The sequence below is a fragment of the Lutra lutra genome, chromosome 7 (genome assembly GCF_902655055.1).
Source record: "Lutra lutra chromosome 7, mLutLut1.2, whole genome shotgun sequence".
NCBI classification, from domain to species: Eukaryota; Metazoa; Chordata; class Mammalia; order Carnivora; family Mustelidae; genus Lutra; species Lutra lutra.
In genome coordinates this window covers 48,651,671-48,794,414 of record NC_062284.1, presented here as the reverse complement: position 1 = coordinate 48,794,414, position 142,744 = coordinate 48,651,671, and the positions used below count along the sequence as shown (strand labels likewise).

General features: G+C 50.1%; 1 protein-coding gene across 1 annotated transcript; it reads left to right on the top strand.

The window, feature by feature from the left end:
* The first annotated feature begins 30,935 nt into the window (after positions 1 to 30,935).
* ITGA11 (integrin subunit alpha 11) lies at positions 30,936 to 140,044 on the top strand. Its single transcript, XM_047738453.1, has 30 exons — positions 30,936 to 31,101; positions 60,425 to 60,536; positions 80,519 to 80,619; positions 85,234 to 85,325; positions 88,002 to 88,116; positions 90,924 to 91,051; positions 92,294 to 92,442; positions 96,848 to 96,992; positions 97,476 to 97,641; positions 98,983 to 99,053; positions 106,853 to 106,997; positions 110,429 to 110,577; positions 113,791 to 113,931; positions 114,152 to 114,355; positions 114,987 to 115,117; positions 118,344 to 118,510; positions 119,787 to 119,929; positions 121,532 to 121,642; positions 124,575 to 124,660; positions 125,462 to 125,669; positions 127,621 to 127,719; positions 129,122 to 129,198; positions 129,741 to 129,830; positions 130,694 to 130,784; positions 132,408 to 132,521; positions 132,736 to 132,822; positions 134,231 to 134,341; positions 134,453 to 134,548; positions 137,871 to 137,984; positions 138,685 to 140,044. Exons 1-30 carry the CDS (start codon positions 31,050 to 31,052, stop codon positions 138,754 to 138,756), a joined length of 3,567 nt encoding a protein of 1,188 aa, XP_047594409.1. The 5' UTR covers positions 30,936 to 31,049; the 3' UTR covers positions 138,757 to 140,044.
* The last annotated feature ends 2,700 nt before the right edge of the window (positions 140,045 to 142,744 follow it).

Here is a 142,744-nt window from a genome sequence, read left to right as displayed (position 1 = left end):
TTGCAAAATGGAGAGGGATAGGGGAGGGTGAAGAAGGGAGGCAAGTTCTTTAATTTCTGGGCCATTTTCCCATTTTTTGTGGGAAAGTCCCCTCCACTTATCTGCACGGATTTTCAGATTGTCTGGCAGAAACCCCAGCTGGGGCCCTTTGGGGAGAAGAAATGCATGATTCAGCCAGAAGGGGAGTCAGAAAGGTCTGCAACTGATGAGGGAGGCTGGGGGTGAGGGGTGAGGAGTGAGAGGCCCGGGTTCCTCCCCACGAGAGCTGCGGGGAGCCAGACAGCGACAGTGAGGAGGCTAGAAGGAAGCCAGCCAGCATCCCCAGGTGTGCCAGGCAGAAGCCTGGCTCCCGTGCACCACTTCCTGGAGGCAAAGCCTCCCAGCCAGAAAGCCAAGAAATAAGATAGGACCGATTGAGTGACTGATTCAGCAGTGGGGTTGCTCTTGGTCCAGGCCCAACCTGGAAATTACAGCCCTGGCTTGCAGCTTCCGGGACAGCTACTGGAATCAGGGGCCTGCTGGTGATTGTGGTCAACAGCCACAAGGCCTTGCCTTGCCTTGCTGCGCCATGGTCATTGACGGCAGGGGTGGGGGGTGGGGGTGGGGGGCTCTTGCGTCCAACCCCGGCTAGAGAGCTGCAACTGGGAGGGCCCTCCAGGCATTTCCCAGCAGCACAGATATCCCAGAACAGCCCACTGTGAAGACAAGCCTGGCCTCGCCCGGGGCCTATGAGACAAGGATGGTAAATTCTGTCCCCATTCACAGTGGTCGCGGAGGCGCAGGTTCACATGGGCGCCATCGTAGTCCAAAGGAGACAAACTGTGGCTTTCTTATCCCAGTTTTGCCACTGCTATGTGGTTTTGGCAGATTAACTTCCCCTTTCTGAGCCTCAGTTTCCCAACCTGGAAACGGAGACACAGAGACAGTAGTAACTGCTTTGGCTGACAAGACTGTTGAGATGGCCAAGTTCAACACTTTGATGAAAAGTGAGACAAGAAAGAAGGTCATCATGGTGATGACATCCCATGTACCCTTCACCTTGCCCTCTAAGGAACCACAACCTTATCTCAGGGCCAAGGAAGTGGAGGCTCAGGGAGCTGAAGGATCCCATTCAGATCAGGTTGGATGGTGAGTGGCTGAGCCAGCAATCCAGCCACATCCACCCACTGGAAGACCAAGGCTTCCTCCCAGCCCCACAGCAGCCTGTGGGTTCCTCAGGAGCCATTTGCATTTAAAGAGGTTTAAAAAAAAAAAAAGTAGAAGGCTTGGAATTCAGAACTGACAACAACAACGGTTGCCTTGTTAATTTTCAGATTTAAAAAGTAAGCAAGATTGCAAGGATCCGCTCATAGCAACCTCTCCGTGAACTCCAAGCAAATAAAATACCTGGAGATTTGTCCCCACAAATCCTTGAAACAGGAGCAGCGAGCTTAGGGCTGGGTGGGTTTTGCAGAGCTCACCAAGCTGCAGGAACTTGAGAGACGAGGTATTGCCGCACTCCCATGTTACAGATAAGGACAGTGGGTCCCAGGAACTGAGGGTAGGACGGTGTCATCACTAGTCCAGTTAGAAGCCGAGCTAGGACAAGAACTTGAGTCTCCTTTAGACTCCACACAATGATCTTTCCAAAACAGCAGCTCTCTGTGAATTCATCAGAAGGGACTGGGTGATCTCAGGAAGTGAGAGGTGACACTTTCAAGGAGCCCTTCAGCAAGTCATCGGGACCTTATCCTTGCTGAGGTGCTTAAACGCTGTGTAGATAGAGGTTCAAGACCCAAGTTTACTCCCCATCAACTACCCAGACTCATCCCTCAAGCTCCTCTTGGATGACCTTCATCTCCCCAGCCCCATCTCTGCGCTCTAGCCAGGCGGGCTCCTTGTCTCCAGCTACCACATCCTCCCACCCCTCCTGAACTCCTGCCTCAGTTTCCCCCACTCCTGCCATCTTTTCCATGGATCCAAGTTTTACTCTACTCTTAAGGGCCTCGTTCTGCCTGTTTCACGAAACTTACCCCAGGTTCTCTCTCTCCCTTCTCTGAATCAGGGTAATAATCATTCCTACAGTAGCTAACACTTTCTGAGATTTTGTACCTGCCCAGTGCTGGGCTAAGAGATCACCTCATGTAAATCCTTAGGCATTATTGCTCATTTTTATCCCCATTTTGAAGACAGAGAGGAAACAGGCATCTATCTGGAGAGTTGAAGTAATGACTCAAAGTCACACAGCTTGTCCATGAGAGAGCTGGGGCACTAGGCCAGGCTAAGCTCTCACCATCAGGCCCCCCAGCTCAGAGGATGGGGCTGCAGCTCATTCCGTCTCTACACCCTCCCCCACCCCCGGGGCAGCTGCTTCGACGCTGTCTTAGTGCTATCCATTCCCTGTGCGTAGCCCTGTCTGACCAGCTAGGCAGGGACCTCTCAAGGCAAGAACAGAGAGATACCTGCCCATTTCACTCTCGGAGAAAATAGGCAGAGTTGGCTCTCAGAAAAGACTACCCTTTCTTGAATCACCTTCCCGAGAAGGACTCTGGGCTGCTGAGAGACAAACAGACTTAGGTCAGCCAATCCCCTCCACTAGATGGTTCCCTGTGTTCCCAGAAGACAGGGTGCTTTTCGTAGTAGCAGAGTAAGTGGGCTCCTTCTTTCCAGTGTGGTGAAAGTGTCCCTGGTCAGATGTCCGTGGAATCCTCTCCTTGTGGTTCCTCCTTTCTTGTCTTCCCACTCTCTGATGCCCTCCAAGCACTTCCAAGGACCTCGCCCTGCTGTCTTCTCTGAAATTGCCAGCTCCTCATCACTGGTGACCCAGGATCCCCGCTTCTGTCTGTGAGTCTGGATGCCACTCGGAACAGGCTCCTGTCGGCCATGAAGAGAAGGGGGAGGCCTCTCCCAGCCCCCTGGGTATTTCCCTGGGACGGAATGTGATCAGCATCTCACCATCTCATTACAGGATTGTAAGTGCGGAGGTTGCTGGTGGCCTCAAGGATGTGCTCCCCGAGAACTTAGAGCAAAGTTACCCTCACAGACAGAAGGGCACCCTGTCAGCAAGACTGAGCCACATCTGAGGGCAAGGTCTAAAGAAAGATGGCAGTGGTCCAGTGGGGAGGGCCTGGCCAGTGACAGAGGACAGGCCCAGAACAATCCCGCAGGGCCTGAGAACGCAGGGAGAGGCATCCCTGGCCTTTGGACCACGAGCACGTTCACACTTTTCACTGAATCTCTCTGGTCATTCCCCTGAACATGAGTTTCTGTGGCATTTATCACAATTTATAACTTTATTTCTAGTTGCGTACTTAACTGTTTATGTCCTGCTTCCACAGTGAGCCGGTCAGCTCTGTTCTGTTCCATGCTGTGTCCCTAGCGCTCACCATGGCACTTGACAAGTGTCTATTGGCTGAAGGTAGGACATGTCATCCCTGGAGAGATGAGGAATGCAGGGAGTTGTGTCAATACACAGTGACGATGCCAAACTCACTGGCAAGGCCATCCAGGCTTGAGAGGGATGGTCCCCCTGAACTCACTAGTGAGCGTCCTAAGCTGCGTCCTGTGGGAGATGAGAGTCCCCCTTCAGGAAGAGAATGTGGGCACACTAACGTGAGGACTTAATTCTACTTACAAATTAACAATGTAGTATTCAGGTGTATCCATGAAGTTGGTATGTTTTATTCACGAGAACCTGCCCCTCCCCACTAAGGCAGAGTGGGTAGGAGCCCAGCCGAAGCCAACAGTAGCAGGTGTCCTGTGTGCCTGGCCCAGGGTTGATGTCATGAGAGCCCCCTGGAGGCCTTGAGGAGATGGCCAGCCTGGGCTCCTTCAGGGTCAGCCTGGGAGATCTCCTTTCCACTCTAAAGTCGTCCACATCAAGGTGCCCCAGTTCTGGAGTGTCATCGAATCTGTGCCTAAGAGCTGCTTCTAGCCTTCTGTCATGCCCACAGAGCTGGTGACCACCTGGGCAAAGAGGTCTCTGGGAGATTCCCCTCATCCAACTCCTTCCGTGTAGTTGTCTTTGTGATGCCATATATCATCTGTCCAAGAGTGCATAAGAGATATGTGTTTGTTTACAGAATCATGAAAATGAACACCGTGTCCTACACTGTCCAAATTAAGGAATGACCCATTACCAATGTTTTCAAACTGCCCACCCCCATTTCCTGTAATAACCACCCCCGCCGAACACACACACCAGAGGCAGGCATGTCTTGATTTGGGGTTAGCCGGTTTTGACTTTTGAAACTGGTTTTACCACCTAATATGTATTTTCATTATTGAGTTGTAATTCAAATAGCATCAAGTTTACCCTTTTAATGTTAACAATACAGTTCAGTATATTTACATGGTTGGGCAACAATCACCCCTATTTTCATCACACCCAGAAGAAACTCTGTACCCATCAGCAGTCACTCCCCATCACCCTAGAAACCATTAATCTGCTTTCTGTCTCTATAGATTTTTTTCTATTCTGGATATTTTGTCTAAATGAAATCATACCATAAGTGATGTTTTATGACTGGCTTTTCTCACTCAGTGTGTCATTCTCAAGGCTTACTTGTGTTGTAGCCTATGTTAGTGCTTCGCTTCTTTTTATGGGTGAACAGCGTTCCGTTGTATGGATATGGATATAAACATTCTGTTATCTGTCCATCAGGTGGTGATTAATATATGTGTCGTTTCCTCTTTATGGCTCTTATGAGTGATGCTGTCCTGAACATGTGCATACAAGCTTTTGTGTGAGCATCTGTTTTCAATTCTCTCTGGTACACACCTAGCACTGGGATTTCTGGGTCACATGGTAACCCTCTGTTTAATCACTTGAGGATCTGCCAAACTGTCTTTCAAAGTATCTGTGGCATCATACCATCAACAGCGTCCTTCTTCATCTCCTCTAACACTTACTATTGTCTGTCTTTTTCATTACAGATGTCCTAGGACGTGTGAAGTAGTGTCTCGTTATGACCTTGATCTGCATTCCCTTAATAACTAGTGACGTCGAGCATCTTTACACGTCCTTACCAGTCATGCGTGAATCTTCTTTGGAGAAATGTCTACTCCAACCCTGTGCTCCTTTTTTATTTGGGCAATATGTAGTTTCCTTTTTCTTTTCTTCTTTTTTTAGAGAGATTAAGGGAGAGCAGTGGGGGGGCAGTGGGAGAGGGAGAAGGCAGTGCAGAGCCTGTTGCAGGGCTCGATCTCATGACCTTGAGATCATGACCTGAGCCAAAACCAAGAGTTGGATGCCTAATTGACTGAGCCACCTAGGCATCCTGGGTGGTATGCATTTTTAAAGAATGAATTTCCACACGCAAATGAATAAAGTTAGACTCTTGTCTCACGCTGTATGCAGAAATTAACTCAAAATCGGTCAAATCCCTAAGAGTTCAAGCTATAGAACTCTTAGAAGAAAACCTGTGTAGATCTTCACGACCTTGGGATGACCGTAGACAATTTCTTAGATGTGACACCAAAAGTACAGGCAAAAAAGAAAGAATAGAGAAACTGAGCATAATCAAGATGAAAACATATTGTGTTTGCCAGGACACCATCAAGAAAGTGAAAAGGCAAACTACATATGGGAGAAAACTTTTACAAATTCTGTATTTAAGAAAGAACTTGTATCTAAAAGATGTAAAGAACTATTGTAGTTCAATAATAAAAAGATAAATAACAGTTAAAACCGGCCAAGATGGGGTACCTGGGTGGCTCAGTCCATTGAATGTCCAACTCTTGGTTTTGGCTCAGGTCACGATCTCAAGGTAGTGAGATTTAGCCCCAGTTCGGCTCTCTGCTCAGTGTGGAGTCTGCTTGGGTTTCTCTCTCCCTCTGCCCTCTGCCCCTCTCCCCTAACCTGCACATACTCTGTCTCTTAAATAAATAAATCTTTAAAAAATAAAAATAAAACGGGCAAAGGATCTGAATCTTCTACTGAGAGACATCTGAGCTGTTTGAATTTGGGCCTGTTACAAAGAGTTCTGCCATGAACTTTCTTTAAAGTGTTCCCTGGTGCACAAGCACAAAAATGTCTTTATTTAACAGTGGAATTCGAGTCATAGGGTTTCCACATGTTCAACCCTACTAGGTAATGGTAAACTGTTTCCAAGAAGTTTCATCAACTCATATGCCCACCAGCAGTGGAAGAGGGCTTCATGACTCTATATCCTTACCAATACTTGGTGCCATCAGACTTTTTACTTTTTGCCTATCTTGTGAATGTATAATCGTATCTTGCTCTAACTTGTGGTTCTTTGATGATGGTTGAGTTTGAGCCTCTTTTCCTATACTCATTCACTATTTATATTTCTCTGTCTCTGGCATGCCAGTTCACATATTTTTTTTTGCCCAGTTTTCAATCTTTTGTCATTTTGTACTCGATTCATAATAATATATTCTGGATGCCACTCAATACCTTGTTGGTTTTACTAACTAACTTGTTTTACTTGTTGCAATTACCCTCTGCTGGTTTGTGGGTTTGTCTTTTAACTCCCTTTATGGTGTTTTAATGTAGCTAAATTTATTAATCTTTGTCTTTCTGGTTTGTACTTATGGTGTCTTGCTGGAGAAATCTTGCCCTACTCTGAGGTCATAAAGATATTCTCTTATATTATCTTCCAATAGCTTTTTTAGTTTTTTCATTTTATGTCTAAGCCTTTATTCCATCTGGAGTTGATTTTTGTGTATTGTGTAAGTTGGGGGATTTAGTTTCATTTTTTTCCATATGGATAACCAATTGTCCTCGTGCCACAGGCCTGCAATGTCTGGTCTGTCATAAATCAAGTTTCTGCATATGTGAGGGCTTATTTCTGGACTCTCTTCTGTTTCATCCCTATGCTAATATCACCTTGTCTTAATTATCGTATCGTCATGATAAATCCTGATATCTGGCATAATAAGTCCACCATCTGGTTTGTTGGAGATTTTAAAATCAGAGTGTCTTGGCTAGTCGTGACTATTTTGACTTTCTACACATTTGAGAATTTGGTTGTTAAATTCTAAAAAAAAAAAAATACTTTTGGAATTTGAATTGGAATTATATTGAATTTACACACCAACTTAAAAAAACCTGACATCATGAAATTATGATTTATTATTTTTTCTTTTGTAGCTAATGCTGTTTGTGTCCTGTTTAAGAAACTGTTGCCTATTTCAAGGTCATGAAAATGTTCTCTAGTGTTTTCTTCTATTATTTTGTCATTATTTTTCAACTGTTTTTGCTTTTCACATTTAGACCTGCAATCCCTCTGGATTCAGTTTTTGTATTTCAGCTAGTGGAACAAATTTATTTTTTTACATGTGAATAGCCCATCAACCTACCACCATTTATGAAAAACAAATCATTCTAATACTACATTCTTATACTACATTATACTATATCTACACTCTACATTAGAATGTCACCTTTGCATAAATCCAGGGACAGAATATGTGTGGATCAGTTAATAGATTCTAATCCAGGGGCGCCTGGGTGGCTCAGTGGGTTAAGCCGCTGCCTTTGGCTCAGGTCATGATCCCAGGTCCTGGGTTCAAGCCCCACATCGGGCTTTCTGCTCAGCATGGAGCCTGCTTCCTCCTCTCTCTCTGCCTGCCTCTCTGCCTACTTGTGATTTCTCTCTGTCAAATAAATAAATAAAGTCTTTAAAAAAAAATAGATTCTAATCCATTTCATTATTCTGTTTGTATGCGAGCCATGCTGTTTTAACCACAATAGGTTTATGACCGGTCTTGTTAGCTAGTAATGAAAGTGCTTCAGCTTAGTTTTTTTTGAAGATTGTTTTTAATATTTTAGAACTTTTACATTTTCACATGAATTTTACAATTAACTTGTCTATGCTTATTAAATACACACACATGCATGCATGAACACACATATACATACAGATTTTTTAAAATAAAGTCAATATAATTCCATTGACTTTATAGATTAATTTGAGGAAATTCACATTTTCACAATATTAAACCTTTCAATCCATCAACATATTTTATTCCTCCCCCTTTTTATACAAGGAGTATATTCTTTTTAAACATTTTCCTCATCAAAAAGTTGAAAATAGAGCTACCCTATGACCCAGCAATCGCACTACTGGGTATTTACCCTAAGGATACAAATGTAGTGATCTGAAGGGGCACATGCACCCAATGTTTATAGCAGCAACGTCCACAATAGCCAAACTATGGAAAGAACCTAGATGTCCATTAACAGATGAATGGATAAAGAAGATGTGAGATAGATATAGATATAGATATAGTTAATGGAATACTATACAGCCATCAAAAGAAATGAAATCTTGCCATTTGTGATGATGTGGATGGAACTAGAGGGTATTATGCTTAGCGAAATAAGTCAATCAGAGAAAGACAATTATCATATGATCTCCCTGATATGAGGAATTTGAGAGGCAAAGTTGGGGGTTAGGAGGGTAGGGAAGGAAAAAAATGAAACAAGATGGGATCGGGAGGGAGACAAACCATAACAGACTCTTAATCTCACAAAACAAACTGAGGGTTGCTTGGGGGAGGGAGGGTATGGAGAGGGTGGTTGGGTTATGGACATTGGGGAGGGTATGTTCTATGGTGAGTGCTGTGAAAAGTGTATAAGCCTGATGATTCAAAGACCTGTACCCTGGGGCAAATAATACATTATATGTTAATAAACATTTCCCTCAGTAATATTTTGTAGTTTTGCCACAGGAAACTTGCACATATTTTGTGAGGTTTATTCCTAGGTGCTCAATGTTTCTTGATATTATTATAAATTGTCTTTTAAAATTCTATTTCCCACTTATTTCTGGCATGGAAAAGAAACACAAAATTTTAGTACTAACTTTATAAACAATGACCTAGTGGAACTCACTTATTAATTCTAGTAGTTTGTAGATTATTTTTGGGTTAGGCACAAATTCATGTTATTTGTGAATAAAAAAATGTTTTTTTTCTTCCTTTCCAATCTGTCTTTTATTTCTTTTTCTTGCCTCATTGCACTTGTTAGAAACTCCAGTACAATGTGGAGGACATGAAATAGCAGGCATCCTTGTCTTCTTCCTAATCTCTGGTGGAAAGGTGTCATTATTTTATACTGGTATTATAATATCCATATTAGAAATTATATTAAGCAATTATATAATAGCAAAATATTAAGCATGATGTTTCTTATAGATTTTTTGTAGATGCTTTTAATGGTTTAATAATGTTCCCTTCTACTTATAGCTTGATATGAGATTTTATTATAAACGGATTTTAACTTTTACCAAATGCATTTTCTGAATCTATCAGGATGATCGTATTATTTTTTCCTTTCTTTTGTTAGTATTATTAATTATCTTAATTGATTTTCTAATGTTACCCCAAACTTGCATTCCTAGAATAAATCCCAAATATAATAATGTGTTGGCTCAGGCACCTGGGTGGTTCAGTGGGTTAAAGCCTCTGCCTTCAGCTCAGGTCATGATCCCGGGGTCCTGGGATCAAGCCCCACATCTGGCTCTCTGCTCAGCAGGGAGCCTGCTTCCCCCTCTCTCTCTGCCTGCCTCTCTGCCTACTTGTGATCTCTGTCTGTCAAATAAATAAACAAAATCTTTTAAAAAAATAGCGTGTTGCCTTTTTAAATATGTTGCCAGATTTTATTGAGTAGCATTTTGATAAGGATTTTTACAACTATATTCATGAGAGATACTGATTTTTCTTTCATTTTTTGCAGTCTTTGTCAGGTCACAATATCAAAGTGATGCTGGCTTTATGAAAAGTGTTAGGAAAGATTCCTTATTTTGATGTTTTCTGGAAGAAATTGTGAAATCGATATTATTTCTTCCTTAAGTGTTTGGAAGAGTCCATTAGTAAATCCATTTATTCTTAGAGTTTTCTTTCTAGGGAAGTTTTTGACAACCAGTTAAATGTCTTTAAAAGAAGGGTGCCTGGGTGGCTCAGTTGGTTAAGTGTCTGCCTTTGGCTCAGGTCATGATTCTGGGGTCCTGGGATTGAGCCCTAAGTTGAGCTCCCTGCTCAGTAGAGAGTCCGATGCTCCTTCTTCCTCTGCTCCTCCCCACCTCCCTCCACTCCCTATGTGGGTGCTGTTGCTCTCTCTCACATAAATAAATAAAATCTTTTAAAAACATTTTTAACAGATATTAGACTATTCTGATTTTCCATATCTTCCAGCAGTGTTGATAAATTATATTTTTAAAAAATTTTGTCCTCTCAATTTTCTAATTTATTCAAAAAAATTGTTCATACTCTATTATTTTTCAATATCTATAGGATCCATGGGGGTGTCTATCTTTTTATTTCTGATATTGGCAGTTGTGTTTTCTCTTTTTTCTTGGTCAGACTTGCTAAGGAGTTATCAATATATTAATCTTTTCAAAAAACAAAGTTTAGGGTCTGATGTTTTTTCCCATTGTCCAGTTACTTTTATTTCATTAACTTCTGCCTCTATCTTTAGTCTTTCCATCTGCTTTATTTAGTATCATCCTGTTGAACTTCTTTTTTTTTTTTTAAGATTTTTTTAAATTTATTTGACAGACAGAGACCACAAGTAGGCAGAGAGGCAGGCAGACAGAGAGGGGGAAGCAGGCTCCCCTCTGAGCGGAAAGCCCGATGCGGGGCTCGATCCCAGGATCCTGAGATCATGACCTGTGCCGAAGGCAGAGGCTTTAACCCACTGAGCCCCCCAGGCACCCCGTTGTTGAACTTCTTAATATCGACATTAGCCACAGTATATTAAATTTGAACATTTTTTTCTTTTCTAAGGAAAGAGTTTAAAGCTAAAAATTATAAATTTTGTACATAAGAGTTTCATTATTGTTCAATTATAAGTATTTTCTTTTCTGTTGTGATTGTGTCATTGACCTACAAATTATTTAGTAGTATAGTATACTTAGATTTAAATTCAATGTGTAGGTTTTTTTCTAATAATCTTTTGGTATTTATTTCTAACTCCATTGCACTATGTTTAGAGAATATGACCTATCTGATACCAATCTTTTTGAAACTTTTTGAGATGAGTTTTGCAACCTCCTATAAATTTATCATAAATTTTTCTCCTATGTGTGCTTGACAATTCCTATGTTCTTTGATTGTTGGGTGTAATGTTTTATCTATGCCCATTAGATCAAAATTTGCATATTGTGCTATCACTGAGTCTTAACATTTTATTACTCTATAGGTAATAGAAAAAGCATGTTAAAAATCTCTCATTATATGGTCTGTTTGTCTATTTTTTCACTATAGATCTATGAATTTTAATTTTTATCTTTTGAGGATATTATTATAGGCATACAGAGTCAGAATGTCATATTTTATTGGTAAATTTTTCCACTTATCATTATATACTGCCCTCTATAATTGTAAAATACTTTGGATCTTTAAGTTCATTTCTTGTCTCTTATTGAAATAAACATTCCAGATTTAGTTTGGTTAGTATGTGCCCAGCACATATTTCTTCCCATGCTGAGAATTCCAATCTTCCATTGTTCTTTGTTTTAAACATGACTGTAGTAAACACCTTATAATTGACATTTTCCTTTGTAACCCAGTCTGACAACTCTTCTCTTTTACCCTGAGTTTTGTCTATTTACCCTTATTGCGCTTACTTATGTATTTGTATATATCACTAATATTTCATTACATACTATTTCTTTTTTCTTGCTTTTTTGGTCTCCTTTTCCCACTGCCTTTTTTTGCCATCTTTCTTCTTTATTGGGTTTTTCCTCTTTCTCATTACTTTATTAGAAGTTGTAAGTTCTTTGCCTGTTTAGTGACTGTCCTAGTTATCATGAAATGCAGACTGAGCTCAACACACATGGAAGATATTATCCTCCTTTCTACCAGGTAATATAAAGATCTTAGAATGCCTTAATTTCAATGATCTCCTTGCAATTCATTTGCTATTATTATTCAGTATTCTAGTTTTACCTTGTTTCTTCCCCTACATAAATTAGTCAATATTATGCTATTTTATGCAGACAATAATTTTCCTATTTGCCTGCATCTTTACAAGTATCTTTGCCCATCATTACCTCTTGTACCTTCAGTCTTCCATCTGGGACTATTTTCCTTTCTGCCTGAAGCACATACTTTATCATTGCCTTTAGGGAAGATTTTTGGGGATAAACTCAGTGTTTGTCAGAAAATGTCTTATTTAACTCTAATTCTTCAAGATAGTTTTGCTAGGTATAGAATTCTATATTGGTGGTTATTTTCTCTCAACTCATGCTTTTCCATTAAAACATCAGGAATCCATACAACTTTGTTTTTGTCTCTGGCTGTTTTGAAATATTTACTGTATGACTAAGTGTGTACATGCATGTATGTGTATGTGTTTACTCTTGGAATCTGCTAGATTTTCTGAATCCATGGTTTAGAAGCTTTCAACAATTCTGGTAAATTATTACTATTTATTTCCAAAACTATGTCCTCTGTGTTTTCTCTTTGCCTCTTTCTGGAAATCAATTCAAAATATATTAAAGCATTTCACTCTGTCTTCCATGTCTCTTAACACCTCCCTCTCTTTCATATTTTCTAGTTCTTTGTGTCCACATTTGGCTAGTTCTTTGAAACTATTTTCCAATTTACAAATTTTTCACTCAGTGTCCAATCTGCTCATTAACCAATTCATTTGAGTTTTTATTTTAGTTCTTATATTTTTCAATTCTCAATCTGCTTGACTGTATTCCAAACCTGCTTATTTCTTCCTCATGTTTATGTTTCTTTATTTCTTTCAATATGTGAAACCTAGTTATCCATCTGTTAATCCCAGAATATGAAGTCTTTGTAGATCTGCTTTTTGTTGCTTCCATTGACCCTTCCTTTTGGTATCTTATTTCCTAGTGTATTTTGTTTCATTTTGTTTTTCCTGTGAGTTGCTCCTTTTCCTTGGAAGTTTATTTGTGGAGTTCTTTGAGCGTTGGATTTAAGTTTAGTTTCTCCAGAAATTATTTATATTTGTTTCTTCTAATGTAGGGCCACTTAAAATTAAATTCTCCACTTGAGGTTTTTGGGCCACACTGAGTATGAACTTGGACTGGAAACTCACACGAAGGTCAGCTTACAGTTTTGAATTTTCAGAGTTTTTCCCCCTCTCCATCCACAGTTAAGATTTTTTAAAGACTAATTTCTATGCTTTGCCCTCTTTGCAGAGTTCATTTCTTCTTCATTTCCACTGAAGGCAATGCTTTTTAGGGATGTCTTAGCCTTGTGCAAATAGCTCTCTTATTAGATTTTCTACCTTGGGTCGCCCCTAAGCCTCCTATTCTGTCCCCTGCTTCTGTAAAACCATGAAACAGAAGCTCAAGATCCCCAGATTTTGACAGAAACCCACAATTCAAAGGAGAGCTTTGGCACCAATTTATATTCAAGGATTTGGGGGTTCAACTTATTTGTGATTCCTTACCTTTATGCCAGCTTGTCAGTGCAGTTAAAAATATTTTTTCTTCTTTAGATAGCACTGTGTACTCTTCCAGCTGGTATGTGGTTTATGGTCTGCCATTGTGCAAGAAAAAGAAGTCTCCATCACTTCACAAAAGAGGAACCTAAGGCCCAGAGAAAAGAAGCCAGCTCACAGCCAAGCAGATGCTGGCATTTTTCAAAGGAGCTAAATGAGTCTGCTGAGAGTACAACTCAGAAGGATCTCTGGGGCCAGAGCTGACCTGGCAGATTACTCAGCATGGCCACTGTGGGCAGTGTGAACAGAAGAAGTCTCTGATTTATGGTTCAGAGAATCAAGTGTCCCCAGCACACCCTTCTATCCTTACCATACTTATGTCCCACTGTGCACACCATCAGCTTCCATTTCATAAGAGGATGGCATGGGACATCGCAGAAAGTTAAGGCCAGTCTAGCTGGAGATGGAATCATGAGCTTCTTCCCAATTATGGTCCACCCCAGAAAATGCTCTCTGCCCCTTCTAGCATCATCCATTGGTGTTTGCTAGGTTTTGACTGGACTCCCTTGACTCCCTGCCTCACACTCAGTGGCAGCCACCTAATGACTAGTTTTTAATCCTCTGGCAACCAGCCAGATATTGGCCTGGATGCCTGGGGAGGGAATACCAGCCTTGGGGACTGAAGTGGCACCTTTTTCTCCTAAAAGCTCCACTGCATTTGTTTTCTGGTCTCTGCCCCAGAAAGCACAAGTAGAAAAAAGTTGAGCAGAGTTGTGCACACAGGCTCATTATCTTTATCTTCTTAAGAGCTCATAATTTATTTGCTGAATGTTCCCTTTACATTAGGCCCTGTGCTACACTCTTGGATGCATTCACTCATCTAATTCTCAAGCAACCCTGGAGCTAAGAGAGGTCACCCCCTTACCCAAGGTCCCCTCTTGGTAAATGGTGCTGGGATTCAAACTGCGTCAAACTGTCCGATTTCAGAAACCATGATCCTGACCCTCTCATGACAGTTTATAACCTGAAGTGACCTTTTGGATAACTGGATACAATCCCTTCATTTTGCAGAAGAGGAAACTGAGAATCAGGGAAGTCAAGCAATCAGCCCAAGGTCACACATCTTGCCAGTGGCAGTGCCAGGCTTATGTGATTTTCCTCTTGATGAAACATTCCTCAAATAAGTGAAAGCAGAACTTGGATGCTTTCACTGATGAAAAGAACCTGGTTTTCCTCCAGGGAGAAGGGAGAGCACATGTCAGGGTATAGCCTCACAGCATTACCCTTTGTGAAACTCTGACCCCAGCCAGACTCTAGACACAGTGTCAAGAGAGCCCAGCACCTGGAATTCTCCTTCACATCTCCTATACACCAAGTTGGAGGTGGCAGCAAATTCCTTTGAGTACTCCTCCTGCTGCCAGCCCAGCTGCCTGCCTGCCTCCTATCCACAAGATTGTGGTCAGGGCAGTCTGAGAAGTACTGGATGCTGCTGGCTTTCCATCTTCCCATCCAACCTTGGACCCCCCCCCCCCCCAGATCTTTGGGCAGCAAGCAGATTTGGAGAAAAGTGAAAAGTTGGCTCTCCTTTCTGACATCCTGTGGAGTACCAAGAATAGAACAAAAAATAGAGCCACCAAGCTATGGCTCAATGTAATTTAAAATGAAAGTCTCATTTGAGGAAAAGTGAACAAGGTATACCAATCTCCAAAGACAGACAATGAGGCAAGGTACAACTTTTTCTTTCTCCTGGGTTTTGTGGTTTGTAGTGCTGTTGTTTTATATTACTTTCTTCCTGGAGAAAAATATCTGAAGAAACCAGTTCCCACCTAGAGGGCTGTGTAGTGTAGACCAGAATGATGGGTATCCTGTGTATACGGTGTGGGAGAGGACAAATAGGGGCCAGTTAGGGAACAGTGGTGGTCCTATGGAGTAGGGATCTCGTGAGACGTAGTGTTTAAAAACAATATTTTTGGGTAGAGCTAGAGGTAATCTCCCCAAACCACCTAGCCCTGTACCCCTCTTCTACAAACAAAGAAACTAAGTTCCAATAGGAGGAAGGGACCAGCTCAGGATCCTTCACCTACAGTTTAAGAGTCAGAAATGGAAAGTCTTGGCTTTTTCAAAGTCTGTCAGTGTGTCAGCCAGGAATCCCAATGGGAGATTCCTCTACAGTTTGGACCACAAGGGTCATTAACCCCAACCATCATGGGGGAGGGAACAGGAGATATTTTGACCGGCTCTTTTGGGGCAAATTCCCAGGGTCTTTACAATCCACATCCCACCTCCAGCCATCTTACCTTGGTTTGTCTTTGGCACTGACTGCTTGTGTCATAACATCCATCACATTGGAAAGCACCATGTCTGTTCCATGTCTATCTCCTCCATCAGACTGTGAGCTTCTAAAAGCCATCTTCATAGTGCCAGAACCATGAATATAGTAAGTGCTCAACAAATATTTGTTGAATGAATGAGCAAATAAGTGGACGGAGGCATGTATGTTTAGACGGATGGATAGATAAACTAACTGGTATTTTCCCAATGGACAAGATTTCAATTCAGTGTTGTAGAAAGTTCCCAGTATCTAGAAACAAAAGGTGGATGGTTAAATCTGAGTCCACCGCTTACCAGCCATATGACCTTATGCAAATCACACAACCTATGCCTGGTACTTGACAAGTGCCAGGCGCTGTATTAAATGCTCACCTCATAGTGCCTCATTCAAAACTCATAAATAACCAATGAACCAGGCACTGTTATTCTGATTTTAAGATGAAGAAACAAAGGTGCAACCAGGTTAAGAAACAGTGATGTAAAGCTTGAAATTAAGGTTCATTATCATGAGCTGCATGATATCTGGTGAAATTAAGAGGACCCCAAATGGCTTAATGGCTAGCTCCGCTCTGCTCTCATGGATAAGCTTCTTTAGCCAACTCTTCTTATCAGACAGCCTAGGTGCAAATCTTACTTATCCCCAAACAGCACATTTTAGTTCCCTGCCAGACCACAGAACTATACAAACAAGCCAGTCATTGTGAACCAGGAGGCACCATACCCTAGAGGCACCACACCATAGAGGCTACAAAGTCTGCTTCCCTCCACTCCAGTTGTTCATCCTGATCCCAAGTGAGACCCCTTGTGGTCCTGCATGGTGGTGGTATCCTCCTCCCTAGGTTGTGAGCATAGATAACTAGTAAATACTGTTGGTTCATCACCCAGTGTGTGTTTAGCCATCCCCATAACCTTAGGGTAGTAATCTCTCCCTCACCAATGGGGTGAAGAGATCCTCAAAACAGAGACTTGCCCAAGGTCAAGGACAACTAGTGTGCCATAAAGCTGGGATTTGAACCTTAACATCTGATGCCAGAGCCTGCAGCCTTTACTTGTGACAAAGTGCTCACAGTTAACATTCAATGATTATTATCTTACAAGTCTGTAGGCAGCATAAGGTCAAGAGCAAGGTCTTATTCAGAACTGTATCCCCAGGGTCTAGCACCAAGAGTATTAAGCACTAAGAGTAGTAAGGGATAATTCAATAAAGTTTTATAAGAGAATAAGTGGATGGACAAACCTCACATTTCTGAACTTTAATTTCTTCATTTAAAATATAAGGATAGTCCATTTACCTTGCTAGAGATAGTTTATTTTAGAGGGTAAAATCTATAGCTTTGGAGCCAGATGACTTGGGTTTAAATCCAGGTTTCAGGGGCACCTGGGTGGCTCAGTCAGTTAAGTGGCTGCCTTTGACTCAGGTCATGATCCCAGGGTCCTGGAATGGAGCCCTGCATTGGGCTCCCTGCTTGGCGGGAAGCCTGCTTCTCCTTCTCCTGCTCCCCCTGCTTGTGCTCCATCTCTTGCTGTGTCTCTCTCTCTGTCAAGTGAATAAATAAAATTTAAAATAAATAAATAAATAAATAGTAAAAAATAAATCCAGGTTTCACCCATCATGTAAACTTGGACAAGCTCTTTAACACTCTGTGATTCAGTTTTGCCATTATAAAATGAGGATGATAATAGCACCCACCTCACTGAGTCTAAATGGGTTCACGTATGTGAGCACTCAATAATGTTAGCTATTACTATTGATTTATTGGCTAATTGCGAAAAACATGTCAGAATGTGTATGTAAAGACTCAAAAGAATGTGTGGAATGGGTGGTTTGTCTTTGGTAATGTTCTACCCTTACTACCAATCTCCTGTGGTGAATATTGCCCAGTAACCATTCTGTTCCTTCCTTCTTCCTTCCTAATAGAACCCCAATTTTTTTGAAGAATTGGCCTTTCCCCCACATGACTCAAGGGAAGATGGTCCCATTCCCAGCTAAAAACAGATCATGGCTAGTCCAGTTCCTTCTGGTAATTTTATTTCCTTTGCCAGTGATTGGTATAGGAGAGGGCATGTGACCCAATACTGCCCAATGAAAAACAAGGAGAGATGAGGGGAGGTGCATTGGTCTTCCCGTTTTTCCTCTGGATCTTTCAGTGGTTGGATGAGACCAGTGGAACTTCAGCTACCATCTTTTGCCAGCCTGAGGACAATGAGAGGTAAGAGGCAAAGGAGCAGCTAACATTCCAATGACCTCTGTCTGAGGTTCCTCTACCTTAGGGCTTATTATTTTGTGAGTGATAATACATTCAGTCATTATTTAAACCCATTTGGATCCAATTTTCTGCTGCTTGCAGACAGAGCATCACAATTATTGTAATTCTTCTTGTACTTGGCATCCTCATACTCTTCCTATTGCAATCGATTGTTTTCAATTGATTTTTCTCTCAATCTCTCATCACATTTGAATGTAGCTAAATTTTTATATGTGCCCTCACTCTCTCTCTCTCTCTAGACTTTAAACTTAGGGACGGGGGGAAGGTGTCTGATCTACTTACCATTATATCTTTAGGGCCTAGATCAGTGCCTGGAACATAGCCAACACTGAATATTTATTGAATAAATGAATAAATTAATTTCCTAGTCTATGAATTGTTATTAGATAGGACTAGATAAAATCAAGATCCCAGACATACTCACTTTTGAATAGAAAATTCTAGAAGGTTTACTAGCAAATTCTTGCTGTGTTTTACGAGATATTAAAGGATGTCTTGAGGAAATGATATTGTCATATTTTGGATTACACTTCCAGTGTTGGCAGATTGAATAATGTAGACAAGTTTCCTTCTGAGGAAAATTCAAAAAACTGGACAAAATATTTTCCAAAACCAGCTTGTAAGGATGGGAAAGCTATCAAGGTAGTAAAACTATTACTGGACTGAGGTCTGCAAGAGGATGGAAGCCCAGAGAGGGGAGCTTGGCACTGGGACTCCCATTGCCCTGGGGGCATTTGCAAATCCAGAAGATGCAGCTGAGAAACTGGGAAATATTTTTGACCATACCTGTGGGTAGGGAAAAAAAAAAAATGTAGTTCAGGATCGGCAAAAGCAGGGACCATAGTAAACCTCTAACATTTTAAACCCAGAAGGGCTATACCCTAAGAGTAAAGGTGAACTACTGGTAAACCAGCCCTCACATAGACTGAAATACAGCTCCTAGACATTTAGGGACCCAAGTATTTGAGTGATCTAAATGAACTTGGGAGCCTAGCAGAAGCAAATAATCCTTTCTGGAAGATAAAATTCAAGCTCTCAATTTATTTTCATAATTTCCCAGCCCATTGACCTATTCACAATCAAGGATAGCCAGTCCCATGAGAGCTAAGACATCATACATGAAGATCAGGAGAAATAACATACAATAGAAGCAGACCATAATGACTCTGGTTGATCAGACCCAGAGTTTAAAGTAATGATGTTTCCTATATTTGGGAAGATAAAAGACAAGATTTAACATTTTAAAAGAGAAATGTAAAGAACCAAATAGAAATTCTCAAAATAAAAAATTAAATAACCCAAATTAAGAACTTAAAGAATAGGTTTGAATAAGCTGGGGCAAGACCTAATAAATTGGAAGATAAGGCAAAAAAAAAAAAAAATATATATATATATATATATATATATATATATATATATCTAGAATGAAACTTAGAAAGAAAAAAATAATTGAAAAATGCAAAGTTGAGAAGCATAAAGAATATTGTCCTAGTCCATTCAGGCTGCTATAACAAAAATACCACAGACTAGGTGGCTTAAACAGAAAACATTTATTTCTCACAGCTGAGAAGTCCAAGATCAAGATGCGAACAGATTGGTCTGGTGAAGGCCTGCTTCCTGGCCATCTCTCACCATGTCCTCATGTGGCAGAATCACACATGAAGTGTCTTTTATAAGGACATAAATCCTATTCATGAGGCCACTGTTGTCATGACCTAATCACCTCCCAAAGGCCCCACTTCCTAATACTGACATATTGGGGTTGGGATCTCAACATATACTCTTGAGGCAATACAAATATTCAGTCTATGACAGATACATGATAAATTCTAATAAATGTCCCAGTGGTAGAGGAGAGATAAAATGGGACAGACACAATATTTGAAGAGGTAAGGGCTAAAGTTTCCCCAAACTGATAAAAGGCTTGAATTAACAGTTTTTTTAAAAGGCCAAATTAATCTCAGTAGGATAAACAAAAAGAAATCTACATCACAGCAAAATTTCTTAAAACCAAAAGAAAAACAAATCTTAAAAGCATCTATAGGGAAATTAGACATTTTACCTTCAAAGGAACAATGATTAAACTGAGAATTGACTTCTCATCAGAAATAACAAGAATCAGAAGACAATAGAATGATCATTTCAATGTGATAAAAGAAAAAATATAATGCCCAGAGAAAACATCCTTCAGGAATAAAAATGAAATAATCATTTTCATACAAACAAGAACTGAGAGAATTTAACACCAGAAAATCCAGTCCTAAAGGAAATGCTAAGTGGCATTCTTCTGGCAAAAGGAAAATGATCCCATATGAAAAGTCAAAGATGCAAGAAAAGCAACAAAAATGGCAAATATGTGGACAAATCCAAATACTGACAGGCTGTAAGAAAATAGTAAAGTATCATGATTTTTAAAATATGGAGAGAATTAAAATAAACAAAAACAATTGTGTATAATCATGAAGGTAGCAACTGCAGTGCAAATGCTCTGAAGTTCTTGCATTGTCTGGGAGAAGATAAAAGCACTTTTTCATATGAGACTTTCATAAATTAAAGATGCATGCTGGAATCTCTAGGGAATCATTAACACCTAGCAAATTGATTTATTACTTTCCACCTAACAAAGTGGGGAAAGACTAATTACAAATGATCTATCCAAAAGAAAGTAAGAAAAGAGAGAAAAAAAGGAGCACACACTTCGGGCAGGACAAATAGAAAATACTAAGATGGTAGATTTAAACTCAAATATAGTGAAAATTAAGTGTAAATGGACTAAGTGCTCCAGTGAAAGCTTAACAGATTAAATCTTAAAACAACTAAATGCTGCTTACATGATATATGTGTAAAATACAAAGATATAGAAAGTTGAAAGCAAATTAATGGAAAAATATTCCATGCATACACTAACCAAAAGAAAGCCAGTGTAATCATGTTAAGATAAAAAAGTAGATGTTGCAGGGAGCCTGCTTCCCTCTCTCTCTCTCTCTGCCTGCCTCTCCGTCTACTTGTGATCTCTCTCTGTCAAATAAATAAATAAATAAATCTTTAAAAAAAAAAAAGTAGATGTTGTCAAAAGGCATAACTAAAGATAGACATTTTGTCACAAGAAAAGGCTCAAGTCACTAGGAAGATATGACAATTCTACATTTGCACACACCTGGAGACTTAGCTTCAAAATCTATAATGCAAAAATGGACAGAACTATAAAAGAGAGAGACGTATGATTCTGCAGACTTCCTGGGAGATGATTTTTTGTTTTACTGTAAGCGAATAACACTTACTCTGTGCCAGGCACTTTTCCAAACACTTGACATGTGTGAACTCACTCAATCTTCACAATAGTCACAGGAGACAGGTATGCTTTCTTATAGGTTAGAATTCTAAAAAACCAAGAGCTTAAGCCACTTGCCCAAAGTCACAGAATTCATGTGTCAGGGCTGCAATTTAAAACCAAGCATTCTAGCTCGAGTCTTGGTGAAACATAGCGGGAAATATTAACACTACCCTCTCTGTAACTGACAAAATACACAGGCAAAATTTTACCGGAGTAGAAGATTTGGATATGGCCATGAGATTCTCTGTTATAGGAGCTCTGCTCAGCCCAAGTTTTATGGCACGGTTATGTCCAGTGGTGGATTGTCAGGAGGTTGATATGAGATCATACCTGTTCATAAAATGGAAAATGTTATACAAATATTTGTTCCATTGTTTGACTCTTGGTCTTCTATTGCTGGGATTTTTTTTTTATTGTAATCCCTTCAGATCCTACTTATAAAGTTAGAGGATAAACAAGCAATAAATTGTTATTGTTGTATCACAGTTTACACAGCTGGGTATGAAAATGTTTCTGTAAATGCAATCTGAGTGAAACATACTAAAGGACCACATGCTGATGATAGTTTGGCATTTTTTTCAGCCCGCTGGTGTGTAATTCAGGCTCTGGGCTATCAACGCAGGCTTGCTGAAGGATGGTATGACCAGAGGGCTAGTGTGGGACCTTATGTACATTGCTGACCTTGGGCCTCCATGTCCTTGTTCATCCAGAAAACATGCCCACTCGAAACTGCCCCCACCACTCTCACAGGGCCTTCAAGGAAGGTTCTCAGAGACCTAATCGGAGAAAGTCCTTTGAATTACATATGGAGCTAAACAAATGTCAGGCATTGTTAACAATCTCAAATGGTGCGGATAGCTTGACTAGTCTGTTTTACGCTGTTTCATATGTTGATAATAATAAAAACTAACATTTATTGCGAGCTTGCCATGTGGCAGGCACTGCGCCAAACCCTTTATAGGCCCTGGTTCAGCCCTGCCTCACGACAACCCAAGAGGCAGAGGGATCCAGCCAGATCACGTAAGGCCATCTCCAGGCTCCACCACACCAGTTGAGTGTCCTTGAGCAGATTATGCTCCGCCTCATGCCTTAGTTTTCTCATCTGTAAAATGGGACCAATGATAGCCCCAACTTCGGAGAGCTGTCGGGATTATTCAACGAGATGATACACGTCAATTGCTGAGAACTGTGTCTGGCACTCGGTAAGTGACTTATTGGAGCTGTTTCATCGTTTCCACTTGAAATGGTCACCCACCCGATGCCAGGCCAGGCTGGGATCTTAATCTAGTCTCTCTGAGCCCTGAGCCTGCATGTGTAACCACTACACTTTCTGCACTCTACAGCCTCATGAGCAATGTCAGGGTCCCCAGCCATTTACAGGGTTTGTCTGAAGCTCTGCAAACACAAACACAAACCAACCCCTTTTCTTACAATAATCCTATACTTGATGCTTAACTTTTGGCCTACATGGAGGGCTGGTGGGGTTAAGAGGCCTTTAAGTCCAGATTTTGCACCCACATTTTGCTCACTAATGCTCAGCAGAGAGAAAAAAAAAAGGCTCACAGAAGCATTTGCTACCCAAATGTCAACGAAAACATCTCCACTCCCCATCCCTCTTCCCACATCTGCAAACACCATCACTTAGCCTCTGCCCCCAGCTGCAAATTGCCTAGGAGATGTTTATTTCCAGTACATGCTTTAGGATGAGCAGCAGCAGCTGGAAAAGTCTGGGGACAGCCTTCCCCGGCAGGATGGAGGTCTGTCCTATTTCCAGAAATACGTGTAGACAAGCAGTCTCCGAGAAAGCCCCCACTGCTGGCTGACCCAGCCTAGCAGGTATGTGATCGCAGGGATGAGGCCAGCCCCTCATGCCTGTGGCAGAAGGGGAGGTAGAGGGAGGTAGCAGCCCTTTAAAATTCTAGTCTCGGGGCGCCTGGGTGGCTCAGTGGGTTAAGCCACTGCCTTCGGGTCATGATCTCAGGGTCCTGGGATCGAGTCCCACGTCGGGCTCTCTGCTCAGCAAGAAGCCTGCTTCCCTCTCTCTCTCTCTCTCTGCCTTCCTCTCTGTCTACTTGTGATCTCTCTCTGTCAAATAAATAAATAAAATCTTTAAAAAAAATAAAATAAATAAAATAAAATAAAATTCTAGTCTCTGGGTTTAGCGAGGCTGGCTGGAGACAGAGGTAGACAGATAGAGGGTTCGTCACTGGTTATATTGTCAAGAACATTTTCTTTTTTTATGGTTTGTTTTGGTTGTGCTCCCCTATCTCTTCTCTAGGACTTCCAAGATCAGGTATACAACTTGTGATGTTCAGAAACCTCTGCGTGCCCTTCCAGGCTGAGGCCATTAGCCCAGGCCTAGCACCGCTCTAAGCTAAATGGGGAAACAGGACATGCTTTTCCCCCACCCTCTCAGCAGCCTCCCTGAGGGGCTGCTTTCTGCTGCTGCGGCCTCAAGTTGCCCGAGGGCTGGTTCTCCTGATCCACATTTGCTGCAGATCCCTTTCTTGTCCCTCTTAAAGCTCCTGTTCAGGACCTTGGGGAATGAACAGGTTCATCGACTTCCCAAGTGGAATTTTCTTTTTCAAAGAGTGCTCTTGGAGCCAGAAACTCCGACAGCAGAATTTTCAGCATTCCCAGGCATCCCCGGTGTTTGGACAGATGTGAGAAAGTCTGGAGGTCCGATAGTTGGCAAGGTTCGGGGCTACTCTCAATGTCCCTCCCGTGTCCCCTGGGTTCCAGGCTTAGTCTGCCACTTCCTAGCTACAAAACTTGGATCCAGTTGCTTTACTCCTCTAAACCTGGCAGAAGACCCTGATAGGAGAATTTAAGTGCAAGTGTTCTGGGATGGGGGTGGGGCCATGGGAAGGTGATCCCAGAGAGCAATGTCAAGGGAATGACAAGAGAGAGAAGGGAGGGAAGCCCTTACAGGGTGCAGCAGTGAGCAGGTGGCCATGGAGGGCAAACAGGGCTCAGTTCCGCCCGGCTCCCTAGGACACCGTGGAATATTCCTCAGAGTGATCCCTCAGGAGGGATGTCTTCGTCTGTTCGGCCAGCTCTGTCAAAAATACCACAGACTGGGTGACTTATGAACAAGAGGGATGTGTTTCTCAGAGCTCTGGAGGGTGAGAAGTCCAAGATCAAGGACCCAGCAGATTCGGTGTCTCCTGCGTCCTGCTTTCTGGTCTGCAGACAGCCTCTTCTAGTCATACCCTCAGATGGCAGGAGAGGCAGGGGGATTCTCACAGTCTTTTTTAGTAAGCACGCTAATCCCATTCATGAGGGCTCCACCTTCACATCCTGTTCCAAAGGCCCCCACATCTTAATACTTAGGGATTAGGATTCAACATAGGGATCTGGGGAGGGGGAGACAAGCATTCAGCCCCTAGTAAAGACTGTGGGAGCTGGGGTACTCATCCGTCATTGGTTGGGGCTGCTCCCACTGATTCCCCAACACTCCCAGCCTGCTGACAGAGCTCCAGAGTCAGGGAACACAGAGAACCCCCTGTGGGTCACAGCTGGAAACCTCAGGATATGGCATTCACTGGAATGACAAGGGCCAAAGGAATGCTTGAAAATACTGACAGTTGCTTGCAAAGCTGCCCAAGCAGCGGGAACAGAAGGATGGGACGAGATGGTGCAGGACACTCGATCCAGAATCTGGTCCACAGTCGGGGATGTTCAGTGACGGGAGCTGGTCCTGGTATTCATGTTCTGGGCGTGCTGAGTACTAGCCACCAGACAAGAGCACTTGGTTTGTTTCGGAGAGAGATGGGAAACACAACAGGGAAGGCAGGAGTAAGTCCCATTACACAGGCTCTGAAGGGCACTGAGGGCACAGGTTAGATCCAGTAGGCAGGGCTGGGAGGAATGCAAGGTTCAGTGCTGAGCACAAGGAAAGGTACCCACCAAAGCCGAGGAGGAAAAGACAGCATCTTTATGGAAGCCCAGACATTGTCCATGAAAGCTCACAAAGTATTGGGGGAGCATGAAGGGAGGATATCCGAAAGATGATCCAGGAATGTTGGCCCTTCCTTCACAGAGCCTTCCTGAATGTGCCAAAGGCCACAGGCTTCTGTCCCCCGGACTTGTTTGGATACAGATCTCCCTGCCCTTCCCCAATCTCACTCAAAAACCTCTGAAGGCTTCTTGTTATCAAATGAAGGCTGATTAAAAATACCCCACAATGGTACCAAAATTATTTCTACACTTTATCTTTTAACCTACCTTCCTCCCAAATCCCTAGGATTTACCACTCTCTGCCCTGGAATTTGATCTGCCCCCAAAGTAAAGGCTAAAAATGTAAAAGCTTTATCTGGGCCTTTTTAGAGCCAAAAGTCATCCTTCAGGAGCTCTGTCCCTGGCATTTGAGCAAGGATGCCCTGACTTGTAACTCAGATTTCACCTGAAAGTGGGAGAAAGAACGATGAGGAACCAACACTGTTCCAAAATGCTCTCTCCAAAATGCACAGGGTAATCTGTACATTTGAGGTTTTCTTGGAGTAATGTGTCTCTTCCTTTACATGGATTTGGACGGTGCTGGATGGGAAGAGTGTATTTATGCCGGCACGGATGTGTGTGCATGCGTGCGACCATGCACGTGTGCGTGTACCTGCGTGTTTGGCCTGATCATGCCCGCTAGAATTTGCTTATTGAATGGCCCAGCTCCCACTACCTGGACAAGCGGCACCCTTGCACCTGGTCTGTGCACACAGTTGAGAATCCCTTTCTCTGCTCCTCGTCCTTGTGTGAGACTCTCCTGAGAGCCCATCTTTACCCTAGAGCGTTCCATCCAGACCCTTAACCTTCACGGCCTCTCCCTGACCTCTCAGCGGAGCCGGGGCTGGGATGAAGGTCCTAGACAGCCACCCGGGTGCAGATGGCTAAAGGAGTTCCGTTAGTCTGTATTGAGTGCTCATTGAAAGCAGGTGTCCTTCACAGTGTTCTCGCTGCAAGGTTTAACCCTGATGTCGCCCTTCCTGTCTGGTCCGTAGTCAAGGGTTTCTCTCATCTAAGCTGCATCAGAAATAGCTTTTCCATTAGGATGTTGACTGCTACCTCGAGACTTTCAAAGCAATTTTTATTCTCCCGCACCCTCTGGCATATTTTTCTTCAAAAGGATGTTTCTTCATCTATCTTGTGTGTCTGTTTGTGTTGTGGCCATTACTCCTTCCCTTTGATATCTTTACTGCGAAATACTGTACATACTTGTGGCTTGAGAAATGGAAATCAGAAAATAACTTCCTGGATTTGGTATAGGTTGTGTACAGGGCTTGGTCCCAGTAGGAATCCCAGTCCCTAACCCTCGGCTCAGCACAACGTTTGGAAGATGGGAACACCCCCACCCACTCCAACATTTAGGATGATCGAACTTTCTACTTCAAGTGGAAACCAGCTGGGGCAAACATCAGCTACTGGAGTAAACACATTTATTCAAAGCTAACCTCCTTCACTCTTTTGGCAAGGATGAGACCTGCATGACAAACTGAAACATAAGGCCATTTGTGCGTGACACAATCTCCTTCCCATCATCCCCATTATTGGTCTGGAACAGTGACATGTGTCATTCAAACAGCAGATAACAAAAGCAATCCTCTAGCTTTCTTCTACTTTGTGTTTTGCAGTGGGGTTTGTTATCTCTCTCTCTCTCTCTTTTTTTTTTTTTTTGGCAGATGATGTGCCTTCCCACGGACTGTAAGTTTGCTGAAGTTTATCTTAATTTAAAAAGAGAGTCTGCATTTCCTAAGCACCTACCAACAGACAAGGCACAGGAAGAGGGAAGATCTATAAGGGGGGCCTAAGGGGTCAGAGAGGAGCCCAGGAGTCAGGGTGCCCCCCCCAAGGTGGACCCTCCCTCATGCTAACATGGTGAGCAGTTGCACTGGAGGCACGTGGGGGCAGAAAACAGAAGGGTGGGGAGAAATAACCATAGAGTAGGGGATAGATACCTGGCAGGGGAGGGGGGAGGGGAATCTTGGAGAGGAAAATTGGAGAAAAAGTGGCAGAAGGTCCAAGAGACAGAGATAGGGGACCAATCTGTCCCAGCTGGCCAGGGATGGCTCCAATTTTGACACTGAAGTCCAGCAACCCAAGAAACCTCTCTGTCTGGCATACTTTGTCATCCCCTTTTTTCTGTTTCCTTTTAGGGGACTATTCTCCTACAATATGTGGTCTTGGTGGGGCTGTCAGTCATAAAGCCCTTCTCTTCCAACTCCTCAGGGCTGGGCATGTGCCCCAGACTCGGCCAATTATAGTACCCTATTGCCCAGCTACTGATTGGTTCTGGAGTAGACATGAATCAAAATCCTGGACTTTCCTGCTGCATCTAGTAGGGAAAGCTGTCTTTCTTCCTTTAGAATCTATGAAGTGTAAGCTTGGATCTGTCGGCTACATTTTCCTAGCAGGCAGAGAAATCCTGTCTGCTGCAGGAAAGGAAAGCAGAGTGAAGCAAATGTAAGAGAAGACAGAGAGAAAAAGATGAGAGTTTCACTTAAGACTCTTGATCCAGCCATACCTGTAGCACTCCCTGCCTACATCAGCTCATAAGCTGCCTTTTCTGCTTGAGTTTGTTTATGTAGAGTTTCTGTTCCTTGCAACTGAAATAATCCTCACCAGTACAGTGTTTTTATCTATAAAAGTGAATATAATTCCTTGCAGGGCTCTTGTGAGCATTAAGTTGGATCATAGGTGTCAAAGGGATTTCAAAATTGGTAAAACACCATGTACTCCCTCATACATCATGGGTAGGAATGTAAAACAGTGCAGCCACAGGTGGTTCATTCTTCCAATGATTAAGCATAGAGTTACCACACTACTCAGAATTCCACTCCCAGGTATATATCCAAGAGAACTGAAAACATATGTTCACACAAAAACTTGTACACAAGTGCTCATAGCAGCATCATTCCAATAGCTAAAAGGTAGAAACACGCAAATATCTTTCACCTGATGAGTGGATAAATAAAATTCAGTGTATCCATGCAACAGAATGTTACTTAGCAATAAAAAGGAATGAGGTACTGATCCTTGCTGCCAGAGGGAGGAACCTCAGATACGTTATGCTAAATGAAAGAAGTCAGACACCAAAGACTATGTATGATACGATTCCATGTTTAGAATAGACAAATTCACCCAGACAAAAAAGTAGATCTGTGGTTGCCAGGGACTTGGGTGACGGAATGGGGAGTAACTGCTGATGACTACAGAGTTTCTTTGGCAGGGGGGGTCATGACAATAAAATTAGTGGTAATAGTTGCACAATGTTGCAAATAAACTAAAACTTGCTGAATTGCGTGGCGAATTTCATGGTATGTGAATTATCTCCAGAAAAATAAATATGCTATATACCCACGAAGGATTAGTATTATTCTTATCATTGCTCAACTCAAATCCCGGCTTCCACAAAGCGCTTCATCCAATTCTCTGAGCTTCTGTGGGTCACGCATTCTCCCCCATACGCTGCTGCCCTGTGTGATTTTCACAAAGTGTAATGGTCATTAATGAATACGTTATTAAAATAAGTGATTAAATAATAAATAACGATCACATCCATAAATATGAGGTTGTGTCTTGTCTTCTCAGCTCCATCCCTTGCTCCTCCAATGTGAGCCCCTCTCATGTGTTTTGCACGCTGAAAAAGGGAAGGCACACTTCTCCCTCCACTCCCCCACCTTGCCAGATTACAGAAAGGCACACATATTCTATTCAGGACTCCCATGCCCCTGATGAGGACAATGAGAGCTAATGACTGGAAGAACAGCCTAATTGTTATTCCAGCCCCTTCAGCGAGCAGTGTTTGGTGCTTTGGGCAACCCCCATAATATGTGGAGTTTGAGAACCACCAGAGAAAGTCTGAATTTGTGTGAGGCAAGGACGTAGTTTGGAGCTCCTTAGATTGCTGTTCCCAGTTAAGATGCTCTAAGTTCAAAGCATCCTGACTCAAACCTGCTCAAACAACAAAGGGGCCTCATTGGTTATAGGACTAGAAAGTCTTCAGGGAACAGGCTGAGGGGGTGGCTTGATTCATGGACTCAACAAGACCCTCCTGGACTTGGGCACTCCATTCTGCCATCCAGCATCTGTCTGCCTCACCCCAAGCCCAGATTTCCTTTCCCCACCCCTCTGAGCTTCTGGGCCTACAGGAGTCTTTGTCTCAGCTTGGGAGGGCACGTGAGAATAGGAGAAGGGAGGAGCGAGTTAGTTAGTTCATTTTTCCTTACTTCATTCATTCCAGGAGAATCAGAAGAGCAAGAAAGCTTGTTTCCTAGAAAAGAAAACCTTCTTCCTTTTTCTTCTCACATTTCCCTTTCTTCAACTTCGGCCAGGGGATGGCAATACATTGATTCACTTCGGCCTAAACCACGTGCCTCCCCCCAGTACACATGAGCATACCCCTTCCAGAGATGGAATCAGCTTTCCCCAAAGTCTGCGGACCAGCAGGAGAGGTGAGGTTGCCCAAACAACAACCAGCATAGCTAGAAGGGAGCAGTTTGGGCGCAACACTCATTACTACACTTGCATGAGGCTGGACCTTCTCAAAACCCACCTCATCCTCCAGGACCCAGCCTGAACGGCAACTCCTCTGGGAAGCCCTTCCAGTCCCTCCCAGACCGGAAGTTCTACCCTCTGAGCCTCCCCTCACAACACCTGTGCTGGTTCACCAATTCATCCAACCATCCACCCACCTACTATGTATTCCTGGATGCTCAGCGGTGAACCAAACAGGGATTTCTACCTTAACGGAGTTTTCAGTCTGGACAAGGAAAGAAAAGTTATTGCTTCTACCAACTGAGGCATAGCTTCTCTACTAAGAAGTTCAGGGAAGGGGAGAGAGAGAGAATGGACATGTACCCTGGTGCGGATCTGGGTTCGGGAGGTGGTGAAGGAAGGCTTTCCGGAGGAGGTGAGGCGGGGTGCCTGCTCTAGCTTTCACGACCTGGGCCATCCCACTCTGTGCCTCAGTTCTCTCCCTTGCGGGACAGGCCAGCCTCCGCATTCACCCGTTGGGGTCCAGGTCCTATTTTAAAGTTCGTGCAGCAAACGTGCATGGGATTTAACTGTCCGGGTTAGAACTACTGGGAAGGAAGGCAGCTGCGTTCCAAAGAAGAGCTTCTCTGTTACAGATGTAGGCACGGGTTCCTCCTGGTTGCGTTGGGGTGCCTCAGGTAGGAAGCAGCCAGAGTGCAGGTCAAAAGAAGCACTGGGCCCTTTACATTCCAAGCTCCCCGCGGCGGGCCCGCAGGGGGACTTTTCAGAATTGACTTGGAGGGACATCTCCTCTCCTGGGCCCACGGAGGCCTGAGTCCGTGGCCCGGTATCCCCGGGTCACCTGAGATAACCCCTCAGAGCTTTGTGAAGCTCTTCCCTCTGGGAAATGGGAATATAAGCCACTCTTTCTGCAGCGACGTGGAATTTGGTAGCGGAGCTTGGAGGGCGGCGCCGCACCAGCTCTCCCTGGCAGAGGTGGGGTGGGGGCGCGGGGCTGGGGTACTGGGACGGCGCCCGGGCGCGGCACGCCGCCGGCCCAGGTGGCAGAAGGGCCGAGACTGGCCTGGAGCCCGGCGCGAGCTTGTCCGCGCGCCCCTCCCCGCGGCGCGAGCCCTCCCACTTCCTCCGCAGGAGCCGCGGCTGTCAGGGAGCCGGGCGCGCGGCGCGCAGTGCAGGCTCGGGGCACCCGCGAGGAGGCTGCCGCTCGGGCTTGCTGCCCCGTCGCCCCGTCGCCCCGCACCCGGCCCCCGCCGCCGCGCCGCGCGCCATGGACCTGCCCAGGGGCCTCCTGGTGGCCTGGGCGCTCAGCCTGTGGCCAGGTACGTTGCCCCCTTGCCTCCGCGTGCCCGTGGGAGCCCCTCGCAGGGTCGGAGCTTGGCCGCCGGGGTGGGGGGCGGGGGCCCCCCGGAAAGTGGCTGCAGTCTAGCGGCTCCGCCAAGCTCCGCAAAAGAGGGAGGCGCGGTCGGACGGCTTGGAGCCTAGAGTTTGGCGTGTGGGGGAAGAGTTGGGGAAGAGTTGGGGAAGGGCGGAAGAGGAGCGCCGCGGAGGGCTGGCGGCCCCGCGGGACACGCTGGCCACTCCAGGCGCCCCGCCGGGGACACTCGAGCGTCCCGGGAGCGCGGAGGGCGCGTGGCCCGCGCTGGGAGGGGACGCGAGGCGCGGAGCAAGCGCCGCCTCCGCCGCCCTCCTGCCCGCGGAGGGAGCCGCCCGAAGTTCGGAGGGCACGACCCGGAGGCCACGACCCGGAGGCCGCGACCCGGAGGCCGGGAAGGGCTGAGGGACCTGGGCGCCGCGAGCTGCCCAGAATCCCTCGGTCCGGGGACGGACGAAGCCCCAGGGCGGCGGCCCTAGGCGGTGGCGAGAGGTCGCCGGCCGGGCCAAAGGAGACGGGGCAGCTCCGCAGCCAGGGCCCGGGAAAAGTTACCGGATGCTTGGGGTAGGGACTGGGCAACCCGCGCTTGGAATTATGCAGTTATTCAATAATCTGGAGAAGCCGCCGTCGCTGAGAGGCGCGCCGCCCGCCTAATGCAATCCAGGTGTCAGGGCGCGGCGGGGACCTCTGTCCCGCAGGGCGCACTACCCGCAGCGAGAGGCCAACCCTAGGCTCTCCGCACTGGGGCAACCAGCCTGCGCTTCTCCACTCCTGGCGCCCCGGCCAGACCCGTACCTGTAGCGCCGTTCTACCGGCGGCGACAGCTTTCGGGGCCTCTCGTTTGCGCAGCCGAGTGTCCCGGTGGGGACCAGCGCCAGTCGCGGGTACTGGCCCCCCGGCCTCGCCTCCCCTTCCGCATGGGTTCCGGGCTGGGGCTGGGGCCGGGACCGGGGTCAGATATGGAGGCAGCGAGAGAGGAGCCGTCAGGAAGCACAGGTGGAGACCCCCCCAGCCCCGGCTCACTCACCACTGTCCGGAGGTACCTCGAAAACAAGTGCACCCCCCGCCCCCATCGGTCTATAGCAGAGCTTCTGGGAGGGGCTGTAGTTGAAAAAGTCTCTGGCTGATGGAGTTCAGTCCAGATCCTAGAGCCACAAAGTAAACGTTAACGCTTTAAGTTGTTGGGGGAAAGGGGTGTTCTGGAGGACAAAGGAAGAGCTGTCACCAGGCCAGTGTTCATCTAGAAACCAGCTGCCGAAGGTGAAGCCCATTCTATGTCACTTAGGAGGGAAGAGAACTCCAGAACTGTCTTCTGATCACAAGAGGATCCCTCCGTAGGAAAAGGGAGTGTGCCCCTGTGTGACTCCAGAGAGGAGGACCCATCCCACCAGACCCTGAGATGGAGTGGCTAGACTCAGTCTGAACCTCAAGGGACTGAGGGGGAAGTCTTTGCAGTCAGAACGTGTTTTCCATTCTGGCTCTGCTGCCCACTAGCCGTACAACCTTGAGTACATTATGCAATCTCTCCACAGGTTTCCTTCTCTGTGGAACGGAGATGGAAATTCAGACTGAGTTCATAAAGTTCTCCAGATAATTGAGTGAGGCACTGTCAGAAAAGCCCTTAACTCCAGGCTGGGTGCACAACAGGACAGAAGCAATGGTTGTTCCTGTTGTTGTTAGTCAAGCAGGAACGGTGGTGAGGGAGGGGGTGTGTGTGCTAGGGGAGTGGGGTGAAGGACAGGGACAGAATTTGTGACTCACAATTCCCTTTAAATGGAGAAAACCGCCCTTGAGTTCTGTCTGGTCAGTTTGGGTTCTTAAAATATGGGATTCATTAAACATATCAATCAATGTTGGAACGACATCTGCTTGCAAGAAACTGGGGGTAGGGATGAAGTATGTGTGCGATCTGGGCCCTGCCTGGTGCTGGGAATGAGGCAAGGCCAGGCGAAGTTAAACAGAGGGAGAAGGGAGTGAACGGCACAGAGAGACTAAGAGCCACAGTTCAAACAAGAAATTCAATTTCACTTGCATTTGCAAGGAAGGCTTCCTGAAGGAGGAGGTATCATTTTAACAGGGTCTTGAAAGAGTGTGGAGAGGCCTTAAAGTCGGTTGGTTAGTAAGTTAGAGTGTTATTTCCAGGGACTCATCAAAGAACAAAAAGGTGGATATTATAAACCACAAGGGTGACCCTAGTTTGGACTCCGAAAATTGGAAAGGTCGTAGGGTCGATGAATCCATTCCCGTGGCTCCGGAGCAAGATTGATGTCCATCTCCCAATTGTGTATCACATGGATCCAATGTGAGAATTACCAGGAAGCGTGCCTGCCGGTGACGGCACAGTTTGGCTGAGCAGGGGAACAGGGGACCTATCACAGGCCAAGTTGGGAGGGAGTCTGCACTGAAACCATTATGAGTTCAGAGTCTCTGTCTTGCCAGAGCTTCTGCTACAAGCTGGGCAGGCTGATGGGTGGGCAAAGCTACCAAGAAAGCAAGAGAAAAAAAGAAATAGACAAGGCCAAAGACTTCTATAGCTGACATCCAGAGATAGCAGATCCATTGATAAGAAGTTTCTATAATAACACATCTCTAGTAAGGGTTGATGAGTGGTGATTCTTTTCTTAAGATTTATTTATCTATTTTAGAGAGAGAGAATGTGTGTGTGAGTGGCGGGGAGGGGCAGAGGGAGAGGAGGAGAGAAAGCAGACTCCGTGCTGAGCACAGAGCTCCACACAGGGGTTCATCTCAGGATCCTGAGATCATGACCTGAGCTGAAACCAAGAGTGGGATGCTTCAGCGACTGAGGCCCCCAGGTGCCTGAATGCATGATGATTCTTTTTAAAACCTCAGTCTTCACGGAGCATCTGTAATCTGCCAAGCCCTGTAAAGGCACACAGGGAGATTAGGCGCAGTGTGGGGGTGAAGGCTCTGGGGTCTCACAGCCTGGACTGGGTCTGGGCTCTGCCAGTTAGGACTCTGTGCTCTTGGCAAACTACTAAGTGGTTCTGTGCCTCAGCTTTCTCACCTGCAAAATGGGGATGAAAATAATAGAACTTACAGAGTTAGCCAAAGATTAAATGAGTAAGTGTAAATAAAGGGCTTGGAAAATCCCAGCACACATTATGTATTCAAGGAGGTTGTCTCTGTTCTCCATCATCATCAGCAACAGTAGGATTCAAGATACTGACCATTCAGTAAGGGATGGGAGGGTGCACAGAGATGAAACTGCCAAGCCCCAGTCCCAAAGAGAAGTGTAAAGGAAGGGCTGGGGTTGGAGGCTCAGAGGGGGCATACATGCCAAGGGCCCAGGAAACCCACACTTTCCCAGCTCTTCTCCCAAAGACCTGGCCCAAAGTCTTGATCATCATGGGAGTTCAGGGATGGATTGATTGATTGATTGATTTGCCATGGAGTCAGTGTGATCTTAGTGTGAGTGCCTTGTGGCATTTTGTGGAGCAGAGAAAAACCATGCCATTTCATTTCCAGCAGGAAAACCTTGTCTGGAAAAAACACAGGACTAGGCAGCAGGAATGTGCAAAGACTAAAAGGATCCAAGCCCTACTCTCCAGCTTTGGAAGAGCAGAGCAAGAGATGAAGTCTGTCCCTCCCTGCTGGGAGCTTGTCAGGCAAACCTCTCCACTACCATCACCAGCTGAAGAGCTTCTAGATCCTTACACATGGAAGCCCTTCCACATAGGGCTCTGGGGGGATAGGAGTAGAGTCTCACCTTCTTTCTACTTATACCCCATAGCCCATCCACCCCACCCTGGACCCCCAGAGATGGGCTATCTCCTGGCCGTTCTCCTTGTCCTGGCCCACACACACAGGGCCATGGGCCTTAAGGCATTCAGACGGTGACTCACCTTCTTTATGACCTCTCTGCAGCTCTTTCTCTCCCCTCCTGTAGTGGAAGCTTCCTCCAGCAGCAGGGAACTTCCCTTCCATCCTCTTCTCTCATTGCTTAGGACAAAACTTTTTTCTCAGCTGGCTTGACTCTTTTTTTTTTTTTTTTTAATGGTAGTGTTTTGTTTGTGTTTTTTTTTTTCTAAATAAAAGCAAAATTGGTCTGCAATATTATATTAATTCCAGGCTACAACATAGTGATTCAATGTTTATATACGTTACAAAATGCTCACCAGGATAAGTGCAGCTACCATCTGTCATCATATAAAGTGGTGACAATATTATGTTCCCTGTGCTGTACTTTTCATCTCCATGACGTATTTATTTTTATAACTGGAAGTTTGTACCTCTTAATCCCTTTTACCTCCTCGGTCCATCCCTCCACCCCCTTCCTCCCTAGTAAACCAGTTTATTCTCTGTATTTCTGAGTCTATTTCCATCTTGTTTTGTTTGTTCTTTTGCTTTGTTTTTTTAGATTCCACCTGTGAACGAAACCATAAGGTATTTGTCTCTGTCTGACTTATTTCCCTTTAGCCCAACACCCTGTGGGTATTATCCATGTTGTTGTGAATGGCAAGATGTCATTGCTTTTTATGGTTGAGTAATACTCCATTGTGTATGTATGCCACATCTTCTTTATCCATTCAGTGGACATTTAGGTGGCTTCCATATTTTGGCTACTGTAAATAATGCTGCAATGGACATGGGAGGACATTTGTCTTTTCATATTAGTGTTTTCATTTCAGGGGAGTAAACACCCAACAGTAGAATTGCCGGATCATAGAGAAGCTCTATTTTTCACTTTTTGAGGAACCTCCATACTGTCTCCCACAGTGGCTGCCCCAGTTTGCATTCCCACTAACAGTGCATGGGGGTTCCCTTTTTCTCCACATCCTCTCCAACACTTGTTACTTCTTGTCTTTTTGATTCTAGCCGTTCTGACAGGTGTAAGGTGATTGCTCAGTGTGGTTTTGAATTGCATTTCCCCGATGAGGCGTGATGGTAAACATCTCTTCATGTGTCTGTTGGCCATCTGGATGTCCTCTTTGGAAAAGGGTCTATTCAGTAGATCTGCCTATTTAAAAATCAGATTGTTCATTTTTTTTTTAATGTTGAGTTGTACGACTTCATATGTATTTTGGGTATTAACCCCTTGTCAGATATATCATTCACAAATATTTTCTCCCATTTAGTAGGTGTTGATGGTTTTCATTTTGTGGGTGTTTACTTCACTGTGCTAAAGTTTTTAGTTTGATGTCATCCCAATTGTTTATTTTTGCTTCTGTTGTCCTTCCATCTGGAGACAGACTGCCCCCACCCCCCCAAATATTGCTAAGACCAAGGTACAGGAGTTTACTGCCCATTTTCCTTTAGGAGTTTTATGGTTTCAGGTCTTACATTTAGGCCCATCGTCTGTTTTAAGTTTGTTTTTGTATATGGTGTAAGAAAATCGTGCATTTCCTCTTTCCCCCTGCCTTCCTTCCTTCCCCTCTCCCACCTTCTCTCTCTCCTTCTTTTTTCTTTCTCTTTTTCTTTTCTTTCTTTTCCTTCCTTCCTTTCCCTCTTTCTTTCTTTTCTTTCTTGCCTACCTTCCTTCCTTCCATGTAGCTGTCCGGTTGTCCCAACACCATTTATTGAAGAAACTGTCTTTTTCCTATTGGATGTTGTTGCTCCTTTGTCATAGATTAATTGACCATATAAATGTGGGTTTGTTTCTGGGCTCCCTGTTCTGTCCCACTGATCTATGTGTCTATCTTTGTGCCAGTGCTACACGGTTTTGATTATTACAGCTTTGTGGTATAGTTTGAAATCCAGGATTGTGATACCTCCAGCTTTGTTCTTCTCTCTCAAGATTGTTGGGCTATTTGAGACTTTTGTGGCTCCACACAAATTTTAGGATTATTCTAGTTCTGTGAGTAATGCTATTGGTATTTTGATAGAGATTACATTGGATCTGTAGATTGCTTTGAGTAGTATGGGCATTTTAACAATATTAATTCTCCCAATCTATGAATATACTATATTTTCCATTTATTTGTGTCATCTGCAATCTCTCTCTCTTGCTCTCTTTCTTTTTTTTTCTTTTTTTTCTTTTGAGAGAGAGAGAGAGCAGGGAGGAGGGAGAGAGGGAGAAACAATCTTTTTTAATTTATTATTTTTTATTTAAGTTCACTTTAGTTAACATATAGTGTATTATCAGTTTCAGGGGTAGAATTTAATGATTCATCAGTTGCATACAACACCCAGTGCTCACTGCATCCAGTGCCCTCCTTAATGCCCATCACCTAGTTACTCCATCCTCCCAGCCACTTCCCCTCCAGAAGCCCTCAGTTTGTTTCCTATATAGTTAAGAGTCCCTTATGGTTTACCTCTGTCTCTGTTTCTATCTCTTATTTTTCTTTCCCTTACCCTATGTTCATCTCTTTTGTTTTTTAAATTCCACATATGAGTGAAATCATATAGTATTTGTCTTTCTCTGACTTACTTCGCTTATCATAGTACCCCCTAGTTCCATCCATGTCATTGCAAATGGCACAATTTCATTCTTTTTCATGGCTGAGTAATATTCCATTGCATATCTAAACCATATCTTTATCCATTCACCTATCGAAAGACAGCTAGGCTCTTTCCATATTTTGGCTATTGTAGATCGTGCTGCTATACACATTGTTGTGAATGTGTCCCTTTGAATCATTATTTTTGTATCCTTTGGATAAATACCTAGTAATGCAATTATTCGGTTGTAGGATAGTTCTGTTTTTAACTTTTTGAGGAAACTTTATACATTTTCCAGAGTGTCTACAGCAGTTTGCATTCCCACTAACAGTGTGAGAGAGTGAATTTTAAGCAGGCTCCATGCCCAGAGTGGAGTCCAGCACAGTGCTCGATCTCACCACCCAGAGGTCATAACCTGAGCCAAAATCAAGAGTAGGATGCTCAACAGAATGAAACACCCAGGTGCCTCAATCCTCAGTGTCTTTCATCAATGTCTTACAGTTGTCAGAGTAGAGTTCTTTTACCTCCTTGGGTAAATTTATTAGGTATTTTATTCTATTTGACACAATTACAAAAGAGATTGTGTCCTTAATTTCTCTTTCTGCTAGCTCATTACTAGTGTATGCAAATGTAACAGATTTCTCTATATTTTATATCCTGCAAGTTTGCTATATTCATTTATTAGCTCTACTAGTTTTTGTGGTTTTTGAGGGGACTCTTTAGGGTCTTCTATATATATCCTGTCATTTGCCAACAGTGATGGTTTTACTTCTTTTTTATCAGTTGGGAGACCTTTTATTTCTTTTTCTTGTCTGATTACTGTAGCTAGGATTTTGGATACTATGTTGGATAAAGGTGGCAAAGTTGGTCATTCTTGTCTCATTTCAAATCTTAGAGGAAAAGCTTTTCACTGTTGAGCATGAGGTTGGCTATGGGTTTGTCATATATGGTCTTTATCCTGTTGGAGTATGTCATGGCATCCAGCAGACTCAGAGAAGGTCAGCTACAAGACAAACTTTTAACATGCACCAACGCATTTCAAAATGGTATTTCTGCTGACCCCCATCACTTCACACCCCTATCACCCCCCACACACACACTACCACCCAACTGTGGGCTACCATCAAGGATGGACGCCATTTGAAACCATCTTCACCCAAACAATTGAGAGCTCCAAAGACACCCACATGCCCTCGGTATGGAAGGCTTGCTAGAGGGAGCTGTGGTCCAGGTGGGGACCATACCCAACCCCCATTGTATAAATCCTAACTGTACCAATTCTTAGCTGAAAGCCCAGAAGGAGAAGAGAGGAGAGAGCCTGCAGTTGGTGATCTTGTAAACCCAAAGTGAATAAGCTCCCAAAACATTCCACAGAGGGCTTTCATACTATGTCTTATGATCTGAGTCACAGCATGAATAAAGTCCCATATGGAGGGAAAATTGATGGGGGAGTCACACTGCCTCCCTGTCTCCACCCCTCATTTCTTTTTTCACTTGCATGCTTCCTGAGCAGCAAGAACAATCACTACACGAAGGGCCCAGGAGCCCAACAGCCCGGATCCAAATCCTTTCTCCTTGGGTGACCCTGGATAAGCCCCTCTGGGCCTCATTTTTCTTCATCTGTAAAATGGGGAGAACAATGACTTCACCCACTGCTGTATGCCAGACCTTAGATAATCTCTTTGTGGTCCATTCCCATCCATGCTTACAATAGCATCCAGCATCCAGGAAGCCCTCAGCTACCAGGACCAGTTCTTACCCTTCCCATCATTTATTATTTGACAGATGCCAGCCACGGTGTGAAGCCCTTTCTTGCATCTCAGTTAGGCCTGGCTACTGCCGCACGAGGTCACTACTGTGGTCACCAGGTTACACGGGAGGAGTCAATGGTTCACCCAAGGTCATGCTGATAGAGTAAGAGGTAGTGTCAGGATTGCCTGATCCCCAAGCCACAGCTCTGACTTAATCCATTCATGATATTTCTTTGGGAAATGGGCCTGGAGAGCATTGAAAGATGAGTAAGACACTCTTGCTGAAGGAGCTGTCCTCTGGGAAAATGAGATCAGCGCTCAAATGGCCACCCGCACAGGGGCACCAGCTCACAAGTGACAACTCCCTTCTTCGAACTCAGCTAGCCACTGATTTCTCAGTCAAGATGCTGGCTGGGTGAGAAGCAGCGCTCACATGGGGCCTCGGGAGGTGGGGGCCACTCTCCCTTGCCTCACAGCTTGGGGCCAAGAGAGGCTCTGCCAGCTGCCTCCCAAGTGCCCTATACTCTGGACCACTCCACCTGCCCCCGGACTCTCTCTCTAGTCCATCCTCGGGGTCCAGGCTGAGCAAGTCTCTGCTCCTTTTCACCTGATCACAACCTTCTCTGAGCCCCAGACTGTTAACAAGGAGTTAGTTCAGGCTAAAGAGCCATGATGAGCGGTGACAACTTCATGTGTCCTACCTGAAGGGATTCGCACTGGAACTGGGCTGTGCCTTGAACGAAAGGAACCAAGGGCTCATGGTGGGTTGTCAGGCTCAGAGCCTAGCCAGCAGACCACAGAGATGAGGCAGGGGACCTGCCTTCACATGGTCTAGCCGCTCAGCCCACTAAACCAGTCTGCGGCTTGGGTGATATGCTAAAGCAGACAGAGGTTTTTCCATGTGGCATGTGGGGTGAGTTAGGCAAGTTGCTATAGGAACATACTCCAGGATTCCAAACAGGATGACACAGAGAAGGGGCTCCTGCCTCTACAGCTGGGGCTGACGGCTTTCTTCCTCCAGTAGCATCACCCAGCGGGGCTGGGCTACCAGAAATCCTGACCCTGCAGATTTTCTGGGCCTATTTCTTTACAGATTGGGAAGACTGTGCCTGAGGAAGGTCTTGAAAAGAAAATGATGAAGTGGGTTCAGATCCCGATAAGCAGTACCATATGTTCATTCTCTGAGTGAGTGGGGGGCCAGGTGAAGCTTAGAGGCCCTACCAAGGGGGCTATGTCCATTAGACAGATGGAGAAACTGAGGCTATTAAAGGTTTTCCCAAGGTTACATGGGGACTCAGGGGTAGGTCTTCTGGCCAAAGATGAGCTTAGGAATCTAATCTGCCATACCTAATTTAAGGAGCAAGAAATGCTTCAGCCAAAGGAATAAAGTTCTAATGGTAGAATTTCTACATCTCTGGTAGGCAAGTGGGGTAAGATCATTGAACTCATTCTCTATAGACCTTTGGTTGTGTCCCCAGTTTCCATAGTTCTCCCTCTCAGCCTGGCCACCCCCAGACCCTCAGACCACTGCCCCCTCCTCCTGCCAGAAAGGTCACAAAGCAGTGTCCGTCTTCTCTTCCTCTACCAGAATTGGTCTTTCCCTGGAGCTAATGGCCCCTCAGATTCAGCAACTGGTGGCAATCATAACATCCCATAAATAACTTGTAGACAGGGCTCTTCTCTGAGTTTATTCACACCATTTTCCACACATGCAGGACCAGCTACATAACCTGTAGAACCCAGCACAAAATGAAAATGCAGCACTCCTTGTTTAAAAAGATTAAGAATTCCAGGATGGCCAAAGAGGAGCATTAAACCAAGCAAGGGCCCTTCTGAGTGTAAGACCCTGAGCAGTTGCACAGGTTGCACACCCAAGAAACCAGCCTTTCCAGATAGCGCACAGACAAAGTGAAGCCCGGGTGGGATGGGAAAGGATGCTCCATCAGGAAGAGAGACCTGGTAGCAGAATAGTAGGGCACTGGGTCCTCCCTGAGGCCCCAGCCCAGCTTGGGTGTCTTTGTCTCTCTTGTTCCCACCCATCAGACCTTTCTCAATAGCAGCCAGAGTAAAGCTAAAACACGAGGCAGTGTGGTCACTCCCCTGCTTACAACCTTCAATGGCTCCCTATTGCCATTAGGTTGAGTACAGACTGTAAGAGAGCTAAGCAGACCCTGAAAAGCTGGCCTTGGCCTGTGCTAAGGACTCACCTTGAGGATCACCCACACGGCCCTCTAGCACCCCCAGCAGACTGGGCTTCCTTGTGTTTCAGACACACCAGCAATTTCTGACCTGCACTCAGGTTGTTCCTTAGTTCACATCCCACGTCCTCCTTTCTCCTGGCTGCCTCCCACTCATTCTTCAGGTCTCCACTTGACACCAGTTCCTCTCGGAAGCCTCACCTCATCCCCACAGTCCGACCTTGGAGGCCCGTCTGATATCCAGACCCCTGCTCTCCACGCAGCACACAGTCCTGTGACTGCTTGAACATCTTCCTGCACTGGACTAACAGCGGAGACCACCTCCCCGACCAGACCCTGTGTCCCCAGCTCTCCCAGGTGCCACAGTTGACACTCAATTAATATGTATTAAATACGTAAGCACTGTCTCTCCAAGTAAACAGAAAGCTATCTAAGGGCAAGGAGGACGTGTTGCATTTCTCTGCACATGCCCCCCACCCAGGAGGTCCTAACGCAGGAGCCCGTATGAGTCACGTCCCATGCTAGGTGCTATAGTGGGCAAAAGACAAGAGATGTGACCTGTCCTCCTGTGGTCTTATGGTTGAGTGGGAGAGATAGGATCTTCGGGTAAATAACATAAGGGAAGATGCACTAAAGTCTATTCCAGCTACAGATAAAAGACCCTGGGATTTGAGAGTTGAGCAAGAAGTTGCAAATGCAGAAAGGGTAGCGAGTGGATCTGGGCAAAGGGCCTGACGTTGGTCAGCAGGATGCTGGAGGGTGTGACACAAGGAACCGCAAGAAGGCTGGGACCCTGAGAGAGGACCTGAAGGCCAGCTAAGGCATTGGATTTAGCAGCTAGAGAGCCACTGAAGGTTTTTGAGGGAGGGTAGTGGCATGTTCGAATCTGTGTTTTGAGAAGTCATGAGGGGGAGAAGAGAATGAGTACTGGGAGTGGGTAGAATGATAAGATGGCGTGGTAGCGACCCAGGCAAGGGACAGGGGACACCAGAGCCTGACGGAAAGGGGGTGAGATGCAAGAAGAGGTGTGAGTCTGGGAGGCACAGAATGGAGCAGGGCCTAGTCACAAGGGGAGGCAAAGGTGTCAGGGAGGCCAACAGCTGGTGCCACTGGCCTGAGAAGAAGAGACTGGAGGGAGAGAAGTCAAGTCTGTTTGAGACATGTCGACTTGGTGGGGCTTTGGGGGCAGGTGGAGGCAGCCCCAGGCCGGCTGGAAAGGTTGGCCAGGAGCTTGAGGGTGAGAAGAGCCCAAGGGCTTTGAGTGGGAGCTTATCACATAAATGTGCTCAGTGAGACACAGGCCTACGTGAGAGGGGGCACCCGCAGATGGGGCCTCCTGCCTCCCATCCCCTTCCGAGGCCCAGAAGCAGTGATTCATGCCCCAAACTTAAAGAGAACCCAGATTTTTATTTTTTTTTAAAGCCTTTCAGAGCAGAAGAAACCAAGGAAAAAGGCCAGGCCAGACCACAAGCCAAGCGTCAGCTGTGGAATGTGCTTGCTGCTGATGGTGAGGCCAGCCGGGGCAAAGACGCTGGCAGGCTCGGCAAGGGGCCCCAGCGACAGTCCCGAATGCGTCCTAATGGTCACCAAGAATGTTCCTGCTCTTTTCTCTTTTCAGCGTGCTACTGCCTGCATTCTAGCTCATCTTAAAACTCTCTCTCCCCTGCCACACCCCAGCCCGGGAGTTCCCAGTTCCCACATCATCCGTGCCGGGAAAGCTCTGGTCTGCCCTCTGCCTACCCATCTCTACTCGCTCATCCTGGAGGACTAGGGACCAGGGGGCGGGCGGGGGTCAGGAGGCTACTTCAGGACCCCCAGAAAGGCTCCTATGGCTCATGGCAACAACCACCTAACTGGTCTCCCAGCGTCTGCCCTTGTCCCTTGAGGCCCTTCCCCGTCGTCGGCAGAGGGATGCTGCTAGAATGTAGGTCAGATCGTGTCACGTCCGCCCTCTGCTCCAAGCCCTCCAGGGCTCCCTTCTTCCCCTGAGTAAGAGGCCCCTTGTGATCCGGTTTCCCTGCCTTTCTGACCTCATCTTTGGCTCCTCCCCCACGTGTTCCTTCTGCCCCACCCACACAGTCTCTGGAAGATTCTCCAAGCCAAGCATCCTGGGCTCTGCACTTGCTCTTCCTTCTGCCTGGAATGCTCTTCTCCAAAGAGCTTCTGTCACTTCCTTCAGGCCCTTACTCCAGCATCACCCACTCCTGGAGGCCTTTCCCGGCAGGGCCGATGAAACTTCCGACCTCTGCCGCATGCACACACGGACATCAACACCCGCACAGCCTCCGCTTCTCTGAGCTTATTTCTCATTCTTTAGCATCGTCACCGATCTATTTACTCACCCTGTTCATTGTCTGTCTCCTCCAACAGCAGGAGATCGTGAGAGCAAGGATTCTTGTATGCCGTGTTGGCTTCTGGGCCCCCGGGGTCCGGAGCAGGCCTGGCCAGAGCAGGCAAGCAATAAAGAGTTGTGGAATGAATCAATGAAAACTCATCCAGGCCTGCAATAGCCTGAAACCCCATTCATTAATCCCCTCTGAGATTACGATCCCCTTTCTTATAAGGCCTGTCCCCTAGATGGGCTTGTGCACGGTCTTGAGGTTTCCAAAGCCATTTGCTATTATGTTAAAGGCTTTCTTTCCAGACAAGAAGAAGTTAGTGGCAGTTTCAGATGGACAGGACAAGGTGGTGGAAGAGGGTCTCTTGAGAAGAGGAGGGCCTGGAAGGAGCAGAGCAGTTCATAGTAGGCAGCCCAGGTTGGCCCAGCTGGTCCCGTGCTATTCAGTATTATTATTACTGTGACTCAGGCAGGACACGAGGAGACGTGGGAAAGGGCTTGATTTTACACAGTGCAAACCTATGTATATAATGGGACTTCCCAGGAAACAAGGCGGGTGGAGGACAAGTTCAAAATGCTTCGTTCCCCGCAGAAGGTTGGTGATTCAGACATTGTCCACGTACCGCGGGACACAACCATATCATTTAGTACCCAAGGAGGGCCTGGCAGTGCCCAGAGAAGATGGCAGGGACTGAACGGTAGGCCCCAGGTTATGCTCCAATCCCTGGGCACTACCAGACCACAATGTGCCCTGGGGGGCTTGGGAGAGCATGTGAAACCCACTGTAAGGGTGGAAAGACTGAGTCTGAGTCAACGCGGTTCACATGAGTAGCATGTTGCAGTGACTTGGGGTGTGATTCCTAACCCCGACACTTACGAAGTGTGTGACCTTGGGCAAGTCACTTCTCTTTAGATTATATCATGGAAATTGTAATGCTTACCATGTAGGATGAGTATGAAAAATTAGGAATGATGCGGATTACCCCAAAATGTCTGGCAGGGATGAGGAGCTCAATAAATGTTCCTTTATTACATTTAGCAATAATAATATTTGCTAACATTCATTGAGGGCTTCCATGAATCAGACTTCATTTTAAGGACTCATTGTCTCTATAGTCCTATAAGAGGAGTGCTATGTCCCCCATTTTAAAGATGAGAAAACGGAAGCCTGTAAAAGTTAAGTAGCTTACCCAAGATCACCCAGAGAATAAAGTCATAGCCTGACTCGAGCCCAGGCTGTCCAACTCCAATGACCGCAATCCCAAGAGGTTTATGTGACGCGCCCGAGGTCACAAAACCACCATTGAACAAGAGAACCCAGATCCAAATCCAGGTTTGATCATCTCAAAGCCCACTCCCTTCCTGCTTTTCATGTACCTCCCACATGACTTTGGCCTTACCTGTGCAACATGCTGATGGTTTTCACTTAATAATTTTCTTTAAATTGACTTTCAATCAGCTTCATTTTATTTACCCCAATCCAAAGCAAAAATCTCCATGAAATCTAAGCTTTCATTGGCTTGCCATTTTTTACTATCCATTAAAGAAACACATGAGTCATTGAGTTTCAAAGTTCACTCTTGTCCCATGTAAAATTTTTCTGCCCACGATGCCATGGTTTGGGGGCCACTGGCTTACACTGTGCAGCGCTCAGGAAAGACAGATACCCCTGTATCTGCTGGGACGGGGTCAAGTTGGACTGGGGGATTTTATGAGACAGACCTGGACTCCATTCATCTGTGGCGCGATTTGCCTTGGTCGAGGTCTCTTCAAGGGCCAGCTCCCCTCTGGCATTCGCTAGGAGGAGTCTAGAGAAGCTGGTAGGTGTCCAGGCACAGGAGTGGCCATTTTCGCTCGTGCTCAGCCCACCCTGGGGCTTTTGCAGAGCTGCCTGACTTGGCAGTGGCCCAGCTGGCCTAGTTCCCACTGCTGATGGGGGTGGGCCTGGGAAGAGTGGTCTGCCTAGGGTGCCCCACTCCTGAAGGCGAAGGGAGCTTTATGTGGACCTAGAGCCCAGATCAAAGCTTTGTGGAGCAAGGGTTGGCCTGGAGTTGGGATGGGGGCAGGAGGGGTGGGATGTGGTGGGGGGAGTAAGAAACCACAGGGAGGACAGTCCAAATAAATCTTTGGCCCCCATGAGAGAAGAGCAAACCCCCAATCCTTTCTATAATAAGTGCCCTTAGTAGATGTAGGTTAAAATGAAGAGGAGCTTGTTGCTCTCCTGGGCTTTAGCAGCCCAAGAGAGACCTCCTCTTTCAGGAAGCCCTCCTGGACCACTGCCGAAGTGATGATCATATTTCTATGGGCTTCTCTATCTTATCAGCAACACCTCCCTTATCCTGGCCCCTTGGGCAGTGGACACTGTTCATTGGCTTCTCTCTTACTCTGTCCCCCTCTGTGTAGCATCACACCACCCTGCTACCCAGTGCCAACACACATCCTGCTTAAGGCTGGGACACTGGCTCAGGCATCTCACCCCAGCCAGCAGCCCTCTCTTCTCCCAACTGTGGCTCTGCTCAGCCTGCTGGGCAGGAAAACAGCTGCAAACCAATTCACACAGAGGAGCTCCTGGGTGACAGGATATGAGCCCTACCATGCTCCTTACTGATTTTTTTAGGAGAGGCTGCTTGAAACCAGCGATGACTTGACCCAAGCAGGCCAGTCTGAACCAACCCTGAATCTTACAGATGTGGAAACCAAAGCCCAGGGCTGAATTACATCTCTCACTACCCCTCTGAGTCGGAGGTCATGAAGAAGTCTTGGCTTACTGATGATAACCTCTAGGTCTAGTTCAGGCTCCTGTACTAAACTTGAGGGAGCCGTGTATCCTCTTAAGACTTCCATCCAATCGGGACGCCTGGGTGGCTCAGTTGGTTAAGCAGCTGCCTTCGGCTCAGGTCATGGTCCCGGCGTCCTGGGATCGAGTCCCGCATCGGGCTCCTTGCTTGGCGGCGAGCCTGCTTCTCCCTCTGCCTCTGCCTGCCACTCTGTCTGCCTGTGCTCACTCTCGCTTCTCTCTCTATGACAAATAAATAAATAAAATCTTTAAGAAAAAAAAAAAAAAAAAGACTTCCATCCAATCACTTCTGAAGTCTTTGGCCTCCACGATTCTAACAGCTCTTGCTACTGTGAACAGTCCTGAGCCAGAAGCTCAACTTGGACTATAAAGGCCACGTGTAATATGAGAAAGTTGACCATGGGGACTCTCTTTCAAAAGAGGTTCATCTAGAGTGTGGGGGGACCCACTGCATGGTTGGCCCTTCCCCTGCTGCAGGTCCATGAGCAGTCCTAGGCCCCAGGGGCCTCTTACAAGGCCTCAGTACCAAGTATCTGCCTGAGAGGAAAGGTAGAGCCTGAATATCCCAGACAAGCGGCCATCCTTGGCTTGCATCCCTCCAGGGACAGGAAGCCCACCACCCCACAAGGCAAACCTTTGCTTTCTAGCAAAGGCAGATGAAGTCATGAGCCTTTGACTCTTCTAAGGACCTAAAAGGGACAATAAACAGTAGAGAGTTTTGGAACCATAAGGAATGGACATACACAAAAACCCAAAGAGAGGGCTTCTGCATAAGCTTCCCAGAACCAAATACTTCCACTCCCTGGTACCCTCCACCCCCATCAAGCCTAGCCAATAGCATCCAGCTTAACTTGGGTTCTGCTTGGGTCTATGTTGAGCTCTGTGCAGCCAGAGAACTTTTCAGATGGGTGTGGGTGTGTCCATTGTAGGGCAGGCCCTGAAGGCTTGGGAGGGAAGGCCCCCACAATTCCTTTTTTTAGTTCGTATTCAAAGACTAGGGGCAGACAGGCAGAGCAGTTCTCTGGGTCCCACTGCACTGCTTCCTCTCTTCCGAGGGAAAGCCCTGCCACAAATTGCATATCCTAAGCCTTGTCTTTCTCTTACTTTGCCCAAACACTCCCTGGGCTGGGGCTAACCCTGGATGTGCAGGGCTCTTGATCCACACCCCCAGGACAAGCAGGACATAATCTTAGGAACTGGAAAACCAAAACCAAACTGTCTGAGCTCTTTGAGCTGGTTAGTATGTCAGGAAAGGGAGGAACTCAGTGTCCAATTCGGCTTCCTTTGAAATGGCCAATGGCCAGGACCAGAGTGGGCAGGGCCGCCACGTACAGCTGTGCAGACTGTGCACTACATAACTTGATCAACTACAATAGAAACAGCACCCTCTGCAGTTGTGTAGTGCAGTGCAGTGACTGGGGGACAGGAGGGGGTCAAGTGTTAACAGTGTACATTAATAGAGCAGCTAGTCCAGTGTGTGCCTTTTACAGATAAGAGAGCAGAGTCAGGAAGAAGAAGAAACCAATCCAAGATGTAAAAGAAGTTAAAAGCTATGCTGGGATTAGAACCAGAGCTGCTGGAGTCAGATTCAGTACTCTGAAGTTCTCTCCCTCTCTGAGGATCCAAGGCTCGCATTCCCCTTCTATTCCTTGTTGGTAGGTTAGCATATGAGACTCTTGGAGGCCTGAATGCTTTTATTCATTCCCCCCTCCCCATTCTTTCAACAAATGCATATTGAGTATTTATTGTGTGCTAGGCATTTTTCCAGATGCTGAGGATAAGGTAGGGAGACAGACAGATACAGTCCCTTCCAAGAGAGTGCTGATAAATGTTTAACAACTCGTTCTGGCTCTTGGAAGGAGATGGAAAGAGTCCCTATTTGTAGCATTTGCCAAATATCGTGGTGTAAATCCTCCCGCTGTGGTCCGTTAAAAACCACCGTGACATCACTGAAAGGGAAGACTGCACACATTCAGCTCCATGAGCGTGGTCTCCCCAGCACACCACTGGTCCGTTTCCCTGTAGAAATGAAACTCTAGGGGCAGACGGAACCGTGTCCAAGTGAGCAAATAGCTCTTATAACCAACTGTAATTATCTTTATTTGTAAAAGACATAAGGAAGATGCTGTGAGGGAGAATAAGGGTTCTCCATGGCATGGCAAGGGAAGATTTCTCTGAGGCTGAGACATTAAAACTGGAAGTTAAGAAGGAGCTGGCTGAGCAAAGATCATGGAGAATAATGTTCCTGACCAAAGGAACAGCACGTACAAAGGCCCCGAGGTGGAAAGAACTCTGTGGGTTTGAGGAGCAGGGAGGAAATCAGTATGGCTGGAAGTAGAAAGTGAAGAAGATGGTGATGCCAGAACAGACAGAGCCTGCAAGGCCTGGTGAGCCCTGGGGAAGGGTCTGGAGTCACCCTGAATGCTGTGGGAGGACCCTGGAAGGTTTTTAGCAAGAAAGTGCCAGGATCACTCTCGCTGCTGTGAAGAGCGTAGCTTGGAGCTGAGCGCAGGTAGAAGTGAGGGACCAAATGGAAGGCTCTCGAAAAGGTCCAGGCACACAAGAATGAGAATGACTCGGTGTGAGTGGCATAGGAGGAAATAGACAAGAAGGGGACTCATTCTAGGAAATTGAGGGGGCGGAGCCTGTAGGATTTGCTGCCTGGGGACTGACTTCCAAGTCTTTGACTTGAGCAGTCAGGTGGCTGGTAACTCCAGGACTTGAGCAGTCAGGTGGCTGGTAACTCCAGGTCGTGAAATGAGGAGTCTTTGGGGAAAGCCTATTGGGGAGGGAAAACCTAAGGCAACTTTTTGGTCACATGAAGTGAGATGCCAGGAGACATTCAAATGAAAATACCTGCTGCAGCTGGGCATTAAGCATGGGGTGCAGAGGGCCGGGCTGGGCTGGGCTGGGTGTGGTCTAGGGTTCAGAAGAGCCTGAGCGAGCCACTTTGGGGTGAGTGGAGAAAGGCAGCGGCCCAAGGCCCACTCCCTCGGCTGGGTCCTACAGGTGTATATTGGGTTCATATCTCTTGACTGTGGTCCCCCAGGCAGCTTGCAGTGGGTATACTGAGGGGAGGGGGTTAGTTCATCTAGGCTTTGTTGTGCTTGAAATGAACTTGCAACACAGAGATTCATAACACCGAGATCGGTGTGTTTCTGTATCTCCTTCACAGCTGTTTTTGAAAATCTTAAGGAAAGCAGTCCATTTGGATCACTTTCCCTGGCTAGAAAAAGGAGTAAATGATGTAAGGCAGAAAAATGCACTGGCTTTCATGAAATTGTGAGTCTTATTCCTGAAGTAGGTGATCCCCTGAGGGCATGAGATGGCTGTCCAAGGCTGGGAGCGAAAACAATGTTAATTACAGCAAATTTCAGTTCGGAGTTTGCTGTTTTCAATTTTTAGGCCTGTTTTCCATGAGCTTGACATCTGCTTAACCAGCACATTGGCAAACTCCCGATTTCTCAAAAAAATAAAAAGGACAGCTCTGGCTTTTGCCAGCACAGGCTCCTTCTCCCCACTCCTCTCACAGGATGCTTATGCAAGTGTATCTCTTTGAGCCCACAGCATCCCCCACCCCCAGCCCCGTGTAAGTGTTGGCTCTCCTCGGTAACCCCCAGTGGCCAGGGGCCCTCAGGACCACATACAGCCGCCCAGCCCATGTCTGATTGCTTCTGATTTGTGCTAAGTCACACATCAGCAAGCATTAGGACCCTACGGGAACAGGACGGAGAATGTCTGAGCTTTTAGATGAGACAAGGAGACTGGAATAGGGGACAGAGGTAGGCAGGTGAGATCCATAGTGTTCCTTCTGGGTAGACAGTGTGTTAGAAGCAGTCTGGACCCAATGAGATCATGAATATGGAAGCTTTTATCTACCTTTGTACACATAGGAAGGCTTTTCAGGACACAAGATTCAAGGGGACCCAGAACTCACCCAGGGACGTCTAGACCCCCTTACTGTACCCAAGAGGAAGCGGTCTGATTCCAATGTGCTCTTTTTTCATACATGTAACATCCTAAAAGACATGAACGTACACATTGACCTGGGGCCCTTCCTCCTGCAACAGGGGGCAGGTGGCCACAGCTACCCAGGAGATGGCTGCTGGCTCGCCCAGAGTGGCTTGCTGACAGGAGCAGCAGGGAACATGGGCTGGGGACATGCTGGTTCCCAGATGAGATCACTGCTCTGAGAGAGTCCCCCAAGACATGAGAGGTATGCTCGTTCTGTGTGGAAGGCCATGGAAGCCTCCACACGAAGGCCTCTCCCTCCCTTCTCTACCAGTGTGAGGAGAGGGATGGTCCTTCAGAGGGATGGTGCCTGCGTCCCCTGAATCCGTGCCTTCTTCTGAGCTGTTGGGTGAAATCATTGCATCGGGCTCCCTCAGTGGGCCCCATGCCACTGCACCACACGGGGATTGGGGTTGAGGGGCTGGGATTTGAGATTCCGTCCAGAGATAGGTTCCCTCCTGCTTCTTCAACAGAGGGAGGGAAGAGGAAGGATGGTGCTTGGATGGTGACACTCGTGGTTGAAGGGATAGGACAGAGGGTGGACTCCATAGGACTTCTTTCTGAGGAAAAGGCAGTGGGATAATGACCTGTTAGCAGATGGACCTGAAGTGCCTCTTGAAAGGCAGTCATTCTGTAAAGAAGCAAGGCACTGAGGAGCTGGTTGGAGGAGGTGGAAAACAGGCTGGTCTTCAGCCAGAGGAAAGACCCAAGTTGGGGCAGGTTTGCTCGAAAGCTCCAGAGGGCCGTCAGGGCCTGTCAGTCAGACCTGGTTTGGAATCCCCAGGCCTGTGGCCCACCCCCACCCCATCACAGCCCCCAACTGTAGCAGGGGCTGAGTGTTGAGCCACAGAGGGCAGGTGGGAGGGGGCTCCAGCTCCCTTCCAGAAGTGGCTTGAAAGTGAGGGGGACCCAAGTGCTACAGGGGAGAGGCAATGGCCCCAGTCCCAGAAGCCAAACTGGCAGGGACTTGGGGGGGGGGCAGTGACCATCAGCTTGCCCTCTTGGGGTGCCCAGTGCTCATCTGCCGCCTCTCCCCTCCAATAGGAGATGGATTTGGAAGTGAATCCAGAGACAAAGGGCCACACAGACTCAGAACATCCCGACTGTCAAGGTTCTTAGGCTACCCGGTCCAGCGTCCTCATTTTTGATAAGGGGAAACTGAGGTCCAGAAAGAAATGCCTTGTTCAAGGTTCAGCCAGTGGATGGCAGAAGCCAGGGAAGAACCCAGGGCTCCTGCTGTCTGGCCTCCTTCTGCTTACCAGGGCAGGCCTAGCTCTCAGGAGTTGGGCACTATATTACCAGGTTGCTTTTTCTGAATTGTCAGGAGCCCCTCCTCTGGCTTTTGACCTCAGTGGGGGGTCCTCCAGCCAGTTCTCCCCAGTGCCTTCACTGGGCTCATTACTTCCATTCCTAGAAGGTCCTGGGGAGAGAGAAGCATCAGTCATTCTAAGGCCACGTAACCGTGTACTCAGGGAGGTAGTGCCCAAAGCCCGGCATCCACAATTCTGAAGTAAGAGAATTCCGGAGGCAGCCACGGTATCCCCTGCCACAGACTCCCGATCTCCTCCCTGGGGTTTCAGCAGGACAGTCCCATGATGGGGCAGGGCTGTGTTTCCTGGAAAGGTGACCACATGGCCTGGACCCCCACCAAGGCCACCCCTCTGGCAGCTGGGAGGGCCGGTAGCCGCAGCCAAGGAAGAGAGGCCCTGAGGCCTGGTCTCCAGGGTTCAGGCAAGGAGAGAGAGCTGGGCCTGCACACTCCGGAGCGCTCCATGACAGTTCTCTTCCGTCCTTCCCTTTGGCTCGGGAATACAAAATATCATAATTTTTGCCTGGAGAGTTCCCTTCCTACATGTGTTTGGCTCTGGCCAACATTGAGATGAGTTTGCATTCCTCCACACTGCCGGGCCTCCGATTCTAAATTGTTTGCAAAGCCTCAAGACAGATGCTCGCGTGCCGACAGCTGGAAGCTGGCTGTGCTTTTGCCCAAGAGAAACTTACTGACGTGCGCAGGGATGGGGCCTTAGAGGTCAGGGAGCAGAACCCTCTCGTTTTACAGATGGGGAAACTGAGGCCCACGGAGGCGTAGGGACTGTCCACGGACACATGGTCCAAATGAGTGACAATGCTGGGATTAGAACCCAGATCACACCGGCCTGGTCCAACTTTCTCTGGGCCTCACTTTGGGCTCTGCTGACTAGCACACATGTCCATTGGGTCGCCCACATGACTGTTGACTCTGAAGACCACAAGTCTTGTCTTGTCAACTTTGTGTCCCTGCTACTAAGCGTGGAACCTACACTCTTACAGACCCAAATACACTTTTATTGAATTGAAGGACTGAAGAGAAAAGTCATGCAGAAGGCCTGGCAGTGAATAAAGATGGGCGTGAGGAAAAGCCAGTGACCTTGCACAAATTCCCACCCCTCTCCTAGCCTTTGCTCCTTGACCTATGACAATGAGAGTCTTAAACCTGATCAAGTGGTTCTCAAACTATGTTCCAGGATACCCCGGGGTTCCAAGGAATTAGGAGGCTCACTGGGGGTGAAGAGGTACTCCTTGTCCCTCACCCTAACCCCAACCTCAACCTCTTGTGTCTGCATTTCACGTGTTGATTGTGTTCAAAAAAGCTGGGTTTCACTGCAAAAAAGTAAAGTTGGGAGACTGCTAGACTTAGAGACGTGATCTCTAAGATCCCTGCTTACTCAGAAAAATCAAATCCGAATACATTTTGCATCCCTGGTAACAAATTTGCTACTCCTTTGACCCAGTGTTCAGTTGTCTGGGAGGGGTGGATAGTGGGTCAGGAGCCCTGGTGATTGGGAGGAAAGAGAATGAGGTACAGGAGGGCCCTCATGCTGTGGAGAGTTTGTTGGCTGCATAGACCCTACCTAGAGCCCAGATGCCTCGATGCTCAGCGTCTGTCTGTCTGTCTGCTGCCCCTGCATCTGCCATTCTGTGCCTTGACTAGGCATGGCGGCGCTGTTCTAAGGCTGGGTGCATGGCTTAGGTCATGACCTGCTGGCCAGGCCACACTGCTCCCTGACAGGCGAGGACCTGGTCCAGCCCCGCTTCACTCCCTGTGAGCCCTTGCGAGGGGAATGATCAGACTGCTACCCTCGAGATCACGAGTCCCCCACAGACCACCCCCAGCTTCCCTCTCCCGTGTCTTTGTCAATCACGCTATGAAACCGTTCCTTCCCTTCCCTGACTGTCCATCCTTTAAGAGCCAGACCAAATCAGTTACCAGTCGCTTCAATGATGCCGCATAACAAAGAACCACCAAAATCTGAGTGAACGCCTAATAATCATGTAGTTCATATGTCTGACACCAGCGGACCTAAACTGAGCTCAACCGAGTAGCTCTTCTGGTCTCCCTGGGCTTGTTCATACATCCTGGGGATGGCCGATCTCAGCCAGGGTTGGCTAGGGCAGCTCAGTTCCTGATATCCTTCATCCTTTTCCCGGCGTCAGTAAGTTAGCCTGAGTGAAATACTTCGGACATCCATGGCAGAAGTGCAAGTGAACAAACAGAAACAAAGCCTCATAAGACCTCAGCTGGGAGCTGGCTCACTTTAATTTCTGCCTCCTATGGCCCAGCCCCAAGGCCAGCAGGAACACTCCACAGTGTCTGTTTTGTATTATTGTTAGGCAGAGCTAAATGGTCCACTTCTGTTCCACACATTTTACTGAGCACTTACTGGGTCCCAAAGCCTTTGTTAGTAATGAAGAGATAAGTGAACCCAGTCCTTGTTCTTCTGTTGCTCAGAGTCTTGGCACTGGGATACGATGTAGGAAATCCATTCTGCTCAGGGTATAGGTTTAACCCCACACTTAACAAAGATTCACTCGACACCTGCACCAGTGGGGGTATGGGCCGAGCTGCTGCCCAAGAAAAGCTTGCAGGACAGTGCGATTGCCCTGTTGTTCAAATAGCTACCCACAGGGGAAGGACTGCACACTTTCCCCACCTGCCAGGGGCTCCCAAGGTCAGAGTCCAGATCCCCACCCTCCTGAGGGCTTCCTGAGGGAATGTGTAGTTACTAGGTTTCTTGAAGGGCAACGGGACCCCGGGGCGCAGGGTCCCGACTTCTCCCCAGAGCCAGAGGACACCTCGGGCTGTGCCTACCTTCTGTCTAGTGCAGGCCTTCTTCCCTCAATGGGCAAGAAGCTTCTCTGATGAGGGGACCACATGCTCCCTCCTCCTAGCCCTTCTCTTTGATCTCATTGGCCCCTATAGCAGGGGCTTAGACTAGGGGGCGCCCTGGGGACTTGCCAGCCCTGCCCCCAAACCTGGCATTGTCTTCTTCGATGCCTTGTCTTTGGAACAATGGCCGTGGGGCAGAAGGGAAAGGTGACTTGTAGCAGAGTGAGAATCACCAAACTTTCATGATTTGCCCAGGCCAGGCAGAGGGGACAGCCATGCAGATGGGGCAAAACAGCCAGACATTGAAACCTCATTTCTGTCTCACTTTGGAAATATGTTATATCGTCTTCCCCAGTGGCCAGAAGTCCACTTTATCATTTCTTTTTGCTCAAATTAATTTCTGGGTCTTTCTGCCGCCACACTGTGCCATACCGCACCCCTCTCCTCCACCCCACACCCCGCTGCCTCTATCTGTGTGATTGGCTTTTAAACAAACTGAAGTGAAGATTCTTGGGGCCCATGTAAAACTGAGAAGAGGGAGACAATCTGAGAGAGTTTGGGTCACATTTCCACTCCCTCTCCCCCATCCAAGCTCATAGCATCCAAGGAAAACGAAAGCGTTTGCTTACACAGGTGCAACTGCAGCCCCGAGCAGGGACCTCAGAGTGAGCCGAGGCTGCGTCTGGGCACACGAAGAGCTGCTGTGAGGCCTTCATCCTCAGGGTATCCTAGGGGGCTTCTTCTTGCTGTCACCGCTAGTCTGGTGCTTTCAAGGTCCTCGGAACTCTGGCTGCCTCCTTCTGGCACAGCTGGTCCCTCATATTCTACATGTTAAGCTCAGGGGTTCACTGATCAGCTCTCTAGTGAGCAGGATTTAGGGCTTGGGACCTAGGACTGGGGAGGGTTTAAGAAGCAGGGGGTGGGAGGGGTCAAGCCTGGGTGAGAGCATTGAGGGTGAGGAATTCAAGTGAGGGGGCGGGGGGCTGACAGGGGAGAGGAGGCTTGATGGAGGCAGGCGGCAAGGGGCTGGAGTGCCTCCCTGCCATTCCTAGCTGTGTGACCCCTGCTGGTTTCCAACCAGTGCCTCAGTTTCTTCACCTGTAAAATGGGAATATAATGTGCTTACTTCAAAAGGGTATTGGGAGGATGAAATAAATTTAGAAGAGTGTTTGGTACCTAGTGATGCTATCCGTGTTGTTATCATAATCTAAGTGGAGGGGACTGTGAGTACCTAAGTCAGAGGGCCGGGAGGTAAACTAAGGCAGGACGAAGCCAGCAAGTACTGGTTCTTAGCACAGATTCTCAGAAGGTGAGAAATCCATTTCCTCAGAGAGGCTCAAGCAGAAGAAGCAGCAGGGGCAAAGGTCCCGAGGCGGGAGGAAGCAAGGGTGTCTGGGGCTCAGAAAGGGGCCCCTGGGGACTGCCCCGCAGGGAGCCAGAGGAAAACTCACACAAGAGGAGTCTGCAGAGGTCTTGGGCCTGCGTGGAGGATTCGGGACAGGGCTGGGCAGTGGCGGGGAGCAATGAAAATGGACTTGCGACAGCCGCCCCCTAGGCTAGAGTGAGCATTCCCCGGGGAGCTGTTGGCCAACAGTAGCTGTGGACGTGTGTTGGCCAGCGTGACTCGTGGCATTTGGGACAATGACTGCCCCACCTGGTAGCTGGGCAGTGGCCTTCACCTTAGCCTGGAGGGGTGCTCAAGCTCAGGGCTGTGTCTTCCATCCCTTCTTGGGACTGACTGGTGCTTTTTAAAAAGACAGATATGCTTCTGAAAAACGGAGCAGCAGCCGATGTCACTTTGGCCCTGGTCCCCAGGAGAGCAGCCCAAACATTGTGGATCTCCCCCCTCCATCATCAATACCCAGGGCGGAGGGGCGGCAAGCCAGGCTCCTGGTGTTGCTCCAGTCGGCCTATCAGTTCCCATCAAAAACAACTTTGTTTGGTTTTACTGGTACTCGGAGTCCATAAATCTCTAAGAAGGGTACATTCCCCAAGCATGGAAGCCGTCTGCCATCAGAAGAGCGCGCCAGAGATCTTGCTGGGAGCCAAGGTCGGGGTGTCGGACTTGACATCACATTTAGGAAATCCATTCTCTGACTCCATTTGGCCGAAAGAAAATCCCAGCACCTTGTCACTTAACGCCCTGACCCTGAGGGCTTTTGTCCTCTTCCCTGTGGCCCACTTCACTAATCCTGTCCCCGGGAGGTTGAAGGTGGGGGTTGGGGGGAGACTGGGCTGGTCCCAGACAGACCCCCAAGTGAGGGAAGGAGCACAGGGAGGCCTGCCTTCTCTCCGTGTGCTTCTCCCAGCAGACCCCAAAGACAAAGCCTGCTGACATCTGAGGACAGAGGTCAGGGAAGATCCCCTTCTCTGAAAAGAATATTCCTTCCTCCCTAGTGGGTCCTTCTCATGAAAGGCTGGTCCCCCAGGGGTAACACATCAATCACCCCAGGGCCCGGAGCTCTTTGGTCTTAGACTTGCTCTCATTTAGGGCAAATTATTTAACCTCCCAGAGGTATAGTACCTGTCTTACAGGGTTGGTGTGAGATTTAACTAATGAATGTAAAATTGATGGTTAGATACCTAGAATCGTGCCTGGAACATCTCAGTGCTCAGTGAATAGACTTTTCTTTCTCCTTTTCCTCATGAAAGGGAGAGGGTGCCCCAGCCCCCGTGTGCCTCCTGGTCCCCAACCATCCAATCAGTCGGTCCCTATGACTACGCGCCAAGGGCTAGGTCTCTATTCAGGCCCTAAGTATAAGCAGTGAGGGCAAAGCAGTGTTTCATGCCACTAACGAGAACCTAAGAATATTATCAATACCAGCCAGGTGACAAGAAACAGACAAATATATATTATGTGATCAGTGCTATCAGGAGGAATGGAGAAGGGGGATCGAGAGTGACGGGGTGGTCTGCTGGTGGACAAAAAGGAGCTAAAACAGTGACACCAGTGACTTAAAGGATGAGCCATGTGGCTAACCGGGAGAGGAACCTTCCAGGCAGAGGGAACAGCCAGGGCAAAGACACTGAGCAGAGGTGGTCTGACAAAGCAAGACTGGAGCAGAAGGATGGAGGAGGAGGACAGGAAATAAGGGGCAGAGGGAACAGCACGGGGGTGGGGGTGGTGACACAGAGCCTTGTGGGTAAGGAGTCTGGCCCTGACTGTGTGGGGTAGGAACCTGGTGGAGGGGAAGGGACTGAGGACTGACCGGACCTCACAGGTCTTGGAAGGATCCCTCTGGCCATGTTCACACAAGAAGCACTGATAGCAGGAAGACCTCAAAGACACAGTTTTTGGCCTTGTTTTCCCTGACCCTCACCCTCCAGGTGGGTGGGTCCCAAGAGCCAGAATGCGCCTTCCTCTTACTCCAGGCCACCCCCTGCTGCTGAGGTCAGATCCAGAAACAGGAGGACCAGGGACAGCCACGGGGTGTCTGCAGGGGGCACAGGCAGCCAGGTAAAGTGTTGCACACAATCAGGGACTGTGTGTGACCTGTGCATATAAGTGTGTGTGTATGTGTGCATGTGCACAGACTTGTGTGTTACATCTGTGTGTGGGAGCCTGTGTGTGTGCACACAGGTCTATGGTGTGCACGGGTGTGTGCATGTGTGTAAGTGTGTTAATTTATGGGACCGATTTGCAGTTCCTCATCTGAAGAACTCCACTTCTTTGACCCGTCCATAGCCACCTCTCAGCTCTGCACAGGGGACACTAGTGTCCCTCTCTCCTCCATGACATGCCCTTACTGGCCAAGAATTGGTGCTCCTTGATCCCCCTGTGCTCACCAGACAAGGAGCCTCTTTCCTGAGGCTGCACACTTCTAACCAGGCTGAGAAGCCCGTTCATGGTCTGGGCCTTATAAAGAAGGCACTAAAGGGTTAAGTACTCCTCTTCTCCCACCCCCACTCTGGGCCATGACACTAAATTCATGTGGCAGATTAAGAATCGTGAAAACAGGATTGGCAGCTACATAGCAACTTGCTGCCATGCTCCTTATCCCTAGCGGGCACTGCTCACAGATCAGAGTAGTCTTGCCTGCTCAGCACAGAATCTTTCTTAACTCAGTGCTCTAGGCAGCACTAATAATCAACTGACATTAGATATATCTAATATCCCTACTCTAAGGCATTCCAGTTTTTCCCTCTGGGACTGTAATTCAATGACTCTAATGATGAAACTGTACCCATTTTCAGAGCAAAAAAGAAAGTGTGGAAGAAACTACTTGCTCCCATGCAATAGGTCTTATTCAAGTAGGTGCTCCTGGGTATCATCCTCAAACACTCAGCCCAGGGGTTCAGTGTCCACGGGAAGGACAATGGGACACTCAAGGTGCAAGCCTCACATTCAGAGTCCTTGTCTAGGGGGTTACCCTTTGCTACCCACATCACAAGACTATCTTGGAGGTCAAAGGGTAACATATATATAGACGTTCTTTGAAAGGCATAAAGTGCCCTACACATGAAAGGGTGACAATGACATTCTGTCTATTCTATTCTATTCTATTGGTTGTACTTCACTAATCTGAAAGTTTGATCTGATGGTAGGATCCTACCCCTTAAATCCCATGGGTCCCAAGTTTGGGACCTGTTAATGATAATAGGTAAGGAGGCCAGACATGCCCAGAAAATGCCTCATGGAGAGAAGGAGTCAAAGAGCAGGCATCTAAGGTGCTAGCTCCTGATGCTACCACTGACTTGCTGTGCATCCCTGGACAAGCCTCCTTCACCTCTCTGGGGCTGAAACCCCTCTACCAAATATAGATGATGCTTGCTTATTTTCCCAAGGTTCCTTAAGGGAAAATAATGGCTGATATGAGGAGACCCATAAACCCAAGTTACCATGCAGATGTGAGTTGTTGTTTGTTGTGATTTGGTACAAGAATACCAAAGGCTCAACACCAAGACTCTCCAGCAGATAGAATCAGTTCACTGATATGTGACCTAACCAAACAGAGAAGACGGTAGAGGCCAGGGTGAAAGGGTTATGGAACTCTTCCTCTGCTTTGCATTGACTGCCCCAGCCAAGCAGTGTCCCCAACTGAAGCCAGGCAGAGCTTTGCAAATTGATTCAGAAGGCAGTGGTGAACTGGCAGAGTTGGAGCCATGACCATTAGGACCCCAGGCTTGGGGGACAGGTGGGAAGTCAGTTCTTTGACTCTTTAACAGGCAGAGATGAGAGGAGACCAGATAGGAAAGAATAAGAGGGAGAGGAGGAGGAGAAAGGAGGGAAAATAGAAAACAAAATGGAAGAAGATAGCAAAAGCTAGAAGAAGCAGAATTGGAGGTAGGAGTGGTAGAGGAGGAAAGAAGTGGTCTTGTCCCCACCCCCACCATGGGACCAGGAATCCTCAGCGGGAGGGACCAGGTCTCCCCAGTCACACCTGGTCTACCTGGGAATACATTTTATGCCTCCCCTATCAGATTATGGCTCTTGCAGGGCCGGGGCTGGGCCTTCTTCCATCAGACCATGGGCTCCTCCAAGCGGGGACTACCTTAACCATTTCATATGGGGGCTCCCCAAGGAGAGGGGAATATACTCCTCCTACAGCCAAGACCTGCCAGTGGGGCCCATCAAGCCATTGGGGCCCACACCTCTGCCTGCCTGATTACCCTCTTCTCCCCATCCCAGGGTTCACAGACACCTTCAACATAGACACCAGGAAACCTCGAATCATTGCTGGCTCCAGGGCTGCCTTCTTCGGCTACACGGTGCAGCAGCATGACATCAACGGCAAGAAGTGGTGAGTGAGAGCTGCCACCCCAGCCAACCCTAGACCTCCCCACACCTGTCCCCTCCACCAGTTGCCCAGCATGGCTCTCACATGTGCAGACACCCCGACATCCAGTGACTTGATTTCCTGTCCCGGCTGCCTAGGGTCTGCCCCGACTGTGAAACCTCAAGCATTCTATAGCTGGCCCTCGATCTTCTCATCTGAAAAATGGGAATGAAAACAACACAGGGAGCAGGCATCCTAGAACCAATAGTTACTATCTATCTCTCCCATTTGCTTATTGTTTATTCTGTTTTATTTTACTTTATATACTAATTATAGTTATTTTGAATTCTGTGGCTGATTCCAATATCTGAAGCATCTTCGGGTCTGCTTCTAGTGACTATTTCATCTCATGATTATTGGTCATTTTTTTTCCTGATTCTTTCCCTGTTCAGTAATTTTTGTGTTTTATTCTGTGGTGAATATTGTGAATGGTACACAGTAGAGGCTCTAGGTTATGTTACCTTCCTTTAAAGAAGTACACATTTTGTTCTGATAGGCAATTAAAATACTGAGGAAATCACCTAGATCTTACTATGGCTTGATCTTACTGTGGCTTGGCCTAGGCCTTGGTTAGGGCAGATATCATCTTGTTTTGTCCTTACTTCGGGGCTGTGGTCTTTATTCCTAGGGCATGGATTTTCTGGGATCTCAACTGAAAGCCTGTAGTATTCATTAAAGTTTCTCCATTCAGACTGAGCATGTACCCCAACATATCCCAAGCACTGGACAGTCTCTAATATCTCTTCCCCAAGGGCTCTAACAGATTTTCGAGAGTCTCCCACTATGCATACACAACTTAGAAGCCAGCCAAGGATCCTGAGGAAAATTTTTAGCAGAATTTTGGGGTCTCTTTCTCTGTGGCTCTCTCCCTCTGCCTGCCCCCACCAGATCCTAGTTTCAGCCCCAACTCCAATCACTGTTCCCTCCATGCAGCAAGACTGCTGCTCTCTGGATTCCATTCCCGTACCAAAATAAGGAAAATGCTTCATGGAGAGGGCTAGACTGAATGTGGCATTAGCTGCTGGGGTTCCCTTTTCTCAAGTACTGACCTCTGTGTTGATTGCTGTCCAGTGCCTGAAAATAATTGTTCCGTGTGTTTTATGTAGCTTTTGCAGTTAGTTTATGGCTACAACTGAAAGTCTTCTTTCCTATTCTTTTACCAACTGAGATTTCACTTCTCCGACCTTCCCTTCCCATCACTGGATGAGTTGCCCCATAAGGTTTGTATTTCATTTTTTATAATGTTTATCAAGCTGAATAGTGATCACCTTTTTTCCTAAAATGAGGGGTACAGTCCTTGGCAATTAGTAGATGCTCAAAAGAACATGCTTTGAAAAACTAAATTAATGATTTAAACCTCTCTCACCCTGCCCAAACGTAAGAGGCATAACATTCAAACTTTTTACATGGGATGAAGGGTTAAGGATGAAATAAAACTGGCTTTGGCAAGATTGAAATTGTTTTGACTCATATTTGTTTATTAAGCTTCTGTTAATAAACTTTACTAGACTCTGCAAAATATTAGTATGAGTAAGACATGGTTTCACTCTCAAATAATTCACAGACCATTTGAGGAGGCCACACTAATACCCCTGAAATAATTAAATTATACGAGACAAAATACAAGCTGGTGTTCATTATATTTCTCTTTGTGAGGCCACTTTCTCCATGAGGCTCTCCAGATCCTTCTCCTAGCCTAAGATGGTCTGACCTTTCCCAAGCCCTCTCTTCTGGTGACAATATCACTTCCTACCTTATGTTGGAGTCGCTTAGGCCCATGGCATATCTCCCCTCCTGGACACCATCATCATCTCCCAGCACAGCATCTTGCTCATAAAAGAAACCCAGCCAGAGTTTGAAAGGAGAAATCTGCATGCCTGGGGTCTCTGGGAGGGCTTCATGGAAGAGGGGCATTTGAGTGAGGTCTTGGAGGATGGGACTAGATGAGCAGTAATGTAGGATAGATTCAACTCCTGGTCCTGTTTGCTGATCTGAGTACATCATGGGAGGGGAGTGGTATTGCACTGGAGCCACTTGACCTTAGCTTGTTTTCTGCCATAGCTCATGGGCTGGGAGAGCCAGAGAGAGGCCTCAGAGTCCCAGGGAGCCGCAGCTCATGCAGAACGATCTGGGGCCCACAGGACCCTTCAGGAATCCCTGTCCTCACTGCAGGGATACCCCTGCTCATCTTACTTCCTTGCTTCCTCTCTGGCCCCCATTTTTCCTGTCCTGTAGGCAGCATCTCAAGAGTTGTATTCAGACCTAAGCCCCTGGGGATGTTGATCATAGGGAAAGAGGTTGATGCCAGTGTAATTTGGGGGATGCTGGCTGGAAATGATGCACGGGGACGGCCCCAGGGGTTTGTGTTGGTTCAACTCCCTGTCAGGAGACACCTCAAAGGGAAGACAAGTGCAAGCAAAGTCTTGCCATCCAAAGATGGCGGCTTGGGGGGAGGTCTTGGGAGAAGCTATCTCTGTTTCCCTGCACATCTATTAGCTGGTGTGTAAAATGGATATGAACATACCTATCTCAGTGCTAGGCAAGGTCAAAGAATGAATACCTCAAATGTGAATGTGCAGAGCAGGAAATGGGGGATTGAATTCCTTACAGCCAGCAAGAGGCCAAACCTGAGATTGGGCCTCTGCAACTTGGTTGAGCGTCTCCCTCTGACCCAGGCTCTTCCTGCCTCCTGGGTATGGACTTGGATCCCAGGCCCACATCTCCTGGGCCTGTAGAGAGGCCACAGAATCTGTGTTTTAAAGAGTTCCCCCAGGAGACTCTAGCAGGGGGAGGGGGACTCCTGAGGATCACCATCTCCGCCGGAGGGAGGGACGTGCCAGTGTGGAACCACATCACTCCCCAGCCCCTGCCCAAAGACCCAGCTCCCAACCCTGCCACATAGAAGGTCCCTCCCCCAGCTATCATCCACCACAGGCGCCTATGAGGCCGGGCCCCCATTTACCAGGCTGTGGGCCTCCTTAAATGTCAAGGGCACCCAAGCCTCATGGAAACAGTTGGAGGATGAGGGGACAGACTTGGTGGGGATGCCACTTTATTTTCTGAGCCCATCACCTCCTGCCCATGGCGCCCCCAATTCCAGGCTCAAACTGGTCAAAGCTGGTGGACACAATTTATCAAACATCTTGAACAGTTTCCCACATGCCTTGGTTTTAGCAACAATAACAACATGCACAGACACACAAAAAGGAAAAAAGAAAACAAATTCCTCTTGTGCTGAGTATTCTCTGAGCCTGCTTTTAAAGCCCCTGTGTATTTTCAGAGAAATTTAATCCATATGACTCTAATGCATGTACATTGAAGTCATTAAATCAGTTGGTTTTTAAAGTCTTCAGTTCCCAGGAGCAGGAAGCCTCCTCGTGCTGAAGAGAAACAGAACTAGGCCTCATGGGCTTTCAGTTTGTCACTGAAGCTTTCACCCCTTGGAGAGAGAAGCCTCAGCTCTCCGCAAGGCAGGGCATTTGGCACTCTCCCATCAAGGGCAGTGTGGAGTGGGAGCCAGACAGCCCTAGTGGGCTCCGCAAAGGGGCCCCTTTGGAACTTAAATCCCTTTGGGCTTTAAGAACAAGAGGGCATGGCAAGTTCCCTGGGGTGCAAGTTAGGGACATGAGCAACTTGTGAGAGAAGTTGGCTTGTCCCCATTTTACAGGTGGAGGAACTGAAAAGCAAGAGAGAGAGGACATAATTAGTAAGGCTCTGAGCCAGGTCTGGAGCCCAGATCTCATTAGGCCCAAGGGGGTCCAGAACAGAAGCAGCCCCAGCCCAGAGGCCAGCTAGAACCTACAGTCTTCCTTCAAGGTGCCCCTCCCCACTGGCCCCACTGCTGGCCTCACAAGAACCAAGGCAATGGTGTCCCTAGGACCCAACACTAGCAGATTCACATAAATGGGCTGAGCCCAGCCAGAAAGGGAGGGTGTATGCTCATAGAACCCGAATACCCCATGATAAATACCAAGAGAGGGCACACAGAAAGGATGGTGGGAATCCATGTGATGGAGAAAGTTCTAATTCAGTAAGTGGAGGGAATCAGGAAAGGCTGTGGAAGAGGGGGCTTTCAGATGGGTAGGATTTCCATGGGCAGAATGCACATGGGTGAGAGAACTGGAGGGACTAGCATGGATATTTGTACAGAGATGGAAAAAAAGAGGCCACGTTTAGAGAAAGGACACTTCCCATGTGGCTAGAGGAGAAGGTGCAGAAAGCCAAGCAGGGAGGTCACAGGCTGGGAGGGTGAGGAGAACAACAGAGAAGGGGACTGTATCTGGGAGGCAATGGGGAGCCAGTGGAGGTTTTAGAGCAGGAGAGTGGCTCATCAGAGCTGTAATTTCTAGAGTGCTCAATTTGGTTACTGTGTGGAGGAGGGAATTGAGGGAAGGAGAGCCTGGAGGTTAGGAGGCTGGTGGGAGGTCTATGGAAGTCTAGGCGAGTGGAGGGTATAAGGCCTGGGGCTTGAGGAAGGGGCCTGCTTTGTGAGTGTCAACAGTTCATTCATTCATCTTTGTGAGCCTGGTGTTAGGTCCTGGGAATTCAATGGTGAGCAAAACTGCAAAGTCCCAACCCTGAGGGAGCTCTTTTTCTAGTGGGACAAGACAGGTTGTTAGTTTGCCCATTGTCTGTCCAATGGTGATCTGGGCAACAGAGATACATTAGGCAAGGTAAGAGGGCTTATAAGTGGGGGGGCAGGGGGAGGTCAGTGCTGCCACCTTATGCAGGTCACCAAGAAAGGCCTCAGTGCTTGGGTGATAGCCATATGAAGGAAAGGGAGACTGGGACAATCATGGATACCTGAGAAAAGACTCTTCTAGGTGGAGGGAATGGCAAATGCAAAGGCCCTGAGGTAGGAAGATGCTTGGAATGTTCAAGGAACAATGTGTGTGGTTGGAGTCCAGTGAGTTAGGGCAAGAAGGAGGCAGTTGAAACAGTATGAAAGGTGACTGAGGGCAAATCTTGCTGACTGGGAAGCCAACAAAAAGGCAGAAAAGCCAAACTCGGCAACAGGAGACCAACTTTGGGGGAACATGAGCTAAGCTTTGGTCCCACTGGTTTGAAGTATCCAAGGGTCATCGGGTGCAAGTCGTCAGCTGGCAGCAGGGCCAGAGACCTTCAACTGGGCGGGGAGATCAGAGCCAAGATTCAGATGTGTTTGGGAGAACTACATTCTAAGAGGAGCGATCAGAGAGAAGGAGGGGCCTGGGGAAACCACTGTCGGATGCCTATGGGTATGAGTGGGGAGGAGGGAGAGAGAACAATCAGAGGTACGGGCAAAAGGGGGTGCAGTGTCCCAGAGGGCAGAGGAGGGGAGAACTGCAACACAGAGGGGGTGGGGTTATCCCAAGTGTCCCTCCGGGAAGTAGTGGCGGGGCCCAGCTGGGGAGCATACAGCGCTGGGCAAACCCATACAGGACCAGAGCCCTTGCAATGGATGGAAATGCCCGTGATGTGAACTTAGGCACACAGAGTCAGTCAAGAGCTCTCCAAAGGACTCTGTGCAACGTCTGTGAAGTCTTCAGTTCCTACTCTAGATCAAGTGGTTCTCAAACCTCAGGGGGCGTCAGAGTCCCTGTAAGGCTCATTACATGGGATCCCTGGGTGCCAGGTCCAGAATTTCAGAGTCACTAGGTCTGGGGTGGGACCTGAGAATGCACTTATCCAGCAAGTCCCCAGGGGCGGCTGGTGCTGTCAATCTGGGGACCACACTCTGAGAACCACAGACTAGAGATTTCTGTTCCCGGTATCTTAAGCTGATGACACCAGGCAGACACTAAATGACCGGAACCATGTAGGTGCCCCCATGTGTGGGGAAATGGGGACTTGGGGAACCACAGTCAGCTGGGGGTGAGACTTGAGAAAGACCCGCTCACACCTCACTGTCATCCCTGGGCATCCTCCTGTCTCTCTGAGCCCTTCCTCTGCTTTCTCTTTCCTTTGGATATTCTTTTTTCTTCTCTTTGCTCATTTCCTCTTGCTAGTTTCCGGATTTCTCGCCCTGCTCCTTACTAGGTGATACCTATTTCACCTAAGTTCTAATTGGGGTAAGGTGTTGATTCTTTCATAGCATGGACAGTCTAAATGGACATTCTTAGATAAGTCCCACTCATGATAGAATTGGGAGTGGACTGGAATGTATCCACGAACACCAGGTGTCAAGCCTAAGCCCAGGGTGCCCTCTGGCCCTGCCATTCTCTCCTGTCCCAGCCCGGGCCGATTTCCATCCTCTCATCGGTGGCCCCTTCCCTTGAGGTTGTGGCAGGTCTCATGGTTGGCACAGGTGTCCTGCCTGGGCACATAAATGAAGGCACACTGAGGGGGCTTTTTACTAAGGAGACGTCTAAGCTTCGGAGCCACATGGACCTGGGTTCTGTTCTCCGCTCAGCCACTTTCCAAGCCAGGGGAACGGAGCACCTTACAGCCACTTTCTGGACCACATTTTCTTCATCTGTGAAATGGGCACAATGATGCCAGAGCCCAAAAGGGCTTTCCTGAAGGTGAAATAGGAGATGGTGTAGGAAGTGTCTACTGTGGGCAGATTTTGCTGGAGTTATGTTTCCCTGCGCGGCTCTATGCTCCATAAAAGAATATGGTGTCCGGGGAGAGGTTTCGGGGAAAAGGGCCCGAGCGACTGTTGCTTGGGCAGAATGGCGGGTCTTCTCCAAGCCCGTCCCTCCTCCTCCTTGGTGCCCTTATGGGCAGTCAGGCCTGAGGCAGCTTCAGCCTTTGCTGCTGTAAAATCACACTGTGGGGCAGCCTAAGCTCTTCTCCTGGCTCAGGCCCCCAGAACAGCCTCCCAAGACCACAGGGCAGAAGTACCCTCTGCTATTTTCTCTTGGAACAAATAAAATCTGGTACCATGAGTCATTCTGGTTAAAGGATAAATCACTACAGAAGCAAAGCCCAGGGCAGGATGAAACCACCCAATGCACCAGAGAGAGGAAGAGAGAGAGAAAAACTGTGCTGGTGGGGAAACATTGGCCCAGGGCCCAGGCCCCCAGCCGACCCTTGCAGGCAGCGCACGCCCCGGAAGAGCATGAGCCAGGGTGGGCAGGAGCAGTGGAAATCCAGACAGCTGTCCTTCCAGACCTGAGCCCGAGGTGCCTTTGGCCCTCAGAGACACAGAGCAGGCTCTGAGCTGCCTGGGAGAGCCCACAGCAGGAACTCTGGAGCCATGTGCGCAGGAGAGACTAGGCCCACGAAGGTTTTCCAGGCATCTTGCATCCGCAGATACTGCTTCTGTTCTTGCCTTTTTCTCTCTCCCTCTCTCCTTTCTTTCTCCTTCACCATCTGCTTCTTTTTTTTTTTTTTCTTTTTAAGGCCACAGCCACACAGGGAAGTCCCAGGACTTGAAGAGTATGTCAGCTAAGGCTCAGGTTACCCCCCACAACGTGCACACACATGCACACGCACAGACACACGCACACACACACACACACACACACACACACAGCTGGTCAACCTGAGGCCCTCAGGGTCCCGGAACAACCTTAGTGCTGAGCACAAAAAGGCAGAGAGCCAACCATTTCATGCTTTGAGGGTAAGTGGAAACATTGCAAGGAATGTCTCCAGGTTACTAACCTCCATGAAAGCAAATAAATTTAATTTGGGCAGTTCAGGGAAGCCGGAGGGATTTGCGAACTCAGCATCTTCTCCACCACCACCCCCGCCCCAACCCCCCCTCCCACACTCACCCCTCAGGGGCCTTTGGTCTCTTCCACCTGGCTCTTTGGCCTCTGCCAGCACGCTCTTTCAAGGACCCGCAGCGTCCTTCCTGGGTCCAGCGCAGGACAGGGAAGGAGGGCTCCTCATATGACGTGGAGAACAAACTGATGCTGAAATTCACTCCATCTTGAGAATGGCTTTCTATAATTTCATAGGATTGAATGAATTTTCAAGACTGGTTATTAATGGCGCCTTAGCCCTTTATCAGCAATTCTCATAACTGACAATAGGGGGCGCAAGGCCGGCCAGTAGGGGTTCCTTACGTCCATGATCTAGGCTTCCCATTGATGTTACAGCTCAGCGCTAACAACCTGTGCCTCCATGCCGTCCGGCTACAAAATGGGAAAGACTGAGCTCCTTATGGAAACCATAATTGGAATAAATATGCCTTAAAGTTATATTCAATTATAAAACCAAATCAGTGGGCTGTACATGCTTTTTCTCACTAACCTCAACTGTGATGGCCCACGGCTTAACCTAACCCTTGCTTTCTCCAGGCTTGGATAGAATACCTCCTTCTAGCTTTTCCTGACTACTTTGTGAAGAATTAAGGGCTCTTGGGGATTTAAAACTCTTTCCAATGGCTCTTCTCTTTCACACGGCTGCCTCCCTCAGACATACAGCCAATGGCAAACGCTTGCCGTTGACTCAAGACCATCTTGACAAGGTTGCTCTTACCTTCTGTGGAATCTCTAAATCCTTTCCACTTTCCCTCTTGAATCACTTATTCCTGGTTTAGCTGTGATGAGTCACCCTGAGCCAATAAAGTAGACAGATGTGGAGAGTTATAGACAAAGCCAGTTAAGAAAAGTGGCAAAGGACCCCCAAGGATAGGGCTCTCCTTTGATTTGTTTTTGCCTGGCACAGACCCAAAGAGGGAGGGGGGGAGGGTGGTTCTAGAAGTTAGGCTATGACCTACCTAAATCTCAGGGCAGCCCTAAGCTGGACATTCTGGTGGTAAAGAGGCTGGGGACAGTGACTCCACATGGGGGTTGGTGAGAGACTGAAGTATGGGTGGGGGGCGGCAGAAAGGGAGTCAGGCAGGCAGCAGGTGGGCGCTGGACAGGGGTCTGGTCCCAAGCCGGGTGTCTACTTCATAGCATCAGGTCCTCTTTGCTTCTCCCCAACTACTGAGCCAGGGATTTTGTAAGCCAAGAGGGAGGATGATGGGGATGATGTAATGACAGATTCTATCCATCCAGTGGTTCAAGGGACTCTGCTGCCTCCGTGCTTCCTTATGGCTTCTCCAATAATAATGCTGTAAGAAGAGCCATTACTCACAATCCAGAAGGGAGAGGAGAGAAATAAATCTGAGCTCTGAACCAGACAGAAAGTACTTCGAAGGATTTTGCATAGCTAGTAATTCCCTGATGCAACTCGGGGCTGGTGTCTGTGTGTCCTGCCCTCCTGTGCCCAGAGCCAGAGAGAATGAGGCCACAGAGCTGCCCAGTAGCCAGCTGGGTGACTTGGGTTAATGTCCAAGGAAACACCTAGCACAAGCTCAGACACATGATCAACTGCCTCGTCATTTGTGCGTGCCTTAATTTATTTGCTTGTTCATACAAAGTGCTTTCGAAGTCCATGCTTGTTAAGTAGTGTTTGTTAACAGTTTTATGACCGGGCATCCTGTCCCCAGTTCCTATTATCCTGTTTTCCATTATCTCAAAGCCTAGTAATCACCTCATAATATAATCCAGGGGTTCCTCAAGCTGGCAGAACAGAATTGCCTGCGAAAGTATTGAAAAGAATACAGATTCCTTAGCCCAGTCCAAGACTTGCCAAATCGGAATCTGTGGAGGTAGGAATCCATACTCTAAACATGCCCACACAAGTTGGATGCCCAGCCAAGTTTCCGGAACCACTGATTTAGGGGGTCTGTGAGTTCTCATGGATTCGTGCGTTAGTTCCTTTCCAGGCTTACTCTGAGAGTGACCCTCAATTCCTGAACCCAAAGGCATGGCCAGGTGCAAGAATTTAGAGACTCTGGAAAGTGGGGGGAGGGTGCAGGGGGTTAATCTGATCAGGGGGGAAATGCAATGGTCTTCAGCAGGTAGGCTTCTAAGCATCTGTGCACAGTTCAGGTCACATTAGGTAGAGTTCTCTGAACAAGCGAGGGGAAAAGGGTGGGGATTTGGGGTGTTGAGGAGATGCGGGTGGGGAGGAAGAAGGGGGATGAATGGCATGAGCACAGCTGAGAATGACCTCACGCTGAGCTCTGTGAAGGCAGGCACTTGTCTGTCTCTCTGAGTCCATCCCTGGCCCATGGGAGCCTTTGCCACAGCAGGTGCAGTAGAAGCACGCCCACAGCCTGGCCCGGTCAGGACTCAGCAATCACTCCTCCTCATGGAGGGCTAGTCACCTTACAAGGCTCTATCTAGCAGCTGCCTGCTCCAGAAAGGCTCCCCAGATGGCTGAGCTAGTGCCCTTCCTCTGCATCCCCACCACATCCGGGCCCCCTCTCGTAGCACTATCCTCTGCCCTGAAATCACCAGGGGCTTGTCTCTCCGCCCGCTCCCAATTAAGGGTGTGGACTAGGCTCCATTTGGCTTTCCATCCTCAGTGCCCAGCTCATACGATGGGTTCAGTGACTCCTTCTTTGCACTGAATCTGCCCAAGCTGTCATTTCACAGGTGGGGACACAGGCCCAGAGATGACAGGGGCTTCCCCAGGTCACTAAGCCTGCCTGGGAGCAGATAGGAATTAACCATAAAAATGACAACAAGCCCCAAACTAAAAAACGGCATCTGTTGTTTTGCCTCTTCTCCCATTTTCCTCCGCTCCCCAAATCCTGCTGGCGGAAACCGCAGTAGACTCAGTAGGACTAAGGAGTATCCTGTCTGCACCTCGGCCTCTACCCAGAGCCTCTGACATTTCTTCTTCAGCCAGATGCACATAAGTGCTTGTGCGATTGCCTCCCCTGGCCTGGGGGGCAGTGCCATGAGCCAGGGCTGGGTATGCTGGTCACATTTTGGGTATCACCAGCCTGACCATGACCCCGAGGAAGCAGGCCTACATGGGACAGAGAATGGCGGCTTCCATGGCCAAGTTTGAACTGAGGAGCTGCCACGACACTGAAACCATACGTTCCACTGAGCAACATCTCCCCAAACTATCCAAGTGTTTACATTTCATTTTCCGAGGAAAGAGTTGTTCTAGAACTGGGGGGAGAAAGCAACCTTGAGTGCAGCTTAGAAAAACAAGCAGGTTTATTGGACATTTTGAAAAGAGAAGGGGGGATCCTTATGCTCCCCTCTTCAAATGGAGACCAACCCACAGTCACCCTCCTGGAGAGCACCAGGTCAAGGGCATTCCAAAGTCACTGTCCCAGCTACAGAAGGGGTCCTGGCTACCTGCACCCTAAGAAGCAGAGTGAAGATTCAGCTCGTCTTTGCCAAATGAGTGCTGTCTTCCAACTGTCCATCTGCATATTCACTCAACAAGCAATTATGAAGACTAGACCGTGTTCAAGGTACTTTGACCAGCATCGAAGGGGAGACTGAAAGGTGGATTGGGGTCTCACTCTCTGCTCTCTCGAGGCAAATTGTCTAAAGGAGAGAAAAAACAGACAGGAGGGGTAAAAACAAAGCTTCATGGGAAGTGAGAGAGAGCTTTCAGCTGAGAGATCAAGGAGGGCGTCCTGGAAGAAGAGGCACTGACGAGTGGATGGAAGGAGGCAGGCTCAAGAGTGTGGAATTAGGGGACCACACACACAGAGGTAGGAAGGAGAGCTCCAGGTCTGGTGAAAACTAGGACAAGTGGCCCCGAGAGACTGGCAGCTGGGTGTGTGAAGGGGAGGGGCACTGAGCTAAATGGCACAGGGGGCCACTCCGTTCTTCACGGTCAGTGGGTCAGGTTCTTGTTTTCCCTTCCAGTGGGCTGAGATTGTCCTTTGCGGTCACCTTCCCTCACTCTTCCCTCTGCTGCAACTTAGGAAAAAATGCTGTTTGGATGTAAGCTGAGGTGGACCCAGAAGTTTCCAGGAACAAAGCAGAAAGCCAAGCTTGTGAATGAAGTCAGCAGCTGTGATGATGCTTGTCAGGCAGGCTTTGTGCCCGAGACGTTGGGGGCCGGCTCCAGGGCCCGCCTGCACAGTAACAGGCATGAGTTTTGTCCCCACTGACTACACTGCCCCACGTAGCTAGGCCTGCAGAGCCTTGTTTATTCACTAAGGCTATGAAAGGCCGCACCTCCAAGCTCTGTCCATACCCCCAGCAAGCAGCCATTCCTCTCTTCTAGCCCTGTCGGTGGTAGGATCCACCATGGGAAAGACAGATCCACGGAAGAGGCCTGTCCTGAGCTGTTTGGACGGGAGATTTCGGCATCCCGGCCCCCAGGCTGGAGGGGTCCTCGGCTCTAGGTGTCCTGTCCCTTTGACCCCTAGGACTCTTCACCCCGTGGGAGGGGCGCAATCAGAGAAGGGTCAGATGCCTATATCATTTACAACGTAAATGATGATGAATGGAGGGGGAAGCATCTTCAAGGACACCTAGGCGGCTCAGTTGGTTGAACGCCCCACTCTTGGTTGGGGCTCAGGTCCTGATCTCATTGTCGTGAGATCGAACCCCATATCAGGCTCCATGCTAAGCCCAGAATCTGATCGAGATTCTCTCTCTCTATCTCTCTATCTCTCTCTCTCTCCCTCTGCCCCTTTCTTTCACTCATGCTTGCTCTTTCTTTCTCGAATAAGTAAATAAATCTAAAAAAAAAAAAAAAAAATGGCGTCTTCAGAGAGGGGGAAGAGCTAAAGGGAGTTAAGGCATGGTAGTGAGATAGGAGGGGCAGGTGGTCAGGAAAGGCCCCTTGGGGGAAGTGACCTTGGAGCTGAGCCCTATGTGACAGACCCAGTCGTGCCACATTCAGAGCCACCCTGATAAAAAGGGGGGACGATCAGGCTCTCTGTTCCTCAGAGAGCCTGCTTTCTCCTCTCTCTCTGCCTGCCTCTGCCTACTTGTGATCTCTGTCTGTCGAATAAATAAATAAAACCTTTAAAAAAAAAAAGGGGGGGGGAGGTACGAGCAGGTGAGCATCAGGGAGCCAATACAGAGCTTCTGCCGGCAGAGTGAAGAGGGTGGGTTTTACTGGAATGGATTTGGGGCTTTGAGCCCAGCCAGGGTTGCAGGTTACCCTGTGTATTATGATTACATGGGTCAACATCCCCTGGAGGGCTTATTAATACACAGATGCTGGCTCTCCCTTTTAGTTTCAATTCTGTGAGTTTGGGTGGGCGGGGCCTGGGGGGGCAAGATGTTGCATTTCTAACCAGCACCCAGGGAGGCTGATGCTGCTGGTCTGGGCACCACTGTGAGAACCACCGCGGTGTTGTCATGACCTGTTAACCTACCCGTGTCACTGGGTGAGCTCTTCTGGAGAGCTCCCAAAGGCAGGATGACCTCATGTGCATTGTTGTGCCCCCAGCGCTTGGCGCATTAACAGGAGCTCAATAAACGCTCACGATTCATTGAATGAATGAGGGTGTGGATCACTGGCAGCATCAGATTCCTGTAAAACCCTTGGAATATAACAAGCACTATGTAGCTGTATTTGGGTTCCCCAGAGAAACAGAACCCATAGGGTGTGTGTGTTTGTGTGTGTGTGTACATACACATATCTATAAAGAGATTATAAGGAGTTGGTTCACATGACTATGGAGGCTGGCGAGTCCCGAGATCTGCAAGGTACATCAGCAAGCTAGAGGCTCCAAGGAGATGATGGGGTAGTTACAGGGTGAAGGCCAGCCAGCTGGAGACCTAGGAGAGCTGAAGTTTCCATTTGAGACTGAAAAGAAGAAAAAGCAATGTCCCAGTTCCAAGGCAGTCCGTTGGGAAGGATTCTCTGTTACTGGCGCTAGGGTCAGCCCTCCTGTTGTCTTCAGGCCTTCAACTGTTTGAACGAGGCCCACCCACATGAAGGAGGACAATCTGCTTTACTCAGTCTTTAGATTTGAATGTTCATCTCATCCCAGAACACACTCACAGATATACCCAGAATAATGTCTGACCAAAGATCTGGACTCCCCATAGCCCCGTCAAGTTGGCACATAATAAAATTAATCATCACAGTACATGTGTGTGTTTCAAATGCACACAAAGGAGTCCCACCTCTGATGGGGGTTACACAGGAGCAGGGGGAGTTAGGGATATGCTGGCAAACATACGGAGGGGTCTTCATCTTTCTGGCCCCCAGGGGTTCAGATCTTGTCAGCTCTTTGAGCCACAAGCCCCTCCGACCAAACCAGGAAGACCAGCAGGTGTCCGGTGGGCTCTCCCTCCACACCCCACCCTCAGCACGGGGTTTGCTGTGCTCAGCACTTTCCCAGCCCCATCTTGAACACATTAGCCACCCTATTCATGTTGGCTGCAAGAGATTACATTTTCCATGGAGAGAGAGGGAGAGGAAAAACCTCACTGAAGGAATAGTCTCTCCTTTTGTTCCCCTGAACTCTCTGCTCCTTAAGAGGACCCCCCTCCCTGATGCCCCTATCTGATTTCAAGGAAGGAAAATGGAGCCAAGAAAGAAATGGAACAAAGGGGCTGGGTGGGTTTGAGTGGAGGAGGGGTGCTGGGAGAGAGGAACAGGTGAGGGAGGGAATGGGGTGATTAGGAGAGAAGGGGACACAGGGCCCCTGGGGGACTGGCTCATTTGGCTCCAGGGTGGGCAGCCCCTCTCCATGCTGGGCCTTCTGAACTCCATGCTGGCCACTCTTTCACAATGGTAGAAAGAGCACTGGACTTGGAGTCTCAGTGTCTCCCCACAGGCTTGTCACCTCACCTTCTGAGCCTCATATACAAACTGTTCTTACAGTCTCAGAGCTGTTCTGGTGATCAAAATCAAGTGTAATTCAATGACATCAAAAGGGATTCATTAAATGAAAAAAATAGTCAGTGATAGTCAGATGTCCTAGGATGCGAGGGCCAGGTCTTGCAGAGAGAGGCAAAGAGGCTGCCCGGGGAGAAGATGAAACCTACATCCTGCCTTTTTCATCAGCCATCTGTTCTGATCTCGGGGCTGAGCACCTCCTCCAAGGGCATGCCCATGGCAGTTTCGGAAGTTTCCTCTTTCTTTTCCCAAGCCTCTGATGGCCTTTTTGTGCCCATGGTTTCTGCTGACTCCATATGTTGGGGAGCTAAGCTGTTCACACCTACCTCCCCAGACCCAGCCAGTAAAAGGCTGAGCTGCACCTAGAGCCCCAGCCCTTGTCCCCATGCTTTCCACCCTCCATGCTTTGGGGGACCATTGCTCTGGGAACCAGGATGCCATATACCAGTCCAGCTCTGCCACTGTCTGCTCTGAGACCTCAGATACAGAACTTCCCTGATCTGGCTTCTGATGACTCACTGTTAGGTCGTGAGGCGGACCCAAGGAACCTCTTGGTTTCCTCTCGGGTCTGATGGCCTGCCAGGCCAGTTACCAGGTAACCAGAAATACCTGGAGTGTGGGTCTCCCTATCTAAGTAGCTGTTGTAAGTGTGATGCACATAGAACAAAAGAATTTCTGTTCCAACAAGAGTGGGTCAGGGGACGGTTTTATGCATTCAGCTAAACCACCAGAGTAATAATATACATGGTGTCTGTGAATCCACCCACCAACCACGACAAAGTAAGGATATGCCCCAGATGGAGCATGAACTGAGGGGTAGGAATCTGCTCCTCTCTCACTAGTCTTGGATGTCAGGTTCCTCTTATAGCATGGTAATATATGGAATTTCTAAGGGTAATTTTAACTATGTGGGTTTTTTGGCCTTACACACTGTAGTTAGATGTCTGTGGTTACAAATATCTGCAAACTCAACCCAAACAGGCTTATATGGTAAAAAATAGTTATTGCTTATATATCTGAAAAGTCCAGCAGCAAATCTAGCTTCAGATAGAGTTTGATCCAGGGGCTTACAGTATCATCAGGACTTCAGCCCCTTCTCTTAATGATTCTCTCAGCCCTCCTCCATTCCATGCATCAGCTCACAACTCTCATTGCCACAGGGTGGCTGCCGGCAGTTCCATGGCTTACATCTACATATGGCATCTGGAGAAAAGGAACTACTTTGGTCCCTGAGTCCCAAGCAGAAGTCCTGAGATTCACTCTCATAAGAATGACCCTGACTTAATCACTGCAGCAGGGGATAAACTTGGCCTCGCCTGAGGTATGTGCTCAGTCCTTAGAACTGGGAATGGAGCTAGATTCCCTGGATCCCCGAGCAAAAATGAGGACTGTGGGAAGAGAGACATGGGAACCAAGGAAGCAAGCAACACTGACTAAATGGAAGGTGGGTCACTCCTTTGCACAGAAAATACTCCATTTCTCAGTAACACTTTTTCTGGGCACTGAACTTGGGGCTCCTCTTAGGTCAGAGGCAAAGCTGAAAGCTCCTGAAACTGCTACTGCAGCTCTGGACCATCAGCCAGAATGTCAGATCAGCCGATAGGTACCTCTTTACTGAGGGCCTTCCGGGCCACCACCCAGTGCTAATCCTGGCAGCAAGGCCAGACGAGGACATGTCAGCCCTCAAGGAATTATGACACTGAAATCCCTCCTGCAGCAGGCAGCAGGGATTACATACTAGTTCATGTGAGAAAGCCTGGGGGTAATCAGGGAGGGCTTCCTGGAGTAGGTGGGAATTTTGCCGAACTCAAATGAAAATTTTGCTGGAAAGATGGTGTCCGGGGTGGGATGTGCACACCACCGGGCATGGGCAGGACAGTATACTTGGGGCACAGAAATAAAATAATTCAAGTTCTGTTTAAATTTATTATTTTATCTGAAAAAAAAAATTACTGATCTTTAAGATACAGACTAACAGTTTCACACAGGTGTAATTGACATGTAAATTTATACACACTGGAGGTACATGTTACCTTTTTTTCTGATAGGAACATGCATTTGAAAAGGTTCAGAGATTGAAATTGCCTTGAAGGATGGAGCCAAGGATAAGGGAAGGTCAGGATGAGCTCCCAAGGGGCCCTGTTGGAGAGGGTGTGAGTTACAGAGCCAGGGCCCCGTCTTAGCCTGTGACCTGCTGGGAGCCAAGGAGCCCCACCACCAGCGGGGCCACCACACCTGCCTTCCTCAGGTGGCCCTCTTTCTGGGGAGCTCCTCCCTTGGCAAGGCCCTGCTTCTCTAGAGGACAGCCACCAGGGAGGTGTCCACCAGGGCTGGGGCCGAAGCCTGCCTCCAGTTCTCCCATCTGCAGCAGCCCGGCTCCCAGAAGAATGCTGGGAGCCCACAGCCAGTGAGTCACAGCACACTGCATATGGAAAGGGCCCGATGCTCGCCATGACCTTTGGGGTTTGTCTTCCCGTCTGGTGCCCACACCACAGGGATTGGTGTCCTGCCCCCAGAGACACAGCAGGCCTGAGGCTGCAGATGGCTATATAAGGGGACGGCCAGGGCTGCCAGACCCCAGGAGCCATTTGGCTGGTCTCGGTGGTGACGCAAACATTTTCCCTGGGCTTGGGCAGTTACCCCCTCACAGTGAGATTGAATCATATCCTCAAAACCTCAAGCCTGACAGGCACACGTAACGCCAAGCCTCGAGAATGGTAAAGAAGGCTGACCCAGGCCCTCACTGCATGGCAAAGAAATATTTGGGACAACACAGACAAAGCTGTCCCAGGAGAATTGGTCCCAGCTCTGCCATAGACAAACTGGGGGGTCTGGGTCAGCCTCCCTCCTGGGGGTCTCATCTTCTGCATCTGTAATATGGGGACAGTATGCCCTGTCCCGTCACCTCTTGAGATGCCAGTGTCCCACCGGGGAAATGAGGTCTGGAGAATGGACATGGGATGTAGGGGCTGGCCCATGACCTTAGTCTTTCTGCATAGGTTACTTCAATGTAGCACCTCTGTTTCTTGAGGACTTTTGACATCTGTGACTTCGCACAGAGATAGTATGGGGGTTGTTAACCCCATTTCACAGCCAAGAAAACCATGGTCTGGAAAGTTCAATGACCTTCAATACCACACAGCAAGCTAGAGTCCAGATGAGTCCCTACAATCTCAACCCAAAGGCCTCTCCCTATACTGGGAGCTTTACCCAATAGGCCCCCAACAGAGGCCTCAAAGTTCCATTCCATAAAATGGGCAGAGTTGTGAGGATCTGCCTTGTCAGGATGCTGGGGTGTTTTCTAGAAGACACATGGAGATAGCTTGTCTAGCAGATGGCCCTGGGTTTTCTGATGTAGAGCATGCTGAGCCTAGTTCTCCCAGAGGCACCCTCCGAGGTATTCCTCAAAGGCACTCTTTCCAGCAAGCACTCACTATCAGGTGGTGGGGCCCTGGAGGGAAGTCTGAGTCACATATCAGGTTGACCTTGAAAACTGGAGCAGACAAAAAAGCAAACCCGGAGCCCAGGCCTCAGTTACTGATAGATAACTCCCTCCCTCCTGCTTTCCCTTCTTCTCTGTTTCTCTCTGTTTCTCTCTCCCTTCGGCCATCCTTCCCTCCCTCTCTCCATCCTTCGTTTCCTCCCTCCCTCCTTCTTTCATCCCTCCGTCCCTGGCTCTCTCTCCTTCACTCCCTCCCTGTCTCTCTCTCTCCCTCCCTCACTCACTCTCTACCTCTCTCCTTCCTTTCTTCCCTCCCTCTCTCTTTGTCTCTCTGTGTATCTCTGTCTCTCCCTCTCTCTCCCCACCCCCCTTGCTAGAAAGAATGCAACAGCCTTGACCACACAATCACTCACAGAATTAAGTAGCCAAAAATCACGTCGTCTAGACAAACAGATTTTATGGGTCCAATTAATTCCTGCTGGTCAAAAATAGGCAGGCTTAATTAGCGGATATATTTAGAATCTGTCATTATCTGGTTCCCAGGGGAGAAAGCTCAGCTCTTATTTCATAAACTCTAATTTCAAACAGAGCTCTGTTAACCTTCTCCTTCAGACCTATTGTGCTTCCCTGACAGCAGTGAGAAGTGGACCAGAGTTGGGTCCAGGGGAATTTGACCACAAGAAGCCACTGGAGTCCCGGGTAGCCTGAACCTCCAAGTCTGTCCCCTCTCAGCCATCAGAAGTCAGAAGACACGATGGCTTCTTTGGGCAGTGTCACCAGGGATGGGGAGTTGCGGGGAAAGCAGGCATCCAGAGTGGTCTTTATGTCCCACTGTCTCCCCTGTCCCTGCGCCCCAAGCTCCACTGTTGTCTGCTGCCTGTGCCTTAGGGCCTGGGAGGCCTCTAGGGCACTGTGAGCTCTGGCACCTTCTGTCCCTGCCAGGGCTTCATTCTTGAGTCAGGCCTGAGCAGAGGAGGTGGTCGCTGGCTGAGAGCAGCACTGGAGGCCCAGAGGGTTCCAGGCATCTAAAATCAAAGTGTGGGCCAGGCTGTGTTCCCCTGCAGGATCTAGGAGAGACTCTTTCCTTGCCTCTCGTAACTTCCATTTGGCTCAGCATTCCTTGTTTTGTGGCTGCGTCCCTCCTAGCTCTGCTTCCATCTGTACACGGTCTTCATCTCTCTCTGGGTCTCTTCTGTGTTTAGCCTATGAGGACACCCAGTCATTGGACTTATGGCCACCTGTGTTATCTAGAATAACTTCATTTCAAGATCCCTTATTATAACTGCTAAGACCCTCTTTCCAAGTAAGGTCACAAAGGCATAGGCTCAAGGCAGAAGCCCCAGCTGAGGGCCTTGCCCACCTTGTGCAAAGATTTAGTCATTCACTCATGGCTCTGGAGGCAGCCATGAGTGACCACTAGGCACCATGGCCCAGTCCTTGGGTCCCCAGCGGAAAGACTGTCATGTATGGTGAGGAATGAGGCCCTCCACAAGTCGTAACACTTGGCCAAGACTCTGGCTCCAAAACCATCATTCCTCTGCCTGAATGACCACCATTACCACCGTCCCTTTATTTGACAAACTCATAAACATCCGTTAAGACCCAGCCCAAGCACACCTCCTCCATGATGTCTGCCCTGCTCTCTTCTCCCAGGGACTAACTTCCATCTCGTTTGCAGCAGGGCCCATATAGTCTTCATCTCTGTATCTCTAGATCCTGGCAAGGGCCTGGAGTAGGTCACAGGCCCCATGACTTCATACCGAATGCCCGGCATCCCTCTCCCTGGGAAACAAATGTCTGAGCTGGAAGGTCTGCACACAGCTGCCCCTCAGGATTTCCTCCTGCCTTCCTTACCCCATCTTCCCCTCAGTACTACCCTCCCTGTTCCATCCTCTGCTAGGAAGAAGCCAAGAAGCCCCTCCTCCAATATCTTTACATGTCTTCTTTTCCTTCCCAGGCTGGTCGTGGGTGCTCCATTGGAAACCAATGGCCACCAGAAGACAGGAGATGTGTACAAGTGTCCAGTGACCCACGGGAACTGCACCAAGCTCAACCTGGGTAACGTGAGCCTCTGGTCTCCCCACAGTGAGGCCAACTGCCATCTAGGGCAGGACGTGCTTTAAAGTGCATCTATGCCCACAGTCATGCTGGCTTCTCCCAGCCACCCTGGGGTCGCTGCCCCCATTTGACAGATGAGCAAGCCGAGGCCAGAGAGAGGAAGCCACTTTCCCAGAGTCACACCAGCTTGTCTGGGGCCAGCCAGGATTCAAACCTCGGCCTCTGCTGTTCTTTCCAATTCCTCCACTGCCCGTGAATGTGTGGCTTTCTCTCCCAGCAGGAAAAAAAATTCCCTGTCTTCTTTCCAGTTTTGAAGTAGTAACAATGGCTAATATTTGTATATCTTTTATAATGTTAGCCATGTGCCAGGCACTAGTTTAAGCATTTTTAGAGATTTTGACTCATTTAAACCCCTCCACGACCATTCAAGATTTGAGGTAACAAAGGAGGGAATGGCAGCAGGGGGAGGTGAGGGGACCTGTCGAGAGTCACTAGCTAAGCAGTAGTGAGGCCGGGGTTCCAATCCAGGCAGCCCACTGCCACCCCGCAGTCAGTGAGCAGTACGGCCTTTCTGGAAATAAAGGCCCTGTCCTCACCCAAGAACCCCGCAGAATCTGTGGGTGCAAGTGTGTGTGTGCACATACCTGGGCATCTGTGAAAACGCACACGCTAACCGTCTGACACACTTCCACCTTGTGCTAAACACCCGACTGTGGCTGGGCCATCACTGCGCTTTCCGAAGGGAGCGAAATCTCCATTTGGGCTGGGATGCTGCTGTCTCAGCCTTGCCCCGGAGCCAGGACCCTGGGCCTCCCTGCCTTCTAGGAAGGCCACCTCTACCCTCCAGCAGCCACGTGGTGGGGCTCCCTGGAGAGATGAAGCTGGCGGGGCCTGGTTGGGGAGGCAGCAGAGCTTCAAGAGATAAGCAGATGAACGGAAAGGTCGGCATCAAAAAGAAAGCCCAAGAACCCAGATCCCCAGGGCGGCCAGCTGTCCCATCACATGGACACTCCCGCTGTCCACATCTGCGTCAGCACTGTGGGTGGGAAGTTCAAATCCCAGCACAACCGGGGCCCAGACTTCAGTAAGGAAACAGTCTAGGGGGAGGCGGGAGCCTCATTGGTGGCTCACAGAACCCAGTCATCACCACCCTGAAGGCACAGGCTTCTGGAACAAGTCAAGCTGGGTTCTTCCAGCTGGACAGTTTCTTTGCTGTGTGTCCATAGGGAGCTCACATCCTCTCTCTGAGCCTCTGTTCACTCATGTGTGAAGTGAGGAGGGTGGACTCGAAGGCCCTAGGATCCATTCCAGGTCTAATAGGTCCCCAAACTTAACTAAGAGCCTAGTATGTGCCAAGCACTGTCCTAGTTCTGGGGGATACAGCAGGGCACAAGAAGCCAAGGGCTCTGCTGGGAGAGGACAGTAAGCAAGCAGATAAACTAGAAAGCAGGTAGAGATAGACAGGCATAATGCTATAGGTGAGGGTAAATGTTGTGTGATCAACCCCAGTGCTATGAGAAGAGAGACTGGGTGGGGAGGAAGTGGGGAGCGGATTGTACTTTAGCAAGGTGGTCAGGGGAGGCCTCTTTAAGTAGGTAACATTCAAGCAAAAGTCTGATGGCAAGGAGTCAGGTGGGGCCAGAGCAAGCCAGGCAGTGGGAGAACACATGCAAAGGCCCTGAGGTGGGAATGAGCTTACTCTGTTGGAGGGCAGAAAGAGGGGCCACATAGCGGGGTCAGAGGGAGCAAGGAAGGGGGCGGCAGGTATAAGCACTGGGCTCAGGACTAAGGCCACTGAGAGAAGCTCCTGATCCAGGTGGGGACATAAACATGTGAACTCATCATTTAATTTCTTCTACGGCTCTGATTTCCAGTGTGGATCCTATTTCCTTCCAAAGGAGGAGGAGCGCCTGCTGGCAGTGAGAGCCATGAAGCCCTCAGACCCTGGAAAACATTCCTGAACTGGGGCATATGCTGGGAGGTAGTGGGCAGCAAAGTGAGTCAGGGCAGAGGAAAAGAACTGATCAGGAAGCCCTTCATTTGAAGAGTGTTTCTTTCCCTCCCACTGAGGAGAAAGTGTAGGTCAGGAAGACCATCTGTCGGTTTATCCCCACAGTGGAAAACGCAAGGCTGGGAAACCTGACTCCTGGGTTTTCCTATGGCTTTTCCAGGCTGTGAGCCTCACCAAGCCAGGAATGTTCTTTCTTCTCTCTCCAGGGAAGGCTAAATGGGTGGCAGACATTCACAACTCAGTGTGAAAAAGCCTGTCACTGGTGCTGTCTTCCCGACACCTGGATGAAGTCAGGGGTTTAATGAAGGGCAGAGGCTCAGGCAGAGGATGTGATTCTGGAAGGCAGACTCCATGTGAGGAAGCACTTGTGCCCCACGGTCCTCAAACAGACCAACCAAGGGGCACCTGGGTGGCTCAGTGGGTTAAAGCCTTCGGTTCAGGTCATGATCCCAGGGTTCTGGGATTGAGCCCTGCATCGGGCTCTCTGCTCAGCAGGGAGCCTGCTTCTTCCTCTCTCTCTCTGCCTGCTTCTCTGCCTACTTGTGATCTCCGTCTGTCAAATAAATAAATAAAATCTTAAAAAAAAAAAAAAAAAGACCAGCCAAGAAAGATACTAGTCTCTCCTGCTCACAGAGGGGCAGACTGAACCAAAAAGAGGGTAATGATTACCCCAAGTCCACAAGGCCTGTACACAACAGGGTGTGAGCTCGAGTCTCCCCTACCATGCTCATCTACTTCCAGGTCAGCAGTCTGACTAAGGACTTTGGTGACTGAGACCAGGGGGAATTAGATGGTGCATGGTGAGGTGAGGTGAGGTGAGATGAGGTGAGGTGAGGTAAGCTGAGGTGAGGTTAGATGGGTGAGGTGAGCTGAGGTGAGGTTAGATGGGTGAGGTGAGCTGAGGTGAGGTTAGATGGGGTGAGGTGAGATGAGGTGAAGTGAGCTGTGGTAGAGTGAGATGGGGTGGGGTGAGGTGAGGAGAGGTGAGGTAAGGTGGGGTTTGGTGAGGTGAGGTGAGGTGGGGTTGGGTGGGGGCGTGCCCCTGACACAAAGGGAGGGCAGAACTCCCCAAGCTGCTGAAGGGTGGAGGTTGCCCAGTCAGGGCTTACTTAGAGCTTCCTCTCCAGATTTCTCTCTGCTACCCCACTGCCACCACTGCCCGGCCATCAGACAGGACAGCTTGGGAAGGAATGGTGCATAGCCTGGACTGAAGTCCCCACTCTCTCATCCACCAGCAATTGACCTCCTAGAAGAAGTCACTAACCTTCTCTGCATCTCCATTTTCTCATCTGTGAAATGGAAATGTTGACTCCTGGGCCTCCCAAGACCAAGAGGGGGTCCTGGGAGGGCACGTGTGGGCAGTATGTTGTAAATGATATAGGCATTATGAAAACACAGGGTTATTACTATTCTTTTCTCTCCGGCTTCTCTGGACAGACAAAACAAAACAATCCCAGTCACTCACAATCTCCAGCCAAGAGGGGCTGGATTTCAAAAGGAGCCTTACTACGAACTAAGGGAACCCAGAAAGAAAAAACAGCCAACGCAGCTGCCCCACCCCCTGCCCGCAGCACAGTGAGGCGTCGAAGCTCCAGCCTCTGCTAATGCCCAGCTCCAGGCCCCCCTCGTCAAACTGACAGCCTCCACCAAAGCTAAATGCGAACTGTTCTCAGTGGAGGTCACCCAAGTCCTTGGAAGTCGACAGGGAAGGCATCTGCTCGCCCTTCACAGTACGGGAAGATTGACCTGCTCTCCATGTAATGAAATGCCCAGCTCACTTCCCCCCAAAACTCTACCCCCTGCCACATGCCCACACACATGTGTACACCCCAACATACATCCATCGACACATCAGCACTGGGGAGGTCAAGCTTGTCTCCTTCCCTTCAGCAACCTGGTGCGATGATTTCGTCAGACCTTCACAGAATTTTTTGAGCAATTCTAATGTGCCCCAGCCCAGTCCCAACACTTAGTTGGCTGCTGGTAGTCCGGCTCCTCATCAGCTCTCTTGGCAGCCCACCACAGAACGACATTCTTGCAAGACCTCACACATCTGTAGAGAGCTCTTGCTGCCCCGTGAGAGAATCAGTTATCGCATGTCCATTTATCAGATGAACAGAGAGGTCACGAGGAGGACATGGACTGCTAAGTTTTGATGGCAGACTGGCTTGAAGGAAAATGTGGAGGGCACGCTGCCCAGAGGAAGCCAGCCTAAGTCGGGTGCTCTGGAAGAGGCAGGACGGGACACATGAGGAATGCTAGGGACCAGTCAGATGTCTGGAGGGAAACGCTGGACTGGGCAATGCTCAGCAAGTGCTTACTGTGTGACCTTGAGCAGGTTACTTGGCCTCTCTGAGACTCAGTTTCTTCATCTCACAGGGAATTGTGAGGAAGTAACAGGACCATGTCTGGGCAAGACCTTAGGATAGCATGAAGGGCTGCCTGGACATGCAGGCGAGCAAGGGCTCCAGAGGGGCAGGGAGAATCAGGGAGGGCTCCTTCTGGCCCTGACCCTGGAGAGGAACACCTGGGGGCTGACAGCAGCAGCAGGCTCTGGGCAGGGTGGTACAGGGCTCCTGGCTAAGTTTCTCCTTCCACCCCAGGAAGGGTCACTCTATCCAACGTGTCTGAGCGGAAGGACAACATGCGCCTCGGCCTGAGCCTGGCCACCAACCCCAAGGACAACAGCTTCCTGGTAAGAGCCACCCACCCCACCCTCTCTCCACATCCCTGCCCCTCTTACCCACCCCCAAGACCCTCTGCTTGGGGCCAGGAGAGGCAGGGGGTGAGTTACTGTCTCCTTATACACTCGCACTCTGTCCACACGCTCAGGGAACAGCTCTGCCTCTGATTCCTGCCTGTACCATTCTGCCAGCATGCCCTCAGCTTTTGAGAGGGACAGCCCTGGCAAGAGACCATACTGAGCTCTTTGTGTGCATACCTTGGGATGTGGGATGGACAGCCCGAAAGGAACAGGAAGCAAGATGGCCAGCAGTGTGAAGGGGGTTCATCCCTCCTTCTGGAGAGCCAAATTTTTGAGGCAGGGGGCTGAATATCTGCTCCAGGTTCGCTCAAAGAACCAGGACACACCACACACCCTAGGAAGTGTCTGAAGGGAAGCCATAAATGAGAGAACACGGATTTATGACAACTGGGGGAAGAGATACAGAACAATGGGCCCCCCAGACTGCACAGGGTTAGATGGGAAGGCTTCCTGGGGGAGGTTTTTGATTTGTTTTTTGAGAAGAGACAACGGGACTTAGCAGGGAAGAAAGAAGAGAGGGTACCTGTGCTGAAGAGGCAGCGATGTGCTGAGCCCAATGCCGGCCACGGGATTCAGCAGTCAACAGAACACCTGCCCCCTGGAGCTTCTGTTCTGGTCGGGGGAGAGCTGATAAGCCAATGAGTAGTGTAAACCTGATGTTGGGGCAGGAAGGCCAGTCGTCAGAGGTCTCTGCACCCTGCCCAGGCAAGTGCTCCCCAACTTTGCACACAGTCAGCAAGGGTGGGTGGCCTCATGGCAGGCACTGCTGCTTTGCCATCATGGGTTAGGCAATGCTGGAGATTCAAAACAGGATCCTGCTGGGACAGATGATTCTAGAAACAGCTACAGAAGAGCATTTCAGAGAAACATTACCCCAGAAAGCCCAATAAAATGACCCACTCGTTTTAAGATGGGAGGGCTTGTGTTGCTCTCTGTTCTTGTCCAACAATATGTTTCTGTAGACACATGGGACATTCAGGGTGTGGAGCACCAGACACCAGAGCAACAAGATGAGTGGGATGCTCAGGGGCTGTGGAGAGCAGAGTGGTTCTGCCAGGAAAGTTCAGAGGTACCTCGGATGTGGTCAGCCCACAACCCTTCACCATCTCAACCAAGGGCAGACAGGACACTGGGTCTTGTCCACACACAGACCTGTCAGGGGCTTTGTTGCTACTCCCTTTTCCTTCTGAGGCTCCTTATCATGTTCCTACCGAATTGATTTCATCTACTTCACGAGGTGGATGAAGGCCCAAGAAGGAGGGTGTGACACACCCTCTGGGGCTTCTGTGGGTGGGTTAAGTCCCTGGTGTATAAATGGCAACTTTCATTCACTTATTAACCCATCCATTCATCCATTCACTCATCAGTCCATCCCCCAACCAATTGTTTATCTCTCCATTCATCTGTTCATCCATCCATTCACTCATCCTTCCACCCATCCCTTCCTATACCCATCCATCATCCATTATCCATCATCCATCCATCCATCCAATTTCCGTCATTCATTCACCCACTCATCCATCTATCATCTATCCACCTATCCATCCAGCTACCATCTATCAATCTAGCCATCCATCCATCCTCCATCCTTCTACCCACCCACTCATCCATCCATCATCTGTCCACCTATCCATCCAGTCTATACCCACCCATCTATCCATCTGTCATCTATCCATCTCTCCATCCATCCATCATCATCTATCTATCTATCCCTCCAGCTAACATCCATCATCCATCCTCCTTTATTCTCCCTTCTACTTCCAGAAAAAATTTACTGCACATCCATCATCCACCCTCCTTTATTCTCCCCTCTACTTCCAGAAAAAAATTTTACTGGAGCTTCAATAAAGGACAGAGATAAAACAAAACCCTTAAAGTCTGGCTGAAAAAGAAAGCTGATTAAAGAAAGGAATTAGAAATGGAATAATTATTTTTCCAAACCAAAGGAAATTTGGCACAAAATTTAATCCCGGGTTTCCTGGCAGCAGGACAAAAATGGAGGCATGGGGCCTGGCTTTTTTTTTTTTAATGACCCTGACCCTGAGGGGACTCCTCACTCTCTTTAAATGAGAAGCTGACATCAATGTGTTTGGTAGCAAATTTCAGAGAAGGAACAGAAACATTCTTTTCTCTTTCCCCAGTAAAACGGATGGGCATGTTGTTGGGACCCAGTCCTGGAAGTTTTCCCAGTAAAGACCTTCAGGGGACCTCTTCAGACAGAGAGGCTCTTCTAGTGACCTTGAAGGGTCCACTCCCATAGGTGATGCTGTGTGGTGAGTGGGATGGGCAGGAAGAGTGAAGGAGAGTCACAACTCTAGATGATGGGATAGAGAATGGGACCCTTGAAAAATACAAAAAAGGAGGACTCTACCATTCGTTTTTCTCCATTCCATCTGAAACCAAGGGAACTAGAACACATTAGAGCAAGAAAGAATTCAGTTAGACTCCAGAAAACTCTCTAAATCCTTGGAGTACCAATCCTCAAATAAAGGATGTCTGTCCGGGGTTATGGAGGTTGAGCTCAGCTAAAGGCTGTTAGGCCTGGACCCTCTGGAGATGCCCCCTGCCCCCGACCCCCTGACTAGGGGTCTTCCCTGTGCTTCGCAGGCTTGCAGCCCCCTCTGGTCTCATGAGTGTGGGAGTTCCTACTACACCACAGGAATGTGTTCGAGAGTCAACTCCAACTTCAGGTTCTCCAAGACAGTGGCCCCAGCTCTCCAAAGTAAGTAGCTTGAAATCTGCAGATCCATGCTGCATGGCCGACAGTCAGTCATGGGAGGCTCTGAAATATCCCTGGTAAGGGTCCCCTCTAACTGGTGTTCCTAGATATCAGGAAGCTCTACCCAGCTTGCCCAGAGCCTCATGGAACAAAAAACCTCCCACTCACTCCCCATCCGCCAAGAAAATCTGGAGGAATAATGTTCAGACCTTGTCTCCCGCAAGCCCAGACTACTTGGCTCTGAGCCTCACTATTTCCTCTGGGCTGAATACCATCCCCCAAGCAGCTGCTAACCCAGTTTATTGAGGGTGAGGGGATTAGCACCTCTGGCAAGCAACAGCCTCCCTCCAAACAACATGGCCCAATCAGAGATGGAAAGACGGTGCTTGGGGGCTGGGGGAGGATGTGGGGGAAGCATCAGCACAGCAGGGGCTGCAGAGTGGTCCTTTTAAGGGTAAGGAGGAGGTGTTGATTCTGTGCTCACAAAGTGGCCAAAGGAAAGGCAGAGCTGTGGCTGGCAAGTCTGGTCACATGAAGTGTGAATGGGGAACCTCACCCCAGGCCAACAAATGACCATCTACTGGCCCATCAACGTGCTGGGAGTTTATCTGACTCAGATCCCAGGGCACCACCCACCGGAGGCTCTAACTCTAGGTCTGGAACAAGCCCCAGGGTGTGTGTACGCCTGAGTGAGTGAGAATGTATGTGTGTGTGTTCACCAGAGTGTGTGCTCCATCCTGCTTAGGAACCCCAGATCTAACTCAAAGTTCTTCCCAAGATGCTTCAAAAAAAAAAAAAAAAAAAGTGAAATCTCAAGAATCAGCAATAAGAAATGCATTCTAATAATAAAGATGGCTTAAAAGTCAAAGAAACCTGGTTCCTACCCCTAGATCAGGAATTCCCCCTAAATAAGGAGTTTCTGTCTCTGTCAAGTCCATGGCCGCCCATACCACACAGATGGCCACAGGCATTAAGCTAAACCAGACTGGAAAAGGATAAAGCTGTCCGGCTCTGGGAGCCCAGAAGAAATGGGCCATCACGCGCTGCCCACAGTGGCAGGTGGAGTGAGAGTGTCCGCATTCAAAGCCGCCACCTTTCGTCTCTGGTGAGCACTGACTCCAGCCCTTCAGGATGCAGGAGTTACTGGAATGGTTAGCGCTCAGAAGCCTCCTGCCATGTTGCCATAAAGTAGACTTTACAATAGCGTGAAGATTCTCCAGTAGAAATCAGCAGGTACCCAATATTTCGATATGATATAATCTAATATATATGTATCTATCCTATCATATTGGGCCATCAATTTCAAAGTAACTGCAACCACTCACCAATAGAAATAAGTTACTTAGATTTTAAAGGAAGCTTTTTGCATTTTTATAGTACCAGTGTTTCTTTGTTGATTTTTATTTTATTGATATTTATTTATTTTTATTTTATTTTTATTTTAACTCGGTATTCATATTTAAAAATATAGAGAAACATTTACACTCAGAGCAGAGATAAAAGTACAAATGCTTGACCTGATGATGTCATTGTCACATTAATGAAGTACTTTGCTTAAAAAGTAAATAGAGTAAGTAAGTAAATAGAGGGGCGCCTGGGTGGCTCAGTCGTTAGTCCCCTGCCTTTGGCTCTGGTCGTGATCCCAGGGTCCTGGGATCGAGCCCCTAATTGGGCTCCCTGCTTGGTGGGAAGCCTGCTTCTCCCTCTTCAACTCCCTCTGCTGTGTTCCCTCTTTCACTGTGTTTCTCTCTCTGTCAAATAAATAAATAAAATCTTATTAAATAAATAAATAGGGACGCCTGGGTGGCTCAGTTGGTTAAGCGGCTGCCTTCAGCTCAGGTCATGATCCTAGCATCTTGGCCTCCTTGCTCAGCAGGGAGCCTGCTTCTCCCTCTGCCTCTGCCTGCCATTCTGTCTGCCTATGCTCACTCTCTCTCTCTCTGACAAATAAATAAATGAAATCTTTAAAAAAATAAATACAACTTTTAATTTTTTTTAAGATTTTATTGATTTGATAGACAGAGATCACAAGTAGGCAGAGGCAGGCAGAGAGAGAGGAGGAAGCAGGCTCCCTGCTGAGCAGAGAGCCCGATTCGGGGCTCGATCCCAGGACACTGGGATCATGACCTGAGCCAAAGGCAGAGGCTTTAACCCACTGAGCCACCCAGGCACCCCAATAAAACATTTTTTAATATAAGGGGATCTGCTAAGATTTCTTGAGCACTGACTTTGTGCTCAGCCTTTAAAAGCCTCAGCTCCTTGATTCCTCATGGCAACCCTCTCCTATCACCGCACCTGTTTTTACATGACAGATAACAGGCACTGAGACGTTAGGTGATTTGCCCACGATCACACAGCTAGTGCCCGGCAAAACCAGAAATCAAACAGTCTGATGCCAGATCCCTCATCCTAAGCCATCACCCTTTACCGTTCTCCTAAAACGTGAAACTCATTCATTTGGGCTGAAAGCAGTAAATGCAGCCTGCCCTTTACAGTAAAACCAATGACTGTGAGCTCCTGGTCTGGGCAGGACGGCTGCCTCAGAAGAATTAGCCAGCTGATGGTAGGCTGGATTTAAGCTTGGTTCACAGCCCAGCACAGAGAGGATGAGAAGAGCCAGGAATTCCTGGGCTCAGCATTCATGATAATCAAATAAATGACTAGTGCAAACAATTACAGCTCCCCAGCCCAGGAAATCTGTACATGTGACAGGGTCCTTTTTCTATTTGTCCCCTGGACATGTACCTGGAGAATCAGAGCCTGAAAGCACTGAGTTAGTGGGCAGCCATGACTGTGTCCCTACTTCCCAGGGTGCCAGACCTACATGGACATCGTCATTGTCCTCGATGGTTCCAACAGCATCTACCCCTGGGTGGAGGTTCAGCATTTCCTCATCAACATCTTAAAGAAATTCTACATTGGCCCTGGGCAGATCCAGGTGAGTGTCTCCCTCCTCCTCTGACCAGGGCTCCCCAGAGGCTGGCCTGGGGTGCAGAGGAGAATCTTTGCACCTGCTAACTAGCTTTAAGTGCCCAGGCCCTGCAGCTCAGGACGCCCATCTCTGGGAATATTTCAGGGGAGGCTCCGCTTCACAAGTCAAACCTGTCTTTTGGCATTGATTCTCCCCATTAAGAGAGACCTTTCCTTGAGAGATAGTAAGGAGGAAGGCAGGAAAGGTTGAGTGGATCCCTGCTGAGTGAGACACAGGGGAGAATTAGACACATGGATTCTGAGAGAAGACTAAGCGGAAGAGGGAGGGCATAGCCATCAGCCCATGTCCAAAACACCGCCTGACGAAAGAGGGGGTAGATTTATTCTGTGCTGTTTTGGCCGGCCAAGTGAGGACTAACATATAGAGGGTACAAGGTGGCAGATTTCGAGTCACTCTAGGAAATTATTTTGTAACATTCAGAGCTGTTAAAAAGGGAGTGGGTTTTCTCAAGAAGTAATGACTTGCCCATAATGGGAAGATCATTTTTAGGGTATCGTGCATGAAAGTCTGTCCTTAAACAGGCACCAGATAAACTTGGGGCCCGTCCGACAGGAAGATTTTATCATTCTAGTCCTACTATAGGCTTTTAAGGGGTTTTTTTGTTTGTTTGTTTGTTTTGAGGCTACTAATATTGTCTATACCTTATCAACCTTGGGGATAAAAGGTTCTCTTCCAAGTTTTTAGGAACCTTGGTTCCAGCATTTGGTGAAAAAATGTCATGGGCCTCCAGTCATGCTGCTCCTAATATCTTGGGTTTCAATCCTATGCTTAATCGAGAAACATAACCTGTTGGGCCTTTCTTTATTTTTCTTTTTTTTTTTTTTTAATTTTTAAGAACGAGAGAGTGTGCACAAGCTAGGAGGGGCAGGAGGAGAAGGAGAGAAAGAGAATCCCAAGTGTGGTTCCATGCGCTCAGCATGGAGCCCGAAACGGGGCTCGATCCCACCTCACAATCTCCCCTCTGGAGAGGCACCTTCCATTCTCCTCACCCAGCCACCCCTCCATTCCCAGAGCTCTACAGGACTCTGCAGAACAACTTCCCTTCCCAATGACTCTCCCTCAGGAAGGTTTCCCACCCTCCACACTCCCCAGGAGTCACAGACAGAGGGATGAATCTGGGGACCTCACCGCCAGCACCCCAGCTTTCAGGGGTCAGAGTGTTCTGTAGTCCTCTCCCCTCTCTCACAGGTTGGAGTTGTCCAATACGGAGAAGACGTGGTACATGAATTTCACCTCAATGACTACAGGTCTGTACGAGATGTGGTGGAAGCTGCCAGCCATATTGAACAGAGAGGAGGAACGGAGACCCGGACGGCATTTGGCATCGAATTTGCTCGGTAAAAAAAATAATAATAATTTTTTTTAAGTCCTAATAAAATAGAAATAATGATAATGTACTTAAATCTCAGATAACTGTTCTAGTTCTACATTGCTGTATGACAAACCTCCATGTAATTCCATACCTTGAGACATTAATCCCTCCCACGTTCAGGGTCAACTGGGCTCAGCTGGTCCGTTCTCTCTGGGTTCTCTCCTATGGGTGTAGTCTGGTGTGTCATCTGGGGCTCTTGTCATTGGAGGCGTTGACTGGACTGGACGTCAAAATGGCACCCTCACGAGGCTGGCAGTTGTCTCGGGCTATTGGCTGGGAGCTCAGTGTGTGCTCAGTGTTGCGACCTGAGCACCCACACGTAGCCATCTGGCTCAGTTTTCTCGTGGTGTAGCAGCCGGGCTTGGAGAGGGAGCATCCCGAGAGTTTTCCAGGAGGCCCCCACAGGAACTCTGAGACTGCCTTGACCTAGCCCCCAAAGTCCTGGATATAATTTTGCCATATTCTATTGATCCAGCAAGTCATTACGACCAACCCAGGTTCAAGGGGGAAGAGAATTTGATTCTGCCTCTTGATGGAGGAAAAGCAAGGTCATGTCACAGAAGAGCATTTGGAAAGGGAGGTATTGCTGCAACCAACTTTGGAAAATGCGCTGTGCCACAGAGACCCCATAAAAAGTGGGTAGGTTCCATGAGGGCAGAATCTTTTGTGGAGTCTGTGTCATCAATGGAGTATGAGGAACATCGCTGAATCTCCTAACTCCCGCCGTGGTAGACTAACGGGGCTGGCTCCTTAAAAATCATACCAGAACCCACTCACCATGACAATGAACATTCCCTCTTGATAGCGTCCTCACAGATGGCTCCATGCTCGCTCCGGTGACTCCACCCTTGCTCAGAACTCTGGCTCACCCCCCACTGAAATCAGGGAGTGCTTTCAGAAGCAATTCCCCAAGATGTTTCGAGCTGAGGCCTAAACCCCAAAGGTGACTCCGTCTTAGGCTAATGGGTTTTAATGTATAAATTCTACATCTACAAGTAAAAGTTCTGCTCTGTCCCTTGGGACCACAGGCCCATTTTCATATAATCCCACCTCACATAGGATGAGGGGATGTTTTTCACAGAATTTAGCAGGAACACAGATTTCATGTGGTCTAACAAGGAAGCTTTTCCCAACCTTATAACTAACTCTTCATAACTAAGTTACGGCTCCACTAACATACTTCTGTTTGCTGATAAAACTTGCCCTAGCATTTTTCCTAAATGAACCTCTCTCTGTGAGAAGATGAGTCTTACTCATCCTCACAAGGAACGGGGCCATTTTGCTATTTTGCCATCGCTGGGATGAGCCCCTGAGGACCCCACACGCCCTCGTGAAATTGCTGGGGCAACAGAGGAAGCCAGTGCCCACGGGCAAGCGCTTCCTCGGTGTGAACTAACTGACTCATACAGGGTTGCAGCCCACCAACCCCAGGTCATTTACGAACTCCACCAAGGAGTTTGAACAAGTCATGACTCATGTAGACGGCTGGGCCTCAAGAAATCTGGGCCTCAAGTGAAGTGTGAAATCTGATCTCAGCCTGCCAAGTCCCAAATTACAGGGGGTGCGTCTTAAAGTAAAAGGTTTGCTCTCCTCACTCGGTTATTCACAATACATTGTGTGTGTGTGTGCACCTGCCAAATTATAAAGATCGGAGCCATGGACTTGAGGGCTTACAAAGATGGTAATCTGTGGCCCCTCCTGGCCCAGTCAGGAGATCTGACAAGCACCAGCCTAACTCAGCGAGGATGAAAGGCTGGGATCCAAGGAGAGATTGTTAAGAGGGGCTGGCATTTGGGTGCCTGGTTGGCTCAGTGGGTTAAAGCCTCTGCCTTCGGCTCAGGTCATGATCTCAGGGTCCTGGGATCGAGTCCCGAATCTGGCTCTCTGCTCAGCGGGGAGCCTGCTTCCTGCCCCTCTCTCTGCCTGCCTCTCTGCCTACTTGTGATCTCTCTCTGTCAAATAAAGAGGGGCTGGCATTTCTCTTGTTCTAGGAAGATGCCATAATTCAGTCAGGGAGAGGTGGAAAGAAGACATTCCACCCAGCCAAAGACAGAAGAGGGGAAATGTCAAGGAATGTTTCTATCTGGAGTCTTTTGACAATGGAATGAGGTTCCGGTTTGGGGGTATTGGGGCCAGATTGTGAAGATGATAATGTCATCACTAAAACAACCATGAGTGGCCACTGAGGGCTATTAGGCTCAGAGTGTTGTCATCATATATGCCCATAAAGCTGAATCCAGTAGTCATGGATGGCTTGGAGGCCATGGGCACAATGATGTGATTCCTCCGTAGTTCACTCAACACTTTCTATTAAGGGGAACAAGCAGGAGGAAGGGCTCAGAGTGACAGAGGGATGACCAGGCCAGATTATGATGAGTTGGTGGGCCATTGTTAGGACCACGAGAAATGGGAGCCAATGCAGATTTTGAGTAGAAAGGAGACATAATATGGCCTCCTTGTCCATAGATCACTCTGGCTTCCAGAATGTAAGTTGTGAGTATCCAGCTCTCACTGCTCTCAAGGAACTTATGATCTGATTTACAAAGGAACAAATCCAAGGCTTTTTACACAATAGAAAATCACAATTTTAAATTTGATGATTCATGTCAATATTCACCCCATTGCAGATTCATACAGATAGTCACACTATTCCACTACATGGAAATATGAACCTGAAAATTCTTGGCTCCATATATAATAAAAAAACCTGTTTCTCTCCTGCCATACTTTTTTTCATGAGTTTTGTGGCTGGGCCTGACCCTTTCATGAGGTGAAGGAAACATCTAGAATCTCCTTTGAGGGACTGGCAGAGTTCTCACTCCACTGGGTCAGGCTGATGCTCAAAATTTGCTCACATCAATTTAGTCACATCAAGTGTGCCTCTAGCCTCCTTTAGTTCACAGCTCATATTAAAATTTGACTTTTTTTTTTTAAGGCTAACCACAATATCATAGAGTTGAGAGAATGGTGGGTCTGTCTCTCTTAACTGGGAGCTTGAAGATGCTCTGAACTAGCTTCTTCCAGGCTCCGTGAATTCCTCAACCTCTAAATCATGCCCATCGGTTCATCAGTGTGTCTGGTGATGGGCTTCAACCTACCATCTTGGAGCTTAAATCTATGGGTCAGACCATATGGGTTAGACCAGTGTCTATGGGAAACATTTATCTTCAGTTCCTTACTGGAAAATTCTACCTGCTGGGCCAGACTTTGGGTCCAGGCCATATCATTCCTACTCAGAACGTCACGGTACAAAGGAGGATTGGCCACAGAGGCACCGCGAGCCCGGGATGGTTCCAGAGCCGGGTTTCCTGCTTCTGAGATGGGCCGCCAGCGGCAAGAGCCTGTCCAGTGTCGTGGGCCAGCGGGCCAGACCCCCAGCCCTTGGCTGCAGGGCCCAACAGGCAGGCCAAGCACCCGCTCCAGGCACTGAAAACAAAGTAAAAAGCAAGAAAGAGGAGTATTTGTCATGGAATTTGATATTTAATAGCTCCCAAAATAGAATCGAAATAGTCCTCGTGGGAAAAGTCAGAACTTCGTTCAGGCTGCATTCTGTGTATTTTACGGATTAATGTTGTTTGGGTGTTGAGTTACTCTGGCCCATCGCCCTTTCAGTGTGTAAGGAAGAGCTTCTCAACATCAGATCATTAGATCTTTGGTAAAATACTGATTCCTAGGCCATGCCCCAGAGCTTCTGATAACATGCCCAGTTAGGGCCTGGGCATTGGCATTTTTTTAAACTCCTCAGATGATTCTAATGTACAGCTGGGTTTTTGAACAACTAACTTAGACACCTTTAAGGTGTCTAGAGGTCCCCATCTGGGGCACCTGGCTGGCTCAGTCTGTTAAGCATCTGCCTCCAGCTCAGGTCATGATCCCAGGATCCTGGGATTGAGCCCTGGATCAGGCTTCCTGCTCAGTGAGTAGCCTGCTTCTCCCTCTGCCTCCGCCCCTTTGCTCCCACTCCTGGTGCAGTCGGTTAAGCATCCAACTCGGTTTGGGCTAAGGTCGTGAATCTCAGGTTCTTGAGATCAAGCTGCACATTGGGCTCTGCACTCAGGAGGGAGTCTGCTTGAGATCCTTTCTCCCTCTCCCTATACCCTTCCCACTCGTGCATTCTCTCTAATAAATAATTCAAAAAAAAAAAAAAAAAAAAGGACAAGCAGGTACATGACCCATCTGAGCAGCTGGTGAACGAGGAGTGTGGCCATCCCAACCCAGCTTCTTCTTTGGTTCTAGATCCCAGCCCTTTTGGGTTGCTCCCCCTGGGAGTGGGCTCACCCCTACTTCTGTGGCTGCCCCCTGAAGGAGCTCTGGGGGCTGCCCCATCCCTACATCCCTCTTCTGACCTTCCCCCTGCGCTCTGGTTTCAGCTCAGAGGCTTTCCAGAAAGGTGGAAGGAAAGGGGCCAAGAAGGTCATGATTGTCATCACAGACGGGGAGTCCCATGACAGCCCAGACCTGGAGAAGGTGATCCAGCAAAGCGAGCGAGACAACGTGACCAGATACGCTGTGGCCGTGAGTCCTGCCCCTCATGTCTCACCCTGTGTGCTCCTAGAGGCTTAGCCATCAAACCCCTGGGGAGTCCCAGGGACATATTCTAGATCGTGAACAAGCTGTCCAGACCCTCCAATGGGCCTCTCCTTGTTTCATCTTCTCCTAAAGAGCATCTGGGGAGTTTTCCTTCAGCGCTGTCCAGGGCCATCCAAAACAGTTATGGAGTTTGGGGGATTTTTTTTTCCTCCATTGCCAGGGAGGTTCTGAAACTTCAGGACTCTAGGAAACACCCCCCCAAGCCACCCGGCTCCCGACCCCTATCTTAGACCAGGGGCCTTCTGTAGCCCCTGTAAGACAGCCTGTCTCAAGCTGCAAGTGGAACCCCAAGTTCTGCTCCCGGTGGCTGAAACGAAGGCCCCGGCCGCTTGAGGGACAGCAGCTGCAGGCGTGTGGGGAGGTCTGGGCTAAGTCCTGGTTAGTCATCCTGCCCCTGTTCCCTGGCAGGTCCTAGGCTACTACAACCGCAGGGGGATCAATCCAGAAGCTTTTCTAAATGAGATCAAATATATCGCCAGTGACCCCGATGACAAGCACTTCTTCAACGTGACCGATGAGGCGGCCCTGAAGGACATTGTTGATGCCCTGGGGGACAGGATCTTCAGCTTGGAAGGTGAGCGATGCCTACTGAGAGGGGTCTGAGTCCCTGGGCCTGGGCTTACATCAGGTGAACCCTGTGGAAGATATCCAGCCCCACAACACGGAGTTCTTTAGCAGGACCCATCCTATAAATCCATGCTACTCCGTGAGGGACCGGGGCTTTGCTGGCATTCTCCTCCTGGGACCACTGGCAATCCTGAAGCCTGTAGGAGCCAAGGGACTTGCCAAACCTTCCCCGGCTTGGAAAGGAGATGGGGTCTGACCTAGTGTCACCAGAATTAGCAAGTACAAAATACCGTGTTTGTGGCAGACTGACCCTAAGACATTATCTGCTGGTTGTCTGAAATTCAAATTGAACTGGGCATCCTGTATTTTGTCGGGCAAGCCTAGTTTGGACAAAGCTGGGCCTGCCTCCATAGCCCAAAACGCTTAATCCCTGAGTCCTGCTGCCTCCCGCCAAAAGCACGTCAAGTAGGGTTCCTCCTGATTGCCTCTCTCCTTACTATTTACACTCCAGTTTTGTCTGCATGGCTCTCCTTTGTGCAGTGTCTTGCTAGAGCGGGCCCTCCCAACACTGGGCTGGGCCACGTGGGAGGGTTTGTAAACAGAGAGAAAACAGCATCCCAGGGCCTGAGCACATTGGAAAAGATGAGCTCCAGAGACGAAAGCAGCCCTCATCCACAAGGATAAAGGGGTAGAAAGTGTAAGCCTGAGTTTTGAAACTCACCCCAGGACTTAAATATCCGGATGAGAGTACTTCTAGAAACGGTTGCCTTGGGTGTGGAGAACATGGACTCCAGGGCCCTGGGCCGGGGGAGAGGGGTGGCTTTTGTAGGGTGGGGCTTTCAGCACACACGGGTTTCTTGGCAAAGCTGTGGTGGTGATAGGTCTCCCTCCCAGGGGTCGAGCCAGCATTTGGGAATCATCCAGAAGCATCTGGAACCAAAGCTGGTGAAAAATAAGAATGAGAGAAGTGCAGAAAGAAATGGAATTTCCACTTCTTGCCAAAAATGTAGACTATTTCTTTCCATGCACTTTCCTTGATCTTTCCCCTATTTTGACAGTCAAATAGCATGCACGCTCTGCCCTATAACTTGTCCCAAACCCTTTTCAGCAGTGATGGGGTTACTAATAGTAAAGCCAGCGGCGAAAGGAAGGTCCCAGATGCCTCTCCCTGCAGGCTGCCTGCCTGTGGGGCCACCCAGAAGGGCAGTGCGGCTGGACTCAGCCTCAGGCCCTCTCTGCCCTCTCTAAAGGGGCCCCCAGGACCCAGGTGTTGGGGCTGAAGATGCAGGTGTGCGTGGCACTAAGCGGTCAGGTGCGGAGCTGAGATCTCTCTGTCTCTCTGTTTTAGGCACCAACAAGAACGAAACATCCTTCGGGCTAGAGATGTCGCAGACGGGCTTTTCGTCTCACGTGGTGGAGGTGGGTCGGGGTTGGAATCACCCTCCCATACACTTACCAGCTCTCTAGGTGGTCACCCCACCTTTCCTGGGCTCTCACCACTCTCTGTGTCTCTGGGTCTCTCTACCTCTGTCTGCCGTGGCTACAAGAAGGAAGTCAAAGTCTTCAACTTAAAAGAGGTTGTCTCGAGCCCTTTTCATCAGGGAGTGGTCTACAAGTAATGAACCACCCCTCCCTGAGCAAGGCCGCTGGGGGCATTTCCTCCAGGATCAAAGTTCCCAATCGGTCTGCAGAGCCCTGCGCGAAAATTGAGTCAATGCGGCAAAACTGATAGCATTGGCTCCTAGTGTCCTGCTCCTGTGGCAACCGGGGTGTGCGGGGGCGTGGCCCCGCGCTGATGCTGGCAGGTGTCCAGATGTGCCAGATGCGTTCCCCCTGCAGACTCGGCATCAGCTGGCAGGGGTCCCAGGTGGGCACGTGGGGTCACAAGCAGCATGTCCTGTCAGAGGCTCTGCTTCACAGACCCAGAACGTCAGGCCGTCACTCCCCAGGCACACCCCTCCCCTGAATCTGATTGACAAGATGGGGCTGGAACCTCACAGGATCGCCAGAGGGGCAGAGAGTCAGTGTCTGTGAGAATGTTCTGGAAAACGTGGAGCCCTGTCTGGGAGCATCATGTGGTGGAAGGGCCGCGTGTCAGGAGTCTCAGTGGACATGCGTTGGGCAGACGGTGTCCTAGCTGTTCCCAAGTTGGTACCATGGGAGTGTATTTCTGCCTCCTCATTTGCCAGAAAAGATCTATTGGTCCTTCCACTTATACATCGCCTTCATTATCTCACCGATCCCCACCCCCCCCAACTCCTCTGTGAGGTAAATCAGACAGGATTCCTAGGTGCCGGTCTCCAGAGGAATAAACTGAGTCACACGAAGTCTGAGGGACTCCCTGAAGTGACATAAGCCAGTAAACACCATTCTTACACTCTTCCTCCCCACACCAAGCAGCTGCTCCCTTAAAGCTTATGGACTCTAAGGGGATCTGAGTCAGAAATCCCAAATCGGAGTGGGGGTAAGGCAGGGGACATGTGCACAGCAGGCAGCAGGCAGAAGGGCGGAAACCTGACTCACGCTCCGCTGTTCCTAAGCTGAATCTGGACAGGCTCATACCCACCCCGAATAAAGCAAGATCTAAATGGAACTGCCTGTAAGAATAACACTCCTGTTCTACGCATACAGCACTTCAGAATTTTCCAGGAAATTCCTGCGCCCCATTTCACGCTCCGCACAGCCCTGCCGGGTTGGCAACAGGAAATAGTTGTCCATTTTAGGTGGTCAGATCTGCATATCTTTTCCATGCCTTTCCGGGGCTGGGCCATACGTTGGGTCCTGGAAGGTGCAGGCTCCTGCTTTGAATACCGTGTATGCCTAGCAATCAGGGAACCTGAAGAGAAGGGGAGGTTATGATGAGGTTCAGGTATTCAAGAACACTGAGATGAGTCCGGAAAATGACCAGGCAGCTCAGTGTGTCGAGCGAGATGAGTCCTTGCAGGATCCGTGGGCTCCCCAGCTGCACAGGGGAGACCGGGAGCTCCCAGCCAGGCTGTTATTTAGGTCAAGGTCATGCATAGCCCTGTGCAGATTCTCCCACATGTCCAGCTTGTTTCCATTCCCTGGTTGGAGAGACCACGGTGCCCTTCCCATCGTCATCCCCACGCCCAGCTCTTCTAAAGCCCCCGAGTCCTGTTTTCAAGTAACAGGCATCTGGAAGTTTTTATCTGATAGGACTCTTAAAGAGATGATTAAATTTGAATCTGAGACGCTTTAACACTTAAAAAGAAAAAAAAAAAATCCTTCCAAATCTGAAGGAATAGAACAACGATTGTGGGCTGTCAGCACTGTGACTGGCCATTGGGTGGCTATTTTAGGGCACGGAGGTTTCTCAGTGCAGGTCACTGATGCCGTCATAATTGGCCACAGCTGTCCTGTCCCTGCAAGTCCAGCTCCACAGCTCTCAGGGTCGGTCAGAGCTCTGTGGGGGTGGAGAACAGGCAGTCCAGGCTTTCAGCTTTGCCGGAAGTGGGTCTGGAGCCCCAGTCAGTCTGTGTCCTGGGCAAGCTACCAGGCTCCACCTTCCCCAAAAGTGCTCCGCAGACAGCCTCAGACAGCTTCTTCCTGTGAATGTGTGAAGAGCCTTCAGCTGCCCTGGACCTGTTTGATTAGTTAGGTCAAAGAGAACGATCCCTAGTCCCAGGGGAAGGACCCCATAGAATGTCCTTAAAGAGCAGAAGAAGGACCCAACCACTCATCACCTGGGCTGCTGTTGTCTACCTAGCAAGGGAAATAGCCTTTGAGGGGAAAAGGATGAAAAGCGACTAGAAAAAAAGAGACTCCAGTGCCCAGGGTAGGAGAGGAGACCCCAAAATGTCACCTGGTCACCCAAAGAACCCAATGGCCCAGGCCATAGGAGCCTCTGGGGAAACCCAGGGAGCTATAGTCAACCAGGGAACTCAAGTCTCAATTTGCAAAAAAGGGAAAAAAAGATATTCGGGAAATTACCATCAGGAAAACCAGCTGTGGATCTCTGGTCAAATTCGAAAACAAATTTTGAAGCCAATGGCTCCATTAGCATTTGGAAATGAATGCAAAGGTCACTAATAGCTGGAGGGGATTCTATTAGTCCTGGATGCCTACTGAGGTAGTGAACTCCCTGGCGAGCTGGGTAATCAAGAAGAAGCTGCAGGAGTCTGCCAGAAAGCTTACAAAAGGGATCCATACCTCCCAAGGGGGCGTGACTCTCTGAAGCTATAATGCCCACAGGCCGGGAGGGGAAGCTATGCTGGAAGGAAGGGACTATGAATAATCATTGCCCATTGGGGTGGGGCTGGGGGGGGTGCTCCTCTTACCTGAGCCCTCAGGTAAGCCCTCAGCTGAGGAATTTCACTCAGACCTCCTACCCCACGGTCCATAGGTCTCCCCAACCCGGAAAGTTTACAGAAGGAAGCATTTTTATTAGGATGGGTCCTGTCTACACAAATACTTTGGTGACTGACCTGAGACGGGAAGAGACTATTTTCCTTTCACCTACATGTGATGACCCAACAGGACAGCCCTCAGTTATTCTGGAACAGGCCAAGGACAGAGAGCCTCCCACCTCCCCGACCAGCTGCCCTGTCCACCTGTGCCCTTCCCGCAGCAGCCCCTGGGGTGGTGGGCCAGAGCGCAAAGGCCCTTGGCCATTATTGGAGGCTCTGAGCTGCTGAAACCTTCAGGTTGTCATCTTTCCTAAAGGTTTTACGTCTGAACTAGTTTGGCACATTTGGTTCAATCAAAAATGAAAGAAACTAATCCATAATAATGATATGAGGGGTTGACACCTGGAGGTTGTAAACTTCTCTATGCCCCCGTAACTAGGGCAGGCAATCGGGGTGTTCTTGCGTTCCAGCCTGTGTGGCCAGGGCGTGGGAACCAAGGTCTGTCAGTTTGCTGTTCCAGATTGTTCACAGGTGGCTTCTGGTGGCAGGAATCATGTCCAGTTCATTGGGAGGTCCTCCTAAGCCCCAGGTCCTCAGGCTGTGCCTTGGTGCCCAGCACCCCACTCCTGGGCCTCATTCCCGAAAACTCTGATCAAGACCGAGCTGTCAGGTTCTTGCTCCCCACAACCCCTCCTTGCCACCCTGGCTCCTGGTTTCCGGCCCGGTGAAAGGCTTCATTCCACAGAAGGATTGAGGTCCTGTTTCCGGCTGTCTCTTGCCTAACCCCATCTAAACCTCTTGGCACTCGTCCCTTCCTCAGGCTCCTCTTCGGGCTTGTTAACAACACACCATCTTAGGACAGAATCTGAGCAGTTAGTGAAAGTATAATCCATCCTCTTAACAACGTATTTGCCTTGGGAGGGGCTCTCGGCCCTTCTTCAGTCACTCTGATGATGGGCACACAGGCACTAGGGAGCCATGGAGGAGTCTGGGGAGGAGGACAGCACTCAGGGTCCTCTAGGTGGCCCGTGCACCAGTGCACAGGGCCACCAGCAGCCACCCCACCTGCCTGCACTGCCCTACCTAGCCAAAGCCGAGAAGAATGGCTGGCATCTGGTATCCTCATTCCATTACTACTGGGCAAGAAGAAAGCACTGCTGGCTGTGTGGCCTCAGACAAATCATTTCACCTCTCTGAACCTCAGTCTTTGAGCAGATGTCTGAAAAATATTTGCTGGAAGTGAATCTTGAGGCTTGGAACTGGAAGTGTACATTTCAAGTCTTGCTAATAAATCAAGTAAGGGTTTCTTAAAATCCTTTCCTAACTCCACCCATCTCCTCAGTTGCCCACCCCTTCCTGCGGGGGCCCCCCCAAAGAGGCTGCCCTGGCCTCCAATGGGGCCCTCCCCTTGGGCTACCAGCGGTGCCAACCTGACCATGAGGTCTGCCTCTTTACTCCTGACTCCCTGGTGTTTTGTGGATGAATTAAAGAGTGAGAGAAGAGCTACTACATACTGAGACCTTATTGGCTGCCCAACATCATGTTAGGAATTAAAAATGTTAATCCTCACAACAAAACGACTTACAGCTGCGGTGGAGACAGAGCAACAGAGAGAGAGAAAGAGCGAGTGAGGGAGAGAGAGAGAGGCTCCCCCAAGGTCACACAGCTAGAAGCTCTGTCTGGCTCCAGACTCCATAATCTAGCCACCAGGCCAGGGATGCTCAGCCTCAGCCCAGTGGACAGTCTGGGTCCCATCATTCTTGGCTGTGGAACTGTCCTGTGCATGGTAGGCAGCAGCCACTACCCCCAGATGCCATACCGAGCCCAACACCACCTCCAACCCCCTGCTCTGACAACCAAAACTGTTTCCAGGTATTGCCAAATATTGCCTGGGGGCCAAACTGCCCCCATTCAGGAACCACTGCCCTAGACTATGCTGTTTCCAGGGCTGGGGATGCAGACTGACTGGAACGTGGTTTGAAGAGATATGGTCACATGCCCAGGGAGCCTTCAACTCAGCTGGGAAGGCAAGACTGCTGCAGAGGCTGGGTCAGAAAGCAGCTAAGAGCTGAGCTAGCAGAGTCCAATGGCAGGTGCTATGCTCAGGTGAATGCAGGTACAAGTTGTCCACAGGGAGGGCATGGACTTGGCCTTGACCGTGCCTGCATCCTCATTTCTGCACAGAGCACCAGAAAAGGCAGCTTATGCCAAGGGTCCAGGGGCAAGGCCACCAAGGCACACCTTGGCCCTATCAAGTGGGAACTCAGGTAGCCCCAGGGAAAAGGAAGCCATAAATTGGGGGGCCAGTGCCGGGCCTGGGTCATGGAATGAGGCTCTTCCTTGGAATGCCCTGCTATTTGTGATCTAGCTGGGTCTCCCTGCCCGGCTTCTCTGTCCAGGCTTTGGCCCTTTTGGGGGCCCTGCCCATCCAGGTTTTTTCCAAATTCAAATTGTCTAGGCTCCCCTAGCTGAGGAAAGAGAGTGCCATAGCGAGGTTTGGTCCAGTGGCCTTCACTTGCCCTCCCGTCCACTGTACTCTGCAAGGCTCTCCCGGGCAGCAGACCCCAGCAACCTGGGAGCACAACCCACAGCCCCTGCTAGCATAAAATGGCATAGAGCAAGAGCCTGTGAGCCCTCAGCTGGCCCAGTACCGCCAAATCCAGAAGGCCAGTGGAATCCCTGAGCCCCACTGGTCAGTATCAGTCCTCCCCAGCGGAATCCCAGGCATGTCACCTGAGCCAGTCCTCCTCAGTCCACTGTAGAGGCCCCCCATTATCTGCATCTTCCAAAAACTCATCTTCCAAGGCCTCTCCATGAAGGAAGAAGCCTGGTCCTGCAGTAGCAAACTTGGACTCAGCCAGAAGAGAGGGGGAGGAGAGAGAGGGGAGGCCCATGCATCATGACCCTCTTAGAGGGTGCTCCGATGGAAAACCAGAAGCAGAGTAGGAGCTGCCCATGGGTATTTTCTCCCCTGCCCAACCCACCTCCCTGCTCCAAATCCTAGCCCTGCCCCAACTTGCTGTGCAGCCTTGGACAAGTCGCTTTCCTGCTCTGAAGCTCAGATGCCGTTTGTCAAGTGCAGATAATGAATATCTGTCCTGTCGGCCTCGCACAGTGGGTGGCTGGATGAGAAAGCACTCTGCAAAGAAGGGAGCATGGTCCAAGTTCAAGGAACACTGGCAGTGACCATGGGCAGCAAGTCTTTGAGGCCCCAGCCCCAATCCTTGCCTGGCAGATGTCAGGCACTCCCAAGCTGAGGCTCACATAGAGTAGGAGGAAAAAGCTAATTAGAAAGTGTGACATTAAACACAACCAAACATATCAGACTCTCCAGAGACCGGCTCACTTACAGTCGTAAAAACATTCTGTCTGAACAGTCAGTTCCACTTCCAGAGTATTCCGACCCTTTAAACCTTATCTAAGATCAACTTCAGTCTTTTTAAAGTGACCCCTGGGAAATGAGAAATGGAAGGTCAGCTTTGGGTTCATGGTCCTGCTCCCTCCACTGCCACCAGTGAGGCCAGCTCCCAGTGGCCCTGCTGTCCTGACTGTCCCAAGGCCAGAATCACGTTTTCCATTGGCACCATCGCTTTGGAGGTTTGGGGAGATGGAGTGGGGGAACCTGAAATCCTGCCAACCAGCCAGGATCAGGGAGCTTCAGTGTGGGGGTGGGGAGAAGTGACTTCGCCAGCTAGTGCTCTCATAGTCCAAAGTTGGGGTACCACCTGCCTGGCCCAGAATGGCCAAGGTCATCCAGGAAGGTGGCCCTCCCTGATTCCACCACCTCCTTGGGCCTTCATTGTCCCTAGTCACTGCTATTCCTCTTCTAAGTGCTTGCTGTTTGCCTTCCTGGGCCCACTAGCTCTGTGGGTTGTTTAAGGAGGTGGGGTGGTGAATGCGGGGTTGCAGAGGCAGCCCAGAGAGGGAGGGGACCCAGTCCTCTGGGATGACCCGAGTCAGGAACTGGGAGCCTGCCTCTCAGGGAGCCAGAGCCCCCATCTTCCCATCCAAACACTGCAGCTAAAGACAAGTGTCCTTCCTCGGAACACAGGCTGTCACGGATGTGGCCCCGGCTTATCCATCCAGCCTCATCAGAGTCACTCTGGCCCCTCATTCCATGCTCCACCCCATCAAACAGCTTCCAGTTCCTTAAAACCAAAGCCTCAAGACTCTCTCCAGCCTCAGGGCCTTTGCACACGTGTCCCCTCCCTGTCCAAGTGTCCAGGCGAGCATTACGCATTCACAACGCTTTTCCTGATCCCCATTTCAATCTAACCTAAACCTCCCTGTGCTATTTACCTACAGCATTTATCACACTTTGTAACTATTATGCTTATTTGCACATTTCTTTAGTACTTGGAGCTTTGCAAGAGCAGAGACAATATCCCAGCACCAAGCAAATAGCTGGGACAAAGAAGACACTCGGTGAATTTTTACTGAAGAAATGAAGAAGTAAGATTTACACAGAGGAAAGCAACTCAGACACCACAAAGGAATGTGCAAGGAGTCCAAGTGCAGGGGCACGGCTTCAAGGAGCATCAGAAGGAGGGAGAATGACAGGAGATTTCCCTCAGAGGGTTTGAAGCCCAAAGAGGAACAGGCTGGGTCCTAGAGGCGGAGTTTATTTCTAGAACATTCCTTTGTTTGACCCATTTTGTACAAAGGATGAGGTGGAAGGTTCTTGGCTCATTCAAAAGTCAAGAATCCTGGTGGAAGTTGTTAAATAATGAACACAGGAGAAGGGGCCTGAGGTGGCTGGCAGATGCTTCATTGCGTAGAAACCTTTCGCGGCTTCCCAGCGAAGGGCCCCCGGGGGTCACGAGCTGATGTGTATCCCCTCCCCAACGTCAGGACGGGATTCTGCTGGGAGCCGTTGGCGCCTATGACTGGAACGGAGCCGTGCTGAAGGAAACCAGTGGCGGGAAGGTCATTCCTCTCCGAGAGTCCTACCTGAAGGAGTTCCCTGAGGAACTCAAGAACCATGGCGCATACCTAGGTAAGAGCCCAAGCGGGCGAGGAGGGACCCAGCGGAACTGGCCCCACATGAGACGAGGGGCCTGTCTGTGACTATCCAGGCACAGGTCAGGGGCCATGGCCTCTTCAGCCTGGCATCCGCCGCGCCCAGCACCATGCCTGGCCCACAGTAGATTCTCGAGAAACAGGTAGAATAAGTGACAAGCAATGCACCTGTACCTGAAATTCAGCTGATGCTTCTAGACGCTAGGTCAGGGGTTTCTGCATCTTTAAAGCTCACTGCCTTGACTGGGGTTTGACCCATTAAGCACTCCAGAAGTGGACATTAGAGAGAGCTACAAATTGTTGGCCATTGGTGATAGGTCCCAGCTCTGAGGCCCTAACCCACTGAACACAGTATCCTCCAGTTCTGGAAGAACCATGGGCCTGGCCCTTGATGCTGAGGCTGCCAGGGCAGATTCCTTTCTGAAAGGGCAGAGCCAGAGCAAAGGGGAGCAGGGGATGAACGGCCGGGGGTCTCATTGTTTCTGAGCCAAGTCGGCCATCTTTGAAGTCACCCATCATTAATGCCTCCTCAGACCCCGCTCCTTCATGAGCCTGGGCCACCCGGAGTTGGCATATCTGTCCACATGTCTGTCCTCTCCCTAATGCTCCATGTCATCCTCGCCTTTGTCACTCAGCTCTTCAGCCGCCCACCTTGCCTGTGACACTGTCCATGCAGTGGTCACCCCACTTTCCATCCGCAACTCTGGGACCCTGAGCTGACCACAGGACAGAAGCCTGGAATCAGGACTTGCCCTGGGAAATACAGAGGCGTAGGTCCCTAGAAGTCCCCCAACACTGCCTGGCCCACAGAGATTAAACCTGAACTGCGTAAAGCGCCCTCCAGGCCCCCTGGTAAGCCGGACCCCGCCTCTGCCTTCCAACCGCTTCTCAGCCAGCGCGGCAGAGACAGGTGCACAAATTATAATGCAAGTGGGGCCAGAGTTCAGATGCAAGCACAGAAAACGAGAGAGAGATTGGAGCCCTGTCTTGGCAAAGGCCCAAACAGTAGAAGAGATGTCAGAAGAACGAAGGCTAGAGGCCACTTAACGCAGACCAGTCATGATGGCTCGTGCTCCTTTCTTGTGCTCAGCAGGGGGCTGAAAGTGGGGACACCAAGTAAGCGATAGTGGCTCAGTGGCCGTGAAGCCTTAACTATCAGGGACATAGCACCAGCGCCCTGGGCCCGAGTGAGTGTAGTCCAGCCATCATGACACTCGGGACCCTGCTGCGTGTGCTGGGGCCTATACCAAGGGTCTAAGGCAGGAAGAGACTGAAAAAAACAAAAAGGTCCAAGAGAAGGAGGGAGATGCGGAAGGTGCTGGGTGGGTTCAGGACCCAGGGGATAGAGTGGTGAGGCTGGGGTGGAGAGGGGCAGCAAGAAAGGGAAGGCAGGCTGGGGCAGGCAGTGGCTGGAGGTCTCAGATGCCAGGTTGAAGAGCTGGAGCTCTTTCGAGCTAGTGTAGGGAGATAGTGAAGGTATCTGAGTGAGAAGGCAGCAGGATGAAAATTCCCTCTCTCTCCAGGTTCCCAAGAGCTGTCTTCCTCCTCCCAGGAGACCCTGGTTGGGGAGAGCCAGGCCAAAAAGCCTCTTAAGGCCCCACCATCTTGCCTTACCCACAGTCACAGCCTGGGGCGGGAATCCTGACAGAGTGCCTTCTCTCTTCCTCCTCCCTCTGGGGCTCATCCATGAGTGTCTGGACTCTCTGGAAGATTCCTTCCTATGTGCCCCAAGGGAGAGGGCATTTGGAGGAGGGAGACCGGGAGGCCAGGCTCGCCTCCTCCACACAAGGAAGCTGTATGGACTTCTGGCCGTGGGTCTTCCCCCATCATCTTGTCAAGGCCTTCTGGGAGGTCGGTCCAGCTTTCAGGATGGCCCTGTCTGCTGGCCAAAGAACCCCACGGAAACTGAAGCCACAGCCAGCAGACTGTGGGAAGCAGGAAGTTCCCCATGCTGCTTGCTGCTTTGAGAGGCGCCTGCTCCCAGGACATTAGACCCCCATGTCCCTCCCCCCACCACTATCCCTCCTTCTGAGGAAGCCCAGAGCTGGGGGGCTAATTAAGAACATTTTCATTAGTGCCACTGGGGTCTCAAAAGAAGGCTTGGTGCGGTGCCTGGGTGGCCCTATTGGTTAAGTGTCTGGTTCTTGATTTCGGCTCAGGTCATGGTCTCAGAGTTGGGAGATCAAGCCCGGAGTCAGGCTCCATGCTGAGCATGAAGATTCTCTCTCACCCTTCCCCTCCAAAAAAGAAAACGAAAGCAAGCAAGCAAGCGAAGGAGCTCAGCCACTCTCCCTCAAGCTGACCCCACCTTTATGTTAATACACAGCCATATCAGCCTAGGCAGTATCCTGCTTCGCTGACCTCTCAAGCCCATTGACCAGAATACACCTTTAAGAGTCAAAAATGTTGTGTCTGGAACCAAGGTAGCTCACCCCCACTGCATCTGTGCTCCCAGCCACTGAATCAACTTGTCTACACATCCTGCAGCCACTGTATAAGCAACCTGTGGGACCATAGTGGTGACCGCCTCTCACACACACACACGCACACGCATAGGGCAGAAGGAGACATCCATTTGCCAGAAATAGCCCGGGAACCACCAACAAAGGCATCTAAAAACTGGGGTCCAGTATCTGAGGTCATCTGGCAGAGAGTGGGGCTCTAGGCTCCGCACGCCTCCTGGGCCCTGCGGGTGCAGCCAGAGTCTCAGCAATCGGGCAAAGCCAACCCGACAGCCCGGAGTGGTGGCCATTCCAGAAGATCCCCTGGTTTCCATTTCTTTCTCACTTGCCTAACGTACCTGTGGGACTGAGAGGAGCCTCAGGGCTCCTTCCTCTGATCTGCAAAGTTCTGGGGCTGTAGGCATCCCTGGGACCCCCTGTCAATGCCCCGTGGAGCAGCTCCTTATACCCGGCAGCCAAGGCTCTAATTTCCCAAGAGCCACTTAGCTGAGGTTACAGGAATGAGGATGACACTGGCTGGTACCTGAGAGGGACAACTGGTGGGGATCAAAAAACAAAGCCAGCCCAATATGTAATAAAGCCCAGCTCAGACCCACCATCTCCCTCCTCCCTGCTCCCCCTTGCCCTTGGGACTCAGGACTCTGGGGAGGGAGGGGACATGCATGTTCTGGGTCAGCAGTGCCTTTTAGTAGCCCACCCCCCCCCCCGCCACCCTGGCTTCCTCGGTGCCCTCCAGCCTGGAGTGGGGGACCTGAATTCCGCCTACCCTCCAAATCGCCATCATGAGCCCCGCCTTTTCCAGCTGCCCCCTCCCAGTGGTACCTAGGAATCTCCACCCTGTGGTTTCACATCTGCTCAGTTGCCTGGACGCGTTCCCCAAGAGGGCCCGTCCTCAGGTACCCCCGAGGACCCGGGGCAGAGACCAGCCTGTTTCCTCCCGCGGCAGGGTACACAGTCACATCGGTCGTGTCCTCCAGGCAGGGGTGGGTGTATGTGGCTGGAGCACCCCGGTTCAACCACACGGGCAAAGCCATCCTTTTCACTATGCACAACAACAGAAGTCTCACCATCCACCAGGCGCTGCGGGGCGAGCAGGTAAGGAAGGGGGAGTCTGAGGGCAGGGGCGTGGCGGATGGGAACAGGGGAAAGGTGGAGCTGCAGAGGACTCTGGAGCTCAGCAATTTGTCCTCTGAGGTTCTTCCCAGTTGGGGGGGTGGGAGGAGCATACACCTCCTTCCTACCAGGGAGCTGGACTGTCCCTTCCCCAGAAAGCCAGGCCCTGGTCCTTGCTGCAGCAAAGAGATCCTGGGAGAATTTTCTTGCCTCCGTTTCATGGACCTCAGGTCTCTGGTGCCAAACCTCTGCCCCTGCCTGCCACCTTCTCTGGGTTCACATCCAGAGTTCAGGGTCAGAGGCAGCCTCCTGGCTCTGGATTCTCAGCTCGGGCTGCTGGGGCCCCAGGCATCCTGAGGAACAGGCATGTCACTCCAGACACCTTCACGCTGCCATCAGCGGAGGGCAGCAGCATACCCACCCACAGTGAGGCCCCCTGGGGTCACCAGGACACCCCCAGTTTCTTTCCTGTCCTTGGAATGGGAACAATGCAGAATGCTACAGCCACCAACACCACAGCCCTGCCCAGGCTGCTGTGGGAAATGCGAGGTGTTGCTCTGAGTCTCGTGGGTCATGACTACCAGTTGCAAAGCTATGATAAGAGTCACTAGAGGGGGAAAGACCAGAAAACAGGTTCTGATCCCAGACATTCCAAAAGCTGAGGAAGACAGTGGTCCTGAGAAGCCACAGAGCTTTTCCAAGGTTACACAGTGGATTCAAGGCTGGGTCAGATTTAGAACACAGGACTCTCTGGAAGCTCTCTGCCTCATGCTACCTCCTGACCCTTGATAACCTCAAAACTAGTGCATGTGTGCACACGTGCGCACGTGCACAGACACACACACACACACACACACACACCCCCCACCTGGCAGCACTCAGCATCTGTGGTCCCCTGGGCCTGAGCTGGGCCCCAGCCAGGCCCTTACCATCACTCTCAGCTCACCCTTGGCTCTGCAGGGCCAGGAACAGACCTGTCTCCTGCACCTTTTACTGCCCTTGTGAGGACAAGGTCCTCACGGGGTCTAACCTAAATCCCTCCAGCTGCAGGAGGCCATAGTTCCGGTCTCAAGGGCACTGGCAGACCAGAACCCTGCTCTGTCCCCAGGCCTCCATGCCGCCTTGCCCACACTGTGCCTGGGGCAGGCTCTTCTGGGAATCCAAAGCTAGACCTTGAGAGCTGGAGGGAATTTGCTGATGAATTTATGACATTTTTACTGCCCGGTTCCTCCTCCAACATCCGAATGAGAAACCACAGTGCTGAAGGCAGCTAAATTAAGTAGATTCCAAATCTCTGTGACCCACATAGCTGAGGCCACATAGTTAGACAAAGGAACTCCTTCCCTCCTCCCTTACTTGCTCTCTGTCTGCCTCTTAATTACCTTAGGTAGGGATAGCTCTTTCCGCACCCACCTCCAGGCTGAGATTTCCGTTTTCCTCTTTTCTGTGTTTCTATCTCATTCCTCAGTTAAAAGCTTTTAATACTTGCAGATAGATTTCTCCTGAAAGCACCCCAAGCCAGGAGGTAGCTGGAGGAGGCAGTGTCACAGGCTTGGGTATCAGACCGGAGTTTCAACTCAGTTCAGCTGTAGCCAGCCTCTGACCTTGGCCAAGTGACTCAGATTCACTGAGCTTCAGTTCATTCCCTGTGAAATGAGGACAGTGATCTCTCCTAAGGTAGCAAGGGGCTCACACAAGCCAGCTGAGGCCGTAAAGTGTGTCACATGGGGCTAGTCCATGGAAAGGGCTCCTTTATCCTTCCCTAGTGGCCCACTGGTCCAAAAAACATTTATTATATTTATTATATTATGATCATACCCAGGCCTGGAGGGGACACAGCAGGCACAGTGCCCACTCTCCGTGGGGGGAGCAAGTGCTGGTATGGGGCTGCAGAGAGCATCGAGAAGGGGTACCCATCTCAGGCAGGACGGGGCAGGGCAGGAGTCTAACAGGAAGCCACCTGAGGATGATAGACATTATTAGGCAGGAAGAAGGGGATAGGAGGGCAGACAAGAGAGAAGTATGTACAGAGGGAAGCCTGGAACCCAGCCAGGGCCTGGGGCTTTGGAGAAATCACTGGGAATGTCCAGAGAGAGTATGGGAGCCTGGGGCAGGTGGCGGAGGGACACAGAGGCTAGTGGGGGATGGAGGCAGGTCCAACAGGGTCAGGCTGAAGAATTTGGACATCCCCCTGCACCCTCTTCGAGAGCAAGGGAGTGGTGCGGTCAGCTGCTAGAGGCCACTCTGGCTGCCCATTGGGGTGGACTGGAGGGTGAGGCAGGATGTCCTTTGAGAGACGCCTCACCTGGGGAAGAAGCCTCAGAGGAGGGAAGTAAGCAGACTCAGGACAAGTCTGGTGCACACCAGGAAGGGCTGCTGGTGGGAGAGGTGGCAGTGGGACCATGGAGGACCCTCAGGTTTCAGACTGAACAAGTGGTTGGCACCCTCAGTGAAGTGGGGGGCATGGCATCCACAGGGGGAGAGGAGCCTAGTGAGTGCTCAAATGCTAAAAAGAAACCACAGTTCCCCATCTGAGGTGCTAATCCCAAAGTTCTTCGTAACATTAAACATTGAAACGAGCCAAATGTCCCACAAGAGGATTGATTATGCACCCGTGGCCCATGTGTGGTTTGGAATATCACAGAACCACCGATGATCAGCTTGTAGGAAAAAATATAACACATCAGGAAGACACTGTTCGTGATCCATTGCTTGATTTAAAAAATCAAGCTATACAAATATTACGATCCTCGATTGTTCAAGTAAAACCGTGTACGCACACACCAACAAGTCCCACACACCCTGGACAAAACAGACTAGACAAAAATGCACTCAGACATTCACGGGAGTTCCAGTAGGATGTTGGGACAATGGGTGACTTTTATCTTCTTCTTCATACTGTTTTCTGAGTTTGCTCATTTTTGTCACAAGTTTGTTGCTCACAAACAGAACAAATGGTAATCAAGACAATTTACCAATGGAAAGAAAGAAGGGGGAGGGGTGGATGACAGAAGGAGAAAAGAGGGCAAGGTGGGACCAGGTGAAAACAGGTGAGTCTGTTCCATGGGAGAGAAGGGGAGTGGGGTGTAAGAAGGGGAGGACCTTCCTCTTTGCTCACCCTGATTCTGAGGGAAAGGGTATCCCCGGCTACCCGCACATTCCAGCCCACTGCCCTTTCCCATCCCTGTGCTCTAGATAGGCTCTTACTACGGGAGTGAGATCACCTCGGTGGACATCAACGGCGATGGGATGACTGATGTCCTGCTGGTGGGCGCCCCCATGTACTTCAGTGAGGGCCGAGAGCAAGGCCGAGTGTATGTCTACAACCTGAGACAGGTACTGGGGCGGGGGAGGGGCGCCTCACCCCGGCTTTCACTTGGGAGTCCGTGAGGGAAACAGGGCTACCCCAGAGAGGCCAGCACCCGCCCGCCGCAGAGCCAGGCCGGGGACAGCAGGACCCTCCTCTGTCGCCGTGCTTAAGGAAGCCAGAGAGGGGAACTCCAGGGGGAAAATGGGGTGGAGACAGGCTGAGCCTTGTCCCACCCTGGTGTTGCAGAACCGGTTTGTTTATAACGGGACGCTGAAGGATTCCTGCAACTACCAGAATGCCCGATTCGGCTCCTCCATCGCCTCCGTTCGGGACCTCAATCAGGACTCCTACAATGACGTGGTGGTGGGAGCCCCTCTGGAGGACAACCACAGAGGAGCCATCTACATCTTCCATGGCTTCCAAGCCAGCCTCCTGAAGACGCCGAAGCAGGTAAGACCAGGGGTCCTGGCCGCTGGGGCTGGGGCATCCCGTGCGGGGATCTCTTCTGTGTCCTCCGGCAGGAAAGGATTCCAGTCTGTCCTAGCTCTACTTGCCTCAAGTCGGGATTTTGAAATGGGTGCTTTTGTCTTTGGGAGGGGTGACTTTACCATCACCCCTGTGGGCACCCTCTCCCTGCTTGACTTTGTCTCCCCGGCAACAATGAAACCCCTGGGGACCAGAATCTCCCTACAGCCCCTCACCCACCCTGCTTCCCTCAAGGGGGACCCATCTCAGGTCCCATGCTCTTGGGGTCATCATTTTTGCATACATATTTTCTTGTAAGGGGGTCTAATACACCACGGTCAGAGATGCGAGGGGGGTCTGCCAAGGAACACGGACTTACCCTTAATGGTGATCCCTTTTAAGACACAATTTCTTAATCTGAAAGGATGACTGAAGGGTTGGTGCCATCACAAACCAGGAGAGGAGATAATTTTGGGCTGGGAAAGTTTCCCAGTGGTTCCAATGGTTCCAAATGGGCTCTCTCCAATGCTCCCAATCGTAGCTTCCCTGAGGGTGGCCCTGCCCCAGCCTGTGCTAACAATGCCAGTCTCCAGCTTTCTCCTCCTACGTCCTGCAGAGAATCGCTGCCTCTGACCTGGCTCTGGGCCTCCAGTATTTTGGCTGCAGCATCCACGGGCAGCTGGACCTCAACGAGGATGGGCTCGTCGACCTGGCGGTGGGCTCCCTGGGCAACGCTGTCATTTTGTGGTTGGTTCTTCTGCTTCTCTTGGCTCTCGGGCTTTTCTGAGGGTCATGATGGACACCGGGTTTTAGAGATAGGCTTTAGGACCTTTGTCCCTTTCTTCAATCATTGTCAACCCAACCCACCCTGTTCTTGTCCTCTCGTGATGACACATTTCCTTTCTGTGGAATCACTCGTACGTGGCTTTGGAGTCCAAATCGCTCTACCCAACAGCATTCTAAGATTTTAGAGCAATCTGGTGTCCAAAAGTCCCTCTTAGAATTTGGCCTAAAAGTTCTGGCTGTTAGGGCATTTCTTCCGCTTCAGCTTTTCAGACTCCTTAAAGGGTCAGGCTGAGGATATTCTTCTCGGCCGGACGGATCCTCCTTCTCCCCAAGTGTGGCAGAATATTCCTCCCATACAGGGATCTCTTTCCCCTAAATCCCTCGGGGCTCCTCGTTTCCTTTTCCAGGGCCTCATCTATGTACCATCCCATCAGATCTTTGCCATATATCTGCATGCAGGGGTTTTCTTTACAATTAAAGTCTATAGCTCTTTAAAAAAAAAAAAAAAAGCTTTCTAAAAGTTGCTGTATTTTACTATGGGATGTGTTGGCTACTTTTTAAGCCAAAAACTGTTTAACTTTTCATGTATGTTGATGAGCTATTTTTCATTATAAATCCAATAACTTAAAGAAACATGATAAAATAACGAAAAAAATCATTCAGGGTTTCATCAGCATAACGTTACCGCTATTAGCATTGGGGCTTTTTCTTCCCCCCTACCAATCTTTTCCCACCTGCAGGTAAGTTTATATAAGCACAGTCGTATTTTTCATACGACTTTAAAAAGGCATGAAACCAAAGTGTCCCACGACCTCACAGGAAGAGCGAAGGAGTGGACATGCTTGCAGGGTCAAAAACATCACAGCACAGTTGGGAGATGCCTTAGCCCGGGTTCCCTAGAAAACAGAGCCCAAGACTGGAGCTCATGTGTAACACCCCGGGAGGAGCCTGGGCCCTAAGGCAGAGATGGGGGCAGGGGTGCTGGAGGAAAAAAGAGGAGAGGTGTGAGTGGGGGCATCCCTGAGCCAGCCAGGGCCTCACCTTCACACCGCTACTTGCTCTCTGGATCTCCCACAAGGCGGGACACACCCCGGCTTCTGGCAACAGACCATTGTAGGGGAAGAGGGAGAGCAGTGTGTCTGGGTTGTCCCTCTATCCCCTGTGGTGTCCCCAGGCCTCTAAAAGCAGCACTGGGCTACCACACACTGGGGCCACAGCCTCGCTCTGAAGGTCTGCTGCATATGTAGGGGCTCGTGGATCTTTGGAGGTGACAGCGGCAAGAGCAGTGTGGGTGGGAAAGGTATCCCCGATGTCGGTTCCAACAGCCAGGAAGCAAGACAGCTGCCCAGAATCCAGGGTACGAGGTAGACATGGCCTAACCGGTCGGTAGGGTGACACAGAAACTGGGTCCTTTACAGGAAAGAAGAGACAGACCCCCACATCCCCCAAAAGAATCACTTTGGCACAAAGGACCCATTCAAGCTCTAGATTTTGAGGTCTCAACCTAAGTGCTACCTTAGTGTGTGATGAAATTGTGGGCCAGAACCCTCCAGAAGGGTTCTGTGCTCAAACCCCATGGATCTCAAACTGCCCCATTGCAGTCAGGTGCGGAATTTTTCTCCTTTTTTTCCCCTTTCTTTTTATTTGAGTATAGGTGATGTTCATGTTCTGTTAGTTTTGTAGAGCATGGTGATTCAACAGGTTTATATGTTAACTGTAGCTTCCATCTGTCACCATATGCTGTTACAGTATCACTGACTCTGTCCTTTATGCCGTGCCTTCCATTCCCAGATTTCCACATTCCACAGCTGGAAGCGGGTACCACACACACACACACACACACACACACCGTCACAATTTTTGCCCATCCTCCCATCCCTTCCCCTCTGGGAACCTTTGGCTTGTTCTCCGTGTTTATAGGTCTGATTCTGCTTTCTGTTTGTTTATTCATTTATTTCGGTTTTTAGATTTTTTTAGGTTTTTTTAGATTTTAGATTTTTTTCACAAATAAGTGAAATCATATAGTATTTGTCTTTCTCTGTCTGACTCATTTCACTTAGCATCATACCCTCTAGGTCCACCCATGTTGTCCCACACTGGGGAGATTTGCAAAGGCTCGTAGCCCAGACTTTATCCTGACCACTTAACCCAGGATTTCTAGGCAGCCAAGTTTGAGAACCACTGATAGAAGCTATTATGCTTACACAGCTCTCTACACTGTCAAAGGGCCCCCCTCACTGACCTCCTTTGATTCCCACATCCCCCTCAGAGAGACCTTGAGACCTGCCCAAAGGCCCTGAGGAACCAGTGGAGCTGAGACTCAGATCCGAGACTCCACACAGAGAAAGGAGGAGGCACCAGCCCCCTCACGCAGGGAGCAAAACATCAGGACAGATATCAGTGTGAAAATTTGGACACATTCTAAATCACACTACACCTGCTTCTTTTTATATAAAAGCATGGTTTGGAGTGGCAGTACACTTCCTTCTCTGATTCTGTTTTTCTTACACCCATAGAAGAATAAATTTGCATGGGGTGGTGTCGGGTGGATAGGTGGGGAATCTCTAGGACAGGGCGTGGTCCTCGACTTCGGCTGCACATTGAAATCCCCAGGGAGCTTTAACACCTTGCTCTTCTAAGGGTGGTCCTGGACCAAGAGCAAGCGTCTCACTGAGGGCTTACTGGAAATGCAGCATCTGTGCCCACCTATGGGGTCAGGGTCTGCATTTTAAAGATCTGCTTCCGCCCGCCCCCACCTGCCGCCCCATGGCCCTGGAGATGTGCAAACATTAAAATTTGAGAAGCACGGCCTTCAGACAGGTGGATGCCAATTCTGATTTGATTTGATTTGACCTGAAGGGCAAACTGGGCATCGGGATTTTTTAAAACTCTCCCCATTATTCTAATGAATGTCCAGGGATAGAATGGGGAGACACAAGGAGGTCGGTGTGGTCTGCTCTGAGTACAGCTGTGAGGACATAATGAAGGGCTGGCCTTTGGGGCTGCCCTCCACCCACCTGGCACTTTTTTGCCCTATAGTGTAATATCTGGGGCCCCTCTCTGCCCTTCCCCAAAGGTCTGCAGATTCCATTTCCATCTGCGGGACCCCCTTTTTCCCCTCCCCCATCTCTGGGTCCCCGGGGCAGTGGAGCGCCCCACCCCCCAACTACTCGTTCTTCCACTCCAGGTCCCGCCCGGTGGTTCAGATCAATGCCAGTCTCCACTTCGAGCCGTCCAAGATCAACATCTTCCACAGGGACTGCAAACGCAGCGGCAGGGACGCCACCTGCCTGGCCGCCTTCCTCTGCTTCACGCCTGTCTTCCTGGCACCCCATTTCGAAACAGACACAGTCGGTAAACCAGCCCCCACCCTGCCCAGCCCCGAGCCCCAGTCTCCTCACAGACTTTGGCATTGCTCTGCTTCAAAACCTGGGCTTCTGCTGAAATGGGCTTTAAGGGCCGGGTCGCACCTTGATGACTGCACTTGCTGATCTAATTCCAAGGAGCCAAAAGGGAACAGCATGCGGGGTTAGGGTGGCGTGAGCCGCTGTGACCAACAAGGGAGAGGCCTGGGGAAGAAGGAAATAGTTGGGGTGCGAAGTTTCCATTGGAACAGAGAACTGGGAGCTGTGGAGCATACTGGGCAGCCTGGAATAGGAAGAAGTGTCCGATCCAGGAGAGGGAGCAGGAAAAGGGAGGGTCAGTTAAACACGTCCCCAGTCGCCGTGGTAATGGCTCAGAGTGGGCTCCTGGCTGCGGTAGGACGGTAGGACGTGTCCTTCTGAAGATCATCCCTTCCACCCCAGGAGGCAGCCCTGGGCCCATGCGGCCCCACGAAGTGATAGCTGCAGGTTCTGGGACCAGACTGGGCCCCGGGGCAGGAAACTGCAATTTCCAAATTTTTTTAGTCAAGGAGCAGGGCCCACCTGAGGGGTGGGGGTGGGAGTGAGAGAGAGAAAAAGGCCAGTCTGGGCGGCTGTGGTCTTCTTTCCCTTCTACCTGAAAAAGGAGAAAGATGCCAGAACCTGGCACACCTAGAGGGCTGGCGGGGTCCAGGCAAAGGGACGAAGCCTTTCCTGGTTGTAGCAAAAGATCAGCCCCATTGAAGGCAAGGAGTCTGTAGGCCTTAAATCCCAGAATGGAGTCTTGGGTTCGAGGAGCCGCGGGGAGGGAACTGTGGCTTGTGGAGGCTCTGAGCAAGGCCTGACAGGATAACCCGGGAAAGTGAAGGAAAGGAGAGCTGGGGAGGCCTAGCCCTCCAGCGGGGGCTCAAATGAGGGCAACGCCCTGGCCCCTCATCCTATCTCCTCTCCCACCATGTTCCTTTCTCCTGTATTTCTTCCTCTTTCTCTCTCCCTTCGCGGTCAGGCCCCCCTTCACTCCTCCTGCTTCTGCCTCTCCTCTCTTTGGCTCCTTCTTTTTCTCCTTTCTCACTTCATCACTCGTGCTCTGGATGGGAGTTTCCCACCCATACTAGGCCTCTTGAGGGGAGAAGAGCAGTTTTCCCAGACCAGCCTAGAGGGCTTCCTGGAGGAGGCTGGCTTTCAGGAGGCTCTCTTAGAAAACAGGCCAGGAGTCTCAGAGGGCCCCGTGGCTCCACCTTCCTGCTTTTGCCCTCTCTCTCCTGCAGGCGTCAGGTACAATGCTACCATGGATGAGAGGCGATACGCGCCACGGGCCCACCTCGACGAGGGCGGGGACCGGTACACCAACAGAGCCGTCCTGCTCTACTCAGGCCAGGAACACTGTGAGCGGATCAACTTCCATGTCTTGGTGAGCTTGACACCCAGCAGCCCCACCAGCCGGGAGCAAGCTACCACAGGAAGGGCCACAGAGCTGGAGGAGGAATTGCCACGGGAGAGCCAGAGAGTTCAGAGGGCACCAGTCTGGTTCCGAGCCCCCAGCAGACCTCAGGAGGCCCGGCCAGGGTGCAGAGTCCTGGACCTTGGCCGCACCATACTCACGCTACTGAGACACGGTATCCTGTGGTACCCTCTCCGAACTCCCTTCTTCCCCAGCACTCAGATGCCCACTGTTCATTTAGCAGGGGGTGAGATCTGAGGCGGGAGGTGGGCTCGGTGAGGTCTCACAGAGGAAACAGGGGTCAGCCGGCGGGGCCGTGGTTGGAGGGGATGGAAGCAGGCGTTGGCTAAAGTGGAGGTAAGACAGGCCCCTGGTGGGGACGAGCCAGGAAAGGAACTGACTGTGGCCCGCCTGGCAGAGGTGGAGAAGCAGCAGGGGCCTGGTGCCTGGTTTCATGGATAAGGAAGAGATGAGAAGTTTGCCCCATCCAGAAATTCCAGATACCTAGGCCACAGCTCTGGCCTTGGAACACAAGCAGGGGGCACTCTGAGCCCCCTCCTGCCCCCTTTAGTTCAAAGGGCAAAAGTCAGAAAGATGAACAGATGTGGGAAGTCCTCCTGTCAGTTAATATGGGGTCCCCTCTGATGTGTTCGTGTACCGGTTCTCAAAGTGTGGTCCCCCAGACCAGCAGCAGCAGCCCCATCACATGGGAACTTGTTAGAAATGCGTGGTTTCTTTCTTTCTTTCTTTTTTTAAGATTTTATTCATTTGAGAGAGAAAGAGAGAGGGCACAAGCATGGGGGGCAGGGCAGAGGAAGAGGGAGAAGCAGACTCCCCACTGAGCAGGGAGTCCCACATGGGGCTCAATCCCAGGACCCCAGAATCATGACCTGAACCGAAAGCAGACGCCCAACCAACTGAGCCACCCAGGTGCCCCAGAAATGCATGTTTTCAAGCCCCACACCAGACCCACCAAATCAAGAGCTCTGGGGGTGGGCTCAGCCCTCAGTGTGTTGCCGGGGCCCCCCTCAGGATTCTGACACAAGTTCAAGTTGGAGAGCCGCTGCCTTGATACAAAGAAGCCAGTCAAGTCAGGATTCGGGGAGGTTTTGTAGGCATTTCTAAGCGTCTCCTTCTTTACCCTCTGCACCTGGACCCAGCCGAACAGCTCCAGTTTTGCTCACACATTTGTTCATTCATTGACTCGGCACACCCATGAACCCTGTCACAATGCTGCGGCTGGGCCCCAAGCTCCTGAAGAAGGCGGAGGCCGGCACACAGAGATAGTTCAAATGCCATGCGAGAAGAAGTGGGCTGTGCACACTGGATGGTGGGGGCTGCCTGGGCCCCCAGAGGCCGAGGTGCCAGGGGATGGGTGCCCAGCCTTGAAGGCTGAGCGGGGCCTTGCTGAACCTCCAGCCACCCAGCGTGCTTCTCCATCCTGGCCTCACCCTGAGACTGGCAGGGAGGCTGCCCTCCCGCCTGCGGGACATAGCAGTTTTCTCTCATGGTTCTGGCCCAGAAACAGGTGCTCCGTGCCCCCTCACCCTGTCCTCATCTCCTCCCACACAGGACACCGCTGACTACGTGAAGCCAGTGACATTCTGGGTAGAGTACTCCCTGGAGGATCCCGACCACGGCCCCGTGCTGGACGACGGCTGGCCCACCACCCTCCGAGTCTCGGTACATCCCCCAGCACAGGGCACACAACCTGGGCACTCCGTTCCCCACCCCCACCTCCTCCCCGAAGCCCAGATCCAGAGGGCCCCAGGTACAAAGGACTCCTTCCCCTACCTCTGGGAACACACTGAGGGAAAGGACGGGGCCTTTCCTGTTCGAGGATCCCCCGTATCTCCAGCATAGGGGGAGACCTGGACAGTCCTGGAGAATCACAGAACCAGAAGGGATCTTAGGGCTCGATCACCTGCTTCCCTTATGAGCAGGTGAGGGCACTGGGGCCCAGAGCATGGGAGTCAGCCACCCAGAGCCTGCCCTGCAGCTGGGTCTGTCCCCCTCAACCACAGTTCCTGATCCCTGGCTCTAGTGGCATCGGAACTTTCTGGTATAGAGCACTCACACGCTCCTCCCACCTGCAATTCATGGTTTATTTCTACCTGAACTGTGCTAGGAGAGCAGGCGAAATTCATGAAATCAATATCTAATTCCCGAACCTTGAGGAGCAGCAAGGCTTCCGAAATCCCCTCTCTGCTCCCATTCACCCCCACCTTCCCTGCCCTCCCAGACCCCACTGCCCAGCCCCCGACCCTCACACCTTCCCTCTTTTCTCCTGATTCCGCATCCCTCACGTATAAGAGAGGCTGTCTCATGCAGTTCGAGAAGGGGGGGAATGGACTGGCCGAAATGGAGACGTCGTCAGTGACGGGTGCATGAGTCACTACTGTTCCCCGCCGCAGTAATTACAGAGACACTAGGGCGAATGAACGAGAATCTGCCAGGCGATCCACGAGTGAGTCAAAGCCCATGTTGCAGATTGATGCGAAAGTCTCATTCTGCCCCACACTGACAATCCCAGTGCAGGCTACCAGTTAGGGCTGGAGGCCAGGGCGAAGACAGGAGTGAGCTCAGAGGAGGTGTCGCTGAGCAACCAGAGGACAAGCCAGGAAGACTTCCCGGAGAGGGCGGCTTTCAGCCAGACCCTAAGGAATAGACCAGATTCAGATACGCGGGGATGGGAAGAGTGGCCTTCCACTCCGGGAGAGCTGGCAATATGACCAAGGGATGGCAGCAAGAGAGGCAGGCTGAAGAGAATGTGTAAAGAGAAAAAAAATTAAAAAGGAGGAATAATCTGGGTCCTATTATCAAGGGCTTCAGATAGCAGCTAAATTTCTAAAAAAAAAAAAAAAAAAGAAAGAAAGAAAGAAAGAAAAAAATCTTGTTAATCTGGATTTCTAACCTCTCCCCATTTCTAGCACATGAGAGACATTCTGCCCAGCGCTCTTCTGCAAATTTTTAGTTAGCATCCGCTCGGCGCTAGCTCTGGTACAGCCCTGCAGTATCTCGCTTCCTGGAGGATGAGCTGTTCCACATAATTGAGTGTAGCAGCTGCTTATCACATTAATTATTCCTTTTAATCAATTGGATGGAAATGTTCTGAAGGTGATAGGACAGTTTGCACCCTTTGTAGGCAGGAGGCTGGGTGGGCGTGGGGGCATCTTATCGGAGACTTGAAATCGCCGAGGTGAACGTGGGTACTAGGGTTCAGTGAGGCACCTGGGGGTGACCAGTGTTTTCCACTACGTCCCACCACTGGATGGCCTCCCTCCGCCCTCCTTTGTATGGCTCTGCTGCCCTCTCTGCTTTTAGCTGCAAATCCACCGTGCAACGGGGCAGCTGGGGGCTGCAGGTGGATGTGGGTGAGGCTCAGGGGCGCACCTTTGAGAAAGGTCCATGAATTTCAGGTCTGTGTGGGCTTGGTTTCCCCTCCCCTGGGTTTCCGCTGTACCCTCGGGAGGGACAGTTGTACTCCTCAGCTCCTGACCTGAACGCTTACCTGCTCGCTGAGCACTTGGACCCGGAAGGACTACAGGACCACAGAACCAAACTCAACTTCACCCTTCCATTTATAAATGAATGGTGCAGCCCTCCTTCCAGACACTAAAAAGGGACTTGTCCACGTCCTGGGCCCTTTGGCCCCTTAGCGCTGATGAACTCCAGGTCCTATGGACACCACCTCTGGCAGTCCTGACTTGTTGTCTCCTCTCCACACCCTTACCCCCCAACACCATCATCATCTCTTGCCTGAACACTGAAGCAGCCTCCTCAGTGGCCTCCCTGACTCTAGCCTTGATCCCTCCAGTCCATCCACCCACAGCGGCCACAGCGAGCCTTCAGCATGCAGGTCTGACGGGATACTGCCCTGCCTACAGCAGTCAGTGATTCCTGTCACCTGCAAAGAATGACCCCAATTCCCTAGAAGAACTGACTCCAATCATCTCTCCATCCTCCCCATCCCAAAATGCAGCAATGCTAAACCACCCAGCATTTCCCAAACTCACCATGCTGCTTCATGCCTCAGACCTTTGCACAGGCTCGTCCTTCCCCCCGACTTCTCCATCTCCCTGGTCACCCAGCTAACATGGTCATCCTTCAGAACTCTGACTTACTGTCTCTTCCCTGAAGCCTTCTCTGACCATGTACAGGCCAAAATGATTGTTTCCTCCCCTCTGCCTCTCTTTTCCACACACAGATTTCTAAATTTTTTTTTGTACTTTACACGCTGTAATTATTTATCCAGCACTCTTCCCCATGAGCTGAGAGCGGAAGCTGTGTCTTCCTCATCCTGTACCGCCAGTACCTAAGACCTTGCCCGCAACACAGATGATCCTTAAAAACCTGCTGGGTGGGTGTGGGTATTCTGAGCTCAGCTGAGAACTGAAGGAGACCCAGGAGCTGCTGAGTTTGGAGCCATGTTTTAAAGAAGGGAGTACTGTGCAAAAGCAGGAGAAACAGCAGGGTGGCGTCTGTGAGGAGGGCAGAGAAGACGAAGCCCATGTCTAATGTGGTGGAGAGGGGAGCCGGCGTGCTATGGGGGTGAGGGCCGGTTGGCAGCAAAGACAACCAACCAGCCACCCCGCCCTGACTTTCCCTGGCACAGGTGCCCTTCTGGAACGGCTGCAATGAGGACGAGCACTGTGTCCCTGACCTCCTGCTGGATGCCCGCAGTGACCTGCCCACGGCCATGTGAGTTGGCTCCTCCCTGCCCCTGCCCTGACTCCGTTCCTTCTGCCGCGAGTAGACCTGGGGCTCCCCAAGCCCTGAGTGCTGCCTGCATATCATTCTTGGAGGCAGCATGGCTCAAACACAGAACGTGGAGCCTGGGTTTAGCCCAGGCTCTGCCTCTAATTCCTGTGTGACTTCAGGCACGTCCCTTCCCTCTCTGGGCCTCAGTTACTTCCTCTGCAAAATGAAAAATAAAATACTCATCTATCCAAACTCCTCAAACTTCATTTAGGAAAAGGAATCCTTTCTTTGGAGTCTTTACTACCAAACAGATGAAAGGTGGAGACTAGGACCAGTGATCCTGGTTGCTCACTCTCCTAGCCCCCAACTAGGTGACCTGTGGGCCCAGTGATGAACTGCTTGAGCTAAGGAGACAAAGCAGGTGGATGAGCAGGGTGCCCACAATCTACTGGAAGAAAAAAAAAAAAAGAATTAGTATACAGGGAAAAATAATGAGAAATGTCCTCTTTAAAATTTATGTCATTTATTTTCAAGTTATCCATCCTCTACCTTTACCCAACTATGATATGACTGAGCTAGAAAGCATATACAATAAGTAGAAATAACACAGACAAACCCTGTAGAAGGATGAAGAAGCAAACCGTCTAGCCATCCAGGCTACTCATCAAGATAGTCTCTTCATTTAGCTCTGAGCTTCCTGGTAGCCAAAGCCAAAAGGGAAACACGCTGAGAAGAGCAGGGAGGCCTGGCCCCGCCCTCCCCATTCCATGTGCCTGGCCCCGGGTGGGCTCTGTCCCACAGGGAGTACTGCCAGAGGGTCCTGGGCAAGACCACGCAGGACTGCTCCGCTTACACGCTGTCCTTCGACACCACGGTCTTCATCATCGAGAGCACACGCCGGCGGGTTGCTGTGGAGGCCGTGCTGGAGAACAGAGGCGAGAATGCCTACAGCACGGTGCTAAATATTTCGCAGTCAACAAACCTGCAGTTTGCCAGCTTGATCCAGAAGGTAAGACCTCAACTATGGGCCTGGCCTGCCTGAGGCTAAGGGCAGAGACAGGAAGGGAAGGTTCCAGCCAAGGGGACTGGTGAGCTGCACGTTACAGCCACCAGGAGCTTACAGATCCCTGTGGCCAGGCTTCTCCCAGAGGTTCCACCGGCTCTGGTCTGGGGCCACGCCCACATCAGCATGCTTTGAAAGCATCCCGGAGGGCAAGGTCAGCGTGCAGCAGGGGTAGAGCCACTGGGATAGGGGGGTCTGAGGCCTTCCTGAGTGTGGGGAGGAATGTCCTTTAGCCTGTGTCCTTGGCCCTCATTAGGGACACACACACATGCGCGCACACACGCACAGCCACACACACCCCACACGGGTGTACACCAGCTAATACAGCCCCCTGCCCACAGTTCATCCTTCGGGCTTTCTCAAAAGAGCCCTTCTCACAAGAACCGGAACAGTTTATTCCAAACTTTAACATTTCCTATCATGCCAGAGACTGAGACAAAGAGGGGTGGACGGGGCCTGACCAGGACCACACAGCTAGTAAGTGGCAGAGGGGTTCCTGGGCCTGCACTTCAGGGCAGGGCTTTGTCCTCATGTCACATGCTCTGGAGGGCCTTCCCGAAGCCCCAGAAGGCCGCACGGGCTCCCCCAGCCCCACGCAGCTCCCCAGCAGGGCCCTGCATGCGTTCCAAGGGAATTCACAGTGCCTGAGTGTTGGCCTGTGGTGACCCTGAACTCCGCAGGGCTCGAGCCCAGAGAAGTCCCTGAGACAGGGTCATTGACTCAACCCAGGACATCACTGTCATGTGGAGCGGGGGGCGGTCCCAGCTCCCCTCAGACAGTCTCTGCCCCTAAGGATCTCAGAGCATCCGTGTGGAGCCCTGAGTGCTGGGTGGGGCAGACATGGGACCCCTCTGTCTCTGCCAGGCAATCCCTCCATCAGGCCCCGGGGCTGGGCCCCACAGCCAAGCCCCCTGCAACCGCAAGTAAAGATGGGCAGCCCATGTGATAGCCCTCCTTCCAAGTCCTGTCCCGCCCAGAGATTTTGGCATCTGTCTGACTTGGGGTACTTAGGGGAAACAGAGCCCCAAACCCACATCCACCTTTCACTACTTCCCTGGTCCAGACGCTACAGTGCCATGCCTATTCATAAGCCCAGGGGGCAGTCTTCGTGGGATTTTGTGTCTGTAGCACAGAAGGGCTTTGAGGACTGTGGAGGGCAAAGAGAAGCAGGCAGCGGGCAGCGTGTTCTAGAAAGGGCTGCATCCACACATGCAGCGGGGTTGGGGGGGTAGTGGGGAGGGCGCGTGTGTGTAGGGATAGCCCACAACCTGGCTCTGCCCATCCAGCCCCAGCCCAGGAGCTGCTCACAGCTGGGAGACCAGCACTACTCTCCCTAGGCTGCCCTCTATCCCACCATCCAGCCAAGGGGAACGCTAGTGGAGGAAGCACCCCCGCCCCAGCCAGTCACAGATGTGTTAGTCTGATCATGTGCACTTTGTACACACACATGCAAAAGCACACAGACCTGCCTGTGCATCCAAGGAAACCCACCTGTTCCTCATGCCTGCCACAGGGCACACACAAGCGGAGTCTACACAGACATGCCTTTCCATCCACATGTGTATATGCATACCCAAAGATACACACAAGGACACACAGCCACCCAGCAGTGTCAAGCTAGAGCGCTGTGGGCGAGTCCCCTCCCTCAGGACCCTAGCGGAGGGGACCCCAGTGCTTGCCCAGCAGGGCCCCAGCTCAGAGAGGCCCAGGAGCCAGGCGGTGATTCCCCCTCAAAGCCACTGCCTCCCGTGTCTCCAGGGCCCCTGGGGTCCCAGCTTCCTTCCAAGGTCTGTGGTACTGCTCTGGTGTAGGTGGTGGGGTGCGGCATGGGTGGTCCCCAGGCCCAGGTCTCCGGCCCTCCTAACAGCTGCCCGCGGTGCTCCCCACCCTCCCCCAGGATGACTCAGATGGCAGCATCGAGTGCGTGAACGAGGAGAGGAGACTCCACAAGAAAGTCTGCAATGTCAGCTACCCCTTCTTCAGGGCCAAGGCCAAGGTTGAGGCTGGGGGCAGTGTGGGGGCGGGACCGGGTGGGTACTGGGAGGCACTAGGGAGGCAAGGGAAATGGAAATGAACAGAGGGGAAAACGGGGGAGAGATGGAGAAGCCTGAGCATGGCTTTTAAGTATGCTAGTTTTTTTCTCCCAGGAAATGACACTCACAGGACCTAACTAGCCAGCCCACCCCCAAGAGAGCATCCAGGCTCTTCATCTCAGGGGAACACCACCACTCCCACCACCTCCTGGCCAGTTATCCCTTTATCCTTTATCCTAACACACTTTTTCCAAGTCCAGCTTCTCTCAACCTATTATGTGCACGGGGAAAGATTGGGAGAAAAATTAACGTTTTGTGAGCACTTATCATGTGCTTAAAAGGGCAAGTGGAAAGTGGGTAGGGTATGTGAAGGGAGAAGCAAATTCCCCAGGAAAGAGAATCCCCAGATTCCAAACTCCAGATCACGTAGCATTTGTCCATCTCTACGGGGCACTGGGTAGCCACTGAAGGTTCTGGAGCAAGAAAAGACCCAAATGAGACTAGGCTACTTGTAGAGCTGGAATCAGACAGAAGGGAGCTTAAGGCAAGAGTCAGGGAGAGTGACAGCTTGTTCCCAGGATCGGGGTCTGCAAGGCTGGGGGAGATAGGGGGAATCCTTGCCTCCCCACTGGGACACAAGTCAAGAATGGGGCCCCAAGTTCTCCTTGGGAAATCCCACGAAGCAGATCTGGGAAGAACATGAGGTCTGGGCAAAGCCCCTGTAATGTCCCCAGCGTCGGGTGGGAGGTGGCGAGGAGGGTCAGAGGTCATAGCGCCACAGTCAGGAGACCCAGGCTACAGTCCTGGGCCAAGGCCAAGGGAAGCACAGGACCAGACCATCAGAGTGGTGGGAGGACCGCTGGACCAGGAGGCAGGTGCCTTATTGAACTGCTGGGTGCCCGAGGCAGTCTTCGCCCTTCTGCTTCTTCTTCGCCCACAGGAAGAAGGGGCCGCTGAGGCAGTCCTCCTGCTGGCTTCCAGCCCTGTACCCTGTGGTTCATGGGGATGAACCCCTTCCCACCATCAAGTTCCCCACCCAGGAATTCCCACAGGATCCTGAAATTGGACCTGCTGCCTTCTAGTTGCCTGTAGTTCAAAACAAAAAGGAATTCAAGGGGAGAAGAGCTGGTCCCTTAGCCAAGAAACCCCGTCAGAGGAGCTGTTGTCTGTGGCTGTGTCCCCAGGTCCTGAGCTCAGCTCACATCACTCTGGCACCTGGTCCTCCAGGCACCCCAGGCAACAGCTACCCACTCACCCCCCCGCCCGGGGGGGACAAGGGCAGGGGCAGGGAGGGGCAGGCTGGCCATGCCCAGACCTGCAGTTCCCAGACACCCCAGCTCCAGCAACTGGACCTCTTCCTCGCAGGTGGCTTTCCGGCTGGATTTTGAGTTCAGCAAATCCATCTTCCTGCACCACCTGGAGATCCGGCTCACCGCTGGCAGGTCTGGGCCTCGTCTGCTCCTTCCGCCCTTGCTGGGCTCTGCTCACTGCTGTCCCCTGTGCCCCTGCCCCGACCTCGGGGGCCCACCTGCTGCCTTCTCCATCCTCGGGCAGCTCGGAGAGAAATAGCAAACCCTTACCATTGCTCTGGAGCTGTTTTTAAAACCTTCAATTACAAAGCACTGTACATGTAATCATCGGGCCTCACAGCAGCCCCTGACAATAGCAAAGCAGGGGTCATCCTCACAGAGTAAGGGAAGGAAGGTCTTTTAAAATGGAAAAATGTTGGAGAGGAGAGAAGTCCAGGACAGAAAGAACACCGGAGAAGGAGTAGAACAAACAACCAGTTCCCTCTCCCAGTTGCTGTAGTTACACGCTGTGTGTCCTTGGGAAGTTCACAGAGCCTCTCTGAGCCTTCCTTTCCTCACCTGTCAGTTGCTTTGCCCACCTGAAGGGGCTGCAATGAGCCCACGCGGGGAGCCGGCTAGGCTGGTGGAAGGCCCCCTGACCCGCTCCTGACTGCCCTGCACAACTCTCCTTGCAGTGACAGCGATGAGGAGGAGAGCACCAAGGAAGATAACACGGCCCTCCTGCGCTTCCACCTCAAATATGAGGCTGATGTCCTCTTCACCAGGTCAGGGGGTCAGGGGGACAGACTGGGGGAGGCCCGAGAGAAGTGAGGCCTAAGACAGGATACCCTCTGGGGGGGATCCGCATAGGACCAGAGGTCACAGGGGCCAGGCTGCAGTGCTGAGGGACTGTGAGTCGGGGGTGTCCCTGAGGACTTGGAGGGCAGCCCCCTCAACCATGCTGGGCAGGGGGTAGAAGGAGACACAGAGCTGGCCTCCAGGGAGCTCCTGCCTCGGGGAGGGGGTGGCGCATGGGAGATGTCCACCCCCAGTGCAGGTGATAAGGGGGCCTTGTCTGAGAGGATTTTAAAATAGTCATAAAACCTACTAAAAGTCCATCTGCTTTTCATTACCACCTTGGACCAGCAACTCTCCACAGCAAAAGTATGAGAACCCACCTCCTCACAGGGCAAAGTGCTCCCACCAGCCAGCCCTGTCCCCTGGGAGCCCCTAGGCCGTTGGAGAAGTCGGACTTGCAACCACACAGAAAGCAGGCTCAGGCCCTCCCATGGCCAATGCCGGACACTGGAACGGGGCAAAGCGGGCGAGTTCATGCTCTAAAGAGGACATGCCTTTGGGCTGAGAGGCCAGGAATGGCCCCCAAGGGCAGGGATGGCCAATGACCAGCTCTCTGGGCTCATGCGCATCCCCCACATGAGGCGGCCTTTGCTGAGTGATCTCGGCATGCATTCCTGCTGAGGCTCAGAACCCTTCCCAACACAGTCCTCCCCGTCCTGATGGACACCAGAGAAAACCTCTTTCCTGTGGTCTAGGGGAGCCAGGCACATGCCCATGCCCTCTGTCATGCATTTATTCAGCGAGCCAATACTGCCTGAGCTCACAGCAGCCCTGTCCTCTGTCCCTGCAGGGGCAGCAGCCTGAGCCACTATGAGGTCAAGCCCAACAGCTCACTGGAGAGGTACGATGGCCTTGGGCCTCCCTTCAGCTGCATCTTCAAGGTAAGGCTGGCAGAGAGCCAGGCAGAGTGAAGGACGAGAGCTGAGGGTTCCCCTTGGGGTGGGGAGGAGTCTGGAATCATTGCAAGTGCCTGGGATTCAGCCCCAGACCTGTTACCCACTCACTGTGCGATTTTAGGCAAATTCCTTGCCCTCTCTGGGCCTCTCAGTCCTTATCTAGAAAATAATGAGGGGTGCCGGTTGGGGCTCAGTCTCTTAAGCAGCTGACTTTTTTTTTTTAAGATTTTATTTATTTATTTGACAGACAGAGATCACAAGTAGGCGGGGGGGGAGCAGGCTCCCTGCTGAGCAGAGACCCCCCCCCCCCCGATGCGGGGCTCAATCCCAGGACCCTGGGATTATGACCTGAGCGGAAGGCAGAGGCTTTAACACACTGAGCCACCCGGACGCCCCAAGCAGCTGACTCTTGATTTCAGCTCAGGTCGTGATCTCAGGGTCGTGAGATTGAGCCCCAGATGGGGCTCTGTGGTCAGTGGGGAATCTGCTTAAGATCCTCTCTCTCCCTCTTCCCCTCTCCCCCGACTCAAATAAAAATAAATAAATCTTAGAGGAAAAGAATGGGGCTGGACTGGGAGGATGTATCAATGAAGGTTAGGTGTGGTTGCCTATATTTAAAAAATATTTTTAAATACAAGTGGCCTAAATGGACCAGAGTTTATTCTCTCCATAAAAGAAGTCCAGGGTTGGCAGCTTCATAAAATCATTCAGGATTGGGTCTTCTGTCTGCTCCACCGTCCTTGACATGCCACTATCAGCCTCTTAAGTTCACCTCATTGCCCAATGCAGTTGCAGCTCCGGCCATCACACTCTCATCCCAGGAAGGAGGAAGGGGAGAAGAGCAGTCCCCTCCCTCCTAAAGAAACTCCTTGGCAGTTCCTCACACTGCCAGTTACCTAGGGAGGCTGGGAAATGTGGCATTCGTCTCTGTCCATGTGTAAGGAAGAAGCAAGAAGGGGGATGAGGAGGCATTCAAGCAGTCTGCCCAGTGGGCTCCGTGCCCTCCCACCCCTAAACGCTGCGTGAGAGCTCGGGGCAGGCTGACGCTGGAAACCATGTATCAGACATGCTGGTATCCAGGTGGCTGTTCCAGGAGGGGTCTAGCGACTGCCTGAGGCCAACACAGCTGGTAGATGCTTGAAGCTCTGGGTCAGAGACCGGCCTCTCTGATTCTGGAAGCCTGCTTGGAGTCACTGCCACTCTGACGCTGGCCATGTCACGGCTAGCACTCACTCACCAGTTACAGCCTTCTTTAATGAATGACTCAACTCTCACCATCTCCTCCCTGACCTCAGCCCAGGGTGGCCAGTGGTACTAGGCTACAAAATCCCCACAGCCAGGAGAGCCTGGGAATGGAAGTGACCTTGCTCTCCAGCCTCATGGCCCCCACCGGCTTGTCTTCAGCCTCCAGGAGCCCGGCCCCTTGGGTGCTTCCACGCACCTTTGTGCGCACAGCCCCTGCTGTGATTTGGCAGAGCATATATGCCAGGGGCTTGAGGGGCCTGATTCCCAACCTGATGGGTGGCTCACCTCCATGGACCTCGTCCTCCACTCCCCTCTCCTGTAGCTGCTGCTGGAAGTACTGACTCCTCCTCTCTCTGGTCACAGATCCAAAACTTGGGCTTGTTCCCTATCCACGGAGTAATGATGAAGATCACCGTCCCCATCGCCACCAGAGGGGGCAACCGCCTGCTGATGCTGAAGGACTTCCTTACTGACCAGGTACCAGAGCCCTTGGGAGCCTGCTCAAGGGAGGGGACCAGTAGGCGACAGACCTACCCCTAGGGGTGACCCCAAGTCCTCAGACCTCAGCTCCTCCTCCCCGGCCCCGGACCAGCAGGGCCTTCATGGGGCAGAGAAGGAGAATGGAGCATCTCTGGGATGCTGATTGGGCCAGGGCTGGTGGTGAGGCCAGTTGTGTGTGGCCCTGGTGCAGGTGAACACGTCCTGTAACATCTGGGGAAACAGCACCGAGTACCGACATGCCCCGACAGAAGAAGACCTGACCAGAGCCCCACAGCTGGTGAGTGTCCTCCTTACCCAGGGGCTGGGCCACGAGCCTTAAACCAAGAGGAAACAGAATGAAGAAATATACTTCTTGCTCTTAATGAGCTCACCATCTCGCAGGACACATAGAGTGAATGCCAGAGGAGCCAGGGGACGAGGCTGTGACAGGTGTCAAGAGAGAGAGGAGGGGAGCAGACAACCTCCAGGAAAGGAACAGGGATCGTGGCCTGGCACCTGTGCCTTAAAGGGCATCAGGATACGGATGAGCAAAGGGAAAGGGAAGCCCAGACCCAGCAAGGCTCTGAAGGCCAGGACCTCCTTGGCTTGTATTGGAGACTTTGACCCCAACAGCTGGGTCCTCCCTGTCCCTGGGGATGGACGGCAGCTCACGTCACCTCCCAAAGCCCTCCCCAAGACACCTGCTTGTCACCAGCTTTTCGTTCCCAGGGCTGCCCCTGCTCCAGATAGCAGTTTCTGATTGCTTTCACTGTTCTTCCCCAAACAAACATATTGGCTGTTCTGGTTTGATTTCCACAAATGAGCCCCTCACACCAAGCATTTTGAGTGTAGTGCACTTTCCTGAAGACTGGGCCTGGGGGGCTGGGGAGGGGGTAGTTGTTTCAGGAGCTGCAAGAGAGAGACACGAACAAGTTTAACCTAATAAAATCTGATAATTTGACGATTTCTTTGGGTTTTCTGTTGAACGGGATCATATGTAAACAATAGTAGTGTGAGTGTTACCATTCAATCCTTACAAACTGTTTTTCTCATCTTCTGGCTCTGGCTAGGACCTCCAGGGCAGCAGGAAATAGAAATGATGATGACAGTCTTGTCTTGAACTTGATTTTTTTTTAAATTGTTTTTAAGTTTTTCATTATTAAATATGATACTTGCTGTAGTTTTATATATATATATATACATATATATATATATATACACACACACACACACACACACACACACATAAACACCCTATATTCAGATTCAGGAAATTCCTTGGGAGTTTTTATCGGAAACAGAACTTGGATTTCCTAAAATACTTTCTCTGCCTCTGTTACAGTCATCATACAATGTCTCCTTTAATCTGTTTGTCCGGCGATGACATTTATAGGCTCCCTAAAGTCAAATCCAAGTTCTGCTCCTAGAATACACGTGATTACCCACAACCTCGACCAGCATAGGCTATACCGTCCTCACCTCGTCCTCCAGCCATCACCTGGTACCTGCAGCCCGTGTCCCCCAACCCCGGACCTCTCCTCATCCCCATCCTCTGCCCCTCCCCCCTCACAGGAGCCAAACTTGGGCTCAGCCATCTGTCTGATGGCCCAAGGCCCTGCTCACATTCTTGGGCGTGGCTAGGCCAGCTGCCTCCCTTGCTCCCCTGGAGCCCAGTCGCTCACCCCAAGACCCGCCTCCTCTTTCAGAATCACAGCAACTCTGACGTAGTTTCCATCAACTGCAACGTGAGGCTGGCCCCCAACCAGGAGATCATTTTCCATCTGCTGGGGAACCTGTGGTTGAGGTCCCTAAAAGCAGTAAGTAGAGCTCCTGAGCTAGACCCCAAGGAAGCAAGGGAAGGTGGTGGGTGCCGGGGCGTCTCCCCACAGGGGAAGGGTTGGCTTCTGACAAGACCTCTGATTATACAGCTCAAGTACAAGCTGATGAAGATCACGGTCAATGCAGCCTTGCAGAGGCAGTTCCACAGTCCCTTCATCTTCCGCGAGGAGGATCCCAGCCGCCAGGTGAGCCCCCGAGAACCCTGCAGGCCTCAGCCTGAGCCAGACCAGCTAGGGAAGGGGTTGCCCCTCTCCCTAGAGCTTCCTATGCTCTGTGTTCGCGTGTTCCTGCAGGAGAGAGGTGGACCGATCTGCAGTTAGTGCAGCATCAGAAGACAGGAGAGAAGCAAGACAAACAGGCTGTTGGGGCATGAGCAGGGATGGGGCCAAAAGTAGGCATTAGCCCAGTGACCTCGAGAGCACCAGGTTCTATACCACAGCAGCCCCGTGGAATCAGAGGAAGGAGGGGAGCGTGGGTATTCTGCACTAGAGGAAAGGACTAGGTCTCATGCCTGCCTACCTCTAGGGGTTGGGGGTCTTGGTGGGGGGAACTCATTGATTGGTTCCACCAACAGTGAGGCAGGCTAGCTGCCTAGAATGACCATCCATCCCTCTCTTCCCCATCCATCCTCACCCCAAATACAAGGAAATGCACATAACAGGCTTTAGAAGTTGGTGTGAACTAAGTTCGTGAAGAACAAGGGAACCGAGATGTCTCTGTATTGGGACTCTGTGAATTGGCTAAAACCGGATGTCGCAGGCCAGACTGTCTAGAATCAGGGCCCCCAGAAGAGGGTGAGGCTTTGAACAGTGCTCTCCTAAGAAAATGAGAAGTTGGGTCTTGAAGAAAAGCCCAGTCCTTTGGAGTGGGGCTTGGGACATGGGACACTGCTGCCCTCCACTGGCCACATCCCCACACCGGCCGTGGCCTGCAATCCTTGTGAGTGGTTCTCATACTAGATGCCAAGTGAACACCCATCCCCACACCCAGGGCGATGCTGGAGACCCAATTCAGGCATGGACAGGAAGCCAGACCTTAATCAAACACACAAACACCACTCGCAAGCCGGGTGGGGGGCTGCCAGGCAGAGGGGGAGCAGGAGCAGGGGACCCACCAAAGGAGCAGTTTGTTCCTTCATCTGACATTTGGTGGGTGTTCCTCCTATGACTCAGGCCCCCAGGGGATACGGAGATGACTTAAGCAGACAAGGGATATGAAGATAACATAGCATGGCTCTGATCTGGGGGCAAGTGCAGGTGCTGGGCTTGGGGGGGCAGTCAGAAGAAGGGATGTCTGGGGGAAGTTTTCTGGAGACAGTCCACTTGAACCGAATCTCAAGAGGTATGTCAGAATTCTGCAGGCAACCGAGAGAGGAGGCGTTGTACAGGCACCCCCAATGCCCACCCCCTACACACACACACGACCCCTCTCTCTACACTAGTCCATGGTTTCTAAGTGAATTCTCCTTCTCCTTCCACTCCCACCTCCCCCCAGAAATCCCTCTGAGCCTCTCCGGATGCCTCACTTCTCTTTTAGAAATGCAGCAACCCAGAACCGAAGGCCCTGTTGTCTTAGCTGTGAGCTAGCTCTGGGGGCGGGTAGGTGAAGGTCCCAGCCCTCGTGGGTTGAAAGAGAACGTAAAAGGCACTGGCCTGCCCTTTGTTGAGCCGTGACTCAGGCCCAGGCACTGTAACAGACCCTGGACATGCGCTCTGGCTCACTCCTCAAAGTGCTGTGAGGTATGCCCACCCCTATTTTTTAGATATGGAAGCTGAGGCTGTGGCAGGTAAGGCGGAGAGGGGGCCGTGACTGGCTTGAAGTTGAACAGGGAGTGGGTGGCCAAGCCAGGGCTCCCCTGAGCCGCCGCTGGGGGTGGGTGGGTAGGGGTGGTGTCACACATTCAGTCCCCTGCCGTGTTGCCTGAGCGCCTCCTCTGTTCTGGCCACTGAACACATAACAGTGACCAACACAGATAAAGCCCTGTTCCCCTGGAGCAGACGTTCTAGATGGGCAGGATGGCAAGACACGGGAATATATCAATGCCGAGTGGTGATAAAGCTGTACCCGGAAAGACAACAGGCACAAAAGGGTGGAGACTAGGGGGACAGTTTTATACAAGGAAATTGGGAAGAGCCTCCCAGATAAACTGACATCAGAGAGAGAGCATGAAGAAGGGGGGTATCTCGTCACTATCAGTCCAGCAGAAGCGACAGCAAGACCAAGACCCTGCAATGAGTGTGTACTTGGCTCGTTGGCGTCCAGGTAGCTGGAGGGCTGGAGTGGAGAGAGCGATGGGGAGAGGAGGAGACGGGGCCAGGGAGGTGAGCAGAGCTGGAGAGTGTAGGGCCTTGCGGGCCAGGACGGGGACTCTTAACTTTCCACTCTGAGCTGCAGACGCAGAGTGGAGGAGAGTCTGCCTTCCTCCGGCTGCCATGCCGAGAACAGACTACAGAGGGCGATGAGGAGGCTGGGAGGCAGTAAGCGGGTTCTTAGGTTTCCAAGGCTAAAAGGAGGGTGCTGGGTCCAAGGAAGTAACCCTGGAGGGAGGAAGACTGGCCATAGTTGCGGTGCTTCAAAGGTCGAATGGCCAGATTTGGCTGGAGTCCATGTGGCCGTGAAGGTAAGAGTCAGGGCCGAGCCCGGAGCTTCTCAGCTGAGCAAAGCTAGGAAGGACAGTGCTGCCTTTCGCTTCCGTGGGAAAGGCAGCGAAGGAAGAGGTTTGAAGGTGAGGAGTGGGATCAAGAGTCTGTTTGGAAACCTGTTAAAGATGCCAAGTAGGCTGGGAAGACGGAAGATATGAGTCTGGAATTTAGCAGAGAGGCCAGGTAGAAGGGAGAAATGTGACAGCGGTCAGCGGAGAGATGGTAAAGCCCCACGTTGGAGAGAGTTAGGCCCCCTCGTGGCCCTGAGCCCTTTTGCCTTCGGAGCCCCTTCCTCCTTAAAAACATAATTTAAATCATTATTTTATGACAGTGTCCATATAAAGACAAACATAATCCAAGCAAGGTTGTATTTTTTCTTCTTCTAATTTTAAAAGAAATTAGAACAGTTTTGGGGCCCCCTAAAGGCACCAAGGGCCCTGCGCCCACTGTGCCAAGCAGGGAAGAAGGCCCCAAGCTCACCAGGAAGTGACTATAGGTAAAGCAGAAGTCCAAGGACAGAGCCACAGGACACATCAAAATTTAGAAGCTGGGGAGGAGATGAAGAAGCAGCAGAGAAAATAAGAAAAATAGCCCACGTGGTGGGAGAATCCAAGGGGAGTGGAGAGTGGCCCAAGGCCAAAGGCAGAAAGTGTCTCAAAGAGGAGGCAGGATCACCTGGGTCCCTTAACTCCCGTGTCTGTTGTGCAAGGGCGGGGTGCTCTGGGGCCTCTGCCGGCCAGGTGCCACCCATCCCTCCAGCAGATTTTCCCCTGGGCGCTAGCTATCCCCACCCCCCCCCCATTGGCCCCCCACGCCGGGGCCCCAGAACAGTCATGCTAGCCCTGGAGCCCTCCTCCCCTTGCAGATCACATTCGAGATCTCCAAGCAAGAAGACTCGCAGATCCCCATCTGGATCATTGTGGGCAGCACCCTGGGGGGCCTCCTGCTGCTGGCCCTGCTGGTCCTGGCACTATGGAAGGTGAGGCCCCAGCGGGCAGGTGACAGGGAAAGCAGCAGGTGGGGGGCCCAGGCCAGGGGCTCTAACCTCTGGGCTCTGGTGCCAGTCCCTACATTCTCCTCCCCGTGAGAGCTGGCACCCACCCAGCCTCCTCCCCAGAACTTGCCTGCTACTGAAGCCTGCCCCTCTCACCACAGCAGACAACTTGGCTAGTGCCACCAGAGGACCTGCAGCCTGTGGCTCTGACCCTTCTGTGTGGGTCCCTTTAGGAACTTGATGAAAGCTAGGTCTCTTATCAGAAAAAGAAGCAAGCACACAGAACCACAAAATGTCTCCAACAAAATTTGTCCATGCTGCTCACAAGCCTCCCAAAGTCTTCTCTGTGTTTGAGCGGCAGGTAGAGAACCTATTATAGATGAGGCAAGGGAGGCCCAGAGAGGGGTGTTGACTGGGGCAGGGTCATACAGCACAACTTCTAGCCTCCTGACCCAGCCTTCATGCACTCCATTGCAGCCCCCCCCCCATCACCACCACCAATTCAGGGGCCCATTGTGGTACACCAAGGGAGTCCTGCTGGATTGGGGGTTGGGGGGTTCTCGGGGTTAGCTGAGGTATTTGGGAAGGAGCCTTGGGAGGGTTAATGAAGGGAAAGCAGGGAGGGGAGACAGGCCTTGTCCACCGGGCCCACCCCTGAGACTTCTTCTACCTTTGCTGCCCACAGCTCGGCTTCTTTAAAAGTGCCAAGCGCAGGAGGGAGCCTGGCCTGGACCCCAACCCCAAAGCGCTGGAGTGAGTCTCAGAGGAGGCTGCGAGTCAATGGGGGCCAGGATGCCGGTCCAGGCAGTGTGCAGGCCCAGGCCCAGGGCCCGCTGAGCTGGGGTGGAGAAGATGCCAGCTCGCTTTGCACTTGACCTCATCTCCTGAGAGACCAAGCCTACACCCTCTGAAAGGAACTCAAGCCAGTTTTAGGAGGGACTGCTCTACTGGGAGGCCCAGGCACCTCCAACACAGAGCCCTGGTGATTTAGAGGGGCCCGTCACATGGCCCACCAAAGCCTCCGCCAGGCTCTGTGGGGGCATTTGCGCCCCTGCCACTAAGGTGCTAGGAATTCCTACCGGCCTGCCCCATCCTCGGAAGAAACTGGGAGAGGAAGACTGCCATGCAAACCTACTCTGCACACTCCAGGCCTCCAGTCCCAGTAGGACCCCGGGGGGTGGGGGGGACCGGCGCAGCAGATCTGCATTCTGTGCTGTCCTCCCACCCCCCCGCACTGCCCCAGGCTCCAGGTCCCGCTCTCATCTTCTGCGGACAGGAGCTAGGTGCCTGGAGCTGCCCCTGAATGAACCGGGGCCCCCTGGGCTCGATGGTGACAGCTGCGGGCCAGGAATGAAGGAGGACTCTGGGTCGCGGAGACTGTGTCGGATGGGCAGCTGGAACGCAGAACATGGGGCACCCACCCTGAGATGGGGAGGCAAATGGGCTCTCCACACCCCCACAGCCCCTCCCCGCCAGCTGCTTTTGTTCCTAGTACCCAGCCAGAGCCCGAGCACCACACACTCCCTGAGTCCCGCGTCCGCACTTGGTCTTCCAGCCTACCTGGCCCAATGTGCTGCGTGGCAGCAGGGGCAGCGGTGCGGAGCCTCCCCTCCCTGTGTCACCCACCTCCCTGAGTGCGCGTGTACACACACACACACACACACACACACACACACACACACACACACAGAGCCTCCCATCCCTCCCTTCCACCCACTGTGCAAGAGAGAAGGGCCGGCACTGCTGAGGGGTCTCTCTGGAATGCACTGGTTAAAGCTGGTGTAGGGACACCCGAGTCTGTGCAGCCTCAGTGGCAAATGTCTGACCCGCTGGCCCATGGGACAAGTGGTACCACCAATGACGGCGCCTTGAGGACAACAGGCACGCCTGGTGCCCAGCGAGTAATTTATGCCTTAATCTTGTTTTGAGGTAGAAATGAAAGGGGGATGCATCAAAGGCATCTGTCCCCTGGTCACATAGTACGACCTTTACTGTCGTAAATATTTTTTAAAATAAAAAAAAAAAAATACAGTGATTGAAAACAACCAAGGTGCTGTCATCCCATTCTGTGGGCAGGGCATGTTCTGGGGAGCCAACCTCTTTTCTCTGAAGGAAAGGAGACAGATGTGGGGGTTCCTCCTGCTCTCCCATTCTCTTTAAATGTTGAGAAGGGACCTGTCCACCATTTGCTCCCTACATACCTACACCCTCCCCACCAAATGGGTGCCTGATCTGCGATGAACACCTCCAGTGATGCAGCCCTTCCTCCCTCGCAAGACCACCAGGCCCATCTTCACCTGTTTGGATAGTTCAAGCTTCTAGCCCTTAGTTCCAGCCCTTCCCTCCCTGGTCTTCCAGACTTCTCCAGGCTAGCATTTCAGTGCTGACCGGACACGCTGACTTAAGAGTTTCTCCACCTTTACACACAGACTGCTCTTAAACCAAGTGGTCTCCATTCTAACCTTACGCTACTGGAATCCCAAGAAGCCGGAAGTGGAAGCTTAGAAATTATTGGCTCTTGTTCGCCCAGAGATAGGACACTCAGAACCAGAGCAGTTAAGAGATAGCCCTAGGTTCCACAGCAAAATCCAGACTCACCCCAGGATGGCTCTCTTTCAAGCCAGTCATTATAGCCCAGCCTCGGGGGTCTTATAGAAGGAGAAGACACTGATGGAACTATGGGAATATTTTTTCTCAGATGGTGAACCCCAAGCCAGAAGGACGCATTTACAATCATGTTTCCCTGGAGTCTTACTCCCGTGAATGGAGCACCTGATGAACGGAAACCCAAGGCACCCGCACACACAAGTGTTGTCATGGGACTTAGTGCCGCGTCTTCTGTCAAGCACTGTCAACTCTGAGAATGCCTTCATGTGAAACCTTTTAGGGACTGGCATACACATTTTAGAAAAACTGCTCTGGGCAGCCACACTGCAGGCCAGACGCAATGTTATCTGCAGGTCAGATGCAGCCCAGAAGTGACCACATGGCAACCTCGGGGCCTTCAGAGGCAGCCTTTACCCCCAGGGCTCCAGGGTCTGTCCATGCCCCACCCCAGCCCTACAGCAAGAACTGGACGATCAAAAGGCAGAAACTTGTAACTTCAGGGAATTCAAGCCCTCCTCTTGTGTCTCTGCCTTCTTTCTCTTATCAGTTCTCCCTTTTGGAATTTATCTGCTCTGGGGTATAAATGTTTGAGATTGGCCTTAAAGAGTGCCTGGTGGGGCCACAGAGAAGATGCATTTCCTAGGGAGCAAAGCTCCAGCTAGAGCTGTGTTCTTCAGGCCCAGGAGCTCTGAAAGATACCTACGCAAGGACCCGCCCCAGGGATTCAGATTTAATTGGTCGGGAGGGGCCAGGGCACCATCTTTGTTTCAGAGTCCTCCCCCCTCCCCTGTGACTATTGTGCAGAGTCGAGGTCAAGAGGCAGGTGTATATAGGCTAGAAAACAAGTAAGGGGTTAACATATCCAGGTGACCTTCCATTACGAGTAATGAGAACTATGCTGTCGTTCTAATGTTCAAGTTAGCCTGATCCCAGCCTGGAGCTGGGAAGACTTTCTTGTTCCAGCAAGTCTCCGGAATGGGATCTGCTGCAGATTTCACTTAGTTCTCCTGGGTCTCCAGAGGCCCAGGGGAACTCTTGGAGAAGCTGAACATTTGCTATTGTCTGGAGGAGAGATGAAGCAATTTTGGGATTTAGTGGCAAGCACCCCAAATGCAACCTCAAATCAACATAAAATTCTTATCATGGTTCACAGATGGATATTATTAGCAATGCTCTATTCTATAGTTAAGAATAATTTTTTCTGATGGAACTAAGGGTTGAAATCAGTGTTAACCTGAAGTGCACCAACTTAAAAAGGGTTCAGTCTTCTTAAAAGCATTACCAGTAATCCTAGGCGTTACTCTAAACAAGCCAATTTGACTTTCCGGCAATCCGTGATACTTGCTTAAGCAAGTCTATAGCGAACAATTGCATGGGCAAAAAACACACCGGGCAAGGTCTGGCTCTTATAAACCAAATACCAACAGATGATGGTGTTAGAATTTGGTGGATTGCATAGATTTCCTAAGTTCTAGGCTCACCATCTTGTAGAGGAAAAAGATAGGAGTTATGAAATAAATCATTCGAGATGTTCTGTGAGGTTTCACTGCTGTTCTAACATGGTGAAACCCCAGGTGGGATGGGGGCTCTCAGAAAAGATCCAGAAATCGAAGGGCGGGCCTTGGATGGACTCAAGAGAGGCCTCAAGCCAAGCCCTGTGCCATCAGCACCCAGTGCTCTGCAGGGAAGTGGATATCAGTTCTGGATCCCTCAGATCCAGCCAGCTGAGCGCGGGAAAGAAATCCAGGCGAGGGCAGGGCTTCTTTCTGGCATTAGATGGTGTGGGCATGTAAGCAGGCAGGACAGTGTGACTCTTAGAACACATGATCTATCCCAAGTTGAGCATCTCAAAGTGGGATCCCAGAGCTGCCCAGATCAGAACCACAGTCTACATTCCCCTCCATACCTCACAAATCCAATTTCTGTGATGTAATTCTAAGCACATTCAGTTTATAGAACCAGCAATCTGGAGCCATAATATTCTCTTACGTCTAGACTTCCACGTCAGTTTCTTGAAACGTGTAGCGTTTCTTAGCTGCCCTTGGATCTCAGTGGCAGTGGTCACCAGCAAAATCCCCCCAGGGGTGTCCTTCCAGCACAAAGAATGGAGATTCCGGGTTTTCCTTTTTGTTAAGGAA

What these genes read in the sequence shown, in the direction of transcription:
- ITGA11 (XM_047738453.1), top strand. Translation starts at nt 31,050, where the DNA reads ATGGACCTGCCCAGGGGCCTCCTGGTGGCCTGGGCGCTCAGCCTGTGG. An exon ending in GGCGCTCAGCCTGTGGCCAG is followed by an intron (nt 31,102 to 60,424) that starts GTACGTTGCCCC and finishes TCCCCATCCCAG; the next exon opens with GGTTCACAGACACCTTCAAC. An exon ending in AGGCGCTGCGGGGCGAGCAG is followed by an intron (nt 110,578 to 113,790) that starts GTAAGGAAGGGG and finishes CCTGTGCTCTAG; the next exon opens with ATAGGCTCTTACTACGGGAG.